Source organism: Pagrus major, chromosome 4 (genome assembly GCF_040436345.1).
Source record: "Pagrus major chromosome 4, Pma_NU_1.0".
Classification (NCBI taxonomy): domain Eukaryota; kingdom Metazoa; phylum Chordata; class Actinopteri; order Spariformes; family Sparidae; genus Pagrus; species Pagrus major.
In genome coordinates, this window is record NC_133218.1 from 33309671 (window position 1) to 33453849 (window position 144179).

At 41.1% G+C, this 144179-nt stretch overlaps 8 protein-coding genes across 8 annotated transcripts in view; all 8 read right to left on the reverse strand.

The window, feature by feature from the left end:
- Positions 1–1842: 1842 nt before the first annotated feature.
- LOC140994385 (uncharacterized) lies at positions 1843–5101 on the reverse strand. Its single transcript, XM_073463981.1, has 6 exons — positions 4897–5101; positions 3959–4104; positions 2633–2697; positions 2292–2459; positions 2088–2192; positions 1843–1994 (listed from the first exon to the last, which is right to left on the reverse strand). Exons 1-6 carry the CDS (start codon positions 5014–5016, stop codon positions 1948–1950), a joined length of 651 nt encoding a protein of 216 aa, XP_073320082.1. The 5' UTR covers positions 5017–5101; the 3' UTR covers positions 1843–1947.
- A 1430-nt stretch (positions 5102–6531) lies between these two features.
- LOC140994386 (uncharacterized) lies at positions 6532–9805 on the reverse strand. Its single transcript, XM_073463982.1, has 6 exons — positions 9570–9805; positions 8632–8777; positions 7322–7386; positions 6981–7148; positions 6777–6881; positions 6532–6683 (listed from the first exon to the last, which is right to left on the reverse strand). Exons 1-6 carry the CDS (start codon positions 9687–9689, stop codon positions 6637–6639), a joined length of 651 nt encoding a protein of 216 aa, XP_073320083.1. The 5' UTR covers positions 9690–9805; the 3' UTR covers positions 6532–6636.
- Positions 9806–11492: 1687 nt separating this feature from the next.
- LOC140994383 (uncharacterized) lies at positions 11493–14707 on the reverse strand. Its single transcript, XM_073463980.1, has 6 exons — positions 14514–14707; positions 13557–13702; positions 12639–12703; positions 11944–12111; positions 11738–11842; positions 11493–11644 (listed from the first exon to the last, which is right to left on the reverse strand). The coding sequence occupies exons 1-6, from the start codon at positions 14628–14630 to the stop codon at positions 11592–11594; spliced, it is 654 nt and encodes a 217-aa protein (XP_073320081.1). The 5' UTR covers positions 14631–14707; the 3' UTR covers positions 11493–11591.
- Positions 14708–16791: 2084 nt separating this feature from the next.
- On the reverse strand, positions 16792–21144 carry LOC140994516 (uncharacterized). The gene is made up of 6 exons (XM_073464180.1): positions 20941–21144; positions 20212–20357; positions 17942–18006; positions 17241–17408; positions 17037–17141; positions 16792–16943 (listed from the first exon to the last, which is right to left on the reverse strand). Exons 1-6 carry the CDS (start codon positions 21055–21057, stop codon positions 16891–16893), a joined length of 654 nt encoding a protein of 217 aa, XP_073320281.1. The 5' UTR covers positions 21058–21144; the 3' UTR covers positions 16792–16890.
- An 8019-nt stretch (positions 21145–29163) lies between these two features.
- Positions 29164–52718, reverse strand: slc6a2 (solute carrier family 6 member 2). Its single transcript, XM_073465263.1, has 14 exons — positions 52047–52718; positions 50351–50482; positions 47894–48131; positions 41027–41165; positions 40550–40684; positions 39752–39855; positions 36589–36713; positions 36347–36459; positions 34813–34941; positions 34020–34119; positions 33502–33602; positions 32014–32181; positions 31080–31151; positions 29164–30951 (listed from the first exon to the last, which is right to left on the reverse strand). Exons 1-14 carry the CDS (start codon positions 52333–52335, stop codon positions 30928–30930), a joined length of 1869 nt encoding a protein of 622 aa, XP_073321364.1. The 5' UTR covers positions 52336–52718; the 3' UTR covers positions 29164–30927.
- A 9441-nt stretch (positions 52719–62159) lies between these two features.
- lpcat2 (lysophosphatidylcholine acyltransferase 2) lies at positions 62160–72091 on the reverse strand. The gene is made up of 14 exons (XM_073465096.1): positions 71808–72091; positions 71254–71396; positions 69063–69280; positions 68522–68634; positions 68100–68160; positions 67650–67708; positions 67218–67252; positions 66953–67007; positions 66325–66407; positions 65899–66024; positions 65654–65807; positions 65003–65101; positions 63614–63755; positions 62160–63507 (listed from the first exon to the last, which is right to left on the reverse strand). The coding sequence occupies exons 1-14, from the start codon at positions 71916–71918 to the stop codon at positions 63338–63340; spliced, it is 1569 nt and encodes a 522-aa protein (XP_073321197.1). The 5' UTR covers positions 71919–72091; the 3' UTR covers positions 62160–63337.
- A 995-nt stretch (positions 72092–73086) lies between these two features.
- On the reverse strand, positions 73087–88878 carry mmp2 (matrix metallopeptidase 2). The gene is made up of 13 exons (XM_073464991.1): positions 88614–88878; positions 88227–88453; positions 87107–87255; positions 85690–85818; positions 84841–85014; positions 83975–84148; positions 82981–83154; positions 82095–82250; positions 81822–81948; positions 77482–77618; positions 76714–76873; positions 76281–76390; positions 73087–74233 (listed from the first exon to the last, which is right to left on the reverse strand). Exons 1-13 carry the CDS (start codon positions 88767–88769, stop codon positions 74130–74132), a joined length of 1977 nt encoding a protein of 658 aa, XP_073321092.1. The 5' UTR covers positions 88770–88878; the 3' UTR covers positions 73087–74129.
- Positions 88879–142062: 53184 nt separating this feature from the next.
- irx6a (iroquois homeobox 6a) overlaps positions 142063–144179 on the reverse strand; it is a 4066-nt gene continuing 1949 nt past the window's right edge. The window contains exons 3-6 of the mRNA XM_073465274.1: positions 143786–143895; positions 143238–143501; positions 142408–143063; positions 142063–142169 (exon numbers count right to left, since the gene is read on the reverse strand). Of these exons, the coding sequence (XP_073321375.1) occupies positions 142063–142169; positions 142408–143063; positions 143238–143501; positions 143786–143895 (1137 nt within the window). The remainder of the gene's footprint in view (positions 142170–142407; positions 143064–143237; positions 143502–143785; positions 143896–144179) is intronic.

Below are 144179 nucleotides of genomic sequence, written 5' to 3' on the forward strand. Positions count from 1 at the left end.
TATATTTTGGGACAAAATTTGTCAAAAATTTGACAAAAAATTTGTTTTATGAGTCTGTGGTGGCCAGTGCTATTCTGTTTGCTGTTGTGTGCTGGCGCAGCAGACTGAGAGTAGCAGATGCCAACAGACTCAACAAGCTGATCAGGAAGGCCAGTGACGTTGTGGGGGTGGAGCTGGACGATGATTGTAATTTGCAAATCATGATCCACAAGAGAGGTTGGAAAAAGTTTAAATGTTTTAACACAAGAAAGCTGGACACATCCTTCTGTCTGACACTGCTGTCGAAGTTGCGGGTGATACTGCAGTATGGCTCTCACCCTCTCCACAAGGCTCTGGTCAAACAGAGGAGCACCTTCAGCGAGAGACTAATTTCTCCCAAATGCATCACTGAGTGCCACAGGAAGTCATTCCTACCTGTGGCCATAAACTTTACAACTCCTCCCTCTGATGATCACACTCAAATGGCTATATATATATTTATATATGTATGTAAATTTGTATCTATGTATATTTCCCACACCATATATATATTGCACTGTATATCTGTAAATACTTGGAGTGGTCATTGAACACTTGAGATTGTCTACTTTATTACTTTATTTTATTGTCTACTTTACTATTTTATTTATATCTTTATCTCTAGTTTCCATTCATGCTATATTTCTATTTCTACTTGGCACAGAGCATCTGGAACAAAAACAATTTCCCCCCGGGGATTAATAAAGTATTCTGATTCTGATTCTGATTCTGATTCTGAAAATAAAACCAAAGTGAAAGGATGCACCATATGGATTTCTTTTAACAGATAACCGATAATTACCTGCTTCTCAATGCTGATACCGGTAAGTTAACTGGTAATGTCACATTTTTGCATTTTAAATAGAAGTTCATAGCCTGCAGTTTTTGCACACCTGATGTTTCCAGCCTCTCTTGTGGATCATGTTTTGCAAATTACAATCATCGTTTCTGAAACTGTAAAAAAACATCCAAACCAATGACACCATGTTTGGCTACAATTTACTCAATTTTGAGGTACTAGTATTTCCATTTTCTACTACTTTATACTTCCACCCAGCGCCAAAGTATTGCATTTTTTTTACACAAAAAAACCCACTGATACTGTTAATCGGTGAATGCTGAATAACGGGCCCTAATAATCGGTCTACACCTGTTGGAAACTAACTTTTAAGGAGCATACTACCACCTGCTGTTCCTGTGTGTGAAGATGCTGCACTTGTTAAGTCAATGAGAGAAATTTGGCTTTGTTTTATCCATTCATCAGCTATAATTTACGATAAATAGCCAATAATACATATATATGCCCAATATTAGGTGTGCTAGTATGATTAATAGCAGCAGAAGCAACTTGTCTGGTGGTCTAATTAATAGAGATGCAGGGATGAAGTGGAAGCGCTTGTCTGGTGAGAGCCGAGCGTTTGTCGGTGTGAGCGTAGCATAGTCAGGATGGTGTATTCACAAATGCTCGTGCAAATTGGTAGTGTTAGTGTCCTTTGCCGGTACCATACATTTGCAGAGACGTTTAATTGCTACAGTTAGGTCCTTTGGCTTGCCGGTTACATCCGGTTTAAAACCAAAAGAACTGGTGATTTTGTCTTCTTATTTGCAACTAGCTCCTCCATAATTACATCCGCTGAAAATGCGTGCAGTGCTGGTGCACAGCTGCAGGTATATATCAGCAATCGCCGATTGATGGGCTGAGGGTGGCTGGTTGGAACATTTTAACATATCGCCCAACCCTAATTTATAGGCTTACGTCATATTTTCATGTCCTGTATCAACAGTAAAACCCTTTGTAGCTGAGTGGATGACAGACAGACATCATTTTTCAGTCAATCAATATTCCAATTTAATACATGACAAAAGATCAAAGATACAGATACAAATCCACATGTTTGATGTTTTGAGTCACTTTTCTATTCCTTACTTTCAGTTTGGAAAATTTAGGTTGACGCCTTCGCCTTCCTTACAGGAATCTGCAGGGACAAAGACAGAGAAAGAAATCAGTTATGTCTGATATCACACATCTTGTTTTTATTCTTTAATCAGACAGGTTTTAACTGAAGCACCTTTCTTGGAGTCAAATTCGAAGTCAGGTTCTCCTGAGAAGCCAAGGCAGCCTGCCTGCTGCTTAAACTGTTCCAGGTCGGAGTCCTTCAGGGTCCGCTCTTTGGCTGGAAACCAAAAAAAACCAAAAACAAATGATGCGTCTTGCATTGCATGTACTGTGATAAATATAAAATGTTTTCTCTCTGTGACTTGTTCGTTCCTACCCATCAAATAAAGGACACGACTGTTGATCACATCGTCCGCCTTAATAGTGGTTTCATAGTTCATAGCGCGAAAGAACTGGTCGAGGCCTCTGGCGGTGCCGTTGCCGCTGAGGACCAGACAGCCGTCACAGCTTGGCAGCACATGGTACATCGTGGTGATGTTGCCGACTGAGGACAGAATAAAGTCAGAAAATTCTATTAAAACAACTACTCTATTCACATTCAAACAGATACCGTGTATCTAGGCCTTAGATTGAAAACCTAAGAAGATATGCGATAAATGTTCTGACTGTGTTACTGTCTTCATATCTTCCAGTATCATGTCAGATCAGGTAACTTACGTGCCATTCTAGCAACGTTGCCATCAATAGTGAAATTGACTGTCATGCCATAGCAGCTTCCATTTCTGAGAAAAGACAGAGCAGGAGGTGAGTTCATCTTCTTATGAAGGACTTTTTGTCCATGTTGGCTTAAAAAGTGAGGACTCCTTCTACTGATGAAGACTACTACACTACTAAGAATACTGTTTATGTTTGAAAGTTCTGAAAAAAGTGGAACCAGAGTTTTGGATCGTTTTGTTAAACTACTATTTCAAAGTGAAGATGCTCTACCTTTAAGCCAACAGAGACAATAGTTTCAGCAGCTGAGGCATGCCACTGCTAAGTCCATGTAGGGAAAACACTGTATTGTTAAATAGTTACACAACTTGACCGTGGACATGATCTAAAATGGTTACCACCTTTTATTGCTGTTACAGTTTTGGTGATCTTAAATTAAGGTTAAGCAGTTATTGGTGGTTTAAAACTTAGCGTGATACAGGGGTACTGAGATTGATATTAGATTAGGCTTGATTAAATTAATGGGGACTGGCAGAGGTATACACTCTACTGACCAAATTCTACTTATTTTAGCGTCCGTCAAATAGCAAAATGACGGTGTGCAAGTAATGTACCGGAAACAGCGACTACCACGTCAAGCCTACTGTGCTGCTTTGCTAGTGCCTTTGATATCTCACCACTGGTCGGACTAACTGCTAATTTTGGGTAAACTCAAGCTTTCATTTTCTTTAGTCTATGTAATTAGGTCTTCACCTTAATCAATACACTTTCAAATGACATCATGGAAAAGAAATTAAATTACATGTTAGCTGAGTGGTGCAGATGTTTTCCACTAGCAAGTTATTGTAAGCAAACTTTGTGATCGATCGTGATTGATTGTGATATTAATCAAAACTCCTGGGCTTTTTTTACTTTCATGTCAACAGGTACATCTCCATGAAAACTGAGTATCCACAGATGAATACCAAGGCCAACATTAAAGGTCCAATTTGAAAGAAAGTTGATTTTTGAGTCTCATTCCCAACTCCGACCGACCCAACCTACAATCCCCAAGTGTCAAATACACTGTGGGATTGTAGGTGGAGTTGGGGATGAGACAACTTTCTTACAGACTGGACCTTGCACTAACCACATTATTTTGTTGGGCCACAGGTTATGATGTAAAACAGAACCTATTTAGGACCGGAACATCCACTGTGTGGGAAGTCTGACTCATACTTCATCCACAGAAGTATAAGTCCAACCTCTGATTTATTTTTTTCTAACCATATGATTACAGAAGCTATCATGTTGTGCATTTGTACAGTTGATGTTGCACTGTTATCTCACAGCTTATGCTCCTGATGTACGATGACTTCTTTGTCACTGGACGGTGATGCGATGGTGTTCATCCAATAGCCATCGCTTGCATTCAGGATGTTGTTATATATGGCGCTATCGGTGTAACCCACGATGAGGTGTACCATGCCGTGGAGCTGCAAATAGACATGAAATCAGTTAGTGACAAACATTAATAGAAGAAAGGCTGAGTAATTCTGAAAAAAGAGTCTTTAATTAGATAGTTCATCTTTTATATCATATCTTTGCTAATTTTTTAACAATTTTAATAAAGGATGAGCGACACTGAGGAAAATGTAGTGACCATCTTGAGGCAGAAAGAGGCCATCACTGATTTTAAAAAGGATCCATCTTTAGCAGCATGGAGATGCTTTTTACAATCCGACCAAGAACCATAGCAGCTGACATCACAATTCTAGTTGCATATTTCATTGTGTGTATCCTATTAGCAATCCGGAGCAAAAGTCAAGTTTTTAAGTTCGAAAGATTCAGATTGCACATTTATTGTGGTAATTTGTGATGTGAAAACTTTTATGGCAATGCCATTTTTGGCCAAATTGCCCAAACTAAACATCTGGAAAACAATGAAAAATAATCAAGTCCACATCATGATGAAAAAGTTTTTGTTAAACCTGTTTCCCAAGTTTCAGCACTTCCTAATCAAAACAGAGATCATTGCAAGTGGTTGCCTTGATAGGAAACAAATCACAACTTGGAAAATGGGTTAAAAATATTTTTAGCATTGTGCAGTGTTGCACCCTCTGGGTTTGTCACGAATTGTAGCTTATTTATCTTTAAGAAAAAGGTACGATTCAAGCTTACTTAAATGCAATGCTAATGCTATCACATGAGACACACAAAACTGAGGTTGAATGCCTCAGTGTTAATGCTAACCTGAAGGTGCAGGCAGGAATCAGAGAAGGACTTACCACAGAGGGGTCTTCCAGAGACAAAGGCGTGACTAAGGGTTTGCATTCTTCAGGTGTCAGAGCCGAGACACTCAGAAACAGCCCCGCAAACAAGGAGAGACTGCTGAACTGAAGATTCATGATGCTGCGGTTGGTCAGAATATAGCTGAACACAAACACCAAGTGGGAAGTTTGACTGGACAGACCTCAGATGAAAGCTGCTCAACTGAGATCACTGAGCCGGTCAGCCTTTATAGAAGCTGCTGTTACAGTTACAACCCTCTAGATTTTGACAATATTTACATTTTTGGTCCAGAGTTGGGAAAGCAATATTTCACCGTCAGCTTATCTCTGTTTGGTCAAAAGGGATTTTAAGGTTTTCTGTGTAGGAGTTGCGAGAGTTCATAAGATAAGATAAACCTTTATTGATCCCCAGTGGGGAAATAATGTTGTTATAGCCCAATGACACAAGTAAGGACAGACGAGCATAGAGAGTAAAGAACAAGATAATAAAGTTATATACAACTTAAATAAGAACAAAATAGAAACTTTATATTTTGGGACAAAATGAAACCAAAGTGAAAGGATGCACCATATGGATTTCTTTTAACAGATAACCGATAATTACCTGCTTCTCAATGCTGATTAAGATGCTGCTAAGTTAACTGGTAATGTCACATTTTTGCATTTTAAATAGAAGTTCATAGCCTGCAGTTTTTGCACACCTGATGTTTCCAGCCTCTCTTGTGGATCATGTTTTGCAAATTACAATCATCGTTTCTGAAACTGTAAAAAAACATCCAAACCAATGACACCATGTTTGGCTACAATTTACTCAATTTTGAGGTACTAGTATTTCCATTTTCTACTACTTTATACTTCCACCCAGCGCCAAAGTATTGCATTTTTTTTACACAAAAAAACCCACTGATACTGTTAATCGGTGAATGCTGAATAACGGGCCCTAATAATCGGTCTACACCTGTTGGAAACTAACTTTTAAGGAGCATACTACCACCTGCTGTTCCTGTGTGTGAAGATGCTGCACTTGTTAAGTCAATGAGAGAAATTTGGCTTTGTTTTATCCATTCATCAGCTATAATTTACGATAAATAGCCAATAATACATATATATGCCCAATATTAGGTGTGCTAGTATGATTAATAGCAGCAGAAGCAACTTGTCTGGTGGTCTAATTAATAGAGATGCAGGGATGAAGTGGAAGCGCTTGTCTGGTGAGAGCCGAGCGTTTGTCGGTGTGAGCGTAGCATAGTCAGGATGGTGTATTCACAAATGCTCGTGCAAATTGGTAGTGTTAGTGTCCTTTGCCGGTACCATACATTTGCAGAGACGTTTAATTGCTACAGTTAGGTCCTTTGGCTTGCCGGTTACATCCGGTTTAAAACCAAAAGAACTGGTGATTTTGTCTTCTTATTTGCAACTAGCTCCTCCATAATTACATCCGCTGAAAATGCGTGCAGTGCTGGTGCACAGCTGCAGGTATATATCAGCAATCGCCGATTGATGGGCTGAGGGTGGCTGGTTGGAACATTTTAACATATCGCCCAACCCTAATTTATAGGCTTACGTCATATTTTCATGTCCTGTATCAACAGTAAAACCCTTTGTAGCTGAGTGGATGACAGACAGACATCATTTTTCAGTCAATCAATATTCCAATTTAATACATGACAAAAGATCAAAGATACAGATACAAATCCACATGTTTGATGTTTTGAGTCACTTTTCTATTCCTTACTTTCAGTTTGGAAAATTTAGGTTGACGCCTTCGCCTTCCTTACAGGAATCTGCAGGGACAAAGACAGAGAAAGAAATCAGTTATGTCTGATATCACACATCTTGTTTTTATTCTTTAATCAGACAGGTTTTAACTGAAGCACCTTTCTTGGAGTCAAATTCGAAGTCAGGTTCTCCTGAGAAGCCAAGGCAGCCTGCCTGCTGCTTAAACTGTTCCAGGTCGGAGTCCTTCAGGGTCCGCTCTTTGGCTGGAAACCAAAAAAAACCAAAAACAAATGATGCGTCTTGCATTGCATGTACTGTGATAAATATAAAATGTTTTCTCTCTGTGACTTGTTCGTTCCTACCCATCAAATAAAGGACACGACTGTTGATCACATCGTCCGCCTTAATAGTGGTTTCATAGTTCATAGCGCGAAAGAACTGGTCGAGGCCTCTGGCGGTGCCGTTGCCGCTGAGGACCAGACAGCCGTCACAGCTTGGCAGCACATGGTACATCGCGGTGATGTTGCCGACTGAGGACAGAATAAAGTCAGAAAATTCTATTAAAACAACTACTCTATTCACATTCAAACAGATACCGTGTATCTAGGCCTTAGATTGAAAACCTAAGAAGATATGCGATAAATGTTCTGACTGTGTTACTGTCTTCATATCTTCCAGTATCATGTCAGATCAGGTAACTTACGTGCCATTCTAGCAACGTTGCCATCAATAGTGAAATTGACTGTCATGCCATAGCAGCTTCCATTTCTGAGAAAAGACAGAGCAGGAGGTGAGTTCATCTTCTTATGAAGGACTTTTTGTCCATGTTGGCTTAAAAAGTGAGGACTCCTTCTACTGATGAAGACTACTACACTACTAAGAATACTGTTTATGTTTGAAAGTTCTGAAAAAAGTGGAACCAGAGTTTTGGATCGTTTTGTTAAACTACTATTTCAAAGTGAAGATGCTCTACCTTTAAGCCAACAGAGACAATAGTTTCAGCAGCTGAGGCATGCCACTGCTAAGTCCATGTAGGGAAAACACTGTATTGTTAAATAGTTACACAACTTGACCGTGGACATGATCTAAAATGGTTACCACCTTTTATTGCTGTTACAGTTTTGGTGATCTTAAATTAAGGTTAAGCAGTTATTGGTGGTTTAAAACTTAGCGTGATACAGGGGTACTGAGATTGATATTAGATTAGGCTTGATTAAATTAATGGGGACTGGCAGAGGTATACACTCTACTGACCAAATTCTAGTTATTTTAGCGTCCGTCAAATAGCAAAATGACGGTGTGCAAGTAATGTACCGGAAACACCGACTACCACGTCAAGCCTATTGTGCTGCTTTGCTAGTGCCTTTGATGTCTCAGCACTGGTCGGACTAACTGCTAATTTTGGGTAAACTCAAGCTTTCATTTTCTTTAGTCTATGTAATTAGGTCTTCACCTTAATCAATACACTTTCAAATGACATCATGGAAAATGTTCGCTGAGTGGTGCAGATGTTTTCCACTAGCAAGTTATTGTAAGCAAACTTTGTGATCGATCGTGATTGATTGTGATATTAATCAAAACTCCTGGGCTTTTTTTACTTTCATGTCAACAGGTACATCTCCATGAAAACTGAGTATCCACATGAATACCAAGGCCAACATTAAAGGTCCAATTTGAAAGAAAGTTGATTTTTGAGTCTCATTCCCAACTCCGACCGACCCAACCTACAATCCCAAAGTGTCAAATACACTTTGGGATTGTAGGTCGAGTTGGGGATGAGACAACTTTCTTACAGACTGGACCTTGCACTAACCACATTATTTTGTTGGACCACAGGTTACGATGTAAAACAGAACCTATTTAGGACTGGAACATCCGCTGTGTGGGAAGTCTGACTCATACTTCATCCACAGAAGTATAAGTCCAACCTCTGATTTATTTTTTTCTAACCATATGATTACAGAAGCTATCATGTTGTGTATTTGTACAGTTGATGTTGCACTGTTATCTCACAGCTTATGCTCCTGATGTACGATGACTTCTTTGTCACTGGACGGTGATGCGATGGTGTTCATCCAGTAGCCATCGCTTGCATTCAGGATGTTGTTATATATGGCGGTATCTGTGTAACCCATGATGAGGTGTACCATGCCGTGGAGCTGCAAATAGACATGAAATCAGTTAGTGACAAACATTAATAGAAGAAAGGCTAAGTAATTCTGAAAAAAAGAGTCTTTAATTAGATGGTTAATCTTTTATGTCATATCTTTGCTAATTTTTTAACCATTTTAATAAAGGATGAGCGACACTGAAGAAAATGTAGTGACCATCTTGAGGCAGAAAGAGGCCATCGCTGATTTTAAAAAGGACCTATCTTTAGCAGCATGGAGATGCTTTTTACAATCTGACCAAGAACCATAGCAGCTGACATCACAATTCTAGTTGCATATTTCATTGTGTGTATCCTATTAGCAATCTGAAGCAAAAGTCAAGTTTTTAAGTTCGAAAGATTCGGATTACACATTTATTGTGGTAATTTGTGATGTGAAAACTTTTATGGCAATGCCATTTTTGGCCAAATTGCCCAAACTAAACACCTGGAAAACAATGAAAAATAATCAAGTCCACATCATGATGAAAAAGTTTTTTTAAAACTGTTTCCCAAATTTCAGCACTTCCTAATCAAAACAGAGATCATTGCAAGTGGTTGCCTTGATAGGAAACAAATCACAACTTGGAAAATGGGTTAAAAATATTTTTAGCATTGTGCAGTGTTGCACCCTCTGGGTTTGTCACGAATTGTAGTTTATTTATCTTTAAGAGAAATGTACGATTCAAGCTTACTTAAATGCAATGCTAATGCTATCACATGAGACACAGAAAAATGAGGTTGAATGCCTCAGTGCTAATGCTAACCTGAAGGTGCAGGCAGGAATCAGAGAAGGACTTACCACAGAGGGGTCTTCCAGAGACAAAGGTGTGACTAAGGGTTTGCATTCTTCAGGTGTCAGAGCCGAGACACTCAGAAACAGCCCCGCAAACAAGAAGATACTGCTGAACTGAAGATTCATGATGCTGCGGTTGGTCAGAATATAGCTGAACACAAACACCAAGTGGGAAGTTTGACTGGACAGACCTCAGATGAAAGCTGCTCAACTGAGATCACTGAGCCGGTCAGCCTTTATAGAAGCTGCTGTTACAGTTACAACCCTCTAGATTTTGACAATATTTACATTTTTGGTCCAGAGTTGGGAAAGCAATATTTCACCGTCAGCTTATCTCTGTTTGGTCAAAAGGGATTTTAAGGTTTTCTGTGTAGGAGTTGCGAGAGTTCATAAGATAAGATAAACCTTTATTGATCCCCAGTGGGGAAATAATGTTGTTATAGCCCAATGACACAAGTAAGGACAGACGAGCATAGAGAGTAAAGAACAAGATAATAAAGTTATATACAACTTAAATAAGAACAAAATAGAAACTTTATATTTTGGGACAAAATGAAACCAAAGTGAAAGGATGCACCATATGGATTTATTTTAACAGATAACTGATAATTACCTGCTTCTCAATGCTGATACCGGTAAGCTAACTGGTAATGTCACATTTTTGCATTTTAAATAGAAGTTCATAACCTGTAGTTTTTGCACACCTGAGGGTAAGAAAGCCTAAGATGTAGTGAACAAACATGGATGATTCAGTATCCCATAGCTCAAATTATATTTATTGTGTTAAAACATGTACATTTCCAACCTCTCTTGTGGATCATGTTTTGCAAATTACAATCATCGTTTCTGAAACTGTAAAAAAACATCCAAACCAATGACACCATGTTTGGCTGTCTAGTCTACAATGTGTGGCTCTACCCAGGTGCAGCAGTTTGATGTTGTCACAACAGTCTTCTTCTTCCTTTCTCTTCCTCCTTTTTCTTCTTCTACTTCTTCCTTTTTCTATTGGGGGATCACAAACTAGGAGTTGACTTTTTTTAATCGGGCCGATACTCAAATAATCAAGGAGACTGATAATTGGAACCGATATACATTTGCAGTAAAAATAATAATATTAGTGTCAAAGCTTATTTCCATTTTCTACTACTTTATACTTCCACCCAGCGCAAAACATTGCATTTTTTTACACAAAAAAAACCACTGATACCGTTAATCGGTGAATGCTGAATATCGGGCCCCAATAATCGGTCTACACCTGTTGGAAACTAACTTTTAAGGAGCATACTACCACCTGCTGATCCTGTGTGTGAAGATGCTGCACTTGTTAAGTCAATGAGAGAAATTTGGCTTTGTTTTATCCATTCATCAGCTATAATTTACGATAAATAGCCAATAATACATATATCTGCCCAATATTAGGTGTGCTAGTATGATTAATAGCAGCAGAAGCAACTTGTCTGGTGGTCTAATTCATAGGGATGCAGAGATGAAGTGGAATCGCTTGTCTGGTGAGAGCCGAGCATCTGTCGGTGTGAGCGTAGCATAGTCAGGATGGTGTATTCACAAATGCTCGTGCAAATTGGTAGTGTTAGTGTCCTTTGCCAGTACCATACATTTGCAGAGACGTTTAATTGCTACAGTTAGGTCCTTTGGCTTGCCGGTTACATCCGGTTTAAAATCAAAAGAAGTGGTGATTTTGTCTTCTTTTGTGCAACTAGCTCCTCCATAATTACATCTGCTGAAAATGCTTGCAGTGCTGGTGCACAGCTGCAGGTATATATCAGCAATCGCCGATTGATGGGCTGAGGGTGGCTGGTTGGAACATTTTAACATATCGCCCAACCCTAATTTATAGGCTTACGTCATATTTTCATGTCCTGTATCAACAGTAAAACCCTTTGTTGGTGAATGGACGACAGACAGACATCATTTTTCAGTCAATCAATATTCCAATTTAATACATGACAAAAGATCAAAGATACAGATACAAATCCACATGTTTGATGTTTTGAGTCACTTTTCTTTTCCTTACTTTTGGTTTGGAATATTTAGGTTGACGCCTTCGCCTTCCTTACAGAGATCTGCAGGGACAAAGACAGAGAAAGAAATCAGTTATGTCTGATATCACACGTCTTGTTTTTATTCTTTAATCAGACAGGTTTTAACTGAAGCACCTTTCTTGGAGTCAAATTCGAAGTCAGGTTCTCCTGAGAAGCCAAGGCAGCCTGCCTGCTGCTTAAACTGTTCCAGGTCAGAGTCCTTCAGGGTCCGCTCTTTGGCTGGAAACCAAAAAAAAAACCAAAAAGAAATGATGCGTCTTGCATTGCATGTACTGTGTTGAATATAAAATGTTTTCTCTCTGTGACTTGTTCGTTCCTACCCATCAAATAAAGGACACGACTGTTGATCACATCGTCCGCCTTAATAGTGCTTTCATAGTTCATAGCCCGAAAGTACTGGTCGAGGCCTCTGGCGGTGCCATTGCCGCTGAGGACCAGACAGCCGTCACAGCCTGGCAGCACATGGTACATCGTGGTGATGTTGCCGACTGAGGACAGAATAAAGTCAGAAAATTCTATTAAAACAACTACTCTACTCAACTACTTCACATTCAAACAGATACCGCGTATCTAGGCCTTAGATTGAAAACCTAAGAAGATGTGCGATAAATGTTCTGACTGTGTTACTGTCTGTTTGAGTCATGACTGTAAAAGGTGAAAAAGAGTCTTCATACTGTACACATGTAGCTGGGTCTGTGGCTTTAAATGTTAACATTGAAAATATAGATATGGATTTAGGAAAAAAAGATTTAAAGTCAGTCTTTTTCTTCCAAGTGTACAGTCACTGAGCTCCTTTGAGCTAAATCATCAGCATGCTAACGTGTTGATGTTTACCATGTTCAACAGCTTAGTTTAACATTGTGCAACACAAATTTACAATATATAAACAACAATCATTGGTTAATTTGTCAATACATAGAGAATATTTACTTTAAAATATGTATGTTTTTGAATGTTTTATCAACTGTGTCTACTCTTCATATCTTCCAGTATCATGTCAGATCAGGTAACTTACGTGCCATTCTAGCAACGTTGCCGTCAATAGTGAAATTGACTGTCATGCCATAGCAGCTTCCATTTCTGAGAAAAGACAGAGCAGGAGTTGAGTTCATCTTCTTATTAAGGACTTCTTGTCCATGTTGGCTAAAAAAGTGAAGACTCCTACTGATGAAGACTACTACACTACTAAGAATACTGTTTATGTTTGAAAGTTCTGAAAAAAGTGGAACCAGAGTTTTGGATCGTTTTGTTAAACTACTATTTCAAAGTGAAGATGCTCTACCTTTAAGCCAACAGAGACAATAGTCCGAGTCATGTTGGTCATGTTTCATTAGCTGAGGCATGCCACTGCTAAGTGCATGTAGGGAAAACACTGTATTGTTAAATAGTTACACAACTTGACCGTGGACATGATCTGAAATGGTTACCACCTTTTATTGCTGTTACAGTTTTGGTGAGCTTAAATTAAGGTTAAGCAGTTATTGGTGGTTTAAAATTTAGCGTGATACAGGGGTACTGAGATTGATATTAGATTAGGCTTGATTGAATTAATGGGGACTGGCAGAGGTATACACTCTACTGACCAAATTCTAGTTATTGTAGCATTGTATTGTGTCCTTGCACTAACCACATTATTTTGTTGGGCCACAGGTTATGATGTAAAACAGAACCTATTTAGGACCGGAACATCCGCCGTGTGGGAGTCTGCGTTACAAAACGGAGAATGCTAACTGACTAACAGCATATAAGCGAGTATAAGTGAGCCGAACATCAGCGGTTCCTATCCTTCTCTGTATTTGGTTTTGGGAAGTCTGACTCATACTTCATCCTCAGAAGTATAAGTCCAACCTCTGATTTATGTTTTTCTAACCATATGATTACAGAAGCTATCATGTCGTTTATTTGTACGGTTGATGTTGCACTGTTATCTCACAGCTTGTGCTCCTCATGTACGATGACTTCTTTGTCGTTGGACGGTGATGCGATGGTGTTCATCCAGTAGCTATCGCTTGCATTCAGGAAGTCGTTATATATGGCGCTATCGGTGTAACCCACGATGAGGTGTACCATGCCGTGGAGCTGCAAATAGACATGAAATCAGTTAGTGACAAACATTAAGAGAAGAAAGGCTGAGTAATTCTGAAAAAGAATCGTACTCTTGTTCAATTAGTCTTTAATTAGATAGTTCATCTTTTATATCATATCTTTGCTAATTTTTTAACCATTTTAATAAAGGATGAGCGACACTGAAGAAAATGTAGTGACCATCTTGAGGCAGAAAGAGGCCATCACTGATTTTAAAAAGGACCCATCTTTAGCAGCATGGAGATGCTTTTTACAATCCAACCAAGGACCATAGCAGCTGACATCACAATTCTAGTTGCATATTTCATTGTGTGTATGCTATTAGCAATCCGGAGCAAAAGTCAAGTTTTTAAGCTTGAAAGATTCAGATTGCACATTTATTGTGGTAATTTGTGATGTGAAAACATTTATGGCAATGCCATTTTTGGCCAAATTGCCCAAACCAAACATCTGTAAAACAATGAAAAATAATCAAGTCCACATCATGATGAAAAAGTTTTTGTTGAACCTGTTTCCCAAGTTTCAGCACTTCCTAATCAAAACAGAAATCATTGCAAGTGGTTGCCTTGATAGGAAACAAATCACAACTTGGAAAATGGGTTAAAAATATTTTTAGCATTGTGCAGTGTTGCACCCTCTGGGTTTGTCACGAATTGTAGCTTATTTATCTTTAAGAGAAATGTACGATTCAAGCTTACTTAAATGCAATGCTAATGCTATCACATGAGACACAGAAAAATGAGGTTGAATGCCTCAGTGCTAATGCTAACCTGAAGGTGCAGGCAGGAATCAGAGAAGGACTTACCACGGAGGGGTCTTCCAGAGACAAAGGCGTGATTAAGGGTTTGCATTCTTCAGGTGTCAGAGCCGAGACACTCAGAAACAGCCCCGCAAACAAGAAGATACTGCTGAACTGATTCATGATGCTGCGGTTGGTCGGAATATAGCTGAACACAAACACCAAGTGGGAAGTTTGACTGGACAGACCTCAGATGAAAGCTGCTCAACTGAGATCACTGAGCCGGTCAGCCTTTATAGAAGCCGCTGTGACAGTTACAACCCTCTAGATTTTGACAATATTTACATTTTTGGTCCAGAGTTGGGAAAGCAATATTTCACCGTCAGCTTATCTCTGTTTGGTCAAAAGGGATTTTAAGGTTTTCTGTGTAGGAGTTGCAGGAGTTCATAAGATAAGATAAACCTTTATTGATCCCCAGTGGGGAAATAATGTTGTTATAGCCCAATGACACAAGTAAGGACAGACGAGCATAGAGAGTAAAGAACAAGATAATAAAGTTATATACAACTTAAATAAGAACAAAATAGAAACTTTATATTTTGGGACAAAATTTGTCAAAAATTTGACAAAAATTTTGTTTTATGAGTCTGTGGTGGCCAGTGCTATTCTGTTTGCTGTTGTGTGCTGGGGCAGCAGACTGAGAGTAGCAGATGCCAACAGACTCAACAAGTGATCAGGAAGGTCAGTGTCGTGTGGGGGTGGAGCTGGACACTTTGACAGCAGTGTCAGACAGGAGGATGCTGTCGAAGTTGTGGGTGATACTGTAGTATGGCTCTCACCCTCTCCACAACGCTCTGGTCAAACAGAGGAGCACCTTCAGCGAGAGACTAATTTCTCCCAAATGCATCACTGAGCGCCACAGGAAGTCATTCCTACCTGTGGCCATAAACTTTACAACTCCTCCCTCTGATGATCACACTCAAATGGCTATATATATTTATATATGTATGTATATTTGTATCTATGTATATTTCCCACACCATATATATACTGTATTGCACTGTATATCTGTAAATACTTGGAGTGGTCATTGAACACTTGAGATTGTCTACTTTATTACTTTATTTTATTGTCTACTTTACTATTTCATTTATATCTTTATCTCTTGTTTCCATTCATGCTATATTTCTATTTCAACTTGGCGCTTAGCATTTGGAACAAAAACAATTTCCCCTCGGGGATTAATAAAGTATTCTGATTCTGATTCTGAAAATAAAACCAAAGTGAAAGGATGCACCATATGGATTTCTTTTAACAGATAACCGATAATTAACTGCTTCTCAATGCTGATACCGGTAAGTTAACTGGTAATGTCACATTTTTGCATTTTAAATAGAAGTTCATAGCCTGCAGTTTTTGCACACCTGAGGGTAAGAAAGCCTAAGATGTAGTGAACAAACATGGATGATTCAGTATCCCATAGCTCAAATTATATTTATTGTGTTAAAACATGTACATTTTTTCCAACCTCTCTTGTGGATCATGTTTTGCAAATTACAATCATCGTTTCTGAAACTGTAAAAAAACATCCAAACCAATGACACCATGTTTGGCTGTCTAGTCTACAATGTGTGGCTCTACCCAGGTGCAGCATTTTGATGTTGTCACAACAGTCTTCTTCTTCCTTTCTCTTCCTCCTTTTTCTTCTTCTACTTCTTCCTTTTTCTATTGGGGCATCACAAACTAGGAGTCGACTGTTTTTAATCGGGCCGATACTCAAATAATCAAGGAGACTGATAATTGGAAGCGATATACATTTGCAGTAAAAATAATAATATTAGTGTCAAAGCTGAGAATAACCAGTGGTGGAATGTAACTACAATTTACTCAATTTTGAGGTAGTAGTATTTCCATTTTCTACTACTTTATACTTCCACCCAGCGCCAAAGTATTGCATTTTTTTACATAAAAAAACCACTGATACCGTTAAATGTTGAATGCTGAATATCGGCCCCCAATAATACATACATTTGCAGAGACGTTTAATTGCTACAGTTAGGTCCTTTGGCTTGCTGGTTACATCTGGTTTTAAACCAAAAGAACTGGTGATTTTGTCTTCTTTTTTGCAACTAGCTCCTCCATAATTACATCCGCTGAAAATGCTTGCAGTGCTGGTGCACAGCTGCAGGTATATATCAGCAATCGCCGATTGATGGGCTGAGGTTGGCTGGTTGGAACATTTTAACATATCGCCCAACCCTAATTTATAGGCTTACGTCATATTTTCATGTCCTGTATCAACAGTAAAACCCTTTGTTGGTGAATGGACGACAGACAGACATCATTTTTCAGTCAATCAATATTCCAATTTAATACATGACAAAAGATCAAAGATACAGATACAAATCCACATGTTTGATGTTTTGAGTCACTTTTCTTTTCCTTACTTTTGGTTTGGAAAATTTAGGTTGACGCCTTCGCCTTCCTTACAGGAATCTGCAGGGACAAAGACAGAGAAAGAAATCAGTTATGTCTGATATCACACGTCTTGTTTTTATTCTTTAATCAGACAGGTTTTAACTGAAGCACCTTTCTTGGAGTCAAATTCGAAGTCAGGTTCTCCTGAGAAGCCAAGGCAGCCTGCCTGCTGCTTAAACTGTTCCAGGTCGGAGTCCTTCAGGGTCCGCTCTTTGGCTGGAAACCAAAAAAAAAAAAAAGAAATGATGCATCTTGCATTGCATGTATTGTGTTGAATATAAAATGTTTTTCTCTCTGTGACTTGTTCGTTCCTACCCATCAAATAAATGGCACGACTGTTGATCACATCGTCCGCCTTAATAGTGCTTTCATAGTTCATAGCGCGAAAGTACTGGTCGAGGCCTCTGCCGGTGCTGTTGCCGCTGAAGACCAGACAGCCGTCACAGCTTGGCAGCAGATGATACATCGTGGTGATGTTGCCGACTGAGGACAGAATAAAGTCAGAAAATTCTATTAAAACACCTACTCTATTCACATTCAAACAGATACCGTGTATCTAGGCCTTAGATTGAAAACCTAAGAAGATGTGCGATAAATGTTCTGACTGTGTTACTGTCTGTTTGAGTCATGACTGTAAAAGGTGAAAAAGAGTCTTCATACTGTACACATGTAGCTGGGTCTGTGGCTTTAAATGTTAACATTGAAAATATAGATATGGATTTAGGAAAAAAGATTTAAAGTCAGTCTTTTTCTTCCAAGTGTATAGTCACTGAGCTCCTTTGAGCTAATTGAGCTAAATCATCAGCATGCTAATGTGATGATGTTAAGCTTAGTTCAACATTTGCGAATACGCAGCACAAATTTACAATATATGAAAAACAGCAATCATTGGTTAATTTGTCAATACATAGAGAATATTTACTTTAAAATATTGATCATAGGTATGTTTTTAAATGTTTTATCAACTGTGTCTACTCTTCATATCTTCCAGTATCATGTCAGATCAGGTAACTTACGTGCCATTGTAGCAACGTTGCCGTCAATTGTTAAATTGACTGTCATGCCATAGCAGGTTCCATTTCTGAGAAAAGACAGAGCAGGAGTTGAGTTCATCTTCTTATTAAGGACTTCTTGTCCATGTTGGCTTAAAAAGTGAAGACTCCTTCTACCGATGAAGACTACTACACTACTAAGAATACTGTTTCTGTTTGAAAGTTCTGAAAAAAGTGGAACCAGGGTTTTGGATCGTTTTGTTAAACTACTATTTCAAAGTGAAGATGCTCTACCTTTAAGCCAACAGAGACAATAGTCCGAGTCACCATGACCAACAACTCTTCAGTTCAGGGTTGACAACTGACAGTTGACTCGAAATCAGCAAACTTGTTTATTTCTGTTGTCATTTTCAGCCGTAACTCACATTTATATGAAGTAAAACAAAGTGGTACAACCTATTTATTAAATATATTTAATCAGAATGTTGGCTGTCTGTAATTTAAAGTCTATATAAAGAGGGTGCTTTATGCAAACAGATGCATGCATTCAGCCTTGTGACTGTGAGCGAAGATATTTTACAACCCAAGGTAGAAGCGAGCCAGTAGGAGGATATCTAACCGGAAGAAGGAGCGTGAGTCACAAGCTGTAACTTCCCAACTGCAAGTACCTCTAGAAGCTGGGGAGGGAGCGTGCCAGTGGAAGAAGAGGTGACACAGTGTAGAAGTAAAGATGAGAGGAGAGTCGCGTGAGTAGTTTGCACAGAATGATGTTGACACGGTTTGCCCATCGGGCTATGAGGGGTGTAGAGGTTGCTACAGCTACTCTGTTAAATCTCGTACTGAGGCGACTAGAATCATGCACGTTTGCTAATCATTTACTTTTTTTTTTTTGTCTTTTAATTGTATCCAGCCACCTGCTCTTGCACGTAGGCTCTTATCTAACTCTAATATGGATTTTAGTAGTATGTCGGCTCACTGACTTTTTAACAAACAGGTCTCAGAGGGTCCAGGTTAACAGAACCTTTCATCTTCCATTGGATCCCCTCAGGGCTGTGTGCTTTCACCTCTTTTATTAGTTTTGTCTACAAATGAGCGCCAGAGCAATTGTAGATCAAGATTTGTTCTGATGTAGGCTGATGAGGAGCAAGATCATGGCCCAGGCCTTGATGAATTTGTTAGTTGGTGTGCCCCTCCCCTCTGCCCCTGCATTGTGTGTGTCACACGTTGACCTCGGACATGATCTAAAAGAGTTACCACCTTTTATTGCTGTTACAGTTTTGGTGAGCTTAAATTAAGGTTAAGCAGTTATTGGTGGTACTGCGATGAGCTGGGGACTCGTCCAGGGGTGTACCCTGGCCTTCGCCCATAGAGAAACTGGGATTGTCTTGAGATTGAGGCTTGATTGAATTAAAGGGGACTGGCAGAGGTATACACTCTACTGACCAAATTCTAGTTATTGTAGCATCCGTCAAATAGTGAAATGACGGTGTGCAAGTAATGTAGCGGAAACACCGACTACCACGGCAAGTCTACTGTGCTGCTTTGCTAGTGCCTTTGATGTCTCACCACTGATCGGACTAACTGCTAATTTTGGGTAAACTCAAGCTTTCATTTTCTTTAGTCTATGTAATTAGGTCTTTACCATAATCAATACACTTTCAAATGACATAATGGAAAAGAAATTAAATTATATATAAGCTAAGTGGTGCAGATGTTTTCTACTAGCAAGTTAATGTAAGCAAATTTTGTGATTGATTGTGATATTAATCAAAACTCCTGGGCTTTTTTTGCTTTCATGTCAACAGGTACATCTCCATGAAAACTGAGTATCCACATGAATACCAAGGCCAACATTAAAGGTCCAATTTGAAAGAAAGTTGATTTTTGAGTCTCATTCCCAACTCCGACTGACCCAACCTACAATCCCAAAGTGTCAAATACACTTTGGGATTGAGACAACTTTCTTACAGACTGGACCTTGAACTAACCACATTATTTTGTTGGGCCACAGGTTATGATGTAAAACAGAACCTATTTAGGACCGGAACATCTGCCGTGTGGGAGTCTGTGTTACAAAACGGAGAATGCTAACTGACCAACAGCATATTAGCGAGTATAAGTGAGCCAAACATCAGCGGTTCCTATCCTTCTCTGTATTTGGCTTTGGGAAGTTTGACTCATACTTCATCCTCAGAAGTATAAGTCCAACCTCTGATTTATGTTTTTCTAACCATATGATTACAGAAGCTATCATGTTGTTTATTTGTACAGTTGATGTTGCACTGTTATCTCACAGCTTATGCTCCTCATGTACGATGAGTTCTTTGTCGTTGGACGGTGATGCGATGGTGTTCATCCAGTAGCTATCGCTTGCATTCAGGATGTTGTTATATATGGCGGTATCGGTGTAACCCACGATGAGGTGTACCATGCCGTGGAGCTGCAAATAGACATGAAATCAGTTAGTGATAAACATTAATAGAATTAATAGAATTCTGAAAAAAGAGTCTTTAATTAGATAGTTCATCTTTTATATCATATCTTTGCTAATTTTTTAACAATTTTAATAAAGGATGAGGGACACTGAAGAAAATGTAGTGACCATCTTGAGGCAGAAAGAGGCCATCACTGATTTTAAAAAGGACCCATCTTTAGCAGCATGGAGCTACTTTGGCTTTTTAAAATCCGACCAAGAACCATAGTAGCTTACATCACAAATCCAGTTGCATATTTCATTGTGTGTATCATATTAGCAATCCGGAGCAAAAGTCAGATTTTAAGTTTGAAAGATTCGTTTTGGACATTTATTGTGGTAATTTGTGATGTGAACTGATGTGAACATTTTATTGCAATGCCATTTTTGGCCAAATTGCCCAGTCCTATGACTAAACATCTGGAAAACAATGAAAAACAATCATGTCCACATCATGATAAAACATTTTTTTAAAACCTGTTTCCCAAGTTTCAGCACTTCCTAATCAAAACAGAGATCATTGCAAGTGGTTGCAGAGGGAAGGACTTACCACGGAGGGGTCTTCCAGAGACAAAGGCGTGACTAAGGGTTTGCATTCTTCAGGTGTCAGAGCCGAGACACTCAGAAACAGCCCCGCAAACAAGAAGATACTGCTGAACTGATTCATGATGCTGCGGTTGGTTGGAATATAGCTGAACACAAACACCAAGTGGGAAGTTTGACTGGACAGACCTCAGATGAAAGCTGCTCAACTGAGATCACTGAGCCGGTCAGCCTTTATAGAAGCCGCTGTGACAGTTACAACCCTCTAGATTTTGACAATATTTACATTTTTGGTCCAGAGTTGGGAAAACAGTATTTGACCGTCAGCTTATCTCTGTTTGGTCGAAAGGGATTTAAAGGTTTTCTGTGTAGGAGTTGCAGAAGTTTATGAGATAAGATAAACCTTTATTGATCCCCAGTGGGGAAATAATGTTGTTATAGCCAATGACATCGGTGAATGCTGAATATCGGGCCCCAATAATCGGTCTACACCTGTTGGAAACCAACTTTTAAGAAGCATACTACCACCTACTGTTCCTGTGTGTGAAGATGCTGCACGGCTTTGTTTTATCCATTCATCAGCTATAATTTACAATAAATTGCCAATAATACATATATCTGCCCAATATTAGATGTGCTAGTACGATTAATAGCAGCAGAAGCAACTTGTCTGGAGGTCTAATTAATAATATGATTAATGGAACATTATGTTGTATCCGTAGTCAGGGCAGTGTTGACATGGTATATTTAAAATACATTATGCTACATAATGTTATAGAAAGGATATGAGATATAATAAAGGTTGTGTGTAGTAATAAACAGTAGTATAACAAAGGTTATAGTACAATACATTCATTTAACATATGGTGGTATTGTACACCATAGTCTAAAATAAACATTATATAAAGTGTAGTCGAGCATTATGAATCAGAGTCATAAGTACACTTTGTATCAATCATTCACTGATTTGTTGAGTTGACCTTGGCCACAAATACACAGCAAGGACAGCAAACAGCTGCTTCAATCCAGCTATAACCCAGTCTGGTCTGTGTCATGCCCTCTGAGTTATTTACTGGGGTTCTGGCTACAAATGCTGCATTCAAGCTAGGGATGTTAATCATTAATCGATTAATCGTGGTTAAGAATTTAACCAATAAAAAATGTCTTAATCGACAATCAGAGACGGGCACAAATACATCAAAGAGTATCTTACAGTAACAGATTACAGGTACTTGTTTTTTTTTAATATATCCAAATAAAACACAAAATACAGGTGTGAGAAAATGTATTTAATCAAAATACAATTTGTCATTTAAAAAAAGACATTTGCTACAAATGGATATTATGACATTTTAGCCATTTAGTCGCCTCAGTATGGGTTAGGGTTAGTGTTAGGGTTATTTTGTTGCCAGTTGTTGAAAAACAACAACGACAGATGGGAACCGTGTAATTAAAATGAAGCCAACATTTTGTGTTTGTGGTTCAAACAGTTTTCTAATGGAAGAATGTTCAACATATTTCATATGTTATAATGATTATCAATCATTAAGGTAGCTGACTATGGATAAAAGAAATTACTTAAAATTTGTATCCCCAATTCAAGCTATAATTCACAATAAAGTGACCAGGCTCTAGTTTTGTTTTCTGTTCCCCACAAGCTGCAAGCTGTGTCGCGCTCTCACTCTCTATAGCTTCCTCCTCCCCTCTTTTCATTCAGGCTCCCCTCTGATGGACCACGGGCCCCCTGCGAACATCAACCTCTCCTGGCTCCTGCTGCCTCACATATTGATGGATCAGGATTGTCATACCCTGGGCTCCGCTGGATCATTGCTCTCCTCTGTTTTACTATCTCCTTATATCTGTATTTCTGTGAAATTTCATGCCTCTTCACTCCGATGTTTTCTTTTCTTTTCTTTTATTGCTAATTATCTTGAATCGAGGGTCTAAGGACAGAAGATGTCGTTCACCGTACAGTTTGTAAATCCCACTGAGGCAATGTGATTATGATTTTGGGCTATATAAATAAAACTGATCTGATTTGATTTGATTTAGTGTAAATTCAAAAAAGGAAATCAGAAAATTTAGTCTGATTCTTGAAAAAAATTACACACGTTTATCGCCTTACTCTGTATGTTTCAGTGCCGTATTTGAGATTAAACAGTATAAAAGACAGTAAAAATGAAGGCAGAGCAATAGGCTACGCTAAACAATCACTATAAATACAACCACAGCAGCTCTACCTGATACATAACTGTCAAATCAAACATCCACACGACCTAATTCACTTCATAAATACTCTATTTGGTAAGTTCCTCCTCAGTACTAAGCAGTGTATTTCTTTTATATGGCCAAGTGATGTATTAAACCTGCTTGAGGATCCTTTATAAAGTTCGTTTGTTTTATTTGGATTTGAAAAAATATATCTGTGTCATTTTTTTGTAGTTTAAAAAGATGGGAAAATATCTGATTTTGCTTAGACCTATGTATAGTTCACATAAATTAATCAGCTTACACATTCACTTCTAACATAAAAATACAAACATATAGTGTGTTAATGAACGTACAGCATCGTTTACTGTCTGTATGCAGACGGGTTTTTCAACATGTGCCACAGTTTAAGTGATTTTCCAGTTTATGTTGTAAACACATTTTTTTTTAAACGCAGCATTATGTCTATTTTTAAATGTGAACCTCACAGTAAACCTCCCAGAAGGATTTCTATCTGATTTTGTGGTCCGCAGTGGAAGTGTGTGCGTGTGTGTGTGCACAGTTCATGGGGCACAAACGCATGTAAGAGTGCATGTTCTTCCCTAAGTGTACAGACTATAGACCTTTCACACATAAATCTGGGAGTTTAAAAGTACTAAAGATGGTGATGACCTTAAAAGCTACATTGTGAAAGTAATACAAAAATGATCAAATAAATGCCATTCAACAGTGTGACTCGTGTTACTTATGTTTGGCTAGAAAAACAATATTTGTTTTAACTGTAGGATTAAACTCACACAGTGGAAGGGGCCACAGATTATCGATTAAACAGCTTCTACTGCATATAACTCTCTATGAAATACTGCTTTACCACAAAGTACATGTTTTGTTTTTCCAAGAAACTACTCATTCATGTGTCACTGTCCAGGTTGAATGACCAGGGTCAGAAATGTGTACAAAGAGTTCTGAGAAACTGTGGCCATATGTAATCATATCTTATCAGGGAATCAATCAGACTTTGGCATTTATTAGATTTGTGTCTGTTTTCGCCTGGGAGACAGGAAACAGGCGCTACTTTTTATGGAAATCTTTGCTACTATAGATTAATAAAGATGGACTGAAACCACAAATGGGGAGGAAAGGTTCACATGGTCTTTACAGCTCCCTGATTCTTCTGGAGGCTATTTGGACTTAGTCCAGGATTCTTTGCGGTATTCACAGCTGTAGGAGTGGCCCAAGAAATAAACAGGATATACGTCATCCACAGAGTGTGCCCATGGGAGGAGAGGAGTTTCCTGTCTTTGAGGAGTGCTGGCCATCATGCCATGCCCACAGCCGCTCTGTGGTTGCCCAGTGTCCAAGCTGGTTACACCAAATTTGAAAAAAAGAGCTGAATATGACTTCCTCTCACCTCTTAACTGTAGAAGTTTATAGAAGTGTTGCGCGCTGTTGCTGTGTTGCAATAGCTACAGAATCAAATAAATTTTATAATTAAAATTTGGCATCCAGAAATGAAAACATTTCAACATCCATCAACACAGAAGAACAGTCACATGCCAAAGTACCACCCCCATGTTTTTGTTAAACCTCAAGCATTGTGGTTGTTGTCGCAGTTGGACATCATAGTGGAAAAACTCATCGCTCATTGAGTTTCCTGCACATTTACAAGAAAAACAATATTTCCCATACCAAAGAGAAGCACTGATGTCTGACAATTTCTGTTAACACAACCAGAAGCATTGGATTTGAAAACCCTGTAACCCTGTAACCCTCACCCTAACACTATCAATCCGCAACATAACAATAATAAATTGATCTGTGATGTTTACTTGAAGCTGTATACATTACAGATGCAAACAAGAAATAGCACTTAAATTATAGTAGTGTGTATACAGTAGGCAGATCTCATGGGACACGATCAGAGAGCTGACACTAAATCGGACGGAAATCTGAAGGGATGCCACGGTGACATCATTTTCCCGTCGGTTAATAAACTCAAGACAACACCATTGTTATCGATTAGACGATAACTATCTGTAGAGCGCTGTATTAATTTACTGCTAATGCAAAGCAAACATTTCCACTGCTGCAGCTTCTCATTAAAAGCAGTTGGCTTTAATTATCAAGTAGTCACAGGAAATTCAATGTGTTCAATGAGTTTAGCACTTACCACTGTCCTTTCACCAAATTGGGTCATCATACAGGAACTTTTTGCTGCTATTTTCTTACACATACATAGTAGATTCTTAAATTTTATTGTTTATTTTAATGTTAGTAAATGTCTTTATCTGCTGTGCACTTTATTGTTTACTTTAGTGTTAGGAAATGTCTGTCTTTATCTGTTGTACTTTATTTCTTTCACTGTGGGATAGTGAGAAAACGTCTTTTCGATTCCTCTGTATGTCTGGTACATGTGGAGAAATTGACAATAAAGTAAACTTGAGATGAAGAGCTGCATACCTCCAACTTATCAGTGAGGAAACCAATTCCTTTTCCCTCAATGTCATCCCGTTCCCTTTTAGCATTTGACTTAAATTGGCCAAAAAGGCTCTTTTCTTTTTCGTGTGTGACAAAAAAATCCTCTTACATTGTCTTGTTGGTCAACTCCCGTGAGGTGAAAAGTGATATGTGACTCCTGCCACTCTGTAGCCCCTTTTAGTTAGAAAATGCGCCACATTTGCGGCCAGGTAAAGGCTTGCCGCCTTGTCTTTGTGAAACGGAGGTGTAATATTCCTCCTTTTCAAAAAAGCCGGCACGGGGTAGGCGTAAACATGTGACGTGACGTGAAGCACGAAGTTGGGCTGCTTTTTCTCCCGGCGAAAGCCACGTCGGCTAAGCTCCTCAGTGACCTTTTCGTACAAGATGCCATCTTTCACAGTCCCTGTGATCTGATTGTTAACTAATCTCTCGGCTGTGATGTTAAGCATCTCCCAGATCTCAGCGGCTTTCCAGTTGCTCATCTTGACGTCCGCGGATGAAATGATGAACTGACTGCTGTGATCAGCTGTTTCCTGCTTTTAAAACTCCCGGCTGCAGGTCGCACAACAGTGCATGTCATCGACACCTCCGCCCATGTCACGCAATTGCCGGCACATTGACGCCTTGGATTTACATAGCAATGGAGGCTGCAAAAAGTGTACCCTCCCAGGCGTCATATTGGTGAACCAAAACAGACCCCCAATATGCCGCGCTCTGTCTAAATGCGCGGACCTAGCCGCAAAAAGGACAGCCAAATTGGCGGCTTGCTGTCCAGTATAAAACCGCCTAGTGTTGACACAGAGGACATGAGTTTGTAATTGTACATTCTGTTGTCCGACTAAACCTTTTCAAGGAAGTAAGACCAACGATGGGAGCCGTGGGCAAGTAGTCTAATCGGTGTATGCCTGACCACCAAGAGCACTGACTACTGTGACAAGCCATACTGTGAAATAATGTTGCATTTGTACTACGCATAGCAATTATAATTCTCTTCTAACAGAGGATCTTATAACTAACCTTTCCATAACAGCACCTTCACTGCTCCCCTTGTGTCAGGTTATACCCCATGAAGTGTTCCTGCCAACCACAAAAGGTTTTACTGCTCAGTCACATGGATTATTCCCTTGCAATTGGATTATGAGTATAGAACAAGTCCTCAGTCTGAAGAGGCACATTAGAGAATGGCTCTCCTTTGCCCCAATAACATTAGTGCTGCACAGAGCCGCCAATTAAGAAGCAGTCTATAGAGGTCCGTCTTGACTTTTATTGGCTAAACAAATTTGATGAAAGTTTGTGGTTTTGACCTTTTTGTTGCATTAAAGTTGAACTGGAGGCATTGAGAAGCGGAGATTCGATAGAACAAGACAGACTATTCAGGCCCTACTTCAAAACAACAGATCAAAGTTGTGATTATTTGCTTTGGAAGTGTTCATTAGGTGGTTCTAAAGGAGAAAACTACATCTCCCTATTCAGTGAAATCATGTTATTTCCAGTTGGCAGAGATTATTAAAACTCTCCTGGTCACTTTATATCCTTTGCTTAAAAATGTTGCTGCAGAGCCAATGTGAATATTATTACACTGTGGATCCCCATACATCTGTCTCTATTGCTAGTTTTGCTAAACAGCTTGAATTGAGACCAGTAAGTGCTTAACAATGGATTCATCAATGTTTTTAAAGAGCAATCACACACCCCTTGAAATTCTTGTTTTTTTGCTGACCTCATCGGTTCAACTCCTCATCTTCGTTTTCACTTTGACAGCCCTATTAGCCATTATAGGCTGTTTCAGCTGTTGAAGCATCTCTTTTTTCCATTTGAACCCAACCATGTCCTCGCTGGTGGGGTTGTTTTTAAGCCCAGCCTGTTCTCTGCTTCACCTAACAGGAAATGGTAATCAGCTTTAATAGATGAAACGTTTCAATGGGCTGAATTGACGATGATGAATGATGGTTACAGTTTGACCTACAGTCTTACTGTAAGAATACTAATTCAAGATCAGCAATGTTATTTGTACTAGTCAGTATTCATTTCAAGACATTTTTAATGTACTCATTTTATGATTTTGTTCATCCGGCAACCCGACACTCATCAGGGTTGAGGTTATGGCAGCAGGCTAAGCATGATAGCTCAGACTTTCTTCTCCCTAGCCTTATCCTCCAGGTCCTCTTGGTAGATCCCAAGACGTTTTCAGGCCAGATGATATATGAAAATCTACTCTTCTAATTAGAGGGCAAAAAATGGAAACCATCACCCCATCTTTCAGTCTGCAGGCACTGTCCCTAACTTCCGTGCGACCTTGAAGAGGAAGGGGTGTGTCGCCTAAGAAAGCTCAACAATGTCCAGAGCTTTCAGCATCCAGGCTAAGCCTTGCCTCCTCTTCTGAAGTCGTCAGTTTACCTAAACATCTTTTGAGGTCAACAAAAAGTCCTTCTCCACGGTCTCCCCAAACTCCTCCCATACCCCAGTTTTTCGCTATGGCTACTACCACAGCCGCAGCATTCTTCAAATAAGCTTTAAAGGTCTCTTTCGTCAGCTTGCTTCAATGCTGGTTTCCACCAGAAGTGTCCCAAAAGTATTGAGGTGCAACATCCTGCCCTACCACAACCCATTCATTATGTTTCGTGCTGATCCTTTGCAGGTTCATGTGGAGCATATATCAGCTCACATAGGTGAGATGCAATCAGTCAGAGCTACTCAGATATATACAGAAAATGATGTACCGGGAACTTCTTGCTGTGAGGCAACCACTTCAACCATGCCAACACCCAGCCTTGCCTTATCTACGATGATGGAGTGCTTGGTCCAGTCGGAGTGGCACAGGCATTACACCGGCTTTACATAGTTTTGGGTTATCTCTGGCATTTTCCCTAAGTTGTTTGGATAGAATCCAGGTTATTTTACTCCCTTTTACTGCTCCTGCCCTGGCTCTACACAGATGTCTGATGCCCACCAAGAAGTTGCTATTAGTGCTCTGAATTCAGGCACCTCCCTCTTCAATACACTGTATGTGCCAACAATAATTCTTTATTTCGGTGGTGATACAGCTCAGACAATATGTTGGAGACCAAAATGTAAATCATTAAGCCTTTGGTGAAACATTTGGATTTTTTTTGAAGATTTAAAGGAACAATCCAAAGGTGCACATCTTACACTACATTAAGTGTGCAGCATACATAAAGACCGACCTTTAACCAGTGATTAAAGTACAACACAAGTGTTGCAGATAGTACTTTGATAGCAGATATGTAGCATAGCTTGTTGGAAATCATTTCTCCTTGCAGTAGAGTAATTGTTGACCATGGAAAACGGGCTTGTGTGCAGCAGAGGATCGTGAACAATGGTAGCTTAGTGAGCAAAGGTGCAAAGAATGGACATTGAAGGCCAGTGTGCCAGTAGTACAGCAGGCTTACAAAGGGAGAGACTGTGGAAAGGCACAGTCAGCCACTATGAGAAGCCCCTCAGTCAGCAGTAAAACTAAACAGTTAGTCAAGAGGGTCTCACACCTGAGTCTCTAAAAACTGACATTAAATCCGAGCACATGGTCTTCAAGTGTGTGTAGAAGAAATTCTTTATTATCATATTGTGTATACTTCAGACTTCTTCATAGATAGTTGTCACTCACGTTCAACAGGACATTGGTATTGTACACAGTATTTTTGTAAACATAGTCCAGGAAAGCGAGGGTTGCGTTTGTTCACATTCATATGTGACAAAGTATCCCAGGGTTACATTGAAGAATATTTTTTTTCTAAATAGTTCATCTTAGCTATACATCAAACACCATGTTATGACTGTGGACAGTTACGTTTAAAATACTTTACATTCACGTTTTGTTATAAACAATTTGATAAATACAAGATTAGATATAACAAAAGAATATATTTATATATTTTTTATATCTTCTTATATATTCCACATATATTTGAATTTTTTTCTTTGTGGCTTTATTCCTTTTCAGCAAGGGTCTGTTATGATTCAAGGTTAAAATTCAACTTCATTCCAATAAATAAAAAAAAGTGAAACAGAATAAGATAATTAAAAACATTCCTAAAGGAACATATTGGCACTTCTATGGTGATGAAAAAAGTGTAACATCACAAATGAAAAATATGAGTTGTTTTCATGCATTTAACATAATGGTTAATACACAGTGCAGTGAAAGAGGCCTTTGACTGGTATCACTCCTCCGTGTACTGTATATTAACGGCATTTATGTATGGTTGGCGACAAAATCCCAATACACACACACACACACACACACACACACACACACACACACACACACACACACACACACACACACACACACACACACACTGTCTCTCTCTTTCTTTCTGCTGTCTCTTTGGAGGAAAAGACACAGGTTACAGTCACATAACAATAATACAAAATTGTTTGTAACAGATACTAACAGCCATTTGTTTTAGCTGAATTCTTCACCTTCAGTAAGCAGCCAGGCACTGACCAGCCCTCAGTCTTTATTTGAATTATTTTAAAGCTTTGCAATGATGCATGCATTATTCCCTTTACTGTAACAGAATGTGACACGAAAGCATTATATCAGGCCTGTTTTTCTCTTTGCTAAGGAGCTTGACCTTGACGCGCATTTGACCTCCAGCTCTTTGACTCGAATAACAAAGGACTCGGTCAAATCGAGAGATTGCCATCCACAAACTGTGGTTTGATTTAGTCGGTTCCTGAGTCAACACAGTTTTTTTTTTCTTCCTGTACAGACTGTAAGAAACATGTCGTGTCTCGCTTGATAAGGCACTGACACAGATAAGCAACTCTGCCAACAGAACAACAAAAAAACACAGACTTTGTAATAATAAATAATCATAGGTCTAAAAAAATGTTTAACCATTGAAATATTTTGGTCCCCTGTGTAGTAGTACACTGGGAGATGGGATTGTTTTGGTTGTAATTTTACTTTCTGTCCCTTCCAGGACATAATAATCACATAAAGTCACATAAACAAAATCATAACCAAAGTTATGATTAATTAAAATAGTATATAAAAACCATTATGATTACCATGGAGGAACAATAGTACATTTTCCCCATGGGATGTCCTTCCCTTATGCGCTGAAGCTGTAGAATGGTATTGAAATATTAAAAGGCGTAACTCTGAAATCAAAGTGCTTGAAGCTACTGTTGACAACAAAGACCTTGGCTAGTAAATGCACAGGGATAAGAAGGGAGGCTGCGCAGAGCGGTTGGAGCCTGTTGCTCTCCGTGTCTGTCCGACCACCGGTGGCACACAGGAGCTCCAAGACGGGATGGATGAGGGTGTTCTGCGTGTTTGTCATCAGATGGCTAACCAATGTTTGAGCTGAGAAAGCAAAACAATGTCAAATCTACTGTATCAGCAATAGGTTGTGCACAAGACAATTCACAAATGACAAATGTGTTTAAATCCACATTAATTGCAGCCATTATCCAGATTAAATGAACACTTACCTTAAACTGCCGCACATTTCCCTCAGCCACCAAATGATGTTCATGTTCTGGAGTGATGCAATATCCTATCCTCTGTAAAAGTAATTACAACACGTCATTCTCAACTCTTGTCACACATACAGTAAATCATACTTGGCCTTTAATATATCTCAACATCTCATCTTAGTACTTTTATCTCTAATTTGATTTGTAAACGCTTGCCTTCTTAAATTACTTTTCACATCTTCACGGGAGAGGAGCCAAAGTCCACAAAATACTTGAGATGTAAGAGGGAATGCTTTCAAATCTAACACAAGATATTATCTCTGACAAAATACGTATATTTGGAGCCTGTGAGGAATCCTTTTCAAGAACCTCAGTTCTGTTTATTCTGATCATTATGTGGATGAGACAGCCGAAACTTGATAGGCGGTGACAGGAGATTCCAGGAAGCATGCGTGGCCTGAGAACCTGAGAAGAATCTTCAGCCTTGAGTACAAACGGGAAATGCCAATGTGATGTGGGAACTGTTGCAGCAGAGCGAAGCTGACACTGACTGACTGCTGAGGGATGAAAATGGTTCTCTGGTGCTTTTGATGATTACAATTCTTTCAAGTGATCATTTTATCTGAAAGTGTTCTCACAGTTCCAGTGCATCAAGTAAAGAGAGGAAAGTTCACTCATAAAGGCTTCTGCTTTCAATTTTTGTTTGAAAGATGAACAGTTGTACCATTTACCAGTGCTTACATCTGGCTACTGTTATGCGATGTCAGTTTGCATAGTGTGTAAGAGCCTAATTTATTGTACCATATATCTCAGCACAAGTTGTTTTCACTCAGTGCTTAGCATCTTTAATGAACATCCAGTCATTTAAGTCAATTTATTTGTATCTCTAGTAAAAATACACCTTTTTAAAAGCGTCTTATCAGTAAGACAAACATGTTTTGATACTGACCTCTTTGAACGTTCCCGGTAAGCTGAGGAATTTATATATGGCGTAGATGGGCACACACAGCATGGAGGACATGGCTATACCCCAGCCAATGAAGTTAGACCAGTAAGGGAAGACGTACTCATCATACCTCAGGCTTGATGATGTCAGCGTACTCGCCACCACCACAAACTGTGATAGAGAGAAAGAAAGAGAAGGACAAAATAGAAACCAACACATGAGGAGCATTGGTACTGCTTGTAATGTTTTAAGTGTACATCCATGGATGCTACAAGAAAAACAGCTAGTTGAGGTAGAATATAATTGTCAGGGTGTGGTGTTGTATCAGTCTTTTTGCAGTCGCATTCCTCATCTCTTATGTTACGAGCACAATGGAGCATGATAAAAATGCTCACTTAACAGAGTGGACTCTGTAATTGTTGCACTCCGTTTAGTTGGCAGTGTATTCTTTTATAGTACATTTGGGCAGTACCCTATGTACCAAAATATATCTGTAAGAATGGTAATTTATTTTTACATTTTTCTCACAATGCAGAATGTCTCATTCTCCTGCTTTGTAGCCTTGTTACTGCAAACTTCCACTGTTTTCCAGATGAGGGTGTAGACAGCTGTTTGTATTAGAGGAAGCACATGGCTGTCTACACACACTCCTGCAAGCAGTGGATGCTGCTTACTCCACACGTGGAGCCGCACGTCTCTTATTTCATACATTGTTTTATTTGCCAGGGAGGAACTAGCCAGGAGGTGCACTGAGGTTAAAAAACTGGCCTTCCTGATCCCACCTTCCCTCTGGGTACAAGCCAGAAGCACCAGCACTGATGATTGAATCTTGACTGCTTTATACTGTAGGGCTGCTGATTAGAAGATGCTTGACACACTCAACCCAAGCTAACATGGAATCGCCAGTGGACGGCTGTCAACCATGCTATCAACACCAATAACTGTCTTCTAGAAACTATATCCAGGAAGACAACGCAGTTCAAGGCTGAATTACAAAGTAGCTCGAGGGGCCATGATTGCACCGGAGCCCTCTTTTGGAAAAAAAGTACGTCTCTGGCAACGAGCTCTCCAGAGATATTTAATGTTAGAAATGTTATGTTGTAATTAACATTGTTCAGTGCATTAGACATCACTTGTATTTTTCACTTTTGATTGGATAACTACATGTGGCATTTCACACGCCCGAACGTAGATTTTACTTGCCCGGGGCAAGCGTTAATGTTGAGCCCTGCAACAAGTATTTGTCGCTGTGAAGTTGGAAATTATCTAATTCCTGGTTTTGAACAAAGAATCTTGTGTAATATTATACAGTGTTGAAATCAATTAAAGCGTTCAGAATCATACCTTTATACAGCTTGCAGACATTTGTGACAGTTACTTGAAGGCATCAATCATTAAACCAGTTTAATTATTGACCCTTGAAACATTTATAGCCTGTCAAGGATATCCAGCCCACTGTAACCCTTTCAATGTTGTTTTTAATCCTCTCACCAGCAGAAATGCAGGGCTGACAAATTTCCAGCACAGCCTCCAGTAAAGTCCTGGCCTAAAGCCCATCATTCGCTGGATATCATCGCTGAAGCGGTCCACACCTGGAGTGAGCGTAAAAAAGTTACACAGCAAAGGTTACTGAGGAGAGCAACGTTATACACAGTCAACATTAAATCAATGTAGACAGAAAGCAGAGTATGTAAGTCTTACTGGACAATCGGAGGGACCACAGCACATGATGGCCTACACCCTCATAGCTGACATAACTTGTCATGTGTCTTATTTGTTTCATAATCTCATTAAGACGCTACCATGCTGTTTTCCATATTTACCATTTTGTTTTGCTGTGGTCGCACAATTTGCCCGCACATCTTGAAATGGGCCCTTCTAGTTATTTCCCCCCCCCTGTAATTTTATCTTCCCTTCTCATTATGTAGTAGATTAAGACAGTGTTCTAAATCTTAATATAAATGTTGTAATTAAAAAAAGAAAAGCTAAAATACTGTAGAATTTCATACCATAAAACCAAGACACTCCAATGGCCTCGATCAACACACCAAACAGTATAGAAGTCCCGGCTGCATACTTATCTAACAGGGTCAGCACGTAGATGCCACCCTACAGAGACGGAAAGAGACAGAGGGGAGAGTGTGTGAGTGCGTGTGTCTTCACCTTGGAAGATAAGGAAGCAGTCAATAAGCAGTGGTCTCTGAACATAGACAAGTCTCTCATGGGTCATTAAGAGTTACCAAGTGTACCAGAAGTTTGGTGAATTCAATAGTTAAATTATATAATTCAAATTAATAATTAATTCAATTGTTTTGTATCCTGAGCGGTACACTCTGTATCTTGTAACTCGTGTGAGAATGGCGTCTTCCACTTTCTCAATAACCTCATTGATTTGATTAAGGAAAGAAACCATGTGAATCAGTGACAATGATTTTCTTTCTGCAAAAGTCTGTCAAGTGATCCGTAAAAATGTATACTTTGTGCTGTTACCACCATGTGAAAGAAGTATGGACTACATAGAAAATGTATAATTTGCTTCCGGGATACAGCTTTTAACTAATTTCTAAATTGGTAACAGTGTGTGATGCCATAGCATTTTGTTCATTTCATTGAAAAGATTTCTGTGACATTTGCAAACATTACATCTTGAGACCTGATTACTTCCTTCCACGCAGCATTGACATCATGGGACACTACAGGCCATTCATACTTCGTCATATCATCAATTTGAAGTACTTGTTATTATTATTAAAGTGGAACTCTGACAGGCACATAATTCAAGTACTGAGTGTAGATACTGACATTAGTAATGCAGAGCAGGGCAACCAGGAACGTCCCAAAGGCTGTGGCGAAAGTAAAGAGTTTCCTGTTTCTTTTGAGGATCTTAAAGTCATCTGTCAGGCCTGTGATGACTGCCTCCATGCCGCCCATCTGGTGGACATAAACAGAGAGAGACACAACACAAAATCATTTATAATTGTTAGTATTCTTGAGTACATATGTAGATATGTAGTGTGCTTTAAACTGAAAAGCCAGGGTTATAACATATGTATACTGTAGGGCTGTGCAAACATGTCTTCATCCAGAACCAGCACGGTATGGTGTCACGCTTTGTTGCATGCAGTCATATAAAGAATACGTCCGACTGTGACACTATGATGAGAGCATATATCAATGGGCAAGAGTACAAGTGTTCTGATCCACACTCCAACCCAGTGAGTGGTGTTAATGCACCTAAAAGCTGTTTTCCTACCGCCATTAAACAACAAAAGCACCTGCAGAAGCAGAAGACACAATTAAACAAGATGAAGAAAAAACACTGATGTGCTATGAGCTTTGACGAGTTCAAACGATTCGGAGCTAGAAGACACTCGTGCATCTGCTTCAGCTATGTCGGGTCGGACGAGAAATGTGTGTGGCCATTGTCCGATAGTTGTATGTTGCATTTTTCTTCCCCTTTTCTCAGTTATACAAAACGGTAACCCTAAAATTGAGATATGTACCCAATTAAAAGGAATATTGGAAAAATATCCAATATCCTGGATGGACTTCAGCATAATTGGAAAGTTAAAAATAGAACATGATACACATACTGAGTTCATTACAGTATATACTGTTATACTAACATGGTCTTGATCCGATCCACTTGATACATTTTTTAAGTAATTGGTTGACATTCCCTCTGATGGGTCTACCATCCTGTGTTTAGTTAGTGCCTAAGTGAGTCATTGGGCAGTTTAGTTAGTAAATTACTGCTGGCTGTTGAAACGTCAAAGAAGGAAGTTTTTGTTACAGCGGACAGTTTACAGTCACTTAAACGCTGACCACACTGAGACAATGTTTACTCTTCCATTACTTTACTCTTATTAAATTTTACAACCATCTCAGAACAGAAAATAATTAAGCTGGGAATACATCACAGACATTTATTCAGTGGGCCTGATTTAGAAGACAATCTACTGTGTTATTTCCAGGCCGTAGCAGACTAATTGTTCAGAGGACAAGTCGAGGTAATCATTTAAAGCAAATTGGTGCTTTGGGAGGAAAAAAGTGTTGTTTCATAGAAATTAACTTGCACAGTGAGTATGTGATGATCATCATTCTCCAACAAATGTCAGGTTTAATGGGAAAAACAGCCAAGCTATCTAGCATGATACATGGGTATCATTAGTATTCTGATGCGGCCTCATCATATACTGTGCTCGGTTCTGTACGTGCACGGTAAAGGTACTCAGTCACAAAACAGGCAAAACAAAGACGTTAAAAAGATTTCTACTTCTGGTCATAAGACATGATTCTGTTCACCGAAGAGGTTGTTGTGTTCATTGGAACTCACCGCGCTGTCAATGCCAAGAGTCAGCAACATAATGAAAAACACAATGGCCCAAAAGGTTGAGCCAGGCAGTGTAGAAATTGCTTCAGGGTAGATGATGAACACCAATCCTGCCCCTGTACATACAGACACAAACATGAATGAAATATTTTATGCCTGATCAAATATTGTATTCATACATGTAGCTAGTGAAAAAAAAGAGAAAAGATAACATACGGGTTTGCATCCAGATCGTCAGCACTTACCCTCTGTTGCCACATCTTCTATTTTCACTCCGTGCTTGTAAGCCATGTAGCCAAGCACAGAGAAGATGGCAAACCCTGAGAAGAAACTGGTGACGCAGTTCACAGTGCTGGTCAGGAGAGCATCCCTAGAGACAGAACACACACAACAACAAAAACAAGTTAAAAGTTCCATTCCTAACTTTAAGCCATTAAGAGACATTAAGCCAGTATAATTCTTTCTTCCTGTAAATATATAGTCACAATGGGGCCATGTGTTACTTGACGTCTTTGCATGGCTTGACCTTCAGCCAAACACTACTTTAGAGGGAATATTTGGGGTCAATGAGAAGCTTGTGTTCTCTGCTCCTAATTGGTGGTTTGATCAGTCATTAGAGAGCTGTTCTGTAGCCATTAAAGGGATAGTTCGGATTTTTTGACATGAACTTGTATGACATCCTCGCCATCAGTGTCGTGCATCAGCAGTGACTTTTCCCCCACTGCGTCCTGTGAGCCGAGGTCTGTCCCGCTGTTGTTGCTGAAGAAAGTAGTTACGGCTAGTTTGCGGGGTCACGAAGATAAAGCGTTTTGCTTCAAAAAACAATATCCGTTCAAAAGAGTAAAACATTTGCATCACAAAATCGTTTACGACAAAAAAGTCAGACCTCACGATCACCTGGCACTATTTGCCCTCCCTTCGTATCACTGCGCGCTTCCGCCTGTTGACACACCGCACCGCTCCGTCAGCTGTTTCACGGTGTTTACATGCTCGGATGTGCGAGAGAGCTAACGTGAGTACTAGCGAGATTATTAGACAAGAGGATATATAAAAATGGTGCGGATTTGCAATTATCCGGGTTGCAACAACAAAGATCACACCAAGTCGCCGTATATATTTCACCGCTTTCCTGTCACGGACATTGCTATTAGGCAACTTTGGCTTCTTGCCATAGGCTTGAACATTGAAGCGAGACTGCCGAGGGTGAAAAAGCTTCGTGTGTGTAGTGCAACACTTCAGCAAGGACGATTATGTTCCTACACGCCCAGGAAAGAGGAAGAAACATGTTTTGAAGAGCGCTGCTGTGCCACGACCCCAGGTAAGAACAACTATCTACAAGCTAAAGACGGTGCCTTTTTATATGATGACTGTTATTATTATTGTCAGCAACTATGTACTGTCTGTACAGGTCCAACTTCAGCTCGGACCGCTTCTCTGTCTCTCTCCTCTCTCTCTGCCCGTTCTAACTCCATTTGACGAAGCTCAGTGTCTGTGTATTCGGGTTCATAAAGATATCCCTTTGGCTCTGTGGTAAAAGGAATGTCTTTATCACTCGTTTCGTAGTCAGACATATTTACGTTTACCATCCGAGCATGTAAACACCGTGAAACAGCTGAAGGAGCGGTGCAGTGTGTCAACAGGCGGAAGCGCGCAGTGATATGAAGGGAGGGGAAATATTGCCAGGTGATCGTGAGGTCTGACTTTTTTGTCGTAAACGATTTTGTGATGCAAATGTTTTACTCTTTTGAACGGATATTGTTTTTTGAAGCAAAACGCTTTATCTTCGTGACCCCGCAAACTAGCCGTAACCACTTTCTTCAGCAACAACAGCGGGACAGACCTCGGCTCACAGGACGCAGTTTGGGAAAAGTCACTGCTGATGCACGACACTGATGGTGAGGATGTCATACAACTTCATGTCAAAAAATCCGAACTATCCCTTTAAACTGCAGTTGTCTGACAATCCAAACAAGTTCCGGTTGATCTTGGCTACCTCCTGGGCTGAGGGAGCAGAAATCTCTCAATGAAGCTTTTTTCTTCCCTCTGATTTCTAATTTCTAATTTAACTTCAGTCTGGTTGATCAGGTCATCGCACACACACTCACTCAGATGCAGATGCTGCTTCAATATTACAAACCAATGACATACAGAAAGTAAAGTATATTGACAGTATATTGTGTAAGCCAACATGATCAGACAAAGTATCGTTGAGGCAAAGTGGTAAAAAGAAGGAATTTGTGTACATTTTACAACTAGAAGCTGCTGTTTCTAAGTTCAAAGCTCTGGCAATATCATCTCAACAAAATAATAATAATAATTAGCTTTCAAAGCTATTTTCAATTATAAGATTTCATGTTAATTTAAGTTTCAGTTCATCATCATTTACTCAATTTACTCATTTACTCAAAAATGTTATTAAAGTTTTGTTTTTTGTTTAACATAAACTAGTAGACATAACTTACAATAAATGGCAGCAGTGCTGCATCATCATCTTTAACTCTTCCGATTGCTATGCCAGTTTTTCATCAGTCAAGGAAGTTAAACCTAGTAAATGTTTTTTCCATGGTTCCTGGGGTTATGTTTTCCTTAGGTGTGATTGAAGACACACTGTTACTAATGCATGTTTCCTCTATCTGTGTGGGTATTCAAACAAAAGTCTGTGTTCAGTGCTTGTTTTTTCTGATATCAGCGGCTCTCCTGGGCTTCTGCCTTTCACCCAGTTCAAATTTTTCATTTGTCAGTCAGGATATAATGCAAATCCCACCTGCCAGCAGTCCACACACCTCTAAATGGGGTATTAAAGAGGAGGAAGGCATGAGGCCCTGTTCGGGGATGAAGAAAGTGGAGGAAGTGAGAGAGGACAGGACCATAATTCTTATAACATACAGAACTGAACTGATTCAACTTGGAGACCTCAGTGATGTCACTTTTGCATTGTATACTGTATTTAACCTGTTGAGAGAAAATGTACTTGACATGAACTGAGCTCCAGCAAATAATGTTCTGTCTGCTGGGTGGTGTAGTTTTTTTTTTTACAAGCATGATATGCTAAACTGCTGTTTTGCCAGCAGCATCTGTCTCCAACAGCACCACTGCAACCTATTAATGTGGAAAAAGATAAGCCAAGCTCACAACCTCATGCCTGCTTTTTCTGAAGGAGAGTAGCACTGTGACAAACCAGTCAACATATAGCCTTTGGCTATTATCTGGCATCCCTTCCTGGCCTGCACTTTATCTGTCCTGCTAACACCTGGCCATTGGGGTCAGCTGAGCAGATTAGCATCACCTCTGCTGCTTCGTGATCCAGTTACATGCTGGAGACGGCAGAATGCATAAAACCAGCAGGATGTTATGTTGCTTTGGGCTTGTTTTGGACTTAAAAAACACAAATACAGCGCAAGATCTTACCTGTAGCAGTTGTTGTCAAATTTGTTATAACTGGCAAAAGCAATGAGCACCCCAAATCCTGCCCCTAGTGAGTAGAATATCTGTGTGGCAGCATCAATCCACACCTATGGCAAGAATAGAGAAGAAAACAAGAAAGCTTTTGAATTCCTAAAAAACAGATATGCTTTCAGGCTACAAAACACAGACAGAGACTGGGATGACTTGAATGTAAATGCAGACCTCCATTATGTAGGCCAAGCTGTATGGCTTTCTTTGAAAAACACATATACAAGTATGTACCTGTACACTTCTTATTAACCATGAATGCCTGGCTCTGGTTTGCAAAACATGTAAATGAATTCTTCACATAGGTGCCACGAATGCTCTGCAAAACAACTGAACTTTTGCTCAACCCTTACGTGTATACATCGGTTCAGCTAGTGGAAGATTGTATCTGAAATATGCGTGCATAGGGTACACTCATTCATGTATGTACATTCAGTATGGGAGGCACCATAGCAAGCATTTAACCCCCAGAGCACGAGTTAATCCACCCAATAAATTACAGTAACACAGAAAGGTTTCTTTGCATCTACAATGATACTGACGTATGTGTTACTCATAAACCCTCAGATAAAGGGATGGAACTGAAAGTCGTGGGATAAATACAAAACCAGATGTCGACCGTTTAAACCTGGGATTTCAAACACTCAAAGCAAGGATCATTCATTTTTTTGAGCTCAGTTATCACACAGTGAACCATTCAAAATCTCCCCAACACCCATGGGTGGGTTGAGACCAACATGCACCGTCTCTGACCTCTAGATTGTTGAGCCGCTTGAAGTCGATGTGGAGGTAGGCCCTGATGCCGTCCATTGACCCTGGCAGAGTTATGCCTCGGATCAGCAAAACAAAAAGGACCACGTAGGGCATGGTAGCAGTGATGTACACCACCTGAATACACACACAGACCAAACGGATGAGAGGAAAAAAAATTACACCTTTTTGCCCAGTTTCATTGAAGCATTTTAACAGAAAACATTTCTTAAGAAAACAAATCCCACCCCACCACGTTTCCTGTCAGACTCCAAGAATGTTAATGTTATGTGCAACCTCAATACAATGGTTTATACGAGCTGCTTCACAACATTTCTACAAAATGTCTCAGAAACACAGCTACAAATTCTGGTTCAGATATTACAGTTAGCACAAAATGATTCAGATTCACATTTTTTTAGATCGAAAGTAGTAAAAATCTAGAAAGAACAGTTGTTGTTTGGTGGTCCGAGCCTGTACCTTCCCTGAGGACTTGACACCTTTCCACAGGCTGAAGTAGAGTATGAAGACCACCACGACCAGGCACAAGGTCAAGTCCCAGCGAGGCGGGCCCAGGTCGTGGATACCCCTGCTCTCATGAAGATGTAGCACACCCCGTCTGCAGAAGGACACAAACACAACAATATATATATATCGTATCATGATGTCCAATTCCCGTAAGTGCAATTCTTCTATGATATGGCGTGTTTTTTTGGCTACATCTTATCAAATTAATGTTTTTGTCGAACAGGCCCACCCAGATTCTGCAGTCTAAACAAAACAGCCCGCACTGCCTGAGGTGAACATGGGATAAAGCATGGGACGTGAACTGCAGCGCTCCACCTTCAGACAGCATTTCCGACATGTCATTACAGTTAATCATCGGCCAAAGCATTCAATTAAATGACTTCCAGCAAATGAATTTAACACTAATGTCGATTAAATCTTTTTCCTGCAGTAAAGGCATCCATCTTTTTAAAAAAGCTGGATCACACAGCCATCTGTCGACTGGCTTTTTAAAAGTGAGTTAATTATAATCTCTCTGTCTCCCAGCTGAACACAAAATACTTTGAAACTGTCAGTAAAGACCTCTGGTATTGTTTCGCTCTTCACCATTGTCCTCTAGCCAAACAGTTACTGTCAAGTGTTTAATCATGACATAATAAAACAAAGGGAGACAAATGGTGTCTCTTCCATCCCTATCTAAATATTGTTCCCAGCTGCAAGCTCATTCTTTGAATGTGTTTTCAGGGTATTTGAGAAGGAAGTGCAGTGCAACCTCAGTTTACATTTTTGGAGTACGGAAAAGTTAATGGGATTCATAACATGAAATTCCACTAAAAAACGGCCACTTTCGGACAGAAGCTGTCAGTATGTTGTCCGTCTGGTGACTGTATGGACCTGTCAGCGTGTCTTCTCAGTTGAAGAGGACCAGAAAATGGACTTAATACATGATGATACGCTTTAAAGAATAGTTTGGAACCGTGCTTCTTTGCTTCCTTTCAGAGATTGAGATAAGATTGATATCTACCTCAGCTCTACACGGAAGGGACAGAGCTGCTCGACCTGAAGGAGGGGGCTAGTCTTGTTCTATCCAAAGTAAAAACATACCCAGACTAAAACATGAATTGAAATTTGGGGTTTGGGGGTAACAAGCTAGTGATGTGCTGGAACTATTTCTTGGTGCTGGAGCAACAGCTAGGCCCAGAAGGGGTATATTTTTTTTTCTCGCTCTTTTTTTTTGCTTGCTTCTGTTTTAATTGTCTTAAATGCAATTTATTTTTTATCTTGAACAATATATTGTCGGATTTCGTTTTCATCGGGTTCAAAAAATGCAATTTTAATGTTTTCTTAATGTCCTATTTTAATGTTTTTCTCTGCCTCTGTAAAGCACTTTAATTGCCTTGTGTCTGAATAGTCCAATATAAATAAAGTTGGCTTGCATTTCTCCAAACAAAGTACTTGTTAGACAGTCAAACAACGTCTGAAACCCCCCGTTAACCTGTTTGTTACAGCTTTCTCTAAAATCACACTGTGATTGTTACATTTCTGTGTATGTATGGTTAAAGAGGCAAGCTACTTTGTGTCATTAAGACAGCTTTAAAACTGTAAGTGGGTTTTTTTCTTTTTTTTTCTGGAACAGAGCCAGGCCAATAGTTTTCTGGTGCCTCAATTCTTTATGCGTAGATGGGTTAAAAAAAGAAACATCCTGACTGCAGCTCCATACTCCGCACGAACATGAAATTGTTATAAATCTCTTCACCTCACTGTTTGCCTTATGGGCCCGTGACCTTTTGAGAGTCCCAGGAAACGGAAGAACTAAATCAAGGACTAACTACATCTGGAAATTAGTGCTTCCACTGCATCTAAAGCAAACCCTTAAGATTAGACAAATTACACCAATAGAAACCATCGGCTTTGTTTGAGAGTTAATGTTTGGGGGAAGACAGAAAATACACCACAGGGACAAAAGTGGTCAAAATGGCAGGTAAAGAAATAAAATCTGCCTGTGTTGCTGAAAAAGACCCTGAAGTCAAAAAGTACCATGATGTTTCTTCGATAGCAAGAAATATGAGTTATTATTTATTATTATGTTTTTTCTAAATAGCACTATTAAGCTGTTGTTTGAGTGACACTGGTATCACCTGGGAAAAATACCCATTCTGGTTGAAGTGTTCATCAAAGAGACATGATGAAATTCAAAAAATACTTCATGTTACCAATGTGACATTATTGGTTGTGGTCAGCAGCTCATGGTTTCCATTTTAAATTGGCATCAACTTTAATTTTTAAATAAGCTTTTTATGTTATTAACGTTCACAAGTGCTGGGTAAGGCTGTTCCAAGGACATAATCCATGCTTTGTGAGATTGCACTGAAAAACACTGTATTCATGAGGCCTTTTGCAGTGACAAAGATCTGTCTGTCCAATGAAGACTCATGATGGGCAAACATGAATCCATTTGATGTTTTAATTTGTTGGAAGTCTCTCCAAAGCTCATACAACATCTGTTTCTGACTCGACTTGGACTACTACCCATGGCAGCAACGGACTGAACAATCTTGCCTCTGGTCTGTAAGGCCAGTATTAGTCTGGTTGGATGCATGGTGTAGAACTGACTCTGGACTGGGTGGACTTTTCTACGGACATACAGTATGAATGCATTTATGATACTGTAAGTTGGCATTTATCACTGTTGTGTGGATTAATAGGTTTGCTAAAATTACCAAAAAAAATAAAATAAATTGCTTAAACACTTTAGTTTAATCAAGCTAACATTTAGCAATATTTTAAGCTAGCACTAGAGACCGAGAGGCGCCGCAAGTCAGAGTGTATTTTTCAATGTAACTGGTTGTTTTATTTTGCTAATATACTCTTAAGGATTGAACCAATTATGTTGTGAATATCAAGTATTTGTTGTTTATATCAAGGTTATTGTAGGGCAGCATTTTTCCCCAATTTGTGATTATTGTATCGATATTTCACCATTTATCCATATTTATCCTGCACTTGTGTGTAGCCAATAGAGGGCAGCATACGCCAGCTAATGATGCATTTATTCACCACTCTACCCATCATACAGTGAGCTGATATAGTAGAGAGACCAGAACTGTTTTAACATAATATTAATTTATTATTTATTTTTATTTCCAGGTATCATTACGCATGCTAACTGAACTGAACACTGCTAAAACAGGAATAAGGTCCCAGACAGTGTTGTTGGGAAAAGACTGCGGGTACACCTTTCTTCATCATAGTGGGTCGCCTGCAGCTTCAGACAGAGGACAGGAATATCTGTCTGCAGAACACCGCTGATGGAGCGTATACACAGGACCCCAGAAGCGGGTTGTATTTTATCTGGATATCAGTATTCTTGAGTCTAACATTTAAAAAGCACTCTACGTTCTTGCACGTTCTCGTCTCCTCGAGAAAGATTCAGTTAAGTCTGTGGTGATGTCATGGGTTGATAAACAACGGAACTGGATTTGGATCTGATACTCAGGTTGCTTACACGACAGACGGACAGAAAAACATGAAAACTGAAGTATGTTCAGACTTAGAATCCGCTGGGACTAAAGGATCTGTGAAACTCCTCTTTAGCATTTACTTCACTTTGACTGATAATAAATTCAAAGCCATACGGTCTTTGGGGACGCAGATAGCAAAATTTCGGGTCCATGCTCTGATCTGGACACCTTGTGTTGGTGTTGTGTTGTAATGCCCCAAGGCCTCCTTGTATATCTGATAGCATTGATAGTGCACTTCCAGTAAATGCACCCTCTAACATCAATCCAAGTCCCCTTGGCCCAGTTACTCTAAACACATTTACTCTTATCGTCACTGAGCGAGCTGGTTATGTTGCTATCCTAACACTCGATGTTGCCATTAGCAGGGCTCTGTATACTTGAGGCTGGCACACTATTGCTCGCAGCCAGGTCTTAGTGTTGGTTACAGAACGAGAAACAGGGCATGTGAAAACTACATCAATAAACGGCCTGGAGAGCTGAGGATCAAAACACAGCTGGGGGGGTTCTATCTAATTCCGACATTATTTACTTAATTACAAATGATTCTGTCCTTGTTATTTTAAAAGTAATTCTTTCAACAAACATGTTAAATTACGTGTGAGATTGAAGTGAAAGCAATCTTCTCGAGGGTCTGGAGAATGAGATCTTTTGGTTTAAATGAGGGCTATTTATCAAGTGTAGTTATCCTTGACATAAAATCAAATGTGGTCACCTCAGGCTTGATCTAAAGAAAAAAGGATGTGTGCTAATGAAACAAGCCGATCCCATTTTCTACAATGTAAGTCTGAATTTTAGTTGATCATCTAGATGCTCATCTATTGTTTGATCATTTTTTCCAAACTTTATGCTCCGGGTCAATTTCGAAAGAGTCAAACAATCTTTCAATGGAGTTGAAATACTTTTTTTCCCTGCTCCCAAAAACTAAACAGTCTCTGACATACATGTCTTCTTGACTGATTATGCCTGCAAGCAGAGAGGCCAATGCCTGGTTTGAATTTCGAGGCCAGATTATGCTCAAAAACAGCTTGTTCATATGTGTGTTTGTGCTGTTTTGAGGTTACAGAGACCTTCTGGACACAACCTTCCCAATTCCTTTCCTGTGGGTAAGATGTGGCGAGTGGAGGGTTTCCAAAGCTGTTGGACCATCTGACAAGCACCCATCCCAACTGTTTCATGATCTCTATACCTTTAGACATTGAGACAGCTTTATTCTGTCGAGTTACATGATGCTGACATTTACCGAGTTAACATCTAGGAGGTTCCTTTGATCTCTTGAGCTTGCGCTTGTTATCTAATTAATCACAGAGAAATGCCCAAATCTCTTGTTTTCAGGTCAGGCTGACTTCTTCAGCCTTGTAGAAGAAGTAATGTTTTTGTATCTCCTTGCAAAGCCTCTTTCACCTAAAAACAGCTGTATTACATTCATTAATCAGGTAATCAAGTAGTTTTCATGTCAGCTTCCTGTGGCAAACAGTGCATACCTGCAGGCTAACCTCCTCACTTATTTGTCGCCATGCCTTATTGGTCCTGTTTGGGTGTCATTATGCTCCATGTGCATTTAAACAACACAGAAAATTAGATCCTCTCCCATGTTTGCTGAGGCTTTTCTGTCTACACATGAAGAAATGCATTCCCTTGTCTTAAACACGACGAGTGTATGTCCGTAATTGTGGACACAAAACAAAACTGTGTAGAAATGAGGTGTCACATACATCAGATACGCACAAACACAGCTCCTAATGAATGCTAATGTTTATATGTGTCTGCTTGATTCGCAAATCAGCGAAATGGATGTAGGCGACTGTTAACTAAAAAAAATGACTTACACTTCACGATCACACAGTGTGGTTGTGCGGATCATTAGTAATTCGTCTTGGGTAATAATTGAGCTCAAAAAACTTGTATATGGTATTAAGCTTGGCTACCGAGCCCGAACTCAAGTAACTAGCAAAACTAAAGTAAGTCTGAAAGAATGTTCAATTATACAAAAGGTATGTCTCACTGTTGAATCTTGCTACAAACTGCAATCATGATAGCTTACGTTTGTGGATGTAGAAGATTGTAAGGAGGTGAAGCAAGAGAAATATTGACTCAGTTGGCCTCACAGCACATGCTGTGCCTTGGCATTGCTCCTGTGCTCAAAGCTATCTGTATGCAGGAGGATTTATTGTCCCCTACAGAGCATAACCTCTTGCAAGATCTGTCCTAAAGCATCATATTGTATTCAGTTGTGTCTGTGCACATCGGCACATTTTTTTTTCTTTATTTGGTGCTCTGATAGTCCACCTGGAATATATATAGTTTCCCTTCTGATTTTATGGGCCATGTCTAGTCCTTGAGCAACATTGCATCACCTTTCTGAAAGTCAGTAGTAATTCACAAGCCCGGAGCTTTCATGTGAACGCTGACTTAAACATACTACTGTTTTATAATGTATCAAGTTTGAGGGTTCCTGGAAGTTGAAAAAGATATCCAGGGATACCGATTAAATAAACATACAGCCCAGCAGAATAGGAGTGGAACTTTTACGGGCTCAATTATTTGCTGGGATGCGACCGCCGTGTATTCTGTGCGTCATGCTTAGCATGTCTCCCTTGTACCTTCCAAGTCACTTCACAGACTTCCTCTGGGCTGCACAGTCAGTCTTCACAGAAGCTAGGGAAGAACGGGCTGTCTTTGAAGTATAAACAGATGGAGCTTTTTTTGTGCACTTCAAAGAGTGCATTTGAACTTTTTATAGTGCAAACAGTTATGACGGGGTAATTTTGGAGTCCTCCTCTACTTAGGTTTCAGTGACTGGTCGACCTCTTCACATGGATAGTGGTTCACTTGTTTCATACTAATTTACATATTGTGCCAAAACAAGAAAGCATCACTTCCACGTGAGGCTGTTTGTCGTTAGTTGGACTGTAGTTGATCTACTGACTAAGCTGTTTTTTTTATCAGGTATCCCAGTAAAACAAACACCCACATTAAACATTGAACAAAACGGCATACATAGATAATCTTATGACGACAGCGGCTACATGCAGGCCAGAGCTTTGAGGAAAATACTGCAAAGAAAACCTTTAGTAGCGTCTTTCCACAAAACAGTACTAACGATTGTTTTTTTAAAATGATCTCAGAATAGATTCAGCCTTCATGTAATAACGTCGTTGTTAGAGAGTTTAAATTCTTGAATAGTTGTGATGTAGATTATTATGTTTAAAAAGTGGTCATTTTGCATTTTTTCTCAAGTCACATGTAGAGTTAGTTAAGGAAGGCTCTACACAGGTCACTCTCTGCTAATCAATCGTATTGAATTTCAGAGTTGACTCACTCGTAGTACTCTGCTGCCGGGGTGATCTTGTACTTGGCGTAAGACGTCCCATTGCCGATGATGGAGCTGTTGATGGCTTTGGGGTCGGTGCAGTTGGGACTGTTCCAGTAGTTGTCACATCTGAGCCATGGCAGCTCGCTGGTCATGGAGGAGAACAGGTAGTAGAGGGACCAGGCAATGATGACATTGTAGTAGAAGCCAACATAGAGGGCTATGAGAATCACTGTGTAGCCCACACCTACAAGAGGAGCACAGAGTTATTAGTGAGGAAGGAAGAAACTGATGTGTCAATACATGCTGCATCCCAATATTACTGATACTAGCAGATACATTTAAAAATGCACGTATAAATAAAATGAATAAATAAATGTATTTGTTGATAACCCAAACATACAAATCACAGACGGCAAAATAGATCTCAACGTTGAAGCCATAATGATATTATTAAATATTGTTCTCTAAGAATGCCTCCCACCATTAGCTGTGTTATACAGTATATCTTTATTGTTAAAATCGCCTAAGTGCAATTTTGTTAATTGTTGATTTAATTAGCGGTTGTCATTTTTGCCTCATTGATGTCTTGTTTACTTTGCAACATATTATCAGTCCCTGTCACTGTCTTATCATTGCCTTGACACATATCTTCCCCTTAGCTGTCCAGTGGAGGGTACATTCACATCATCATTTGTCAAACCTATCAAAATCTTAAATAATGTTCACACATATCCCCTGTGCATTAATGCTTTCTTCCATTATTTCGCTGGCTTTTCGGAGAGGTAAATTTTGGGATGAGTTGTTTTGTCTCCTCTGGAATCTGATGTCCTCGCACGAAAACAGAGAAGCCATAAACCCATCACCTAGGACGGAAAACAAAACAAACCCTCCCCGGCGCCGAGGCCAACAAAAGCATTGCCTGGTGCTGATTCAGTAGTGCACACGGAGTTACTTGTCTGACAGTTTTTGAAACATCCTGCATCAGATATTAACCTGTTGCAAAAGAGACTTCAAACTAAGAGGAAGTCGGGTCTAATATGCCGTTCCAGATGTATTGGTTATGCTGTTGATTATGACCCGGCTCGCAATACAGGATCCTGACAGATTGTGAAATCGGGTTGTGTCACGCACATACGGAGAATATTAACAGCTGTTCTTCTCTAATCTCGAAAAAAAATTGAAAATAATACACAACAGAATATTTTAAGATCATCGTGCCAGAGGAGGCACTGCAGCATCTTACATGATCTCTCTGATGTGATTTCCCTCAGGGGGGAGCAGATGTAAACAAAATGGAGACGGTAGCGCAACAACTTGCGGTAGCGACATTGATACTTTGCAGTGAGAGAAAAACAAAAGCAGAAGCAGCGAAAATAATTTAGTCTGGATAATGACGTGTTTGGAGAGACGCGGTCCACACTGTTTGTCTATTCTTCAGCGAGAGGTTAACCGACAGTTATGTCAACTGTAGCATGCTAGCCTAACGTTAGTCTCAAGGGCTTGGGTTGGGTTGTTGGGTTGTTCACCGTTGCATGGCCACACCCTCAGCTGCTCTGGAATATCGCTGTCATTGGCTGATGATTGTGAAAGTACTGATGTAACGACAATTGTGGTCGTCCAGATTTTATATCTTAGACATCAAATTTGATATTTATCGGGGCGGCCTCGATGAATGTGTAAGCAGTTTGGGAGATTTAAGACTGGAGCTGTACACCTTTCACAATACCAGATAACCTGAGCCGACCTTCGGGGCTAAACAAGCTCCCAGACCAGATTTCTCCTCAGATTGTCTGGAGGGGTGAATCCGAGGTTAAATCTGGTCAAAGCCCTGTAGTGTGACTCCAACCTAACTTCAGACATTGTTCCCTTATACCTACATTTATGTATAAGTATATACTGAACTGTACATTCTGGGCTGTAATCTCACTGATGAATGGTGTTAGATCTCCTTTTCCCGATGATCTGCAAAACTAAGCTAATGCTGGTCATAACAGTTTAAAAACTTTTTGAAGGTTTGGATTTAGAGTTAAGTCCATGTCACAGGGGAAAAAAATCATTTTATGCAAGCTTCAATTTAAAGTTTAATCAGTCTTTATTGACTTGCAGTCAAATTGTTTTCCTTGGCATGCCACGGACACTCACCTGGTTTGGTTTTGCTTAATTTGAAATCGACATTTGTAATAACACAGTCACGGGTATAAGGTTGCGAGGACAAGCGGAGAGAGATCAAAATATACAAAGAGGTGAAACGGAGAAAGAGACGATGCGACAGAGAGATAAGTTACGGAGGCACTTGTCAACCTATGAGGTGGAAAGGACAAGAACAAAAGGATGAAATGAAAAGGGCAAGACACTGGAGTGAAGCAGAGAGGAGCATGAGAGGTTAGAGACAGGCTGAAGTAAACAGACAGCCGGGTTCACGTCTGTGCGTACTTGTGCGTATGTGTTTGTGTTAAAGCTCACCTTTAAAGACGGGGCATATTTTCCAAACTGTAGCTGCCCCTTCACGGTTGTACTGGCCCAAGGCGAGTTCCATGTAGAACAATGGCATCCCCGCAATGACCAAGAAAAGGATGTAGGGGATCAAAAAAGCACCTGAAAAGAGAGATAATTACATTTCATGCTGTACATTTTCAGCTAACTCCCCTCTAGCATGACTTGTATATTGCTTGGATATTGTAAAATAGGTGCTCATTGTGGAAAAAAGGTGAAAAGAAAATTCCAAAAACAGAAAAAGGGGGAAAAGGGTGGTGGTTGGGGGTCTTGACATTGTTGGAAATACAATTTCCACTCTGAGTCGCACATCCACCAACAAGGATATGACCTCTCATAATTGAGTTTTTTTCTTGACATTATCCGACACAGATGACACATTCTCTTCAGTGATGAATACATTTTGCTGAAGGCCAGTATGATCGACAGGTCGGTGTTGGAGTTGACCCTTTGGGGGCACCAAGCACAACATGTTGATTTTCACCGCATGAATGGACACGGAGGCAAACAGAGGACGGGGCACACCTTCCAGTGAGCACTCTGTTGTCATGAGTGTTGAAGGTAAAACAACACTGTAGATGGTCTTTTGTTGGTTCCACTAACATGCTGTACTTTTTTCTCCCCTCACTACTGTGCAGCTTCAGTGTTCAACAGGCTTGAAAACAGTTTCAGTTACTCCTTTATTCAGACTTACCGGGCAAACCTGGGCTCACATGCTGATTTTCAAAGTTTTAGCCAGGCAAATAAACCTCAAAGTATATTCAGAACTGGATAAAGGAGATGTTCATTTCATTTGCAAGTAGATGCCAAAGTATTCCATGAATCATCTGACAGCAGCATGAAATGTTACGGGTCCATTTTCTCCATCATGTAAGCATCCAAGTCTCTTGTTAAGTATTAATGGATTTAAAGAACTGAGAGCACAACATTTAAGCAGTTTTAAGATAATGATTTAGATTGTGTCAAATTTAGGGAAACATTTGAAAGGAAAACAGACACATGCTGAAGAAAGAAGACTGTTTAAACAACCTGTTGTTTTCGTGATTTTTACTACACACAATCTGCTTTTTTAACCCATTTAAAATGTTCATTTTCATAAAAATCGTATATGTAAACTGTGTATTCAAACACTTTTTATTCAATGAATCGTGGATTTGAACTATGAATGGCAGGGGACACTGTCGCTTTTCATTAAATTCCAACAGATGTTTCACACAGTATCCCTCTCCATGTGAATGCCTTGATGAAACGAGGTATTTCCTTAATCATGAAAGCTCAGTGCACTTCCCATGAATACACCTGGGATTACTAAAAACTCAATTAAAGGAGATCAGAGCAACTAAAATTAGAACAGCCACTTAGCAAAATCGCTCACATGGAATCTAAAGTAACAGTGCTGTAGTCTTTGCTTTGTTATTCGGTTTTAAGACATTTGAAACATTTAAAAGTAAAGATATAACGCTCATGAGCTCTAAATAAAAGAAGACAGGACACCAGTGAAGAAGAAACTACAATACTGGGAACTGCTGCAACTTGCAGTGTACCTGGAGGACCCATCACGCTTTGTATTTTCTACTCCTGGCGGTGCGCCATGAAAACTTTGTGATCTCTTCTACATTTTTAAGTATCCGTGTACGCACATTAATCAATCAGTAACGGTTCTTACCTCCTCCATTCTTGTAGCACAAGTAAGGAAATCTCCAAACATTGGCCAGGTCCACCGCGAAGCCAATGACCGACAGGAGAAAGTCTATTTTCTTGCCCCAAGTTTCTCGGTCCTCGGATCCGGGAGGACCTGCGCGGTGGCCAGGAGTGGGAATGATGGAGGAACTGGTGTACTGGACACCATTCTGGTCCTTCACCAGTATCAGTTCTACTTCTTTTTTCTCCACATTGCACTGTTTCAGCGGGGCCACCGAAGAGAGCTTGTGTTCTGGCATAACCTGGATATTCATCTTCTCTGGTGCGTACGATGCCCACGCCGGCCCGGTGCTCTCACGGCCCCCTGCGTGTTCTGGCGGAGCAGATGGTCGGAGTCGGTGCGCTTGGATCAGGACGGCAATCCCGCTGAGAAAAAACGGAGAAGGGAGTGCTCTCCACCGAAACTACAGCTGATGCCTCCGCGGACATGGGCTGGAGAGGAGGAAAGAGAAACAAGACAGTTTGGAGAGGTTTGGTGTTTGTGCGTAAAGTTTCAGTACAGTTACGCACAGCGAGGAACACAGGTTACGACTGCCGGACGGGAATAGGTGACATTATTCCCCCTATTTCAGAAAGACCCTATGCCTATGTGCTACTAATGCCAGTACAGCGTCAAGATAAAACATTGTATCTGATGCAGATCAATAGCAGGCGTCAAGTGAAAGACACTTCACAGCGAATTCCTCTTACGTCACTGCGCGCACTGAGCGCATTGTGCGCCAAACAGTGCACTCACTCGCACTTCTACTTAAAACATTACTCATAAGGACAATGAAAAAGATAAATAATTATTAGAATATATCTCCGTTACTAAAGCAATTTTAAGTTCTGCTACTGCAAGGTTTTCCTCCGTACATGGTAAAGCTAGGGACACCTCTCCATGGCCCGATGCTGCTGTTGTCCAGATGCATCTGAGGGAAGACTGCCCATTCTGAACCAACTAGACTCGCCTTCTTCAGCAGGGACGATATAAAAAAGCGAGCTTTTAAATCGGTTTCCTCTCTCTCTTCCACGTGATATTTTATAATTGAGCACTTTCTCTCCAGTTTGATGTCGTCTAGGGATGATCGCATTTTGTCGGAGCTCAAGTTCCAATAAACTTGTGCATCTGCCTCTGCACTTGTCAGAAGAGGGTTTTAAAATGAATCCATGTTTTTTGGAACACAATATGACACCTTACTTTTTCCGTAAATCAAATATTTTGTTCAGAAAGCATTGATATGAACTTTATAAAAATGTTTATTTATGCAATTTGGCTTTTCAGTAGCGGAGTAAAAAGACAGATCGTGTGTTTGCTTGTCAGACTGGTGCTTTGAACATTTTTACAAGAGACATAAGATCACTTTACCTTCAGCTTTATTTACTACTTGAATTTTGCCTCCAACAAAACTTTTTAATGTTTTAATTTGGACTTTATCTGTTTCTTCTCTGTACTAAACAGATTGAATTACAGTTTTCTAAGAAGCCGTATAAAAGCATTGTGTTCCATGTGTAACTCAATTATGCAGCAGCTTTTGCCAGTGGCAATGATTTCTATTAGATATGGCTGATCAGTTCATCCTATTAAAGTCAATGAATGTCCTCTTTGCTCTCCAGTGCTTGTTTTATAAAACCCTAATAGGGCTGGTTTTGGGCATTTTGTTTGTGAAGATTGAATAACTGCAGCGATGGTAAAGCAAAGGAACAGGTAACAAGGAAGGATAATGTGTTATTACTGTTGTTTTCTCCTGAATTAGTTCTATTCTTTTGCACTTTTTGTTGTATTGTCAGAGCCAAGAATGACCAATGATTTGTGTTAACATCAAGAGATTTTAATCTCGGGGGACGTCCTGGTTAAATAACGGTTAAATAAATACAAAAAAAATCAAAGTAATGTACAGTAGCATAGTTTGATGGAAAGAATGGACTCACAGATGTAAAACAGGTGCATATTGTAGGTGACATACTGAGAACAGACAATAACAAGTAGGAACTGCACCTCTAACCTGCACCAGCAGGACAGCTCAAGGCAAAATGATATCATCCATCACCTTTTACCTCAATCATCGTGGATCCCTGCTTCTGGCTACGCACAATTCTTGAGACCTTCCTTCTGGTTCTTAAGGGTCGGGCTCTCCCGTGTTGACCTGAAGATGAGAAGCTAATCAAACAAGACGCAGCCTCTCAGCAGCCACAGTATGACCCTCTGGATTTAACCCGTGCGTCTGGGTTGGGTCACAGAAAATAAACTCTACTTCTGCTCCTTTCAGTCCTTTTTACCTCTGTACTTCTACTTCTTTACGTTACCTCATTGTAGGGCAATCTTAGCGGGCAATAACCCCTCCACACACAAACACAACACACCCCATTATGACCTTTCACCCACCTTCTCTGAGCGTTTACGTGACCTCACAGTTTCAGGCATTGTAATGCCCACTAACCTCTGCCATTAGTGTCGACCCTCAATCATAAAAAGCTCCTTAACGCCGCAGCACAAGTAGGAATGACTTAGAGTGACCATTTATGAGATGTTTTATTACACAACAAAGACTTTCCGGAGTGTGCTGTATATGTGTGAGCCAGGATTCTAAACTTTGGAAATATCTCAAGGATACTTCATTAAAGTGACATTTTGACATTGAGGACCATTTCTTATTTTGTCATGCCGCAAGCTTATAGTAGCAGGTCATTGCCACATGGTAATCAGGTCAAGGTATTAGCATTGAGTGGAGTTTTGTTTTGTTCCGCACCCCATTAAAACTCTCTGGTTTAAATCTCTCCGGGCCTTACGAAAGGAGGAGTGTCATTAAGCTTCCCTCTCTGGGCTTTACTAGTATCTACAAAGATTTAAGCACCTCAGCAATGTTAAGTCCCTACATGTTGTATACAGTCAGTGAGGAGAAACAGCACTGTGAGTCAGGTGTCCCGTCACAGAGAGCAACATTTTCTCAGTAGCATTTAACACATCTGGGAAGTGTAGTGGACATTTCCCATCAGAAGGTTAGCAAAGGTAACACCTACTCTCCAAAATCGATCAGCTAGAATGCGGTGCCATTGTCCTCAATTTCTTTTTTTTTTGCAGTCTCCTTCAACTATATATCAAAGAGTTTTATCTTTCAGTTGGTTACACCCCTTCAATCCCCAAGTGACTAGTGAAAGGAGAACACAATGGGGGGCTACACACAAGTTGAGTTTGAATGGTGGGTAGTAATTAGGGGGCACAAAAAGGGAGGCTTGACAGCAGGAGGATTGGCATGATTGCTGTTTGAACTGTTGAGAGTGCTTGAAAGAGAAAAAAAAGGAGGCTGTGATTAACTGTCAAATCTCACAGGAAGACTTGGCCTATAGATGAGATTCAGAATAAACGTCTCCTATAGGAGGAGGCACATTTTTAATTTCCATACAATTTTTTATGCAATTGGACATTTTGTTGCACAGTCATAAACACTCTAACACATCAAACTGGGTTCCTGCAGTAGAAATAACAAGAAAAACATTGGTGATAGTGATTGAACATGTTTTTCCCTTGTCTTGAAGCGTGTAGTAGGATGAGTGTGAGTATGCTGGAAAACCTAAACATTTCAACACCTTTGTTGGCCTACTCGCTGACAAGTAAAAGACAAATTTTCCACAACCTTTTACTGACCCATCCCTGGATGTTACACAGGAAAGGTTGTTGCATGTCATCCAAAAATACATCTGGAAAAGAATCAAACACAGAGATGTGAAAGAAAACAAATCTGGCCTGTAGATACCGGCGTTGGACCACTGATGTTTTATACGGTTCCATAAACCTTGCCCTCACCAGAGACCTTCATTTTCCCTATAAACCATCACACAGGAAGTGAGGAACAATCACTTTCCTGAGAGAATAATAGACGAGAGAAAATCAACAAGGTGTCATCGGGTGCGATAAGGAAACGTAACAATGAGGTTTTGAGGAACTCCCTGTAGAGCTCAAGGAGACAGCTTGCCAGGTTGCAGGAGTCAAGAGTGGTGCAAGATGCACGTGTTGTGTGGGTGTATATTTGTGAGAACATACCTTGCATCAAAAATGTGTAAAAAAAAAATCACACCATGCCAGCATCTATAGAAGTGAACACCTATCAGAACCAACTGTTTGTACTGAGCAGCTGGATGGAGGCCATATCTGCTCTGTGAGCGGAAAAAAGCAGCGGGTCCGTCTTTATAAAAGATGGTTAAGCTGCCCAGCATTGTTCAAATTTAGAGAATTTTATTGCAAATTATACTGGAAGACCCATATTATGCCAAAATACCCAGTATGTCATGCACAATCCTGCAGAGAGTGAATATAAATAAGACTGCTGGTCCAGATAATATACCTGGCTGTGTAATAAAAACATGTGCCAAACAGCTAGCTAATGTAATTACTGACATTTTCAACATCTCACTGTCACAGGAGATGGCTGCCATCGTCCCTGTATCAACAAAATCCGCGTTGTCTAGTCTTAATGAATACTGCCCTGTGGCTCTCACCCCCACCCTGATGAAGTGTTTTGAGAAACTGGTTTTCCAGACCACATCCCTGCCAGCCTGGACCTCACTGGTATGCTTTCAGAACCAACGTATGCACAGAGGATGTCATAGCCACTGCCCTCCACTCAGTCTTCACAGACCTTGAAAATAACAAACAGTAATGTCAGAATGCTGTTTGTTGACTTCAGCTCGGCATTCAATGCAATACACATCAGAAAACTTTACCAGTACCAGTTTAGTTTTTCTGGTGTTGTAAAATGATAAATGAACCTCGAATTAAAAAGCGAATCTAAAATGTTTCCATTGGATGACGAAGGACATGAAGAAAAATCTTTAACGTTTCTTCCCCTTATCCAGCATTTACAGGATTTCCACTCACTCCGTAGCCGGAGCCGACAACTTTCCCTCATTTCCCCAACAAAGTGGTTCTCAAACTTTTTGTAGCATGCCAGCGTGATAGTTTCAGCACACTTTTCTCAATGTATTTTCCCTTTATAAATCCTACTCCTTCAACTTAGTTTGACTCCATATTTTTCCCCCTTGTCATCCGGCCCCACCTGCAGTGGATCTATACCCCCCAAGGGGGCCAGCGCCTGAGTTTGAACCACTACTTTAACCTGTAAGCAAATGTTAATGCTGTGCAGACTGTTTGAAGCAGTACATCCATGATCGTCATGCATGTACGTCAGGACAAAGGGGGGGTCACAAGAGTGTATATACACGCCCAGGTATCCTGTTGTTTTTAGCAGGAAGGTCTATTCTAAAGGAACATAAAGCCAAAATAACTTCCTCTTACCCAACATTCCTTAAATATCCTCACACTAACAAAGCCTAATCACTTTTCACTTGTTTCAAATTGTCTATCGAACTATTGCACTAACAATAAATCAGACTGTTGTGCTGTGTTTTTGTAGTCATGCAGGGAAAACGTACATACACAACTTACATACATACATACATATACTGTTTCTGTGTAAAAATGTACTTTAATTACTTTAAATTAAAGTAAAACCCATTAATATTCTATAGTTAGTCAAATACAGCAAAAGTTTTTGAAATAAATGGCTGACTGAGTCTAAACTTGTGGAGTGAAATACAGCCAAGACTGAGCCTCATTTTGCCTGAGACAGCTGGGCTACCTGGTTAAATTGAGGCACACAGTAGTGTCACATCAATTTAAGAGCGAGGCCTGTCGGTTCTGACCTTTCCTTCCAGCCTGGCACAGAGAGTCCCTCATCCGTATGAGGCCCGTGTCCAGCGTGAGTCCACAAACAGAGGCTGCTCACTCACTCAGGTCCTGAGGAGACCAAATCAGATTACCAACACATATCTCCCACAATCTACTGCGACAGGATCGCCCCCCAGGCGGGGCTGAAATGGATACAGCAATATACAACAGCCATGCAGAGGCAAGAGGGAGGATGGCGGGGTGTGGGACCAAAGAGGAGAGCGGGAGCTGTGGGTAGGGAAGGAGTCACACTGTTGTAAGCGCGGCAACAATGTGACTTAATTGATTCCATGCCATCTCATCAATTTTGATTAAAATGAAATGAGCCTCTGTACGTTTGAAAAGGTTAAAACAAATTGAAGGTGGAAATCACAGCTGGTAATCACAGTTTGTCTAACAGCGTGCTTTTAATGAAGCGGCCCACTCTCCATCATTCATTTCAGCCTCCCGTGTGTGTATATGGAGCAAGACTGTGCACTTTTTTAGCGTGTGTGTGAGCACATTGGCGTAAATTGTTTCGGAGAACACCATATATTACATTTGTATTAGAGTCATGGCCGCCTTACAGATGAACTATTCTCCTGACAGCAGTTATGCCAAAATGGATTCATGGTTTTGGAACAAATGTTTTGACCAACACGAAGATGGTGTAGTGGATAATTTCTCTTTCTATTCTATATTATAGCCTTATTTTTTTTATTGGCAAAAAGTTATTCTACGACAAAGGAAAGCTGTGACTATCTGATGAAAATGTTCAAACTCTGCACAATTTACATGAAATGTACACAAATTTGCTGCTATAGTGACAGAATAGATGAGCACATACAGTGACAACAAAAACAAATATTCACATGGTGAAGAATCATTCAGAATCTGTCAGTATCAACATATTACATTGTTTCCAAGTACTTATATGTCTTTTTTTATATTGTTTCTGTTATGATAAAATGTTCCTTTAGCACACAGATACAGTATCTCTTCTCCCCACCTTCTAATGAAAACAGGTTCGTTCACACAAAGGCCAAATGAAACAAGCACCCTACAATGCAGACAAGCCAAACGATTGTAGTCATAAGTCACGTGCATGCAGTTATTTTCTTTAAGATATTGCTAAGGTTTTCTATGCTTTGAACAAAAAAATGATAGATTTCTTGAAATATGTTCATATAAGATAAGGTGGTCTCTTTATGTCCTCCTGGTATGACAGTATAACAGCTGATAACAGAAATGATTCATATGAGGCGTCTGACATCAAGGCTGAGATATCTGCATGAGAGGCCACACAAACTCTGAAGACACCCTCAATGCTATCTTGAAAATAAAGGTATGTTCTTAAGCTAATACAAACACATTTTGGATCAGGTGATAAAGCTGATAAATTGCTCACTATTTGGTTAAAAGGTGTTCAAGCTGACAGGGCAATGCTTAACATTTCCCCTCCCGATGGGCAACCGATAGCTGATCCCAATGATTTTTTTTTTTTTTTTAGCTTTCACAGTAAGTTATGTCGTATGTCTCTAAGGCTAAGGCAATTGTTGTGGATGTTGATTTTCTTAATGCACTGGACACTCCAGTTCATGGTGAAGCTGCGAGGCAGGAATTGCATTCTGACTTGAAATGGATAACATGACATAATTGCTCCCCTTTTACTCCAGATGGTAAACTGCTCTGTGAAAGACTGAATTTTTCCTAATACTTGATGCTCATATCTGTCTTCTCTTGGGAAAAAAAGAGACAGTGATGACACTAATGTTGCCTACTATTGTCCTTTCAGCTTGCTTAACAGTGACAGTGAAAAGATTATTACAAAAGTTCTGCCAAATTCATTTAATGGGCACATTAATCCACCCTGAATCGGTTTCAATACAGATAGATTACGCTTCTCTAATACTCAGTGATCGTAAAAACAGAATTAACTCTGATCAACTGTCCCGTTTGCTGTTATGACTTTGGATGATCTGCCAGCTTTTGACCAAATCAAGTGGAAATAAATGTTTGCTTTTCTTAAAAAGAAAAATGGCTTTGGCAGGAACTTTATGATTCTGTTAAGAATACTTTATGCTTTATCCCAAATCCTCTGTTTTGAATAACCATGACAGATCACCCTTGAGCTTTCTGCACCAGAGAACCAGATTGGTTTGGCCTTTCCCCTCTGTTCTTTGCTCTAGCTCCCAAACGCATTGCTTTTTTATTAAAGCCAGTCTCTAAATCACGGGAATAAGGTGTGGCACATCTGGCTGTGTCTAGCCTTTTTCTGATGACCTCGACTGTTACCCCTTTTGAATGTTAAGTGACTCTAGGGATTTATATCGCCAGAAAGCCAAAGCTACTTTTTCAATTATATAATTTGGATTTGATTGGTAAGCTAAAAATCAGGATAGATAAATGGAAACTCATCCTTCCTCTTTCATCTCAGCCGTGTTAATGTTAATAAGATGTCAGTGCTCCCTGAATTTGTTCAGCTTTTCCAAAACCAAACAAGACTTTTCTCTCCAGACAATAAAAGTCTTTGTGGTTATGCTCTTCATCTGGGCAAACATGTCCACCTATATCTCTAGGGCACGCTTACAAAGGTCCATTGCTAAAGTTGGATTGTCCTTCCTGTCTTACCACATTATTATGGGCCTGTAATGCCAGAGCCTAGGTTTTCTGGAATCATTCTCCAGCTGTGGCAGAGGAGCAGCCTCTGCCCCAGTTGGCCTGAGACTGAGACTTGTTATGCAGCAAAACTTTCACAGGGGACCTCCTTAACAGCCAATTTTTGTTCCCTAAACTAAATCCATCAATCAAACAACTGAAGGATAACTTTAGTTTGCGTAACATGTTTAAGATTCCAAGGCAAATCAAGGGCGTGCTGGGTCTTTCAGGGCTGTCAATTTCTGCTCCTATTTGTCAGAACCCTTGTTTGAAGCCAGTCTTGATGGTTTGTCAGATAAGAGCCTGTCTTCTATTAAGGATCTCTACATTAACACCCATTTTGTATCTTTCACTCAACTGCAGGTGAAATTTGTCCTCCCTCTTGGTCACTGATTTTTTGATATCTGCATAAGACATTTTGTCAGGGAGTCTCTGCCTCACTCTGATGTGATGCTCAACAACATTTATGACCAAATGAGGAGAATCACTATGTCCAAACATTTAATTTGACAGTTTTTTTGGTCTTTTATCTCTGGCAACCCCTTCTCTCCATATTAAGGGGGTATGCATTGAGATTTCTTATGAGTTATGGGCAAAAGGGTTGAATAACATCAAGGCATGTCCTCTAAATTTTTAGACTTTAACTCACTCAGTTTAAAGTCATCCACCGGCTGCACTTTTCCAAGACAAACTGAACATAATCTTTCCTTCTGGCTCTATTACCAGTGATCAGTCAGACCCTAGGTCATCTTATCTTGTTTCGCCCCAGGCTCAAGAGTTTCTGGGATGACAGTTTTGATTTGCACAGCGACATATCAGACAGCTAATCTCCTACAATCTCTCTGTGATGCCAGGTTGCTCTGGCTACATTCGGACTCTTCTCCCAGCCCTCATGTCATGGTCATAACAAAAAGGGTTATCCTGAGAGGGTGGGAGTTCGTTTCCAACTCCTTGCTTAAATTTTTTTTTGATTTCTTGAAATTTTGGTATACTCACATACTGTCACATCCTGAGTTTAAGATCTGGGGACACTTTCTTAAACATATAAGGAGGAAGAGATGTCAACCTGGGAACTAAATGTACTGGTACTGTACTTGGATCATCCAGGATTTCAGCTTTCTAGCCTTCCTCTTGGGCCTTCCACACTAGGTCTTGGTTCTATGGACTCTAGATTCACAAGCACAATGCGCTTTTTCTGTGAGCTGGTAGTTTGCTTGTTTCATTTTGTTCAACTTTATCTTGTCTATTTGTTTGTTTTTGGGCTTTAAAAAAAAAGGAACATCTCATAATTAAGTATATATAAAAGAAAATAAATCATCCATATCTTGCCTTACCTTGTGTTTTCATGTGGGAGTTCATGAACGATTAAATCAAACATTTGCATTCTCTTACCTTTCCACACCTTGAATCTGATTCTTTCTTAGGACCCCCTCGAAAATGAGATGATTCATCTCAAGGGGCTATCCTGAATAAATAAATTCAAATTCAAATTATCTTAAATCTCATTGTCAAGCCCTAACATTAATTTAAGGGACAGGTCAAAATGCCAAGGACCGGCACTCACAGGCAGAACAAAAACACACAGAAAATGGAAATGTAATGGATAACTGCTGCCACCTGGTGGTGGTTTAGAGAACCAGTTACAGCCGTGGCCCCTTAATTGAACCTACGCCTCATTATAAACAAAAAAAGTCATTACAAGTTCCCTCAGTGGTGAATATAAATACACAGGCAGAATTACAATCGTGTACTTGTTTTATTTTAAAAAGCAAACGTTGCAGTGATAACAACAAAAAGAAAAAAAAGAAAGAAATCACATAATTGCAATGCACCTTGCTAAATAAATAACAGTGGTGCTAGTTAATCAGTAAGCATACCCCGCTGGAATATGCTGTTGTGAAGAAGCACTGTTTGCCTTTTTGCTCACAAATTGCCCTATTTTCAGTGGTTGATTTGCTTTAGTAAACTTAAAGCTGTGTGAACATGCTGCTGTCTCAGCAACAACAATCTTCAGTAGAAATGCAAATGGATACACATGCAAAGCAAACCTCTGGCTAATTATACAGCCGTCTTACAAGGTCTGTGTCCCTGAGCGCTGGAAAAAAAGTGTAATGCACAGCATGTATGCTTTTCGTAGACATAGCTTTAATACAGAACATCTGCGGGGTTGCCAGATTGGAAAGATCTTAACAAAGCTTACTGTACACTAATTATACTGCAACACAGAAGCACAAGGACTCTTTGCTTATATTTAAAAAGGTGTTGGTTTGGCAATTTTTTTTCACTCATTTACAGAGGACCACAAGGACAAAAGGGAGGGTACACAAAGCTGCGTTCATCTAAGTCCAAGCAAAGGGTAAACTCAGGCTATACAGAGAAGTATGTATCCATGTCAGGAGGCAGTTTACAATTTGGAAAAAAGTACATCATAAAACACTAACATTAGAACTCTAAAGATTGCAGGGTTTAGACACTTAAAACATTTTCCGGTCATTCTTGAATATATGTTCATCCTTCGACCAGCTTTTCAATTGTTTTTGTTTTTTTTCTGATAGACACACCAACACACACACACACACACACACACACACACACACACACACACACACACACACACACACACACACACACACACACACACACCTTTAGAAATAGAAGAAGATATTTTCTTGTGCAGTGGCTTGGGAAAGTGGTTCTTCAAAATCTCTATAAGGCACTAAAATTGAAAATAGAAGCACTCTTAAAACCATCTATAAAAAAGGCAAGCACATAACCTATAATATGGCTCTGCTGTGGCAAATGACTGGAATTTGCTAGAAGTCGTTGGAGGGCAGATGACACTTTTCAGTTTTCCTTCTCAGTGCAGTAGATACAGTGTTCCGTCTCTCGGAGAGAGTTCACGGTCATCCTCGTACTCAGTCATCTTTTTTGTCAGAGGTGCTGTCTTCCTGTTTATCCCCTGAACTGGCCAATTCCAGATCACCCGGCGTTGCCTCCTGGATCGCTTGATATCTCTGAAGCTCCAGGTATGTGGTGAAGAGCTTGGCGTACTCCGGGTGGGTCATGGCAAAGGCTTGAAATTCACCTGAAAAAGAAAAAGACAGGAAAATATAACATCCTGGTTGAAATATAAAAGAAGATTATGACACCGAAAATGTAGCCTTGCCTAATGCAAGGGAGAGTCTACTCACTGAAGGTGATGAAACCAGAGCCGTCAGCGTCGATCTCCTTGAAGAGCTTGGCCATGTTTAGATCGGACACACCCAGAGCCGAGCGCAGCAGAGCAGTAAACTCCTCTCGGGTGATTCTCTCATCCTCATCTGTATCAAACAGCTGCAGGAGAAATGACAAAAACAGAGAAAAATGTATTTCACTTTCAAATGTGTGCATGGTTAGGAAAAATAATGGTTATTTACGATGTAAAAAATGGGTGGGAGGGTTTGCAGAAAAGCCTAAACACAATTGGGTAAATTCGCTTTAATTAAATTAGTCTGACAAAAATAACTTTTCGGTAACGTTACATAAACACCAGAACTGCTTGTCCAAAACCACGTTTGACATTATGGCCGGCAAAATGACTCCATGTTCTCCACAACAGACACACATTGTTAACTTGACATTATCCAAGCCTCTCTGAAGGCTGCCTCTGTTCTTCCTACAGTGCTGCTGCTGCTGCTGCTGCTTCTGTCTGCTGAGTGCTGATTTCAAATAAAAACAAGGCAGGGCTATTTTGCTTAAATTTAGCACTTTTTCTTTCATTCCATTTGAATTTTTTGTTGTAATTTTAATATTTTCTTTACATATGTATTATAAAAAGTAAACATTATATATGCCGTAGATCTATAGAGATCCTTTGTCACAGGTTCTAGTTACAGCATCTCATAAATATCCGCTTTACACGGTACTGCAACTAATGTTAACCAAGTGGGGTGATAAAACCCAGAAATCAAAGTATCCAACTCTAAAAAAATATCAACAGGAAATGTATGATTGAATCAAATCAGTTTGACCAATGTGAAACATTTCTGACACAGTGTTTGATTTCACGCCTTGAAGAATTCAGGCTGTTCTCACACAAAACAAGTCCCAAGGAGGACAATCTCTCGGATGGCTCTATAAAGTGGATACCATACATTTCAAACATGCATATCTGTCTCTTCTGTGTATCTGTTTTCAGCCTAGTCTTGTCAAAAGTATCAAAATATGGATACATACTAATACAGAATATTTGCAATGGTTTCAATGCTCAATTATTGCAGATACTCAAGCACTTGAGTACTTTTCGCTCTTCTCTCCGACAGCAAGTTGACACATGCACCACTGCATGCCCACATAGTCCCACCTCCTCCAGAAGTTAATTAACTTAGATGCTGTTGTGCTTAACTCACAGTACATAAGCCATCTTATATCTATCCTTGATTAAAAATCTGAAATTGTATGCCATAAGTGTTGTGTCAATTTGTCCCTGTGGTGACGAATATCGATATTTTTCAAGGTATTGTACAGAAGATAGAAATTTCTTCATATTCTGCAGGCCCTCAGACAAGCACTGCAGCCTCAGAAGATACCCGGAGTCGTACCTGGAAAGCCATTCGAAGAACGTCTTCGGTGTTAGCTGGTCGACACAAGATGGTCACGCCGATGACGTACTCTCTAAAGTCTATCGTGCCATCTCTGTTCTGGACAGGGTCAAAGACAGAGATATAAATACACTAGAGACAGTCAATGCACAGATGATTATGATGGATGTTACTTTACCCTTTATGGTCTAAAAATATAGAATTTTGTTTTGAGTGTTTAAGGGAGTAGAAGCGTGATTTCTAATAAGACTGGAAAATAATGAGACACAAAGGTTCTGAGGAAAAAGGACACTCAGTGAAGTGGATGTTAGAGGCTGTTTTAATGCTTTAAGTCTTCTCTTCCCACTCAGACCTCTGGTACAAATACCAGGGAAGGAGGCCAGATTAGTTGGATCATAGTTTCCTCTTCCAGGCTGCATCAATCCTGAACCCACACCACGATGACCCAGTTTCATTTTCACTGGTACACATGATATGCGGTGACGTTACGTGTGTGTGATTCTGTAAATGGAATATTAAGATTGTTGCCATTACATTTCCTGTAGGATGTGTCATGGCCATGGTGCACTAAAGCCAATCCCAACACCCTGGCTGTGTGTCAACGAAAAGTAACTTCACTATTTAATTGTCATTTATACACATGTCTCTCACTCTGTCAAACAGTGCAAACAGCTCCTCGAGGGCTGGGTTGACCGGTAGCTTCAGGAAACTGGCAAACTCCTGGATGGTGATCCGTCCTCCTTTACAAGAGCTGGCCATGGCTGCGAAGCCCTCCAGCTCCTTCCTCAAATTGTCCCACTTCAGACTGAGGGAGCAGGGGACAAGGAGCCATATGTGTCATTGTTAATGTCCCTGCCTGGGGATGCCAACAGTGTACTTAAGTGGGATGTACTTACTTGAGTTTACGGCTAATTTTGGTGAACTCAACCAGGCCGGCCTCCATCGGCAGCGTCAGATCGCCAGCTGAGATCATCAGGCGGCAGTCTTCATATGTGTGGTCTGTCACTGGAACTCCCAAAGCACTGAAAGAAGACAGTTTGCATAGAAAAATGCTCAGCTCAAGTGTTTATAATGCTTGATGAAGCAGGCTAAGAACATATACAATGTTTGGACTTATGATTGCTTAAATTTAACTTTTGGCCATCGTCTAAAACAGCGTAATTTCTACCACTCAACACTTACTTAGTTTTCTCCTCAACTTACATGAACTCCTTGTGTGTTTAATATTTAATGTTTTGCATATCTAAGCATAGATTTTGTGTGTTTTTTGCTGAAGCTACACAAAGTAGCACAAAGTGCATTTACGGCCAATGAACACTTACTGGGCCATACTTTCTCGCACTCTACTGGCAAACAGAGACGGGGTTTTCTTCTCCTCCTCTGTGGGGATATGTGGCGACAAGAACTGAAAAACAGAGCAAGTGGACAGAAAGGGAAGATCAAACGGGAAAGAAAACTTGTAAAACTTTGCATGGAAATCAAATCCGGTGATGCACTCAAGCCATCTGGTGCTTAGGATGATATAGCACCTTGGAGCGCATGCAGAAAATCCAATGACTATAATTCAGAAAAAGAAGGTTGCACACTTTCTTGGGTTAAACTCAATAACAGGGAGTGACACTGATACTACAAATAAGGCTAACATTTTTTAAAGGGTCAGTGTGTAGGATTTAGGGGTAGAAATGGAATATAATATAAATAATTATGTTTTTATCAGTGTATAATCACCTGAAACTAAGAATCATGAGTTTGGAATGAGTCTTTTATATCTACAGATGGAACGGGTCCGCCATGTTGCACAGACATGTTTCTACAGTAGCCCAGATCGGACACACAAAACACTGGCTTGACAAAGGGCCTTTCGCAGGAGAGGGTGTGGTGACGGGTATTCAGTTTGTGAAACCATCATCTCAAATCAACACCGTATTAGGATGTGAACTTTTCTGTTACCTCTATCTCTACTGTGGTGTACAGCTGGCTCAGAGTCAGAAGCAGCAGCGTCCTCCTACACATAACACAAGCAGGACAGTCGGTTACATACTGATTCACAGGTAGCGACAGTTGTAGCAATATAAGGCAATAATATTGCAGTTACTGCGTTGCAATCTTATTTATTGACTAAGAAGAAGTAGCAGAAGACACCGCCTTCACCACATTATACACACTTTAGGTGGAGAAACCTTTCAAGATACACAAGTGCTGAAAGCATACTTACGAGCTGAATCCCTGCCAAGTCCAGGTCACTGTGTCCTGGAGGAAAAGAAGAGGGGAATGCATTAAGCTTCATAAAACACTAACAGTGGGATAGACTGGGTATACATGCTGTCGTGTGATACAGCTATGCTTCTATGTGTTTCCAATCAGTCTCTATTTGTCAAGTCTGACAGCTCAGCAGGCCAAAGCCATAAAGACTGTGATGGCGAACACAACAGGATGTCAAAAACGATGTGCAGATTCCGCTTACTGATAAACCTCTGCCTGGAGGGCACTAAACAAACTGTTAGTCCTGTAAGTGTACATACTGTGCATTTCCTCTTTGACTCTGCCGTTATTTTCTATGCAAACTAGCAGAGTACGATCTGCCACTGTGAACTTTGCTCCCACCATGTGAGATGAAATACATCAATGCTGTATTATAATCACTCACCAGTTTGTTGGGGTATCTCATAATCACAGGCTGCACAGGGACCCCTGGGATAAAGGCACCTAAGACACATTATGAAAAGAACATCATGGAGACTGTTATTGCTCATCATGAATGAATGAACGCTGACTAGTTGTATGACAAACCAAAATGAATTCTCCCACTTGCCCTCCAAAGCAGTTACGTGGGCATCAGTCGGTAATAAGTCAATGCACAAACCACATAACATAATGAATGAATGGAGCAGTGTAGTATCAAGTGTTGCTTCTGCTGTGTAGCCTCTTCTGCTCAGTGGATCTGTTTTCAGTGAGTGAAAATGGAAGATGTGCTACACGTAATAAATGGAACTGTGAGTGAATAGCGGATTGTTTTGTATTTTCTTCTGTCTGTTATTATTTTCCTTGTAATTGACAAGTTTTGTTGCCAACGGGGAACTGACATGTTGTATCTTACCTTGTTTGAACGTGATAAGACATGAACGATTCGTACACGTTCCCTCTGGAAATATCAGAACCTGAGGAACAAAGCATCAGAGCAAAGGTTAAGATCACACGCTGTGTAATTTTAATCAAGTATGCAATCTTAAGATACTGCTGCTTACAACAGGCTGTGTAAGTATGCTTTTGAAATAACAGCACTTGTGTTTGAGTCAACTCTCAGATAGCATTGAAAAAGGGAACCACAATTAAACTACGTGGTCTTCTGAACCTGACATATGAAACTGTGAAACCAGGCCAACATCCTGAGACACTGGTTTGGGTTTTCTGTGTTGATAAGCTTAAAAGTTTTCTCTGCTGCTACAATCCGTGCATTAACAGGTTAACATCAGGGCCAATTTTTGCTTGGAGGATGTTTTTTTTCGTGTTGTGACGAACCTGTGGCCAGTGGCCGCCTGACTTGGCTCTGCTGGTGATCTCTTGGATTGTGTTCTTCCTGGAGTCTGGATCCTTTCTGGACACCAACACTGGCTGGAGACAGCGCACAAACCCTGCAGAGAGAGCAGATTGTCTGTTCTCTCACATGTTTTTCATTTGCATTAAATAGTGCCGGTCACTTACTGATCATATCAGTTGACAGCACACTCTTACTTCTCAAAGCACATTGGTAAATATTAGTTATGATGTCTGACAACAGTTAATGGGATTTCCAATGTGTTAAATTAAATGATATTCTATCCTGGAGGATAATTACTTTTTATTACTCGTTTTACAAGCCCTCTTTAATCTAGAAAGACGGTGTGAAATTGTGCAGTCATATGAGGATAAACAGAAATTAACTAAATGACACGCTGGTTTCACACTTCTGTGTATTCACACACACGATCAGGAGGTCGAGAAGACCAGGAAGCCCCCGCAGACACATACGCCCTCTACTTTCCTGTACTGAACAAACAGAGCAAAATGGAAAGTTTCTCACTGCCAAAGATGGGTGTAGCCAGGTTCTCGACACGGGAGACGGTGGAGGGCAAGCCTGCAACAATGCACACGATCCCATCAAAAAAGGTGGAGTGGGGGGCCACAGCCAGGATGGGGGCATCGCTGCTACCGACCTGCTTGCCCTTGACCACCACTCTGAAGCCCATGCAGAAGTAGTACGCTCTCCCCAAGGCAGCCATCACTCTGCGACACATGAACCTGGAGATGACCAGCATATTTTATTATTCAGTCAAGGCGATTATGGAACATTTTTAATGGAAAAATAGATTTGAGTTCAAAAGGAACAACCTTGTTTCACACTGGGATCGGCCATGTTAAAAATGTGTCGTCACACAGCAGTGCAGGGTATGAACTTAACCAGAGAAGCATATTTGTCAGTGTTGTTTTTTTTAACAAATGGGGTGAATGGCTAAAGTGTTTTAGTAACAGGAAGAGTTACATCATTCTGTACTTTCCTGTAACGTTCCAGTTGCTTCCCCATAGAGAGAGAGAGTATGAAATCATAATGTAGATTGAGACATTGTGACAAAATGATGAATAGAGATATGGAACTTTTTTTTCATAAGTAAACAAACCTATGAATATTTAAAGACGCATCAATCTTTCTGCTCAATGGGGCAGGAAGTTGAATGCAACGTGCTGCAGTTTTGAAAGAAGAAAGCTGCCCAGACCAACACTATCAGCTGATCAAGATGTTACAGCGAAGATATTGCCCACTTAAATAGGAAGTAGGCACAAAGAGCAACACTGGCTTCTATTTAGAGTTCTGTCTAACACAAGAATGTACTGGACTCTCACTGTTTCACAGTATCATGGTATATGGTACACAATTAGTATTATTATTATCTGTAAATGGAATGAAAACAGAAGTTTTTTGGGGGGTTGAGCAAATGTTTTCTTACAATTCCACATCGTATTATGTCCTGACAGACTGAAAGTTGCTTTGAACTTCAAATGTATGTATTTTTAATAACACTAATATGTTAGGATTCAGAACATAGTATGATAACCGTCAGTTTTCAAACTAGGCTACACCTTGAAACCATTAAACCAGTGCAACCCGATCTAAAAGTGACTAAGTAGATCCTAAAATGAGGTGTTGATTCACAGTGGGATTAGTAATACACACCTTTTTTTTCTTTTTACAACACTGGGAATCATTTGCTTTAACCACCGTGAGAATGTCTGTGCTCGCCTACAGCAAAGCAGTAAATTGGTGAACCTAGATAAGCTTCCCCCTGGTTTCCGTCAGTACCTACACCATGTTTGGTCATTATCATTGAAAATCTGTGATCTATGGTCACAAGAATGTGCTTGCTGCACCCAGTTCGATACTCAGAGGTAAAATACAACAATCCAACCTTTAGATAATTTACATTTAATGTCAATATATGAATTTCTACACGCTTTAAGTGCCTTAAAACATATTTACATACTGTGTTTATCATAGTGTGTAGATAAAGACACATCCAATTGGGTTACCCATTCAGTTCATTTACGTAATATATATTATGCACGTATCATTCATAGTATCTAACCATTAGATGACAAAAAGAGAATCGCCTCTTCAGTTCCTTCTACAAAAGACCCGCTAATACCACTTGACTCATTCCTTTTCCAAGAAATGAGGGGAAGTGAGCTTGAGTAATGCTCGCGGTGCAGATACGATCAAGAAGAGCATGATTCGGCAGCAATACAAGCAGCTGCACATTCTTCAAGTCATGTCAAGAGCTATTATTTTGAGAATATGCTGTCATAGCAGTAAACCACAGAACACACTGCTTTTACTACTTCTTGTTTTAGTGGCATTTTCTATCGCGGTTCAGTGAAACTCAGTATATTCTTGTTGGATCTCGACGTATTCCTCCACCAAAAGCTGTGTTTACATGCATACATACAACATGATGTTTGTGTATGCGACTGCTTTGCATAAACAACACAGCCTTGGCATCTGTACATGCACTGGGGCAGGCCAAGTTAAACAAATAGACCTGTCTGTACATGTCAATAAGGAAGCTGTACTGTGCCATCTTTTAGTTTTAAGTCATTACTTGAGGCTGAACCCCTGCAGGCCATGGTTTTCGATGCCAGTCTGGTGATTCTGGTGTGAGGTGTGGGTATCTCTGTGGGAGACAGTGTGTTGCACTGGGATGTGTTGGTATACTAATTACCGTCTCCAGCCTGTCATTGGCTCCACGGCTCCTTTCAGAGGATGCTTGAAGGTTATGATGACAGCCACTGGCCATGTCACCATGAGAACCAGGGACAGGAGGATGGCGCGAACTGGCACCAGGAAGATCCCCAGGAGGACGCACTGCATTGGAAGAGGAGGAGCACACATGAGTTACAGGCCCTGTTTATGTATACGTATGGCCTGTACCATAAAGGGAGGTCTGCTGCCAGAGTGAACTACAAGCCTGGCGTGTTGACATTCCTCGGAGCAGACACATGCACGAGTCTGGACAGCTTTCTAGAAAGCGCACAACGGCTCTCATTGTTTGTGCTGCACATAACGAGGCTTTACAAGCCGATTGTCAAAGCCTCGCTGCAGAAGATTATCGGCCCTGGTTACACAGCAGCCTGTGTGTGCCTGTGTGTGTGTGTGTGTGTGTGTGAAATCTCACACATCGGCTGAAACACTGTCGCCCAAAGCAATGCATATATATATGTATATTCTTCAAAGGCTTGCCTTTACATGACCACTCAAGTCAAACGTCATACTCACTTTGATTACAGCAGCTCTGGGGAGTGTGGTGTCCTGAACGAACGGGTTGATGACCGCGGGCAGGAGCAGGGACTGCTGCCTCGGCAGGGCGAACACTCGCTGGGGCGGCATTGCAGTCCAGTGAACGACGAGACGGGCAAATGTGTGTGTTTGTCGGAGGCGCCGTTATGTTATCATGTCACTTCCTCAAAAGGAGACCCCGCTCAGTCATTCAGCCCTCAGTATCGGACGATCAGACGGGGCCGAGCGCAGACGCGAGCAGGCGCGGAGAGCAGACCCGGACTGGCGTCAGGCTCCACCTACAACGCGGTCGCTCCTGCTGCTGCTGCTGCTGCTGCTGTGGGGGTCCGAGTGTGATGTTTGCAAGCCGTGCAGGTGGATTTGCATCAGTTTACATAAACGGTGTTGCCACTGTTTGTAGGGTGCTGTCATGACAGTACAGGTATTTCTAGTAAATCTGGTAGGATAAAAAGATAAATGGCATTTCAGGAGCTGTCAGTGTGCATTGCATCTGTGCAAATACTGATGGAGGATTTGATTCAGACATGCAAATCTGTGCAGGACATGAGCACACAGATACTGGAGATAATGCACAAGAAGCGACCGTGCAGCGTGTTATGAGCGTGTGCCATAATACCGTGTTTATACATTGGCCTACATTTGCGAGCTGTCATGAATGTCCACTAGATGGCGCAGTTTCACAACAAATTCTCATTTAATCCTGCTCTTAAAAAACAAACTCCTCTGATTTTTTGTGTGTGTTTGCAGTGGAAAGTCAATATTTACTGAAGTGTAGTATTTGCATTTCATGCTACTTCACACCTCTGGATTCACTACTGTACTGTTTACTCCATTACATGCAGTTTACAGCTTCACTACAACCAGATTTTTCATGAAAACATGTGCTCATAAAATATAATGCAGTTGTGAACTAACTCACAGTGTATAAAGGAGTTAGAAACTGCTCCACCACTGCTATAACATCAAAATCACCCTTACACATAGACTTATAATGTGTAAAAATCTAAACACTAGGGGCCACTCTACCTGCATTACAAGTATTTTTTTTTTTACTTTTGATACATAGAATTGTGCTGATCAATCTCACAGTATGTACTTTGAGTATTTTACATTGTGGTTTTATTACTTCTATTCAAGTAAACGATGTGAAAGCCTCTTCCACGACCACTTCCAAGCACAATTGTTGATTGGCCCATGATTGTTGTGTATTAATCGCACAACTGAATGCTTTTTGAAAGTACGTATCACTGATCCGCAATATATTGAACATCTTTATTGATGACAGTAACAAAGTGCACAAGCATTAAAAACAACACAAAACACAATGACTGTATTGTTAAAAAACCCAAGAGAGAAACAAGACTATAAAAAAAAGATTATTAAACAATACTACTGCGGTACTCTTGCCATGATTCCATCATGCAGCAAACCAATACAGCCTCTGGAGGCAACCTGTGCCTTTTAATCTTTCTGTACCATTAATGAAGGGAAATGCAACATGGAGTCGCCACGGAGAAGAATTTGGTCTCCATACTGAGCAGTTCCCATGTATAGTCCTATACAAAGTGCTAACCAAATGAAGAATAATGTGTGCCTGCGAATACTACTTTCTGACATCCAGAGGATAATATAGAAATGTATATATATGTATAGGACTATATGCAAAAAGCAATCTCTAAAGCACCATTTTCGGTCAAACACATTGTGCAAAACTCATTTTTTCAAATGTAGTGCACATCAATGAGAAAATTAAATCAAAAGTGATACATTTATAAAAATGCACTAAGCACACTGGACATAGAAGTGATTCTAAGCCAACATGAATTCCTCATATGGTCTAAAAACAGCTTTTCAGAATTAAATTTGCATAAAACGGCAATATCTCACAGCACAGTATAGCACTGCGTTCAATGCAGTGTGGACATACCTGATGTCTGAGTTTCTTTTTTTAAAAAACAAACAAAAAAATGATAAAACAATTAAAAAAATGGGGGTACAAATGGTAATAAATCTGCATCAGCATTAAAAAAAATGAAACGTCATTATCACACAGTAATATAGCAAATATCCAGTCGCCTATGTCAGCCTGTGTATAAGGTCCCGAGGTGCCTTTCTACAAAGCTGGAGGCTGGTTATACGGGCTGGAAGGAACACGTCTCCCACAGAAACGTGCAGAGTTACCAGGATAAAAACTTAGAACAGTGTGCACTGCGGCGACCGCAATTTGTGTGCGATACTACGGCAATGTCCTCACGAGGCCAGATGTCATTGGAGGAATTAAGAGACATTTTGGGAAAATGCTCAACAGCCGAGCCAGTCCTTTGTGATTTCACCCAACTTGACGATCTTCAAGCTGCTGTCCTCCAGTTTGAAATAGTGGTCACCTTTGAAGAAGTAGCTGTAATCTGTGAAAGACAAGCACAATGTTTGCTGTAATGATGTGGATTTAAATGTTCAACCAGGCGCTGCTGAAGCTGATGTCCGGCCTCTCTCTCTGAATCATGCTAATCAGCGAGCATACAGAGGCACCTCTGTAGAGCAGCACAGACTTTGCTTTATATAAATATGTTGGTTCACTGCGTGGGGAAGGGGCTATGTGATGCTTACAGTAATGTGTGTAAGTTAGGAGAGCGGTAATGGAAAAATCCCTGGTTGCTTGCCATGCACAAAAATTATTTGCATCCCAACCTCTAACCTCAAAGATACATGAAGAGAGGGACGGTTTCAGCGGATGTTTACTGGTGGTGTCATGACGAAAATTCACCAACATTTTTTTTGCTCACAAACGAGTAAAGCTAACACGAGCCATCAAGCGGTAGATATATAAAATAACCGCTCTCCCTCTGACTGTCTTCTGTGAACATCAGACCGCAGATGACTCCCTAACTTCAGACATCCTCCCCCCTATTTTTTCTTTTCTTCATCATTTTCTTTTTGACAGTCAGTTCCCCTAAAATGTTCATTTCTGGGATATGACGCTGAAGGGTGTCATTGCCTGTTGGGCTGTGGATTATGAGAAGTTTTTATTAGTAGGGGCACGGTGCCAGACTCACTGATAGAGCTGACTGGATTTGCGTTCATTGTGACCAGAAGGAATGGCAGTCTGAAGACAGTGAACTACCACAGAGCACCAGCTCTGATCCAGCTGTAATCGAAGCAGCACAGCCGCCACAAAATCCTTTTTTCCCTGAAGTCTCCTTAAAGATTCAAACAAGGCTGCAGGCCCAGGATACATTCTGCTATTTTGTCTCTATTCTTCAATTTTAAACCAATACAGTAATTATTCATGGTTTATCTTCACATTCTTTTATCCTCCTTCAGAGAGTGATAGCAATTATTTCATCTTGTAAAAGATTATTTTATGTTTATAGTATTAATATTGTCACAAATGATGTGGTCACTGGTTAAGTTTTAGCCATGCTAGCCACACTGGTCTGGGATAAATACTGTCTGTCTGTTTATCAGTGGGACTACCATTTGGTCCTGACTTAAATATCTCACTATCTCTCCAATCTAATCTGTATTTCTAACTATTAGTTTGATTTCCATGAATTGTTGTAGAAACATTCATGGTCCCCAGATGATAAAGACCAATGACTTTGATCGTTCCCTGACTATTATAGCAGAGCCACCATGATGTTCATGTTAATATCTTAGAATGAAATGTCACAACCACCTTTGGATGGATTGCCATGAAATTTGTTTTTTTGTCCCTTTGACATTGATTCAAGTGTCCTGAATGAGATGTTTTAATTTGAATTTGTCCAATATTTTGGTACGTGCTTGCAAAATGTATTCCCATCACCCTCAGCTCTAGTTTTTTTTGATGTGCTAATGAATGATAGCGAGCCAATATGCTAAATTAAGATGGTGTTAATGGTTGAAGTTCTCATGAAGTATACTATATGCCAGTATCAGGCCCAACACTGGCAAAAAACAAAAAACACTGAAGGCTTTTTTAATGCCATTCTAGAGTTTGTAACTTCCTGGAAAATCATTAAAAATGTTGATGTTGAAAATATTTGCATATTCATATAGGGATTGCAATGTGGTGATTATATTTTGTTCTGCAAAAAAACATGTCAGACATCCATTAGAGTTCCTGTATGAATACATGTGTTAAGTTTATACTTGCAAGGCCTATAGGCCTACAGTAACATGTTAGCATTGTCATTGTGAGCATATTAGCATGTAGCTCAAACCACCACTTTGTCTAAGTACAGCCACAGCGAGCCTTGAGCACTGCTGTCTTCTGTCATGCTGTAATCACTTGGCTTGGAAAGTAAGTATGTGTAATTTTGCATGATTTGTAGCAAAGGAGCACGCTGCAAAACCTCTATTGTGGTCCTTTCATTTTCAGGTTTAGTCCATGCATTCATAGCTTTTGCTCTTCAAATCACCTGGAGCATCTGAATTCATCAATTAAAAGAAAAGAAAGATTTTTTTTTTTACCAATGTTGTTAAGACTGAAGGCAGCATCGATGCCGTCTGGGATGCCATTCCAAGAATCAGCAATGAGTTTGGGGAAGCCAGGGTCCATTCTCTTACTCTCTTCATCGTATCTGTAAACATAGTAAAAGTGCATTTGTATAATCCTTTAATAAGTACGAAACAATTCCCTCCCACACCCACACACACACACCACTCATACTTTTCCATGGTGATTAAACAGTTGTCAACACTATAAATTCCCATGTTGTGCAAGGGCTAACAGGCCTGTTGTGGTTTACAGTGCAGATTAGGTCACATCAAACTCTAACTAGATCCAGACGGAGCCAAGTACTGCCTGAAGGAACTGATGGCATCAACAAAACAAGCTAGGTTGCATCAGACAAGGGTTTCAGGTTTGCAAATGCCAAAGCAAATTCCAAGCAAACCTCCTGACCTCCAAAATTTGTCATCAGCAAACAGGTAAGTCTTCCTGTTCTTCCTAAAGTTGAAGACGGCGTCGATTTTCTGCAGGTCAGTGGGGAGTTCAAGGCTGGAGAGCCTCTTGGGATAGCCTTTCTCCAACGCATCTGCTTTGTAGACCCACATCTCGTTGCCTTGGAGGAAAGAGGAAGTAAAAAAAAAGTAGAATCATAGTGAATATAACAATTATGACATATGTTTGATTGATGCAAGGGCAATATTTCAACACAGAACTGTCTGACTGAGGTATTAGCCAATATTCCTGAAAATCTGTTGACCAAATATCATATGAGATCATTGCTTAATCATTCAGGGTAGCAAGTCTCCCCCATAGCCAAACCAGCTCTGCTGTTAATGTCTTCAAGGCTGACAAATATATTATGTAAATTTCATCAGTATTCAGGAAGGCTGTCATATAAGTAAAATGCAAAAAATGTTTCATAAACCACTAATAACTATGGTGGAATATCTCAAGTTTCCCAAGAGTGCACACTGCACACAAGAGCGCTCCGCCAACATTCCTGCTTCTCCTAATGTTTCAGTTCGTAGAAACGGCTGACCGTTGAGAGAAAGGCAGAGTGAAGACACCTCTTTATTAGTCATATAAATGGAACTGTCTGTTTGTCTGATCACCAGAGAAGTACAGGGAGGATGTGAACAGGGTGCACGGGTCATTTAAAAAGATATTCAGCGAGCTCTATATCTGCTATTTCCTCCCAGTTTTTTGTTTTCTCCAGCATACCTGCGAAGAACACCGTTTTCTCCTCCACTGGGTCTTCATAGGCAGCGTCAATCTTGGAGGGCAGGTCCGGCCAGTAGGTGGCCACCAGCATGGGGCCGTTGGGCTTGCTTCTGAAGTTGACTGACCTGAACAGGAACCTGGCACAAAGAGAGTGAGTGGGTGAGCGATCGTAAGGGTTGATGAGCTGGGGATGAAATGAGAGTGAAAGGGGGCACAGGGGGTGATGAGGAGGTGGGGGGAAGTGTGTGTCTGTGTGCGTCTGTGTGTAAGAGGAGGTTTTAGTGCAAGTGCTTCACTGGCCGAGCCAGCCACAATGGCCTGATTCATGAGCATCTGGTTCTCGTTAGGACTAAGGCTGCCGACGCCAGCGGAACAAGACCTATCTTGCCCGGATTTCCAATACACAGCTGCACAACAACGGCAGCTTCCCAAACTCTTTTCCACTGACCTATTTCTTGACAAGAAAACGATCTGCGATTGAAAAAAATAGTTGCAGTAATGATAAAGTGAGGAATAGAATAAAACTTTACCAACATATACACATATCCACAGTGTTGTATACATTTGTCAGCATTAAGGAAGAGACATATCTTAATCTGAAGTAGCCATCTAAATTGCATTATTGCAGCAGTGTTCTTGTGGATCAACACCAACAGTATCCAGAGGGCTTTTCTGTCTTTCCTTCCTGTCTCTATTTAATTTAGAACCAAAAATAAATAAATTATCTGACTAAGTGGTCGTTTAAGTGGACAGGACATAAAGATTTGTCCAGACCATTTCTGAGACTTCAAACCTTCAAGGAGGTAATCGGTTTAATCCTGCATTTGTTGCTGTCCAAGTACTGTCAAAACTGTGTGGTAATGCAGGATGGTGTTTGAGGTCTGTAATGCATCACGATGCGACAATAATGTAGCTCTGACGAAAATATCAGCAGGCATGCTGTTCGTTTTAATGTATTTTGTATCTCAAACAAGTTTTAAGCTGGAATGTAAAGAAGTGATTTGTTGTAAACGGTCAAAAACAAAATCGAATGACAAATCGTATCCATCTTGCTGCTGTCAAGTAAAAAGGCTTATAAACTAGCTTGCTGCGAGGTTCAAATTCTTAAGAATTATCGTATTTTTTCTGCAATATCCATTTACTTTGTTTACATTCAGTAATTACCTTCCTATATGGTAGTTTTTAGTGATAGCGCAGTTGCCTACGTGGCACGAGGTGTGTACAGGGAAAGCCATGCATGTCATCCATCACAATTATATCCTTACTGTTCACTGTCTTCACACTGTCAGAGCTGTAACAAGTTACTGCTAATGCAAATAAACCATTTCCTACTGCTGCTACTTCACATTAGAAGTGTTCACAATGGTGTCTTTTATTGTGAACAGCCACAGGAAACCACACCATCAGCATGTGGTTGTTAGATATTCTGTCCATTAGAGGGCATTAACACACATCAGTTTCCTTGCAAGTAGTAATAAAAAAGCACAAAATGCCAATTTCTACATAATGTTGTTTTAAGCTAGACACTGGTGAGCACTGTGATGAGTAGGAGGGAGGCATCGCTTCTGATATTGTGACGTTAGAGGTTAATGCTAAGAGGTTAGCACATTGAACGTGAGGTTGTGATTCGGAAAACTTTCCTGTTCATCAGACGTGACATTGAAAGCATCTTGTTTTCACGTGTTTTCAGGGCAGAAACATCATAACAGAGACAGAAAAGTCAATTTATGGGAGATCGGCAGGATACTGAATGCTGTAGTTTTATCACCCTAGCTTATCGTTAGCTTAAGCTACACTCTGTTAACTTAGCGTAAAGTTAGCTACCTGGCTAAATGTCAATCAAAACCAACGTTCGGGGCTTTGTTGTCTCACAGCACAAGCACTTTTACCCACCGCTTGTCAGCACGCAAGCAAGGACACGGGGCCGAGGGCAGAGCGGGGTTAACATTGTAGATTCATGGCGATTACTCATCATTGCCAACATATCCATAAAAAAAACACACACATTGGAATAGTAATTGCAGCATTTGATTAGTATTTATTTCTCCACTATTTGAATTTGTTCCAACAGCCCTACCTTGCTGTGGTATTTAAGTACACTTGCTGCTACCATGGAAACTACTGTTCCTTTATCAAATCCACCAGGATTGAAATCTTAAGGATTACAAGTTAATATATTTTATATTGCAAACAGCCTCTGTACCACATGCATCTGCACAAGAACATAGGTTACTTTAAAAAGGCCTAGTCTGTAGGTTGACCAAACTGTATCTATGAGACATACTTTATAATTACCTTCTCCTTAATCCTTCAGACAGACAAAGACACAGTTTTATGCTGAGCTCAGGGAGTGCTATGAGCATGACTCACTGTATCATGTCAAGATTTGTCCTACATCAGAAATATGCTGAGGCAGGAGAGAGAAGGGGGGGGGGGGATCCTACTTTTATAATGGGGGAGTCAAGTGAGCATTAGCCCTGGAACCTAGAGGGGCAACACGTTTTCTCTGAAGCTGAACTTGGCTTGCACCGGAGCTCTACAGCTTACAAACCTGTCATGGTCTTGAGGCAGCTCATTAAGCCTCTGCCCTTACCGAAACTTTACTAATCTCAGACTTCAGAGAGATCTACTATACTGTACATTCACCTCCTTGAGATTACTCTGTCCTCAATTTCTCTCCCTTGCCTTCACATCAGTCTCGTCTCAGCCTTTTTTTTCACATAGAAACTGAACTTTAAGGAATATCAAATCAAAACTTGCTGCATGAAAGTATTACACAAAGCCTCGGGATGGTTACACAAGAGAGCCAAAAACCCAGTGAGCTGCCAAACATGGAGCAAAATAGCCTTTCAATGTCAAGAAGCTCTTTAATAAGTCTATATGCATGTTTCTGCTACTGTACATGCAGACCGGTGCGCCTTTCCTCACCGGCTGAAAACTATTGCTCCAGATTAAGACAGTTTAACATCTGTTGAAATTGGCCTGGCTGCAAATGCCAGAAGAGTGGAGTCGCCCCCTGACTCGAAGAGAATAAAAGGAATATAACGTAGATTATAGCTACCCCACAACCCCCTAAATGACATTTTGGCATATGTGTGTTACAATTAATGATCATAGGACAGCAATGCTGGGTCATTATATGAGCTTACACAATCATAAACAGTTCAGATGACTATCAGGTACACTCATCTGTTGGTTTGATACTTCATCAGTCTGAATTTTTGGCTACTAGTGCATTATCTGAAGTGTCTTGTGATTTTCAGCCCAGCTTGATTTCCAAAAAATAGGCCAATGTTTGGCGTGCACTGCAAAAGAGTGGGCCACAGCAAGGTAAAAAGCAGGCTTGTGGCTTGTTTCTCCCAGTTTCTAACTCAAGGTTCTCCTAGAGGAAACCAGGCTAACTGAAAGACTACACTCTTTGGTACGGAGGTATGCTGGTCTGTTTGCTTTGGACACATTTCCAAAATGGCCATGACAGATATACAGCTCTGTTAGCCTTCAAATTGCGAGGAGTCTGTGTTTCTGCACAGCTAGAAGCGTTAATACATCATAACTAGCACGGATGCTATTTGTCTTTTTCAGTTCCTTTCCTACCACGTTATTGCTTTAGTTCAAAGTGACCCTCAGGAGAATTTTTCTATAACCAACTTCAGCTGCTGTGATGAAAACATTCACCTCCCTACGGTAAAACACACTGAGTCACAAAGACTGTTGACAAAACCACAGCGCTCGATGAAACTCCTCTTCTCCACAGGGTCAGCCAGTAGACACAGTCAGTTTAGAAGACTTTGGATTCACTGGCGCCGGTGAAAGAGAGGACTGTGTTTAGGACTGATGACTGTTTTGGTTGTCACTGCATGAGTAGAGGACTAGTTTGTTTTTCCCCTCTCACTAATTGTCGCATCACAAAAACAATTATCTAAACCATGATGTTCAAGTGGCACAAGATTACAATACGGGAAAAGTTAATTAACAAGAAGCCTCATGTGTAGCTGCTCATGGTTTACAGGAAAATGATTATGAAATCTGGTTTGTGTACGCTGCCTTATTTCACTTGCATGATTCATAAAATCAGAAGTGGGCTATCGGGTTCTCTTTTTGACGTTCTTCCTGGAGATCACGGACAGGAAATTTAACCAGACTTTGGCAGGGCTTGCAAGTTTCAAGAGAATCTAACTTGGACTTAACATTGCATTTGTGACTCAGAGAGCTAATGAAAACACTGTAGCTCGCAGACCCAAACAACATGGACTGTGGATGGATTGATTGACCCCATTGTACCTCATGTTTTATATTTAATTGAGCTCAAAACATTAGGACTTTTTGTTTGATTCGATTACCTGTCCTTGAAGAAGAAGGTCTCTCCTCTGATCTGCGCTACAGCATCAAAGACAACTGGCTCTTTACATATGTCCATTGGAGTGACCGGGCCCTGGGTTGGAGTAAAAGGCTGGTCTGTCGAGGCACCTGTTTATAAGAGAATTACCAGAATATTTACACACTCACAGTACATTCATCTTTCCTGACATCGAGTGAGAAAAACATTGCTTTTGTTCTGGTATTCGGCTTAATCCCTGTCGAGGAAACTAGCCAAATGTGACATTTCATCTCACCGTAGAGCTCCTGGATGCCTTTGATGTCATCGTGAGAAAGTCTGAAGTCTTTCGTGTAAGTGTAAATGGGGGCCATCAATGCTCCGGGGTCCTGAGAGTGCTCCAGGCCAAGGGCATGACCAAACTCATGGGCTGCCACCAGGAACAAACTGTAGCCTGAAACACACAACACAATCGGGAAACTTCACTTAGAACAGTGAATACCTCTTTATAAAACACAGATACTTTACAGAAGAAAATGGGTATTGGATGATACGGATAAGTCAGTTGGTACTTTTGGAGTCTGGACAATTCAGACTGACAACCTAAACCTGACGTAAAGCTTTATCTTTCTGTTTATTGGGAATGTACCTGAAGTAAGGGCGACTGTAAACCTACCTTGATGTCACCCATTGGTTTGCCATTTCCGTCGAAGAAGAAGTTAAAGAAGTGACCTTATGTAGTCGAGAGTGTGAAGCTGAGGAGCGTATGCATTGCTACGCCTGAATCCTGACTGATAGCAACGCTACCAAGCGAAGCCACGCCCCAAAGCATACCCGGCTTTATTTATCTATTTTACTCTAAATGGGACCACAGTTTACAAAACGAACATTATGATGTGTTAAAGAAGACTTGAAATTATGAATTGAAACCATAAAATCATAAGGAAACTGTTTACTGAGATAATAAATCAAGTGAAAGGTAAGGTCATTTCCTCATAAGCTTACATACAATTTGTCTTCCTTATGAAACCAGTGGAGTCGCTGCATGTGTCTCAAGGGTAACAAAATGACTAATGCATAGTTTTTCTGTAATTGTCTAAACTATCTGGCTCATTATTCCGTCTTTTGTGGCAAATCCACTCGCCAGACCTACAGCAAGAAAAACCCACAAATAGTATTCATACCTTGGTCAGGACAGAAACCCCATTTGCGGTCATCGTCGTAGCTCTTGCTGGCGGCGCACCACATCTTGCCATCGCTGCGTCCTGATGAGGTGCAGGACTCATAAGTGTCTCCCAAGAAGGTGAAGGGGAAGACACAGGGGCTTCCCTCTGCGTTTCCTCCCACTGTTGACATGGCTGTAGGAGGCAACAAATGGTAAAACTGATGTAAACGAAAGTGAAATGTGCCGTGAACTTAGTTCCCTTCACTGTCTTATGAACTCATTCATACGCCAAGAATATTTTCTTCAGAACAGTTGGTTTGTATTATGTTGTGAAGAGAGCGCAGATGATGTTGAAACAGCATCATGAAAGCACTGGCACAACACACATGACATCAATAACTAATCCACTGGGCGCAAAACCAAAAAGCATCCGCCCACTTTGATTTTCTTTCAAAGACAGATAATTTTCAATCTGGCAAGACTGCTTTTTTGTGCTGTTTGTGCAAAAAATTTTATAATTTCCTTTTCAGCACAAGCTATCACACAAGGCTAAACAACGAAGCTTCATTCCTCATCAATTAGAACCAGATGAAAGTTGGAGCGGTCGTATCTCTCTCTGTCCATCTCACTGTACGTCTGTCTCCCTCCCTACTACACTGCCTCAACCTTAAAACCAGTCCCACTGACAGAATGGAAAATAAGCCCTGCCACTGCACATTAAAATACTTTCACAGCCACTCAGCAGACCACGAGCAAGACTGAAAACCCCAGCTGGAGCATTCCTGCAGACCAGCACCCAGCAGGGCACCATACACTGCACATCCAAATAAACACAGCCAGTAAAATGCACTGTATGCGTCGAAAGCAAGCACATAACCCACATAAACAGAGGACAATGTAAATAATAGTATGCACATCTGAGGTTGTCTGCACTATAGAACAGGAAGAATCCATTTTTCAAACTATTTGGTAATAACTCATATGCATAACAGGCTGTAGATGTCACCACCTACCAGTTTCAGGGCAGAACCCGAAGGTTTTGTCGCGGTCATAGTCGTCAGTGGTGGCACACCAGCGGTAACCGTCATCCCTGCCTGAAGTGGTGCAGCTGTCAAACTTCTCTCCCTGAAAGTTGAAGGGGAATTTACAGGGAGCGCCCTCTGCGTTGCCACCCAGGGTGAAGAGTACTGTAAAACAAATATTATAAAATACAAAGAAGTGTTACAGAGAAAGTATAAACATTTCACACAGCATGTTTTCACGTAAGCGTCTCAGACCACTTGACCCCTGAGGGATGATGTAAGAGCAAGGGGCTCAGAGAAGAAGAGAAATATGAGTTAAGAAAATAAATGGAATGATTTTTTTTTTTTTTTCTTTTTACATCAGTACAATAGCTTAACAGAACAGACGGCACCAGTACAAACTCGTGTTCTCATCATATAAAACAAGTCAGTACATGTGTACTTTGGCGCTGAGCATCAATAGACATGTGATCATGTTAGTACCATGGACAGCAGCACAACACAGATAAACAAAATGTTTAACAAAGCCCAGTGTTCTAAAGTGGGGCAGTGACTTGGAAAAGAAATATTCCACAATCCACTCCAAACAAAAAAAAAACAACACTTTCCTGGCATACTGTTCAACCTACTTTCTCTCTGTCCAAAATCAGCAGAAAAGCTTTGAATATAGCAAGAATCTGATATGAAGAATTACTTTGCCAGTATAGGAAACACTGCTTTAATTTCAGTCCAGTAAGATGCAAGTAGGGCATGGCACCAGTGCTGCTGAGGTCAAATGGGGCCACAACATTAAATATACGGACACAAGAGCGTGTTGTTACGTCAAAAAGGAAAAGAGAACCGCAGGATAAACTTACATTCATGGGGACAGAAGCCATATTTGCCGTCGTCGTCGAAGTTGTACGTGGTCGAGCACCACAGGAAACCGTCGTCACGGCCCTGAGATGTACAGCTGTTGTACTCGGTGCCCATGAACAGGAAGGGGAATTTACAGAACTCTCCATCAGCGTTGCCAAACTTCACCTTCACCACTGTTAAAAAGATTAAAGCTCATATTGACATTTTTCCACATTTTAGCTGGAACTTTTTTTTTACTGTAAACCTTTTAAGTGTCAGTTATTTTCCCAAATCAATGTAAAGGCGACATGATATTCAATATGATAAACTCACAAATTCAGGATTAAGGTATGTCTTCAATCTAATAAATGAAATAAATCTTGCAAAAGCACCGATTTAATACAAAAAGACAGTTCATTCTAAGCGCTCTGAGACGGGGGAACTATGTTTATAGATTATTTCTGCACAGATGATGAAATCAGAGAAAGAGGATATGAAAAATGGGGAAACACACAAAACTATCTGGGTCAGGGCGTGCAAATAAATGCATGCAATAGAGAGTTTTTTTTTTCTATTCGGCTTCCAGATGGCTGAGGTTTGTCATATCAAGTGCCAGAAAGTTCAGACAAAGTTAAGAAAATCAAAACAAAGTATTTGAAAGTCAAATCAGGATTTGGGTTATCAGCCCTGTCATCTCACAAACATTAATCGAATTCCATGAAGTGGTACTTTTCATTTGTTTTGAATAAAAGACTGGGTATGCATATCATGCATCTTTCGACAAATTCATATAAGTTATATTCTGTTCCTGCACGAATCCCAGTTTCAGTGAGATACACTTGAATGCACTTGAAGTGTTTCTCTGTTACCTTGGCCGTCTCCCAGCGTCCACTGCTCATCATCATCGAAGTGGGAGTCTCCTCCAATCCCTGGCCCTGGAGCAAATGCATGAGCCAAGAGGCCATCTTTCCCGTCAAAGGGGTAACCATCTCCGTGCTCTGTTGATGACATCATTCAGTGTTAACACTCAAAGACAACAATCCGAGGTCATTTTCTTTTCACAAACAGGCACAAGTGGTTCAGCAGTGAAGCTCCATATATTAGCCAGCCAGTAAGTGGTGTGTATTTGTGCCTGTATTAAATATTCCTCGCTATTTTCGTCTCTGAAACAACAGCCTCACATGCTCTGAAGTGGCTGCTTCTGTTTGTGTTCCGCTATAATTATCAGATTCCTGCTCGACAGGGTCAGCTGTGGCTAGACAGACTGATGTTATGACACTGTGAGCGAATATCAAACGGTTATTTTCGTTGGAATGACCCATGTGAAGACCACAATTCCCATTATTGTATAAAGTGTTCCTTAAATGTAGGTTAGCCCGGTGGTGTGGAGTCACTGTAATAACATGTTGGTTATTGCTCCTTCACCATTACTCAACAAGGCCGTGACCTTCTGTTCAACTCTTTTCCTAACTTGGGTTTCTGTTTATCCTTTCTGAAGTGGAAGGCGACTTCACGTAATCGTTACTTTGTTATTAGAGTGCTTAAACAGTCTTTCTGGGGAAAATATTTGAATTCTAACCTGAAATAACATTTCTGTGCCCCATTAAGTGTATCAGCATACTCTTCTGTTTCTCATATCCCAGAATTGAGACGAAGAAGACAAATGTGACTCACTACTACAGTAAACAGGGTTCTTTGAGGGCACGTGAGGACATCTTATTGTGAAAGAAACCTAATTTCGTTATTGGAATTTGAGTTGCAAATATAAATGATGTGAATCCAAGTGGTGTCAGGGTCCTGAAACAACAGCGCCACCTGCTCATAAATACTGACCAACAATACAGAGATAAACTGTCAAAAGTTCAACCGACTACACTTCCCCCCCTCTGTCTGAGAGGCTCTGATATACCCTGAATACCTGGTCTGCTCTGATTGGTCAGTTCACACACGCCTGAGCCCTCTGGTTGGCTCTGTCGTGTTTTCAGCTTCCGGTAAGCTTCACTTTTTATGCTGATTATGGGCATAAATCGTGCAAATAAGTAACATGGAACACCGAATTAAAAGCGGGATGACTAATGAGGCGTTTCAGGTACTTCAGGAGCAGTTTTTTCTGTGGGAGAAAGGAGCTCCCATTTGTGGGGACTTTGGGCTCTTTAACTTTTACATGCACACAGGAACCTATACAACACACTGATGGAAAGGAAAAACTGAAAACACATAATGGATCTCCTTTAAGTACAGTAACTTATAAATACAATTGTCTATGACTCTTTATACAAGTATTACCATTGCGGCCAAAATTAATCATGATGTCGGCCTCTCCGTCCATGAGGCGGGTGAAGGACAGTGGAGTAACATCACTCCATACTTTGAAGGCTCTGAAGAAAGCATCATTGATGACTTCCTCATCCAGATCGGGCGTGTATCCGAGGATTCTGTAGAGATAACAAAGAGTCAGTTTCATTCTATAACGAGACGAAGACGTAAAATAAAAGCAAGAAATGTCTTAAAAACAAAAGGTGCGTGTGAGTAGAATTATCACAAGTTCTCTTTCCTCTACTTGAGGTCGTGGAAAAGAATCCAGCAAACAGTGTATGAATCATCTGGTGAAAAATGCTCCTGAAACATTGTTCAGCCACAAACCCTGTTGTATGCCTGTCTACACAGCCCTCCCCTAAAAAACAGTCTAAGATCTCGTCGTTGTTATTGTCTTTGGCTCGCAGCCTTTCCTTACAAAACACACTGTAGGCAGACGGGCTGGAACGATCAGGGCACACACAAAAAAACGCCGATATAAATAAACCAATCCCACATTGTTGTAAACCTCAAACGCAACGACAACAAAAGACCTGACACATACTGTGTAGGAATGCTGGTGTTAGCAAGACACAAGATGCAAGCTGCACAGTGACTGTCTGGATGGGGGTGGGGTGGACTGGTGGTGGCTGAGGGAAGGGAGGGTGGAGAGGGTGGGGGTCAGGCAGGGCCAAGCTGTGGTCCATCTATCAAAGCAAACAGACTCTGGCTTTGTACTTGTACTCATCAAACGCTGCTTTGGGAATTACATCCAAACTAGCAGATTGCAGGGTTATTGAGTGAGTCAGACATATTGGCGATAGTGTTTCTCAACGCTTAGGGTTTTATTGGTCAAGTTAGTTTACCCTCCTGCGACTGGCAAGCATTTGTGGTACATGCATCTAAAAAAACTTCAGGCCAAGGTGTAACGTCATCTCCTTTCTTATAGGCCATGTACTTAAAACTTCCATGATGTCATCATCTAAGCATTAGTGGGACCCTCTCCCATCATAAAAACAGCACATGCAGGATCAAAATTAACACCCAAAGTGCAGAACAAATCCAGTGCTTCTTCAGAAAAACTGTGCAGGTAATGTAAAAATCCCCTGACCTGTAAGTGATGTCTTTCTTCTGCCACATGGGTTTCCTGTGGAAGAAGTTGTAATTGGCCACATCTGGGACGCCACAGCGGGGCTTTTTCATGATGTCCACAGTTTTGGCATCAATCTCTCCAGTTTCTTGCAGAGCGAAGAACTTTTGCATTTTCTTCAGGGTGTCCTTGAGCACCATAAGGTTACATCTGTCTTGTGGGCATCCATAAAACTTATTCAGATAGTGCTGAAGGAAGAAACAAAGAACATTAGAAAAATATGGAATAAATAATGTACAAAATATTCCCCAACAGTTCAGCTCTTATAACTGTACAAACTGTTATTCAACAGCTCTCTGACACTTTTAAACAGTTTATTTATTTATTTTTTATGAAAAACAAACTTACCAGAGCAACTTCTTTGTCTGTTTTGGGAGTAGTATCATCTCCAGGAAACCTGATTATGGGCGAGGGGGCAGCATATGTTGCTTGAAAGGCGATGAACTGCACCAAAAACACTTTGAGAACGATCCGACGACAGCTAAATATCGTCGGAAAGCCCATTTTCTCCTGTTTTACTGGTTCTCAGCCTTGGTTAACGTCGCTCGCTCTGTGCTGCAGTCTTTCCACCCCGTCAGCTTGGGTTGCCTCTGCTCCTCTGCACGGTTTTTTTTTTCCTCCTTAACGGGACATCCTGCACCTCGGCTCTATGAACTTTCTCAGTTCTGCTTGCACATGCACTTTTTCGCCCCGACAGCTTTCTGCGCAGTCTCCAGGTTGGGAAATAGGAGCGGGGGAGCCCACAGACAGGAATAATTCCCTGCTTACTCATACGTTTGGGTTTTGCGCAAACCTCGAATGACTGAGAGGGGAAGGACGGAATTAAAAAGGCTATAATGTCCAGAAATGATAACTAATTGCAGATGTGGCCACATTTTATTGTCTTTCTCATGTTCACAAACTCATCTAATGCCATCCAGTGGTACAGGTGGGTTAAATGCTGTGCTGGTGAAGAGGGGTCAGTAATGTCCCACCTGCAGCAAGTTAAGAATAAAACCCTACATCTTTAATCTTCTGATGTGTTACTGCACTGTATGTGATATGATGGAAGGGAATGTTGTAGTTGCTCTAAGGATTTATATTCTGGACATGTGTCAGGGTTGGAGCCTGCAGGTAGACAGTAACATGCACACTCAGAGGCATGCAGGGTAATTAGCTTCATATTTAAAGGCCTGGTTGTGCGATTGTGATCTGTTAATCTTTGACCCCCTGACTTTAAAATGAAATGCTCCTGTTTGTTTGAGGTCACCCTGTGTCTGTTCTCAGCTCTATTATTGAAAACCACTGTTTGCACATGACTATATAAAAGCTAAAAGTGGGTGTTGCCTGTGCATCTATGTATTTCAATGTCCTGCCTTACATATGTTTCATCACTTTTTCAACATCAGGAGAAACCCTTGCCACCAGCAGTTCCTAAAAATCCTATTAACTTTTACCAAATTTGTTCAGGGACCTGTAGGTGATGGTGATTATACTTTCCCAAACTGGACCCATCCCTTCTCTTTCACTGGAATTGGTTGTTTTCTACATTATCAAAGGAACAAATGAATCCTTCTGCCATTCATTAGCTCATATAACATCACTAACTTGTGTTACTTTGTCAGCAGAGAGACACACAGCTAGAGGCAGGCCAAAAGTTATTTAAAGTGATATACTGACATCTGGTGGCAAGATGTGAAAATCCACCTCAGCATCAAGTTAAAAAGAGACCAGTGAACTAAGGCCACAAACCTGGCAACACAGATCTACCCTTTAGTTGTTAGGGTGCCATGATTTATACTTTATCTTGAAATAAATAGATAAAGTTGCTTATCTGATACATTTCCTTGTACTTACACCTACACCAGATTGGTGTTGCAGTAATTTCCAACTGTAATTGGGAGATTTTTGCCATTTAATTTCTTCACAAAGGCTTAGAGAATGAAAGGTCGCACTCTGGATGAGAAAGAATAAAAGGACATGAGTGTCGGGGCATGAATAATTTGAGATGTTACCACCATTACATTGTGTGATCACTGGGCTTCCAAGAACATTTCCAGAATGTCCTTATAGCGAACCTAAAATGATTTCCTCTTTATTTTATCTATATTTCATCAGCTGTTTGTTTGTATGTTTTATATGCTGTGTTACCCGTGTGAAGATGCTCTCTTCATAACTAAATGTAAGTACTGTTACAACCAATTATATTTATTTTTTTAGTCATATTTTTAAATTGTTTTTTCACTGTACCCTGGGATGGTACTGTGCTGTGAAATCATCACCATGTGCTGCATGAAATCATATCACTGACTCATCACACACTCATGTTATTCCCTGAAACAAGGTCCTGATCACTGCCAGAACTTCAGACTTGTGTATATTGGCTCGGGGGAGGACTCATAGAATAAGTCATGATAGGATATGATTCACGACACATTGCAAGACAATCATCTTTGTATACATCACGATATTTGTCTAATAAATGGCAGTGGGGGCCTGAAGGTTAGACAAGTGAGCTCGGTAGGTAAAGAAGAAGAAGGTAAAGGTTAGAGAAGCAAATCTTTTTCTGGAGGTCCACCAGTTCGATTCCCCAGACCGGCAGGATAAATCACACTTACCCCTCCCTCATTACCACCACTGAGGTGCCATTAAGCAAGGCCCTTGACCCAAACTGCTCCAGTAGAGGTGGTGGTCAGTGGCAAACCTAAAAAGAAAACAGTTATGTATACAACATGTTTAAAGGAAGGATACGACCTTTTTTTCACCCCACTCTTCTCAAAAGGAGACAAATTGGAGACAAGCCATAGAGAGTAGGCTGGTTGATGTTGCAGCAATGATCCATCAGAATCACTGCCCTCTGGTGGCTGACATACGCCTTTGCATCTCTGTCTGTTCTGAGGCCCTTGGAGCCAGTCTCCTTCACTGACATGCAGTGTACGGCATGGATATAGGATTAACTCTAACTCTCTTTGACATCTCTTTGTTTCCGCTCTCATGTGCTGTTCACAGTAATCCAGTATGACTCTTTAATAGAGAAAGACTTTTTTCGCAAAGACATCTGACAGATGGATAGCTCGCAAACAGGATTTTGTGGTATATCTAGCAAAGCAATTTCCTTTCCCTTTAGCCAGAGTACAGTTAATTTTTCATAGCCGGGGCTGCTGTTGGTGGTTGCAGAGTGAATTTAACATCCATTTGCCAACAATATCCAGGGCCTGTCACTTTGGAGCAGGAGCTTTATTTCATGCACTGATACATGCTGCCATCTCCTCCAACTGACACACTCGCAGTGATCTCTGGCAGAGCCGGGGAACAGAATGGCTACCTATTAAATGTACATGGGCCTGCCTCTCCAAATAGAAAACGCTGAGATGTGAAAAGTTGAGCCACAGCTACAGTAATTGAATGCCTTTGTGCATATGAATGCAATTTTGCAGGCGAAAGTGGCATAAAGAGATTGAGATGATAAGGTTTGATTTGCATGTAAATTGTTTTCTTTTTTTCTGCCTCCCTTGAATGCTTAAGCTTCGTCTAGATTGAAGCACCTCACGATGTGTGTGTGTGTGTGTGTGTGTGTGTGTGTGTGTGTGTGTTTTGATGGAATAGTGTTGGCTTTTTAAAAAATGTGTGTCTTGTTGCTGTTGATTGCTTGCATCTCTTCCATTTGTATTTGTTTGTTGCTGTGATGGCTGGTTTAAACACAATCATGGTTTCATGTAATGCTTCACACTGGTAGAGCTGATTTGCGCTTCAGCATTTACGCTGCAACGTATAAATCATACATGTCACCTTCATTACGGACAATTTCTTTTTAGTTTGAAAGACTTTTTTTTACATGTATTACACATGCAACTTAAAGGCACAGTATGTGATTTCAGCTGACAAGGTTCTCTAAATCAAAACAAAGCAAAAGACGTAAGTAGCATTGAATTATACGAGTTGATGTCTTCAGTGTTAACCCTCTAGGCGCCAAAGTCGCATTATTGCGACAGGCAACATTGCTCATTAAAACAGCCTGTATCTTTAAATCTACTGCCTTGTGCTGTTACTGCTTGCTACCACTAGATAGCCAATAGATTCAGCTTCAATCCTGACGTCATTTGGGGGTGTGTTTCTATGCAAAATACCTGAGAAAAAAAAGTTTGAAACCCGACACCGGCTGTCGGAGCGGCAGCGGCTAAGCGGGCAGAGTGGGAGAGGAGAGAGCCGCGGAGCGGTGGCGGAAGTGTGCTGGACAGATCGAGAGACAGATAGCGATTTTTGTAATAAAAAACAAAATGCCCAAAAGACTTTACAGTGCGGATGAGGTGCTTGCACAGATCTTTGCTGATCGCGATTCAGAAGGGGACGATTTGCCCTCTGATGACGATCGCTCGTCAGAGACGAGTGACTGACGATGCTGCAGCTGCGCACACTGTCACACAAGCAACACGCGCTGATCACGGCGAGAGTTTTCTTTTCTTTTTACAAGTTAGATTAGGACATTTACTCCTATCAGATTCCTGTTCACTTACTCTGAGGATGAGAGGATGAAAAAAAAAAAATCTACTGTGTAAATATGTTCAGAATTCCGTTTTACTGACTTTTACCTGGTGACATACAAATTAGATTAGTAAATTTACTCCAATCAAACTCCTGTTCCTTTATTTTGAGGATGAGATGACAATATAAATATTTTTTTTCTGTGTAAATATGTTCAAAAATCAGTTTTACTGAAAGTTACTTTCAGTCACCTGGTGACGTCACAATATGCAAATTAGATGATTAAATTTACTCCCATCACAAACTTTAGGTCATTATGAATATTTTTCTCATTTACACTATGAATTTATCTCTCATCACTTCCAAGCTACAGCCTTTTGAAATCTTACAATCCAAACGGAATATTTTCCTAAATAAACTCTGGCGCCTAGAGGGTTAAACCACCACCACTGCTAATAAAAGTCTAAGTGACTGTGAAAGAAATGTTGACAAACTAGATAGTGTTGTAAAATCTTATTCATGTTATTGTTACTCAGGTCCGCCGACGCCCTTCCTCATTCTCTGACGTGTCATCTGAGAGTTAATGGTGCAGTATGTAAGAATTGGTACCTCTCAAATTCATCCTCAAAACAAGTAGGGGGCATCACATCACCAGGGAAACCTTTAACTGCAATTAAGCAGTTAGCTTGTTAGCTCAATTAACCATGCAGATAGCGGTCAGGACTGGAAACCTGAACTAGCACAGGAGCTTTGGACCAGGAAAGGCCTGGTTAGCTGATTAGCATGCTAACTTAAGTAGATAACTGTGTAATACAATACATAGTTTTTATTTTTTATATATATTCAAATAAAATTCTTACATATTGCAACTTTACAGCTGTGGGCAATGATTTAACTTGAATAAAAGTATGGATTTCTCTGGGTTTAAACATTGTTTGGGATCATGCAAATACACAACTCAACAGAATATATTGCAAAGATCTAACTGGGAATGTTACATATTATATCTTTACTGCAATCTTGCAATATGCTCGCTCTGGTCCTAAACCGTACAAACTCATGTCATTAATTATGAGGATGAGTGGCTTCCTCCAGCATGCCAGCATGGCCTCCTCTTGCGACTGGGAATGGGACATTCTGGACATGAAGGCCAGCCGTATCATGGCTCTCCAGCTGGCTCTGGATCTTCAGGCCCACTGATTGACCCCAGTCCAGCTGAACAGACCGCAGCCCTGGATGTCACCCTCTTCCCTCACCCTGGTCCTCTGGCTCTTGCGAGGACCCAGACAGATTCTCTGATGGGTCATCAAACCAAACTGGCCGTATGGCTGGCTAGCACCAAGGTCATGAATGACAAATATCACAGTCCCACCGCTGCTCTCCTCTCACTCCAACTCAGAGTGCTTGAGAGGAAAGAGAGCATAATGTTCTGTGCTGTTTGGTCCGGGCTTGAATACATAGTTAGCCTGAGTGTGTAGTTAATACTGACACTGAGTGGTTTAGAATCAGTCTATTGGCATTGTTTGTTTTATGTGCTTTGCAGGAGTAATTAAGCAATGGTTGCTGAGTAAATGAATGCAGCAACAGCCCTGTCAATAAATCTGTTTCAAGATAACTTAATTTGGCTAAGCACTGTGTTACAGAATACTGTGACACATATTATATCACTCGGTTTGAAACATTCCGATGATGAATTATTGAACATAAATCCATTATCTTGAACATATTTTATTTATGAATGCACCAAGACACTGGAGGACTTTAACACTGCAGGGTAATTATTGTTCCACATTGTGTCACCACTCTTCTCTCAGATGCAACTGCCAGAGCAAACTGCAATGAATCAAAGAATTGCGAGTTTTGATTGACATTTTGTGTGTGCACAAGGCCCAAAGCGACATTAGCCGAATTGCTTTATTTAATGCTTTCTCCCACATTCTGTTTCTCTTTTAGCACGCCTTGTAAACACTGATGCAATAATGCATTCCATTATACAGAGGAGAGGAGATGAGTGTCTCTCGTGGCTCCTCTCCATCTCAATAATAGGTCAACAGCTGTATTTAAAAAATTAATCACATTCTTGGCAGTTGCAAAGGTTAGCCACGACGCTCTGAGATGCAATATTGGAAGCTCAGATCAGCAGCAAATCTCTGCGGAGATGAGGAAGAGTTGCCTTTGATGAGTACAGCATGTAAATGATTTGTGTGTGTTTATAGGACACGGGGCTGGCCCTGCCTCACTCCAAGACAGCGGCGTCGGCACCACTCTGTGGCAGAGGCTGGCAACAGCAGATGGAAAGAAGCAAGAGAGGGGAGGGCTGACCTGATCCAGCACTTCACAGTTTGTACTCTCTCTTTACTCAGCTTCCTCTCCCAGTCTATTTCTGCCTTGTGTAAGTCTGGTTTTGTCAGGGTGCTTAATTCTGGGAACCGTCTTCTTATTTTAGCGTCGATAAGTTCACTTATATTTAAGTATCTGAGGGAGTTTGCTGGGAAGGAGGGTCGTGAATGGACAGAAGAGTCAAAAAAATACCTCTTAAATATACAATTTACCCTCAAACATACAAAACATAGATCTAAAAAGTTTGGGACCTTTATTAGGTGAAACACAATTAAGTACATACTCATTAAGGCTCCAAAACCCCACCTTTAACAAATGGACGAGACCTGTTATAGTTTTATTAATAAAAAGAGATTTATTACCCAATTCTTTGTGTAATATTTTCTCTAGACGCACTCAACAGTATATGTTGTGCCTGTATTTTTACACATATTATTACTAGTATTATTTTTTTATGTGTGTTTGCATATTTCTATATATCGGAGTTGATATTTATGTTCTTAAAAATATTTTATTTGCTATAAACTTATATTGTATAAAAATGTTATAAAAAATGAAAAGGGAAAACAAAGAATGTATTTTTTGTAATGTTGCTGATGAAAAGTAATTTTTTTTTTAAAAAGAGAAAAGAAGGTCATGACTGACAGTTATGACAGGAAAATTTCAGGATCTCTGCAATAAAGTACACACCTTCCCCAAAATATCCTCAGGACTCTCAGGTCATAGTTGTCGTAATCACAAGTTAAGCTAAACGGCTTCTTGTTAGTGCTATGTCTCCTGATGGAGTCATCACTGGCCCGTTAGTGTAATCTTCTAAGAAATTCAATATTGATGCCATTCTCACGTCAAAAACAAATTACTCTCCAAGATATCTTGAGGTACGAGGACATAAAGATGAAATATGAATGTCTGCCTCAGATTGCTTTTAGTAATTCTGAAATATTCACAGTGGTATTTTCGGAGTGCCGTGGCTCTGACACGAGGGGATAAATTTTTGATCCGTGATCTGATTTGGCCGTCACAATAAAAGGATAGCCTCGATAAGTCAGGAACATTGTTACCTGGAATGTTGGATGAAAATGAAATACTGCATGATGCAAGTGAGTGAAAGGGGAGTTGAAACGCTTGCCGTCTGTCTGGTGCTCTTGACAGTTCTGAGAGCTGTGCCGCTGATGAGCTATTATGTTGTTTGCACATGTCGGCTTCGGAAGCTTCTGTCTGTCTACAAGTTCTCTTTTAGCTTTTAACCCTGCAATAATAACCACTTTGCACCAATGTTCATCTTTCACTGGGAAGATTTTTTTTGAAAATAGTGTGTTTTATAATTTGAGGGTCCCACCTCAACCACAGTTTATACGTAAACACTAGTTATTTTATGCTAATGGTGACTTTTTTCCCCTTGGAGTGTGATTAGGAATGAAAAAAAAAACAATCAGAGGATAAGTAATCGTCTATTAAATGAGAATGAGGAAAGTGTTTCCAAAACAACAGAGATCCTCTGGGATATCAGATTGACTATCATTTCCTTTCACTCATTAGAAGCAGAAGATGGCCAGGCCTGGCAACATCCTTCCTGGCTCCTCCAGCTTTAAAGCTGGCAAGCCTCCCTTTGACATATTTCATTGCCATTCAGTGTACTCACTTGCCAGGCAAGAACAGTTTCAAACCCAGTTTATCATTTAATTTCATCAAAAGGCCTTCATTCAGAGAAAGTGTTATACACTCAGGTAAGCAGCTGCGATCTGATTAGAGCACACAAACAGACTAACAAGGTGACTTTGATTTGATTTGATGTGTACCTTTTGGCATGCTTACTTTATGTAAAACAGCACATTTCAACAGCTGGACTTAATTTCTTCTTCTGTTTCTTTGCTATTGCTCTCCCTCTCTTAAATTCAAACACAAGTCTCATTTGAAGTGGCTGAAACAAATCCCCAGCGTCACCTTACTGAACCTGCTTCCTGGAAGATAACAGTAATGCCTTTAAAGCTCATTCATTATTATGGTTTGGGCCCACCGTCACAAATTCCAGACAAAAGTGAATTTCCTATTCCCTGTCAATAACAAGCTCGATGTCACCTCTGAAGCTGAGGGAGCATGATTCAATAAAGTTTTCTCTTTTTTCTGTTTGACCCCTTGTCACCCTGCTCGTAACAGAGGGTTGAATTACAGTTTTTTTTCTCCAGCAAGTACCCTGCAGGCTACCTAGAAACACACTGGATTGACTATCTTGTATAAACCTCAGATAAGACAGCTCAGTCACTGTGTAGCTTTGTCCTCTGTTGAAATAAGCCGCATATCAAACATTAACCATGACATATTTGCAGAGGTTGATTGGTAACATGACCATTTTAGCAGGCACAAAGATGAGCCTCCGAAGCTCAAACGTTAGTCGCTGTGACACTTGCCGAGGTTAATAAAAGAAATCACATTTTTAAAGGTGCAATATGTAAAAAATGGCCTCCAAAAAAATAGGGGGCAGCATATCACCAGAGTAACTGCTAACTGCTGCTAACTGTAGAGGTTGTTAGCTAGTAAGCTCAGTTAGCTGTACAGTTAGTGGTTACAAAAATAGGACAGGCTGGGGCTAGCTGGTTAGCATGCTAACTTAAGTTGATATATCTGCAACACAATACATCAATATCTTTTGAAATAATGTCAAAACTCTTATTTATTTGCATTCTTTTGATCATTTAAGTTATTTTTTTAAATAATGTTTTAAGGTTAAATGCTTACATATTGCACCTTTAATGCAGTGTTTTGTGCTCCTCGCATTATGGCTTCTTTGACCATGCCTCCAGTGTCTAGACCTCGTTGCATGAAAACAGCATTGTGTGTGATGTAGCAGCAGAGGTGTGCCGATGTATGAGCCAGTGTTCAGGCCGTGGAAGCCGTTGCCTCCTCCTATTGCTGCTACCTGTGATCTGAGTGTTGTCGGGCCGTGTCTGCAGCCCTTAGGCCCCCTGTGTTTTAAGCACCGGATAGCAAGCGCGCCGCCGCCGTCCATGCTTGCAGGATATTGAAAAAGACCTTTGTCAGGAAGCTGAGGCCCACCGGCCATTGGGGAGCAGCGATCGTGCTGCTCCAAATTTCCGTATCACCTTTCTCTCTTCATCCTAATAAACAACAAAGTCAGGGCGTCTGATGGGTGACACTCATGCAACGGGCTCTTTTGCTTGAAAGAAGTAGCAAAAAATGAGTAATCTCCTGCTCTCTGTTTGATTTTCCATCAGAGTGTATTTATTGCAGTACAAAATAATATATAACACATGGCAGGCGGTAACATATCTCCCTGAGTGCATTGTGTTGCAGCATTGAAATGTGGCTAGAAATGAATCAGTGCACAAGGTAGCCCTGTTGCTATTACTATGCAAACCAGATAGATGGCTTACATTTAATTTATATAATATTCCCCGTAGAATCATTTTTATTACGGGGGAGATCCTGCTAGAAATATATTTGGCCTATAAAGAAATTAACTTTGTCTCTTTGCTAAGTACACCCATGCATCAAGCCATTATCTCCGTGATAGATGAATCATATTTGATATTACGCAAGACAAATGTATTCATATTGCATATTTTTCTAATTTTTCCTGTCTGACCATCTGTGTGTGTTACGTCTTACCAAGATTAATCCGCTGATCCTATCGGGATAGAGGGCAGGTGTTTTCTTTTCTTTTTTTCCCCCCTAACACACAGTAGTAAGTAAGAGCTGATTTCAAAACATAATCCACCATATTATATTTTAGATCTTTGTAATATATCAGGGACAGTGATTTCCACAACTGGGCCATATTGAGACCTGATTTATTCCGTATTATTATTTTGTGTGTGTGTGTGTTAAGACTAAGCAAAAGGGGGCACACTGTGACCAGACAAAGTCATATGTAGAGCTGACATGTGAATATCAGTGACATATGAAATAGTACTTTGTGTCCTTGGATCAGTGTGCTAAATCATTTAAGCAGAATGACCCTTGACTGGATTAGAGGGAGGAGGGTGAACCAGGGGGGATACTGAGACCTGTTTGGCTGGAGAGACAGAGGGCAGAGGTCGCCCTCCGCTATCGTCACCGTTGACCCAAATTCCATCCATCCTCCGCTACAAAGATCTGATGATTATTTTTCCAGGAAATTGCAGCATTTGATCTCACCTACACCTCTTTTCTTTACCTAAGTGGCTCTGTGTTAGGTGTGATTGAAGTCGGACGATGATTTACACAGACAACACTCACCTAGCACGCTGTTCGGCCTGTTACACCCTCTGTCTTACATGCGCCCTCTTAAATTCACTTATGTAGAATACTTGTCTTTCCCAAGGCGTTAGACAGAACGAGTGGATGCACAGACAGATTGCAAACTAGTGTTAATGATCAGCCTGTCAGGCAGAATCTGTATTACTTAATCTCCTGGTCCTGCTGTACATGATCAAAGCAATGCAAATGCGATGGAGTATTGATTTCTACAGCAGCCGTGCTCTTGCACTTATAATACTCCTTTTACTCCAACCCACAGTTTCCCTCCACATAACTGTTGTCATTATAACAGCCTGGAACAAACAATGCTGACCTTGTCTATGTTTTTGTAAATGTTTAAAGCTGTTTTTTTTTTTTTTGTTGTTGGACAAAATACAAGTGAAGATATCTTACTGGATGTTATTCTGTAAGTACAGCCAGCTAACACTGCATATCATATGCAATGTTTTTTCAAATGTTTTTTAAATCTGTATATCTCATTGCAGATATGAAACTTGTCAATTGAAGATCAGGGGATTAAAGGAGATACAGAGCTGAAACAGATGGTTTGCTGTGATGTGTCCTGAATGCTAATCCTGTCAGCATAGCCAGCTGTGATTGATACATTATGACATATTGTAAAGGTTATATTCATCTGTGATGTTGATCGTCGCCTCTGTACTTTCTAAAAACCCTGTGCTCACAAATGATAGGCTGTCCCCAGGAAACAGGACATTACAGAGACGGAGCTGTAATTGATGCTGTTTTTATCAAAAAGTCTGTCTGAATTTCGTTAAAATCCGTGTAACTACTCATGAAGAATGTTGCCGGACAGCGGTGAAACCCATTTAAAGTCCCATTCTTGAAATGTGAGCAGCCACAGTGAACTCTCTGTCACAATGAAACATGGTGATTAAGACAGCCAGTGGGAGATGAAAATGAATTCCTTCAGCTCTGAAGAGGTGTTGCATGGAATTGTCACAGGTCACCCTCCAGGCGCCGGGCGTTTGCAAAGTAATTCATCCAACGCATTATCCCAATAATGATAAATTTCAGGCATTATGAATTGAGATGTTTCCTCATACAAGACTTTAAATGATATTTAGGTAAAAGGTCTCAGGATCATTTGCCTTTAAAAAACAGGCTCAGGCTGCTGTTGCAGACTCGAGAATCTGTTTAATCTCCAAAAGCAATTTGTGACACAGAGAGATACAGTGAAGTCTCTGCGGGCCATGTCTTGTATCATACTAAAACCTTTTGCTATTTATTTTCCTTTACAGTTTTTGCTTTTCTTTTTTAACTAGTTTAGATCACTTAAAAAAAATTAAATACACCAGACTACTTGAACCTGCAATCACTGATTTTCTTTGGCCACTCGGGGGCAGCAGAAACAAGCTGTGAACTAAGATGAAATGACTTTTTTTTCATAAAGTAAAATAATTTTATTTTAGCATAGGCTAGCCTCAGAAAGGCTCAATAACAACATCAGAAAGCTACTTTTTCAAAATCAAAGAGCGCATTTATTTATCAGAGCACTCACATACGAACATAGCACAGAGCGCTAAATATGTTTTCTATTTAAAGGGACTCTGTGGAACTTGTGTGCTGTTGTTAGTTTACGTCAGCTGACTCCATTTCTAAACTATGGTTAGCTGCTGTTTCTCTCTCTTAGCTGAGTGGAGGGAGGCAAGGCACCTGAGAACGTACACAAAGTCACATCCTTCGGACTATCGCAGAAAATCCAACACGAGTCCTTCACTAAGAAATCCACAGTCCAGCAGTGTTAAACAACTCAAACAAAACATCCACAGGCAACCGAGAGTGACTGGATGGTCTCATTTTTCACATCACGTTAAAATTTGCTCGCATATGGCCGATAGAAACATGATTAATACATGTTAATTGCTACAAATTTTTGCCTAGAGCCCCTTTAAGAACGATTCTCTACAGAAAAAATACAACTGAGGGGACTTAGCTCCCATAAGACACCTCATGTTGCCGTGTCCATGTGAACACACTGACATTTTACCACCTTTGACGATGATATGGCAAACTTGTTAGCTTAATGTGAAAACTGTTGACTATTTACAGATCAAGCAGAAATGGAGCAACACCAACATTCATACTGAGTCATGTCTCTTTTAGCTTTGGTTTGGTTTCTATCAAGTTCTTGATTATAGCTGCTTTAATTTCACATCCAAGGCTTGAAAAGCTCATGTCAAAAGTGACAAACTAAAAATAATATGCTATGTGTAAATACAGAACAAGTTACAGCACAAAGTGCGTCTTTCCGCATTACTATAGGGTAGAAATCATAGCAAATATGGCAGACTCAGTCTTGACTCCAGCACATTTTGACTGACACGGAAGTAGCAAATCAGTGGCTAGTGAATGTGAATGTAAACTTGGCAAAATTGTCATCCAATTCAAGGTAGCAAAAAAGACTGAATACTCCAATCATATTATTATTATATTAATATGTATTACTTCCAAATAATAAGTTAGTTGCAACTTAAATTGTTTTTCTAAAAGAAAAAAAAATCTAATGCAGGCTTCTTTTGGACATTTCTGAACTTCCCATCTTCTTTTGCATGCAAGTATGATTCATTTATGGAGACTCACTGTCTTCTTTTTGCAGATGTTTAACCACTTCTCTAACTACTTTTTGTTTAGTTTGCAGCAGATTAGTCATATTTCACCAGCAGAGCTGTTTGGCTGATTAAGTTCGAACAAAAACAGAAAGGAATGTTGCAGACTAAGAGCACCTATCATATAACATCGTTGTTTATTGGTCCCATATGATTTTAGGCCGGAAATCTTTTCAGCAATGCTGTCTGCTAAACTCACACCCAAATAGTGGCTGCGCTTGTGTGTGGATGGCACCCTTCAGTTTTCTAATTGATGGCTACTGGGTGCAGTCCGACGGAAGCAGTCTGCTGGCAAACACACGGGAGGAAACCACTGCCAAGACAGCTTTTCTATCAGATTGCTCTTTGAACTTCAGGCTTATGAGCTGCTGACAAACTCAGACTCTGCATGGCGGTGTACTGCAGTGCCCCTTGCCTTCCTTCCTCTGCTCAGTCCCTGAGACCTTGTGGAATCTACAAAGTCAACATGAGAGTCTAAAGAAGGGAAATATCCTGCTGTTTTTCCCTCACAAATGTGTCCAATCTTTGGCGCACTGTGATTCCGACTTAACTCTAAATGGAAACAGTGTTGTTTCTTTTCTTTCACGCCACCACCTAGCAGCAGAACAGCGTGTCAGACCACTTTCCTCTGGATAATTTCAGACATGAGAGACCCGTTTCAGCCCTCTCTTGCCCCCCTTTGCCAGCGCAGCCTGGCCTTCATTAAGCCGTCTTATTGGTTGCACATGGCCAAAGTGGACTTTATGTTTATCCTCACGCAAAAGGTGCTGAGGAAATTGCTGAGTCTTCTGTCATAAGACAAGTCCTGAGGGCGATTTCCTTGGCTTGCTTTGCACGCGTGGCCTGGCGTCAGCCCGGTGGCAAGGGGAATAATGAGGCTTAGAGTGAGCAGGGCTGTAAGCTTGGCAGGCCCTCATGCCTCACAGAAAACCGATATCTACAGCGGGCCGGACACGGAGCCCTGAGGGATCTCTGATGCCGTCCTATGGGAGATTAGCTTTGCTACCCTTTGCCTTGTATGCTTCCTTTCTTAATTCACTAAACTAATAGTGCGCTCACACATCAGGGAGAAAGGAAGAAGATTAAATAATCACAGAAAGTGGCTGCTGTGAAGATTAGATGTAGTGTGGTCATTTTTATGATTAATGACATGAACAAAAATATGGCAGGCCTGAACCGAGCATAGGCCAGACCCAACGTAATGAAGTCCATCTGATATGTTCATTAAATTATGTGTGTACTGGCAGGCTTTTTTATAGAAAAGATATTATATGAGACAAGAGGTGAGCTCAGAACATATGATTCATGCATCATAAAGTACTTATCTAAAGATATATATTACTGTGAAGAACATAACAAGGCACAGATTTAAAAGAGAAATACACACATGTATAGACGCTCTATTATTACGTGTTTATGTGTCTTTCGATGTGTGTGCTCTTGTGCACTGGGTGAAGATGAAAAGTTTTTTGGACTTGTAACCCCTCTTCCCCTGCCGGTAATCACCCCAGAGCCCTGTAATCCCTGGCGCATGCAGATGCCGCCGGGGGAATATTACTGTTCATAATATTAATCTGCTCTCAAATTCCTTTCTGTTACCAAGATGAGGGGCCTCGTGCACCATGTTCTTATGGGTATTAAGTGTGCTACAAGAGATTCATCGAGAGGTAGATTCTGACTCGTCAGGGATCAAGCCCAGCCTGAGGTCGTATCGCCGCTTTAAGGAACACCCGTGAGCACGCAAAACCCATCTCCATATTCTCATAAACAGCCTGACATGAAAGACGCTGTGCCACAGCAGGGACACAAATCCACACCCAGCCCACATGAATCATGTCAGCCTGATCCAGAGGAGGGTTAAAGCCTCTTTAAGGTGCTCGGTCCCCGGCTGTGATACCTGACTTAGCAGCAGGTAAACCCTCGTGCCACAGGGCTGAGGCGAGCGGCATTGTCTCCATCAGCTGATCAAAGGCACGGCAGCGCACCACCACTGCACACTTCTGAAACCACAGGAAAAGAAATGAATAGGAACCCGCCAGATGGATTGGAACCTTTTTCCCATTCAGCTGCTGTTCATCATCCTGTACCTGGAATTTGGCATTGTAACATTTGTTGTACATAGCTTAGCGCCAGGGTGGATTTGTGGCTTTTCAAAGGGCCTCGGCACAACAGTGTAATCACACTAAGCCTCTGGGAATTTATTATTAAAAACATGCAAGGCTAATGACCACAATTACTTTAATCACAGAGTAGCTGTCTTTGAGGTGTGGAGACACAGACTATTTACCTAATAAGAGCTATTAAGCACTCTGATGACCCTTTTCCCAAATGACAAATTTCTCCGCTTCGCTCATTTGTATGCTGATGATGCACAGCATCACTTGAGGATATACTTTTTAACAAGAACCTCACAAGTTCATGAGTTGAGAATCCAGTCTTGCAGATATATGCCTCGCCCTGTCCTTAACTGGCACTGTGTGTTTATTAGTTAATGTTTCTTTTCTTTCTCACCGTCATGCGCAGCCTGAGATGTCTGAGCAGCTGTGGAATTGGATGCAGTCCACTGTGTCACCGGGAGTATTTATGCAATCAGGAAGCGAGCAGGCGGAGGTGCGGTGGTGCCAGTGGCGTGTGAAATCTGCCGGCTGGATTGACGCTTGGATGACGGATACCTGTAAAATACATTCACGCCTCTGAGAAAGACGGATTATTTGTCTAGTGTAACACAAAACACTAAGCAACACTGCTGAGGGATCCCATCCTCCTCCCCCCGCCCGTGGTATAAGAAGAGAAACCCTGTCTGAAGTTAGGCTGAGGTAAAATGAAGAGAGAGGCCTCCACCGCAACATTCAGATCATTTTGATGTCTGGGAAATGCACATTCAATTATAAAGGCAGCGTCGCATGTAAAGCTGTTTGTTCTGTTCCCCGAGCAACAGCCAAACTGAGAACTTGTAATGGAAAGTCGCTCTTTTGAAACAGTGAGCATTTACACGCCAGGTGTTTGTGTTCTGCCTTCACAGGAGATTGGATGGAAATCTACATTATTTCTACATTATGTGTCTCCGTGTCTGATCTTGTAGAGAGGAACAAAGAAAGATGGAGGAATATGTAATGCAGCGTATTGATCGTGTTCGCTGGTGTCTCTGTATCGTTCTCCTGTAAGTGGTGTGGCGTGTTATGACCCTTAGCTTCCCTCTACAGGGGTATTAGTCACCATTAGCTGTTCTAAGGTCACCTTGCAATGAGCTGGCCGTCCCTGTGGAGGTGACACTGTCAGAGTGTCACTTGGCATGTGTAGACTTGTATCTTAACCTTGACCAAAGAAAATGTCTTTTCCAGTAGTTAAAGATTTCCAATTGGGCCCGAGGCTATAAAGCCTCAGGGATCTTACTGTCCAACCCCCTCTGCTTATCCTGCTGCCTACCCTGTTAGCTATCAGTATAAATGCAGACCACCAGTCATGCATTAAGTGCATAATTATTCCATTTCCAAGATAAATCTGGTGTATAGTGTCATATCCATCATGGCTGTCACCTCCTACATGGAGAGTAGGGCACTAAATGAAAGCCTTTTTGCTCATATGCACTTCTATATAGTCATCAATTTTGAGCAGTCTATTCATTGTTTGGTTTGACAGACGTGAGCTAATAATGAATGATCAAGCAATGCCCCTCAAACAAAAATAGCCAGCATAAGCATACACAGGCACTGAGGAAGAAGAAGAGGAGGAGGAGGAGGAGGAGGAGGGTGGGTGTCATTCCACAACAGAGATGGAGCTACACAGGCAATCCTCTTCTGCATCACCTCTTATTATTTATTTCAAGGTTGCTGTTCTGGCAATGGGGACAATGTCAAAAAATTTGTAGCGATCAATATTTCTGAGTATGTCTGATCAAGAGGAGGACCAGTATACAAGTGTTAACAAAGGGCCCAGGCAATACCAACGCAGGTTTACAGCTTGTATACACTGGGATATGATGTGAAAACAGTGGTTCAGTCCTCAGACGGTGGCCAAAGAGGAGCTCTGATCCTTGTCCCCGCCTTGTTTCACAATAAATAACATTGCTTGTTCCACTCAGGACGGACATGGAAAAGAGATTTAGGCCTTGACCACGGGATGATGTTTATTTTTTTCCTTTTATTATGTGTTATTCCGTTTAACATGGGATTAGGCATGTTACTGCTGGTATAAAGCTGAAGTAAGGCTTCTGGGCTGATTGGAAGTAAAGCAGGTTATGTGATGGACATAATGAGAATATTTGGGCAATATTGGGGTTATTTTGAAAGGCTTAGTTGAGGACAGCAATCCAAAAATTCATTGCTTTAACATTAGTTTTCACTGGAGACATTAGGGTTTGAGGAGATGTCCGTCCATTGAGTATAGAAAAACACTGCTTTCAAAGTAAAGGTATGTCCTTCTGTAACTGCTGTGACATTATCTCTTTTTCTCTTAAATTGGCAACCATTTTCACTGCTACGATTGAATGACAGCTGAATACATCACCTTGTGGCCGAATGTTATTTTGTATCTGATAAAGCACTCTTTGTTGGCTGATATTAGTCTATCACACAAGATGCATTTAAAATGTATCCAGCGTCTCTGAGGGGGATGTATGTGCCACATATTATAGATACCAGTTTAGAATAATGTTGCCTACCCTACAGAATCTTACAATAGATAGTCCAAAATGCTGCTTTAGGCTCCCCAAACTGAAATGCGAAGATATGTCATGTGTTACATGCCTGACTGCCTCCGTTGCATTTATAGTAATTGATTCTTTTCAACGATTTTAAAATGCCGAGGCCCCTGGCGGCATTGCATGTTTAAAAGGAGTGCAGGCATGTCACGCATGGCTTACCCCCACAGATACGTTGCTTTCTTGTAATTCAATCCGGCCTTTCTGCACCTCACCAAGGTGATTAGCTCCATGGGACACAAGTGCCGCTGGACTTCCTCCATCGGATTAGGCTCATTGACTATCATTTTCTCCGTGTAATCTCATGCATAATGACACACATTCACATACTCTCATTCTTTATCTGACTTGGCTTTGAAAATGTGGGTATTATTGTTTTGTATTTTTTCTTTCTTTGTTGTGCTTAACTGACAGCAATAGGGCTACTACACTGTTTAATACAAAGGAAAGATGCAGACACATAAGCTAATATTTGGTAAAAGTTGAGTCAGGACCTAAATCTGACTTTCTGACATGTTTTCTGTATATAAAAATGTTTTGCTCAATGTGCAATTTCTGTAATAACAGCTTTTCAAATTTGCAGTAGAAGCACATTGAGCAAAATTTGCATTTTTTTTTTTTTTTGCATTTTACATTGAGCGATAGCTAGCTGGTTAGATAGCCACCAGTAACTATCTAACTATGATATTTTAAAGATCTTTTTTCACTGAGGTATTCTAAATAACTAGATGAGGTTGGCCATGAGGTTAAACCTACTCATGATGGAGAGTAAAACCTAGCTATCCTCCTGCATAATGTAACTATCTCAGCAGAGTAGCAGTAGGCTTTGGTGTGAGTAAGCTTCCATTAAATCACATATTTAAATATTAGTAGTCTATATTGATTCCAGTATATTCATTTAATCCCATGTTGCATTGACTGTAAATAATCCAACTACATGTATTTTTCTTTTTAAACAAACAAGCTAAATAAAAATGAAATAAAATAAAATATAAAAGAACACATTTTGTTAGTAGATTATCCTACATTTCCCACTCGCATCCCTTTATGACTATCCAAGGGCAGTTCTGGAGGTAAAATAATCAGCCTAAACAGGAATAAATTGAAGGAATCACAAGTTTTCTGTCTTTTATGCAGAACAGCTAATATCGAAGGTGATCTTTTTTTTTTTTTTTTTTTTTACAATTTTCAGCAGTTCAAGGTGTGTTTCTGCTAATTTATTCTTCCTTTTGTTGTGCTGGCAATATTGCTGTCAAAAAGACCTCACCCACATCATACTGTATTTTAAAAAGCAGCCTCATTGTCGACCAACCAGCAAAATAATGCACACACAATGAAAAAAAAAAGAAAAAAAAAAAGGACGCATCAAATGCACTACAGCTCTGCTGTTCACAGCCTTTATCTGTATTGTGCTGGTAAACAACAGAGAAGTTATTTTAGAAATGAAGCAATTAAGCGGATCCAAAATGAACACAACCCCCTTGTAAACCAGCACATGGCAATGTCATTTGCATGCCTTTGAATAACTAATCTCTGAGGGGAGTTCCTTCAGATGGAATTCTCAATGCCATGCGCTCTTTGTTTTAAACACGGCAAACAAACAAACAAAAGCGTCCTGGGTCCAGAGTTACTTCAGCTGCCCCCCTCTCCCTGTCCCGCCTCTCTCTCTCTCTCTCTCTCGCTCGGTCTCTGCTGTCAGATGACCTACAGCTGACTAACAGTGGCTGTAAAGGCCATCGCTCACCACCAGCAGAAAGAAAAAAAAAAGATGGGGGGGTACCTTCTTATTAGATAAACAGAAAGAGTGAGAAAAAAGGAAAAATAGCGTCTCAAGTTGAGTGTAGATTTTCTTTCTTTTTTTTGGTCTTAATTAGAATCACCATCCATCATGGTCACAGCATTTCTATTCATCCAGCTGATTGGGGACATGACAAATGAATGTGGGAATAAACGGAGTGTCAGGCCAGGGAGGGAGATGGATGTTCTCTCAGCAGGGAGGAACGGGAGAAGTACAGTTAGCGCTGGCAAGTGGCCAGAGCTTCTGGGCTTCATGTCGCTCCACACATCACCCCAGGGGCCATGAGCGGGAGCATTTTCCCTCTTCTGGACCCCCTTGTTACCCATCTTTCTCCTATTTATTAGTAAATTAACACCATGTCTCCCACCTGCCCCGAGCCTCCTAACTCACCTCTGTGACCTGAAGTATCTGGGTGTCAATCAAGGAAAAAATTGAATTCATGCAGGCGTGCAAAAAAAAGCCTTTGGTTTCTTTTCACAGCCCTCCGCGGCGTGATGGTGCGATGTAGCACGGATGTACGATGAATGTTAAGAGTTGTACCAGTTGTTGTCTGGATGTAATTATAAAGCAGAAACACTGAACATTAGCCGAGCCCTAACAGTGAATAGATTAAAGACAGTTTAGCACAATGCTGTGTTTTATTCTGCCTCGCTGTGTTCTCGGCAGGAGCTGGAGGGCCACTGTGCCCATTGATGTGTAAAGCAGAGCGAGCGGCGCAGTGCAAAAGGGTTGCCGAGTTCAGACTGAATTAGACACCATTAGAAAGTGTTTGACTGACATACTGTAAGCTCCCTTCTCCTTCAGACATTATTAGCAAACTCACTTTGATCCTATTATACAGCAGACAATTGTTATTCTCGAAATGAAGAAAAAATAATAACGTTATAAAGATTAATGCACCCCTACACCTCATTCTTCCATCCGCCCACTTTTGCATAGACCCGGCTCTCATATAAATTTGAATTGGTTTTTCAATTATTAGAGTGCCTCAGCTCTCTCTGGCTAAACAAAGAATTTCCATCAGATCCATTGAGATGAAGTTAGATTATGCATTACCGCAATATCCAATTTAATAACTCAGATTTTCCTTTATTGTTTTTTCTGTTTGCATTGTATTCCTTTAAACGACTTAACCAGGCTGGATGGCGGGGCTGGCACAGACAGCAGTTATGCAGCTCCGCCTGACAAAGACGTACACAGGGCTCACACCGATGACTGAGAGCATGAATAAATACAGGCCCTCCTCAGTAAGGATGGCAAAAAGTTGAATTCATTGTTCATCTGACTTAGTGGAGCAGAATAAATGTGATTAAATTAATTATAGAGTGAATCAATATCTGTGTCAGCTCAAATAGCTTCAAAAATAACAGTGTTCATTGTCAGTTTGTCAGCTCAACTCCTGTTAATCACATTTTAATCACGTTTTATATTAGAGCTTGCACTCATTGTTCCGTCACTGTATTTCCTTTATGGTACAGTTGGAAATAGTTTATCTACAGTATATTTAAATGGTTGTATACGCCGTAAGTGTTTATGCACTTGTTTCCTATGTGGCCGATCTTTGCACAAGAAGATCTCCCGGCTCCATTTTTCTAAAAGCGAGCACGTCAATGGTGTCATTTCAAATTTGAAGAATTATAGTGATTGAGCTGCATAAACAACCTGCAGAGGAAGTCAGATTCCCTGTCACATCCCGACGCTTTAGTTTGAAAACAAAGAGAGTGGAAAAAGGGATTGTGATCGCAGCGCCGTGGCATATTGGAACAAAAGCCCAACCTGAATGATTTATCTTTTTTCCCCTCTTTGAAGCGAGAAATGCTGTCTCCCCACTGCCTCTGTTTGAGCTGCGCTGGTGGAGTACCTGGGGAGGGCAGCGCCATGCAAGACAGTAGACTGTGAAGCTCTTGTCCCCATATTTAGTCTATGCAGAGAGACAGTGCATACAAAAGGGGAAAGGGAGTAACAGCGGTTCTGGCCCGAGGCTATCTTGTGCAGGGCTCCCTGAGCTTGAACAAAGTGCGTGAGACATTTTCGAAACACAGATGCATTTTGTTACAGAAGAAAAGAATAGATGAGAAGTAATGGCAACTCATGAAAATTAAAAAAAAGGGAAAGCTCTGATGCATACCATGTTTCAACAAAATCCCCGGGTGATTACATCCTATTGAAATATCCAACATGATTGCCTGCTTTGGCTTGCCAGTATTAAAGCCGAGAGGTAATGTTAAATAAGGCCATTTGATACAAATCTGTCACTTGACACCCCCTCTGGTACTGTACAATGCATGATATAAGAGAAGAGCTCTTGAAATCTGAGGTGCCACCCCTGTAAGCCTGCTTGTATGCAGGTCTAAAGTTTTCATTTATTTATTTATTAGTGCATTTTTGAAAAATCTGATTCCTCTTTATTTATAGCAGAGATATTCTGAAGACATCTGTTATGTTATTAATTTCACATAATTCTTAAGCTCCTCTATGCTTGAAATGAGGCTTCATTCAAGCTGAATTAATGAAACATGATTGTAAGTCCCTCACGTGGAAGAGGCTGTCATACAATATTGAGTTGCTTATAATCACTGTGTAATCTCACTGTCTGCCAGGGGAGGGCGGCGCGAAAAGCACTCCGTAAAACAATGTCTTGGGGAGATCAGAAGCCTTTGCCTGGATCTGGCAGGATGAAAAGGCAGGGAGTCTGCAGCGAGCGAGGAAAAATGACTCGTTGGTCGACAGCAGAGAGAAAACTGTGGATTTATGCAGTGTACCCAACCACTGTGATATGTGCTAATTGTTGAGATCAGAGTGCTGCGTGTTTGCTTGAACTCAGGTAATTGTGCGTGTGAGCGCCTCGCGGTGCACAGAGAGACGCTCACATGTGACGCAGAGTTTAGGACGCCCACTGCCATGACTGACAGCGTCACTAGCTCCCAAGCTAGCAGGTGAGAGACCCGTGGGTGCGAGCCACAAACAGGACTCGCCATGACAGGAGGCTGTGGTAGGTCCGCGCTCGCATGAATAATAAACAGCAGAGGCAAAAATAGACACATCTTCATAAGTCATTTTTTTCAGCTTTAACAGTGTTATTTGGAGTGTGCTGTGTTTTATCTGGCGCGCACAGGCTGCTGGGGCTGAATGCCTCGCGCTGAAGGTCTCAGGTGTTTTGATGTGTTTAATGTCAGCGGCGTGGACAGTGGCAGCCACAGCACTTTATCAGACAGACAGCCCCTGTTGCCAGGGGTCACCAGTCACGGCACACGGGATGACTGGGCTCACACTAGGCCCGTTCTTGTCACATCGTGTAGCGCTTGTCACACCTTACAGTGTCATCGCTTTACTTGGCAAGACTTGTTACACACCTGCCCTGCGAAAGACAAGTCTCCAAAATAGAGACATTTTGTAAATCGTTTTGCAGTTGCCAAAACTCCACACGGTGTTCAATCTGTGTTAATACCCAGTGACGTGTAATGTACTTCATCACCTACATCAGTCAAGGGAACGCCGGGCTTTATCTGCCATCTCCATCCACCACTGCTGCTCCAACCCAGCCTAATTATCTTTTAGCAGAGCAACACAAGAGGAGCGAGTGACACAAAAAACACAGTTGAAATTGGGATAGACCTCATCATTGTTTGGCTGCGCCCACGACTTAATTAAAATTCGCAAGGAGCCCGGCTCCTTTGTTCCCTCTGTATTGCAGCATTGTTCATCAGAAGTGAGCAGGAGTACAAATAATCGAGTGCAAACACTTCCTCCGGTGAAGCTAGCCCCTTTCTCTAGAGGTTTACCCTACTTTACTTTTCAAACTGACAGAAATGGGTTGTCTCAAATCTGCCACGGCATCACTTCATTAAAGAAGTAGCCTGCTTTAAAACAAACAAACAATACACCCACCCACCCCAATCCCACGCAACCTCCCCTCCTGAGCACCATGCACATGCACACTTGCCACCCAACCCATCCAAAATGTGTCACATCCCCAGCAATCTGTAATTTTGGACTCGAGGGGTTAATTGCCTGCCATGGCATCAAAGGAGAGTTTTGATGTGCTTTTTGAGGGCTGTCTTTAGCCAAGTTCGGGAGTAGAAGGGAGAGAGGAGTGAAAAGAGGGGAGGGGTGTGGTGAGAGCAGACGGAGAGGAGGGCACATGAGATTTCACTCGCGGCATAGCAGCGCAGGCGTCTCCTCAGGTAATCCTGCCTCTCAAAGGCATTATTGAATTTTCTTGTTTTTCTTCTTCTCTTTGTCAAGGCAGGGAGGAGAGAGTGTGTGCACAGGGAGAATCGGGGAGGGGGGGTTAAACAGAGTGAGCCTGACTTCTGAAGGGTCTGCAGCGGGTGCTTGATTCTCATTCACCTCTGCAGATCCACGTCAAAACACAGCCAGACCTTTTAAGGCGCCCGGCTTTGAAGTGAGAGGAGAGCCTCAAATCCAAGCTCTCCGCCACATATGCCCAGTCTGAAAAATTAGCAGCCATGTGCGTCTCCCTGCCCCTTTGAAGTTCCACGGACCGCTCCTCTCCCCATGTTCTAACAGAGAAATCAGAAGGTATGCAGCCTGACTCCCAGATTAAGGATAGTGATCGTGCTGGATGGTAGCACAGGCAGAGTGCCTCGTCTCTGGCTTTTGTTCAGTCAGACCATGAAAACCTCAACCTTGTTAACACTGTTTACCTAACTCTTCAGAAAAGCTCTGCAGAGTTGAAACAACTAGTAAGACAGTCGGTTGTGACAAAACCCCCCTGTGATCTGCCTGACGTGGATCTAAAGAGGTGCGTGTGAATCAAACCAGCCGCCGCACTCTTCTAAGACATTAACTGATTGTCTTTTCTTTACCAATAAAGCCTGTGGAGAAGTTCCCCTAACTGACAGCCAGAGCTTTGTTGTTGATGAATAGCAAATACGAATTAATTATTGCTAACAGATATTAAGTTTCTTCAGATTTAATCAAATGTGCAACACAAGGGCGGGATTAAAGGACAGAGATTTGCCCTGAGGGACACAAGCAAAAAAAAAAGAGCAAGGGTGTAATAGGACTGGAGAAAAGTCCCCATAAGAATATTTCTAGACGTTGCTTCATCACTTTTGGCTAACCTACTTTGTATAAAGTAATTATGAAAATAATTTGCATTCTCTTGACATAATGCAGCCCTCCTCCAGTTGCACAGCACTTTGGGAGACCCCTCAAGAAAGGAGTATTAACCACACAATGTGCTGAAGCTGCTTATCCCATTGTAATCTGACCTGATTGGAAGGGTTTGATTAAAAGCGAAGGGGGCCACACGCCTCCTAATCCCTGCTGAGCAACGCTCCATGACCCCAGCTAACCTCCTCAAATGCCATACGGCCCCCTCCTGTCAAGACGGCTCAATGCACAGTCCCAGACAGTGGAGTGTGCTGTGCTGGAGTTTAGGGCCACTAATCCCCAAGCTTGTCTTGTCCCTTTCTCCTCTTATCCTCGTCAATGAGACTTTCTCTCCTCACAAGAAGATTTGGGAGATGACTGCTATTTTGGTGCTGGAAAGTGAAATGGCCCCGAGGGGCTGTATAAACATTGTGGCTTAGCTGCTCACCGTCATAAGAGAGGCTTCGAGACTAGTCTCCATACTTCTGAGGCAGGCAAATCCGCATCTTGTTATGAGGGAATCGGCTGTGCTAAAGCCTTGCTTAGTGACACATCTTGTTGTCAGAGGGTTTGTCTAAACAGGTATCACAGCTGTAAGCTGTCGTATCACTGCGCATCATCGGCATCCTCTGAACTTACTGTCATCACATCATCCACCCAGTTCATGAGGAAGCCTCAGTATCAGGGGTTTCAGTGAGAAACATCATTTTAGTGTCAGTAACACAGGAATAACATCTGGGTGTGAGTGCACCTGTGTGTGTTCAAACAAACGTGCATTTAGGCAAACCCCCGTCCTCAAGAGCATCTTTAAGGCGCCTCCTTTGCAGCGAGTGTCGGAAGTCATCTCTAAAGCCCCTCAACTGCCTTCCGTTTGGTGTCTGACTACAATGAGAGAAATTGTCAGGTAGAGATGTGTTTGTGTGTGTGTGAGTGTGGGAGAGATTAGGGGAAGGGATCAACTTGCTGTCAGTGGCAGTCTCAGATGGTTTCCTGTTAGTGAGCGTAGAAAAAGTCGATGTTTGTGTGTCAGGATATACATTTTTTTTTTTACATGGTTTGCATGTGTGTTCATACATGTGTTTGGAGGTAGTGTAGTGGCGCTGGTTCTCTGCGGGCGGCCTGCCGCGTGGCTCTGATCAGATCTTATCGAGTCCAGAGAGGGGGCTGTTTCGAAGCGGCGCGTCTGGTTCAGGTGTCAGAAAGAGAAGGAAAGAAAGATTAATGGCCCCTCTGAAATGAGGGCCTTCCTCCGGTTACCCCGGCCCTGCCTTTCAGGGAGGGGTCTGCTAACTGACCGGGGATCGCCTGGGACAGGTAGGGTGATTTTTTTAAAGACCTCTCTGCTGATTGGTTTGGCGTGTCCTGTGGAGGGGTCACTGAGTGATGGAGTGGCGAGGAGACAGCGGACTGCCTTCGGTTGGCCTCTGCCTCGAACAGCTCCCTCATTCATAGCTCTGTCTCAGGAGGCAGGCTGTAGATGAAAAGGTCCTAATAGGTTGTCAGTGGATCTCAACACTCAGCAGCTCTCTTTATCTAATGAGGGTATGAAAAGAAACAGTTTGAATAGCACCAAATCCTGCTTCTTGTTTGGCTACTTTTTTTTTTTTGAAAAGTAGTGAACAACTGATGCAAAGCGGAAACATGTTGACACACAAGACGTGAAAGCGCTTACATCTTCACAACATTCAATAAAGACTTCATTTGTCAGAGAATGATTTAATTGTTAACTAAAGATCAAGGCCAAGAGGAATAGAAAGGAAGTCTTTTTTTCTTGTGTTTTTGTTGTGACACTGCAGGAAGTATACAGGCTTATGGCACCAAACATCATTACGGAGTTTGTACAATAAGAGGGTTTCAAGTAGCTCCTCTCAAAACATCAACTGTTCAGTAACTTGTTTCAGTTTTTTGTTATATAGATAGTAGAAACTTTAAGGTTCATAATTTTAATTTGGGTTACTACTAGAATATGTTTACATGCTTTAATGCTCAAAAAACACATCAGCTGCTCTGTTTTAGCTCCTGTCTCTTTAAGGCCCCCCTCATGAATACCCAGCTCTGCTCTGATTTGTCAATTCATAGACGCCTGAGTCAACACCACTAACAACAGCAGAGCAGCCATGCTAAATCAATTCTTATGTGCCAAACTAGCCTAGCTAATATAAATAATGCAAATGTGTGACATGGTGACGTAATGTGATGTCACAAAGTCAGGGAATCAAAGGCGGGACTGCTGACGAGGCGTTTGAGGAGCAGTGTTTTGGGCGAGAGGAGCTTCTGTTGGTGTGGACTTTCAATAGCCCCTTTTAGTTAGAAAATGTGCCACATTAGCTGCAATCTGCCGTCTTGTCTATGTGAAACGGAGGTGTAATATTCCTCCTTTTCAAAAAAGCTGCCACTGGGGTAGGCGTAAACATGTGACGTGACGTGAAGCACGAAGTTGGGCGTGAACAGTGACGAGTGATCTGGTTATTGACGATTCTCTCGGCTGTGATGGTTAGCATCTCCCGGATCTCAGTGGCTTTCTAGTTGCTCATCTTGACGTCAGCAGATGAAGTGATGAACTGACTGCTGTGATCAGCTGTTTACTGCTTTTAAAACTCCCGGCTGTGGGTCACACAACAGTGCATGTCATCGACACCTCCGCCCATGTCACGCAATTGCCGGCACATCGACGCCTTGGATTTACATAGCAATGGAGGTGGCAAAAAGTGTACCCTCCAAGGCGTCATATTGGCGGACCAAAACAGACCCCCAGTATGCCGTGGTCTGTCTAAATTCACGGACCTAGCCACAAAAAGGACAGCCAAATTGGCGGGTTGCTGTCCAGTATAAAAACGCTTAATAACTTTTACATGCACAAGAATGTATACAAAACACTGAAGGAAAGGGAAAAAACCCAACAAGCATATTAGGTCTCCTTTAACTTGACTCTGCTCAAATGTATTTGTCTGCAGGCTTGGAACATTTTCTCCTCTATATCAGTCTCAATAGCTTGCTCATTTGCAGGCAGGTAAAACATGCAGGTTTCCCAGATTCAGCCGTGCTTCTTAGGCAAATAAATGATTTAATGAATAATGCAATTTAAGACTAAATTAATATGTTATTATGTGCCTGCCCATGCCTCTGGGGCCTATGAAGAGGCTGAAGAATTGTGAGCGTTGCCAGATTTGTGAGGCACCTCTTCTGAATTGCATATTCAGTATGTTGAAGTAAGATTTAATTAGGGAAAACCACTCAGGGAGAGTTTTGTTTTTATCAGTATTGACGGCAGGCAGAGACAGAGGCCTTTGGCGGGAATATGTAAGAGTCTCCTGTATTGTAGCACTCAGAAGCACCAGGCATCTCACCTTACACGTTCACACTGGATCAAGCACTGAGTCTTTTGTGCTCTTCAATCCAAGCACTATTAGCAAGTCCCCACCAAGGCTATTTTGTGTTATGTCAGAACAGGCTATTTTCCTCTCCCTGATGGGCTCAGACACTTTTTTTTTTTTGGCTGTCGTCACCGTAGCTATAGACCTTTATTGCATAAACATGTTGACAAATGGTTCTTTGTAAACTTTGTTGCTGGCGACATTTATTCAGTAACAAAGCAGTTACTTGAGCCGGCTCCCTGGGCTTGCTTTCCATTCAGCCTAGTGATCATTTGTCTGCACGCCAGTGGCCCCTGGGCTGCTAGCCCACCCATGACGGGGGGCTCCATGAAGGAACTTATTTATAATTGCAACTGAGGAAAGGTTTCCTAAAAGCATTTTTCGCTTTAATGAAGTTTACTGGCACCGGTAGGCTGGTATGTAGCCAAAAGGTTTTAGTATTCTTTAGTAACGTGTTAATATGATTTGTCTTGGCAACAAGCAATAAAGTGAAATTGGCACAAAGAGTAGCCATGAGCTGGAATCCCAATGCCAAATTTGTCATCCATGTTTTTACTTTGAGGTGGGGTTGGAGGAAAAAAAATGTAATTAAGGCCATTGTTGCATTTCTCTGTGGGGGAGCATTTGCTTTGGCTAAGCCTTGTAATTATGAATGATATCCTCTTTGGCCTGCTTTACTTTCTGTCCCGGCTGCAGAAATTGGATTTGTTCCACACACCCCTGCAAGACGCAAGATAATCTTTGACCTGAATTGTCGTCACCTGCATTCGATGCTCACAGCAATGCTTTTCCCATTCATTTAGCCCATTCACTTAAAAGCTTGCCATCTCATAAGCGGTCGTGCTAACACACAAAAAAATGACCGCCCTGCCTGCGGAGAGGCTGAGTGATCCCATCAGCGTTGGGTTACCTGGCTGGGCCCCTGCTCACTGTACCTGTTGAGAAAGACATTAAGTGCAGAGGTATGCTAAGGCAGGAGGGTGGGATGACCCCTGAGGGTTTGGTTGACGGTGTGAAGGCTCCTCCAGGCCTGAGTGCTCGCTCTCTCGCTGGGTGTCTCGCCTGACCTGGCCAGTTAGGCCCAGCACAGACCAGGCTTTCATTCCACCCAGCCCTGCGGCTTCAGCTCCTAATAAAGCTACCATTTGATCCCCTTGAATTTCTAAATCGTTCTCCTTTTGATTCCCTCTTCACTCGGCCCGTGTTTTTCCACTTTGTTCTGAACAGAGGGTCAGGTTTCCACTCAGTGATGGAGTGTTTGGTGAACTCTGTATAACTGTGTATGTGTTCGGGAGCCTGTTGACAAGAATTATGGCTCATTGAGGAAGTCATTTCAAGTAAAGATATCACATGACTGATTTTATTTTTTTGACACCAATTTCAATATCAACATTATTTTATCTAGTATTTTCAGGTTGGGTAATTACGTACAAGCTCCATGACTTTCTAAATCTGCTTTATTAGCGCCTTGTTAAGGCTGTCACATGTTTGATAAATTATTTGCTTTCTTTTTCATGCATTTGTGTGATTAGTTGTATCAGAAACATTAGTAAGTAATACCTGTAAAATGAGCCTTATAGTGAGGATTTGAGCATTATTATTATTATTATTCCAAACGCAAAGCAACAATATATCATTCAGATTAGTACATATAAATAGGTGCAATGAATAAAAAACAGCTCAGAGCACACACACTAATATACAGAGAGTTATGCTTGTTTGAAATTTACAGTAGCAGCTAAATGTTATGAATAGACCTGTGGACTTCAGAGGCCCAGAAAATTATAGGTTTGTTTTAAAAGGCTGATTATTCTCCGGTGTAATGAGCAAAGTACACCCATAAATTTGCTCGGCTGCCTCGAGGCAGGGCCCAGTGTGTCAGGACTGCATGGTGTTTTCTCTTTAACACCCCTCTTTAACTGCTGAGGATGGTGTTTAAAGGAAATTACACCCCAGGTAGCAGGCACTCCCAGGCTTTGTTAATTGAATGCCCTTTTCATCACTGCTGTCCGACGGGTTCCTACTGTGAGCTTTGTTTTCGAAATAAACGCTTTAAATACGCAAATTAAAACACAATTATTGTATGAGCTGTCTGTAATCAGAAAGGTGGAATAAATAGTGTCTGACCCCAGTCTTAATCTTGGCTTTGAAATACAGCGTTTACCCTCAGGTAGAAGACTCAGATTGTAAGACTCGTTCATTCATACCTTTGGCAGTTAAATGACTCAGTGCTACAGAAGTTATGCAATATTACTGTCATGCTACGAGTGAATATTTAAGTATCTACCATTAATATGTGATGTATGTTTTGGATATTGTTATTTAGTTAATGACTTACATATCGCATTGTATCATATCTTTACACATTGTATTGTATAATATCATATCATGTAATATTGTATTTTATCCTACTGTATCCACATGTCTTGTCATGTTGTATTGCATCATATATTGTCACATTGTATTTTGTGGATGTGTTGTTTAGTTAGTGAATGGCCAACCCAATTTACCTCCTGAGCTACAGCCGCCATGTTGTAATGTCTCATGCTGCACCATATATTGTATTGTAACGTGTCATGTTGTATTACAGTGTATCCAGACTGTTCTCCCAAGAATGACAGCATCGGTTGTTTCAGCAAGTGCCCCAAAATTAAAAATATATTTAAGCTGAATTAAAGCTCTGACAAAGCGCTCGAAGGCCTTCTGTAATTATGATGGGAACAAAGGAGATGGTGAGGTTCTGGTGTTATAGAGTGACAAAGTCTGTGTAGTGAGAAAGTTCGGGTGGATGGATGGGTCAGTGAAACATCAGACTTTAAATTGGGAGACCACGACACTATCCTTTACCAAGTGGTCATTTTTGTTAACCATGATGATGAAGCTTCCTTTACTGTAACAAAGTATTTTTATCTAACGGATGTTCTTTCCCTGAACCTATCCAAGACGTTTTTGTGCCTAAACCTAATCAAGCCTGAAATATGGTATTTTCACATCATCAACACTTCTTGTTACATTAAGTCAAGTGTTGTTGTTTCATATCATATTGTTGTATTGTACTGTACTGTTTTGTGTCATTTTGTGTCTTAATTAAGCAGAGATGAGGGGGTTGAATCTGCAGCTATCATGAGAACACAACTAAAATCTGACATTGACACACTGACAAAAAAAAAAATAACTTCAAGAATAGTACAGTTGAAAGGTATGATTTGTGTAGTAGACTATCGTCAGAATTCCAAGGTAGCTCCAAAAACATATGGGGAAGCATATCACCACAGTGACCAACAAATGCTGCTCTTTTCTAGCTTCATGAATGGCTGTTGCTAGCTACCATTAGCTGATTAGCTCATGGCTCAGTTAGCCGTAGAGCACGAGCGGCCCAAGAGTTTGCCTGGACCGGGACCTTGGATCATGGATCACAGATTTTTTTTATGTTTTGATGAAAATAGAAGTAAGGTTATTTTATTTCTTGACATTCACATCACAATATTGCCTCTTGTCAGTAAAAAAACGATATTACAAGACAGGATGGGCCAGGGCAAGCTGGTTAGCATGCTAACTTCAACAGACATCTCTGCATCACAGTACATTGACTCTCTTTGACATAACGTCAACATTTTGTAAATGTTTTAAACTAAAATTGTGGATGCATCCCACATATTGCTCCCATAACATCCACCATAAGTAACCACAAGAAGAAATGTAAATACATTTCAAATGTGTAAAATGTATGTCAGCTTTGTGCTGTTCAAAATTGTTTAGGAGTAAAACTAGACGCCTCCCTCTGGAATTTCTGTATGATCCTTTTCTCCTTTGCGTTCTCTGCAGCCCTCGCATTGAAGTCCAAATGTCAGGGGAGAATTAACTCGGGGCCCCGCTCACTCAGATCACAGAGAAAGTATTTCCTGACATGTGTTGGTGCCCTGGCCTGTACCCGTGCCCGGCTCTGTGTGTGTGCCCGTGGCACTCAGCAGAACAGGGGGAAATGAAAGAGCTCTTATGCTGGTGCCAGTCACAGATGCCCAGCACCACCACCCGCCCACGTCACCGCCTGCTCTGTCTGCATTCCCCTCTGACACTGTCCGGACGGGGCCCTGCACAGACCTGCAGGTGGCCCCATTAGCAGGGAAAGTATGTCAGTGGAGCTGCCCAGGGAGTGTGAATGGAGCAGGCTGTTCCTGAATTCTGGCTCCTTAGGAACCAGATAGACAGGAAGTAGGACTGTACAATTAAAAATCATGGAAATACTGACTACTGCAGTTAATTATTTCAGCTACATGGTATTACTGTAGTGTAGAATCTCAAAAATCAAGATGTTTTATATTTTTTACGTTTTATTTTATTCATACTAAGCACTTTTAAGCATGGAAAGGATAACACTAGACAATCTCTCTGCACACATATCAAAAATGATGTCATAATTGCAGCACTGAGCAAACGCTGCATATTGCAATACAAGTTGTCGGTCAGTTTTTGCTCAGATACAGGGGTCCTAGGTGTGAGCAAGGGGGAGAGGAGGACCTGTGGGAGTGGGAGCTTCTGTCTGTGTGCCTCTTGCAGCGCAGCATCCAGACTTCAGCCTAGCCAGATCCAGGCCCAGCCTCACAGCTATCTGTTCCACAAGCTGAGATCAAAGTGTCGGTGCTGGCAAATCCGCCCGGGCTCCGGCACAGCCTCGCTCCAGCAGCTGCCGAGCAGGAACAGCCCCAGCATGCCTTGTTGAGGTTAGGGAAAGGAGCTGAAAGATTCATGGGCTGGATGTGTCATTAACTCGCTGCATGATTGATGTCTCTCATGACTAATAATGTCACGATTCAAAAGGAGACAAGAAAAAGGCAAATATTTTCTAACACATCATTTCTTGTTCGTTTTAACTCTGCCAGAGACAGACTGCGAGAAGGCTTTCTGCCTGTCTCTCTGTTGCAACTCCCTTCCACTCTTGTCTTGTGAGCTCTCCAGGACTTGTTTGGCACTTGGGAAAGGAGAGAGCGATGATATCATTGATAAGATTTTTTGGATCTTGGAGCATCTCGCTGGGTGGCCCGTTAACTACTGTATCCTCATGTTGCCTTTCTGCCACTCTCAGAGTCTTTTAGTTGTGCAATCATACAATAAATAATAATAATAAAATAAGATTATTACTTGTAGTTTTAGTTTTTTTTCTTTACCTACCCATTCAAGTTATGTAGATTTGTCTTTAGCATGTTTAACTGGGAAACATAACATTATATTATTACGGTAGCTTGGGAAATCAGCATGATTGACACGACATTCACATTTTAAACTTGTGCTCAGTGTCATGAAAAAATAGAAAATTCATTGCCATGTATACAATTCCTGTATATTCAGTTTTGTCACTGTTTCACAAACTGCAGTGATACTGGGTTGATCATGAGTACATCAAACTCTACATAGGCTGTACCACCACAATGGCTGTTTTATCTCAATATGTTGCACCTTATCATGCAGTATTTGATAACAGCATCATGCATTGCACTGACCCATATGCAATACTATTAAACCGTGTCAATTTTCAACACAAATGAAAATGTTCCTATTTTTTCTTTTACGCTCACAACAAAATATTGACTGTCAGTAACTTCAGTCTAAAAAGCATCTAATCGCCTTTCATAAAACCCTGATTGGTCAGAAAACTGCGTGATATGACATGTCATGCTGTTGGCTGGTACATTCTGTCCAGTCGATCTAATTTATTTCTCTTTTCAATAAAGGGCCTCCTGAGGCAAGGTGGTGCACAGAGACAGACATGTGAGCCTTTGGCCGTCTGTGAGTGTCTGCTCATTAATTAGGCCAGGGAATTCCATCGGCCCTCGTTCTGAGGGGGAGCAAAGGTACCAGATGGACTCTTGGAGGGGTGTTGAGATAAGAAAAACAAAATGGACAGAAAAAAGGGAGAGAACGACAGGCAACACACACACACACACACACAGCCACACACACACACACACACAAACAATTACACATTGTCAAAATTGTCATGAAAGATCAGCCAACCCCAACCTACACCCCCCTCAAAACCCTGCGCCAATAGCGTTCTGACTATATGACCTAATAAGAATCAGAATTAAAAGCTGTAAAAATGTTATCAAACCACTATCAAACTGAATTTGTGTTCTCCTCTGGAAAAAAAGGGCATAATCTGCCATAAAGCCAGCTAGGCTGTGTTTGACCCATAAATACCCTGTTTGCATTTTGCCACAGTAAATCCTCCACCCTCTCCTAGTAAATGCCAAGTCAAAAGAAGCTTAAGAAAAGATAGAGCAATGAATTTGTCGCTCATGAATACAGTTAATGTTGTTTTTTCACGTCTCATATGTTACTTGATTTGATTTTCTGTTATTGTTATTTCAGCTCTTAATCTTCTGGGATTGGAGCTCTACAAGGGCGAGTGTATCTTAGCCGGGCTCATAGACAATGAAATTACCAGCAGACTTGGCACTTCAAGCAAACACTAAGATGTTTACTATTTTGCTGTATGAGATTTTAACCGCAATGGTTGTTTTTGACAACCTATCAATCTGCCAAAAGCAGCAGAAGTGTAAGGATAATATTTTTGAAATAACAGCAGCACCCTGTCAGTGATTGGCTGAACCTTAATACGTGCTTCTGGCTTATTTTTTGTTTTGCTCACCCCAATTTTCTTGCCCATTTCCCATTGTATTTCAAAAATTGTGTAAAAATACAATGCTGGGGAAAAGAGGGAGATGCAGCTCAATAATTTTGAGAAAATCATTTCCATTTCCATTCTTGTGGCAGGAAAGTGATAAAGAAGGATGGATTGATCAGTTGATGAATTATGAACAGGAGGGGAAATGTGCAGGACTGAGAGATTCAGATAAAAAATGGAAAAACTGAAGATGACAGAGGGAGAGTGAATGGGCCGAGAGATTGAGAGAATGGAAAAAATGCTGCAGATAGATAAGAGTCAGTGAGAGCATGGAGGAGAGTTGTGATAGATAGATGAAGAGGGAGAGCGAGGGAGGGAAGGAGCTTCTTGATTGCCGGTCTCAGGCAGTTTGACTGGTCGGTGACAGCATGCTCCTGCTCCGACCATACGGCCTGTCTCCTTAGCTAACAGCCCAGCTGCACGGGGAATGTCCCCGGGCCTGACATTTTGACACGGGCGCCACGTTGACAAATAGCTGGAGTTTTCACCTCCTGCTACACTGTCTGCTTCCTGCTAAACCAGCCCTCGCTGACTGTATGAAGCGAGGGGGCGGGAGGGCTGACAGATCTGCTGTCAGGCCGGGGGGCTGCTGATCGAGGTCTCTGTGGGTGGCAGACTCCTACAAAGAGGGAGGGGCGGGGTGGCGCTGGCCACTGACAGCACACTTGAGCCAGTTTTTGGGCTCTTTGAGCACCGGTGACTGTAGTTATATCGCACCCTGCCCCATTCCAACTCTCCCCCCCCAAAACATACACCCCCTAACCCCATCCCTAGTATGCTCCCAGCTGAGAGGGCTTGTCAGTATGGTGTTGGCGAGGCAGTGGTGTAATCACAGCACAGCGAGGCATTACAGAGTGTGCGCCCAGCTCTCAGATGAGGTGTGGTCACGAGATGGAGGTGTTTGTCCGTGAAAGGATCTGAGCTCCAATTCAGAACTTTTTTTCAATTTTTTTTAACAGTTTTCACTGTTTTTATTGATGATATAAATGTTAATTTTATTTGCTTTAAGCGGCCCCACATTTGAGAAAGGACTGTCATCCTTACTGAGACAAATTATCATTTTTATTATCAAGCCATTGTTCACTACCCAACCACCGGAATAAATTATGTCAATATACGTTTCTGCAAATATGCTGAAACTTTACAATACTTTATGTTGCAACTTTACACTCTTTTATGTTCAATTTAAAATTTTCTGCTGCGACAACACTGTGCTTATGGTCTGGTTAGGTTTAGGTAGAAAAAACACTTGGCTAGGGTTAGAAAAACATCACGTTCTAGCTTACATGGTTCTGTCGCCACAACCCATGGCTGGAAAATGTCCCAATGTCTCGTCAAAAATATCCAGTGGTTCCATATATATTATTAAACGGCATCTCAAATGGAGGTCTCTAATAAAATAATATTATAACTTAAAATGCCCAAATTTGTATTATTGTTCTACGATCCGTTCTACAATCCCAGTCATGACAACCAAAGAAAAACAAGAACAGTATTTATATACCTAATAATTATCAACAGTCAGTTAGGTTTGCTTTTGTTTTCACAACATGTACTGCTCCCTCTCTGACAAAAGGTAGGAAATTAATGTATTTGTATTGAATCCACGCCTCCTTTTTGCCTGAGGTGTCTACATGTACCAGATGTCTTTCACGCAGTCTTGAATGGGACAAAACGTACAGGTGTGTGTGCATGCTTCTGCCTGCCTCCATGTGTCTGTGAGCGAGTGTCTGTGCGAGTTGGCCGAGGTGACTGTGTTGTGCCTCGGTAGTGGTAGGAGCTTTAAGTGCTGGCGGTTGGCTGTTATTATGGGGCTGTATTGATTAATCCCCTCGCCTGTATAACCTCCAGCTCACTTTGAGGTGTCCCCAGTGTGCCTTGTGCCTGTGCAGAGCACACGCTGTGATTAATGCCCATCTCCTGAGTCTACCCGCTACAGAGCACCGTGTCAGGCCAGATTTGTCAGCTCACAACTATAGATTAGTCCACGTCTCCTCCTCAACTTTGGAGCCACCAGTGCCCTGTAGTGTAAATCTGTCCCCTCCCTCCCCTTTCACTCGGCGCCCTGTCCCTTGGGTGAGAAGATGGCAGATGCATTAAACAATTCACTTAATAGATAAGCTACAATACGCTTGACTTTCTTTTCTCATACCCTCCCCTCTTTTCCCCCCATGTCCTTCCTCCCTCTCTTCCCTCGTATCTCCCGCTGTCGAAATGGAATTGGATCAAAGAAGGAGAGAAGGGGGTTGGGGTGGAGGGAGGGCTCCTCATTGGGTTTTGTTGAAATATTTATAGGTCAGGGTTGACTGGTTAAATTGAATATCTATGCTGATCTCACTTGCCTGTTTAACTTGCGCCTAGGCAAATATGTTTCCTAGGTGATAACCTTTTATGTACCAGTCTGACTTCATTGAAATGCATAGAGATAAAAATGTGTCACACTTCACAGCCAAGCTAGGCAGCCACTGATGCTCGATTATTCAAATGATAATTGACCCCCACCTGTAGCTTGCTTATATTCAGTAGTCAATCACTCCATCCGCTGTTAAGATATGGAGAAAATACGTTCTGTAATTTACATTACAAACCACTGGTGAATGTCAAGTACCCCAGGCGAGCCATTTGTGTGGAGAAGAATGGGAAAAATATATGGCCAATTATGATTTCCAATCTTTTTAATAATTTAAATGCTGTTGATATGTGAATTACTGGCAGCATAGCTCTCAGCCCTGTGCCCTGTTTATTTCCTAGCAGTGTTATTTTCTCCCTAACAAATGACTTGATGTTAATCTTCATATATAATTTTCATTTGTCTGATATAATGGCTTCTAGTGGCTTGCTGTCAGAGGCTGATAAATTGACAAGCAGTATCATAACACTAGAGTCAACAATGCAGAAGCGTTTGCTGGCCAAGACAGGGGCTTTTTATTCTACCATAGGGCACTCATGGTAATGAATGAATGCATATTCATGTATGCACAAACACACATGCACACATGTATGTGAACACATTCAATCATCTGATACTTTTGCAATGCAGCCTTTGATCCTCATCGTACCTGTTCAGGGTATTTCCACCAAACCACCAATGGCTTGTCAGTTTCTCCTCAGCGTTACTCTCGGCGTTACTGTCTGATCTTTGGGAGCGTGAGCAATGTGTTTTAATGTTGTCGGTTTCATCTAAGAAAACACATGATACAGATACAATTTGCATAAATTTCCAAATGGAAGGCGTGAAAGCATGCTCGGCAACTGTGCCTGTTTGTTTAAAGTCAGCCAAAGCTCTATAATTAGCAGTGTTTAATTATGGAAATGGCTGCCGAGGAGAATTTCAAACACACTTCTTCCCTGGATCATTAGTCACAGGGGCAAAAAATGAAATGCTTTCAGCAATGAAGGGTTCATATTTCAAGCTTATAGCTGCTAAAAGGGTGTACTCAGAAAATCAATTTTATGAAAGTCCGTTCAGCACTAAAGGGAGTTCCATGCAACTAAGCAATTTTGAAATAATGTCGGTGGGGGCCTGATTCATGGACGGTAACAGGACTTTGCTCTCCTTGCCTGGGACATTATCCTCTAAGCCCAGGTCAGAGGTCAACCTCTGGTTTAAATCAACCTCTGTTTAGCATAACTCGATTCTTAAAGCGCTGCTGGCAACCCCACACTGAATAGATAAGTAGTCCTCTGCAGGCAGAGATCATGCCAGATCAAAGCTGCTGAAAGCTGTCTGACGACTGAAGTGGGTGGGGAGAAAGTTCAGGTAAACTATGGGAGGAGACCTAACCTTGACCTCATGAAGCGCTAGTTACCCTACACCACAACAATGATGTCTTAACCTTGGCCACAACCTCACACACGGACAGTAAACACACAACTTCTGCACGCCTCCCAGCACACAGGCGCCCTCCACGCTATAAATCCAGTCCCCGTTGCTTCTTTCATAGCCCCACACATTAAGCTGGGTGTCATTCCCCGGTATGAAGGATATGGACGACACATGTGCGGGGGACTGCCGGAGACGCATGGGAACGTCAGGTCTCCCAGGCTCCGCTTTAGAAACCACATCACCACCGCGCGGCGCCCACACACTCTGTGGGAGGCCCTTGTGCTAATAGCTTGTTGTGGGGCTTTGGTGTCTTTTGGTGGCGGTGACTATACAGCAGCAGTGGGGACATTTTTGGTGGGTCGTTTAAGCTGGGAGGTCACATATAAAAACGGCTACAGCTGCACTGGGACGGCTGGCCCACACTCCTCACAGGGGATTCCCATTAGGCAGATTGATTGTTTCCTCTCCTCTCCTCCTTTGATTCATGTCTTCCATCTGAGCTCTAATGAGCCAGCGGCCGTATGGCACCGCTCAGGGCATCTGTGCATCAGCCCCTGTACTGTACATGGCTAATGGGAAGCACATACTGTACTGTAAATGCACATACACACACATACAGTACGGACTACAGTCACACCTGGGAGATGTATTGTCTGTCCGTGCTGCTTTTCTTGCAGGTTTGGCTTCATTCACCGACCTTGTCCCTTCACGTTACAAATATCAGAATGACTTTTATAAATCTACAACAACTTCCTGTTTGATAACTTAGTTAGCGTCACAGTACTGACCTCACAGAACAAAGCAGACTTTAGATGAGTGAGATGGGCGCTGAGCACGTGCACACATGTTATTTATTCTGCCACAGAAAGGAGGGGACAGCTTTACAGCCCCTCCACCACAACCATTATTTACAGCCTCAGCCATCCATATATCCTCCATCATCCACTTTTATGGTACACACAGAATGATAATTATGATAACAATAATAACTACCCATATAAAATACCCTTTACTGCACTTGGGAGTATGAATGAGCCCTATTCTTTACTAGATACTCTATGTTCCTCAGTGGAGAGTTAAAGCAAGCACCGGTTTCCCTCAAATGAAACTCAGCCCCGCATCTGATATTGATTCACGGCTACGTTTTGGAACATTTTATTCAGGATAATTTTCTACCTTGGGAATTTTTAGGGGTGTAAAGGCTCCATAGCGAATCATTCAGCATGTTTGAAGATGCCGTATAATCGTTTTTTAAAGCTAGAGTCCCTCCACTTTCATAGTGCAACTGAAGGTAATACTTGCTCTCCCTCTGTGTGTGTGTGTGTGTGTGTGTGTGTGTGTGTGGTGGTTTTGCACATCAAAATGAGCTGGAAATGTGTATATCTCCATCTGCTTCCTTATCAAAACATTTTCTATTTGCTAAGAGGAACCATAAAATATTATTAGGCCTCCCTCCTGGTGGAGTGGCGTGTCAAAGATTTTTTACCTCGCAGCTCTAGACAGACATATTTGCTCTGAAAATATGACATAAAATAGAGTTTCTCGCAAATTTTCCTCGATCCATGCGCCTCAAGGCATCTTAGTATTGTTTTAATGTTTCAATGCAAGTTGAAAACAATGCAAATAATTAAAGGTATGTGTGGGAGAGAGAGAGAAAGGAGGTGATGCAAAGAGAGAGTGACAGAGACATACTGTAGTCATCGACTGGAAGAGAAAAAGAGATAGGCCAGAGGGCAGAGCGGCGTTTCAGCGTCGATGAACTGCAGATGAACTGAGCGAGTGGAGGCAGAGTCATAAACACATGCTGCTGCGTGTTATTGATTGGGGAGAATAAATGAATGTTTGCTAAACATATTAGATCAGAGAAGACACCGCGCTCACACTGATCACGGTGATCTGCAGGGTGGCCCAGGGTCTCATCTGTTTGTGTTTGTTTAACTGTGTGCATGTGAGCGCTGGTATGCACTTTAAATGAGTACGTGTGTGTGTGTGTGTGTCTGTGTGTGTGTGCATATCAGAGTGTGAGTTGTTTTGCATGTGTGTGAGATTCTGTTCAAATGTGCACCTGCATTTAACGATAAATCCAGACTTGGCCCCCGGAGCCATTTACAGTCTCAACTTGCCCGTGATCCCACAGACACACACACACACACACACACACACACACACACACACACACACTCTATCACCTCACCTCGATTTGTGCCGAGACACCTCAGGTTGCCTCCACACTGTATGTGGGGAGAACTGTCTCTAGAGGTCACTGCAGTTCCATGGGTGACAGATGCAGCTGAGGCCAGCAACAACATCCTGTGTAACGCAGCCACTTAGACAATAGGCATGAAGTGGAGGGAAGAGGCAGAAGCTGAGAGAAACCAGAGAATATCACAGCCAGTTTCACACTGTCAAATAGCCACACAGAGACAGTCAGACATGCACCTATGAAACAAACAAACCTCACAACCTCGCAGATCCAAATCCACATGAGGCAGCGCTGGGTGCTAATAGCAGTGATTTCACACTGACTCTGAACACTGCATGGCTGCAGCTACATGTCTGCTGCTGAGCGAGGTGGGAAATGAAATGTATCCAAGTCCACATTCGACTGTTTAACTACATTCACGCAAGTACTTAATACTGAAGTATGTTTTTGAGGTACTTCTGCTATACTTTATGATTTCCATTTTATGCTACTTTATACTTCTACTCCACTACATTTATTTTAAAGCTTTAATTTCTTGTTACTTTTTAGATTTTTAGATCAACACAAAATATAATAACATAAACTATGATATACTGTTATAGATTAGGAAGAGGTGTGGGGGGAAAAATTGATTCTTTGATGCATCACTATTCGCTTTTGAAAGATTTTGTCTCGATGCAGAAAAGTCAATAAATCCCAACTGTTGACACTGTGATCGCCTGTAATAATTTTGTGAGACCGGGCTGTAGGTTTCGTCTTGCTCGTTTCTCAGCGTGAGCAAAAATAATGGAAGTAAAGTTGTCTATTAATTGTAGTTATGGATCATTACAATTATGACTTGTTTTAAAAGCGGCAAGTAGTCACACAGTGGGGGGAAAATAAATACAATTATGCATAGAAATCAGATTATTGATGCATGTTGATGCATCAATAATCTGATTTCTATTAAGCTGCAATTAGCTGCAATTAATAATCACATTGCAGCTCCCTGAATTGGAATCAAATCAAATTGTGAGGTGCCGAGATGTATAAAATGTATAAAGATGATGTAAAGTAGTTAAAATTAGCCCTTCCTTTATCAGCTTCAGCATTAAAGTGATTAAAATAAATGTATGTATCGATACTTGATCCTAATCCAAAAAATAATACATATTATTTGAAATGGGTCATGATTCTGCTTAATGAGTATTTTTACTTTGGTTCTTTAAGTATATTTTGATGTTTACACTTTTGTACTTCTGCCAAAGTAAAATTTGGCATTCATTACTTTTACCACATTTCCACAGTGTGCTATTGATACTTATCAATGAGTCTCACAGCTAAAATTTAACACCAGTTCAGTGTCATTAAGTGCTGTATCATGTCATGTGCATAGCTCACTAAGTTATTTAACTCTCTTGGGAAGGTTTGAATGTGTAAAAATAAAGGATTTCCCAGCCATGGGCGGCTCCTCAAAACACAAAAGCAGCCTCATCCTTTCCTCAGTTTTGGTTATGCTTCTCAAACTATTATTTCAATCTGCTACAGGAGTCGAAAAAGGGGAAAACATGCTGCCAGGCGCCTCTCTCCCACTAATTCTATTACACTGAGTTATTTTTAAAAGTTCCTTTTCTAAACATTTACTGTCAGTAGTACACTGGGAGCTGCTGTTCCATATGCTTTGTTTGTATTGTGGTTGTGGTCGCAGTGGGGCTGAACCCGCCTGCTTCCAGTGAGCTAGTGGCAGCTACGTGGTCCGCCATGCCAAGTTTAAAATTAGTAACAAATTTAATATGTGCTCTGCTGGCATCCGGTGCCTTTTGTAGAGTGCAAAATGCTCCGATAGTTTGTCGTGGGGTCTCTCTGGAAGACCACAACCAGGCCCAATATAGAAACTCCAATTGGAAGACAGGGGGGAAAAAAAGAAGGCGAAATCCAGAGCAGATGCGGATAACGTCGACAGTGATCAGGCTAAGAAAGCTGAAGCACTAACACAGGACCACCAAGACAAACTTTCGCAACGCCCCCCTCCTGCTGGCAAAGGGGAACAAGCGTTGCTTCGTGCTCCTTCCCCACGGCCACAACCTCAAGCTCGAACTATTAGCATGACCTAAACGACAAAACCATGCTCCTGTTAATGGCATAATCGTGGAGGGAAGTGATTTATGGCTTTCATTTTTAAGGATCACTCTCCCCATAACTCCTAATATGGAGGAAAATATCTGTTTTCACTAAGGGAGCCCTCCCATAATGCCTTATAGGCTGTTAAAGCACGGAAAAGAACATATTGGTGTCATAAATCTAGATTTCAAACGAGACAGCATAAAACATAGTGCGGGATTACATACGGGGACAATGGTGAAGAAGTTGAACCAAAAGCAAAGGATTACAGTACATCTCGACTGGCTTGGATATGAAGTCTGGAAGTTTGAGGTAATTTCTATTAATAGTGCTTCATCAACAGATCTCTTCTTGGCTTCCTTTGCCATCCATCACATCCTCAGCTGCCCACAGTAATATACAGAGGATTTACAGCACATTTTTAAAATGGATAGGACTTGTCTTTACTTTTGACTAGGTAATACAAGTTATCCACAAGTTTTAAAGGGATTTAAGTTCACAGGATGTGGATAATTTGTAACTGTAATATATCAGTTTTCATCCTTGTTCTTTCGGTGTGTGCATGTAATCTATCATGATATACAATTTCTTCAAAAGGACATAAAAACCAATTTAATGTTTAAAGTATCCAACGACTGAAATCAGGAAGTGGATTTTATGTTAAAATAAGATTTCCTTGACAAACCTTTGGCTCACCTCACCTGGCATTTTCCCCCCTTGGTCATGACAGCAGACAGAGTCACAGGGCTGGTAATTCACTCTACTGTAGTTTGGCCTCTGACCAGTAGAGGGAGGTCATTGATTTATTTCTGCCATGTTACAGCAGGGATCTGCATTTGCCTCCTCTGGCTTCTTGATTATGAGTGATTCTAAAAAAATGTGTCAGTTATTATTTTTAGACAACCGCATAATGCAAGCACAGTGGGCCCTTTGAAGGCTCATTTATTACGCCAGGAGATAAGCGTGTTCCAGCGGCCAGATTCCTCAGGAACAGGTCACCAGCCCTGATTAAAAGTGACTCCGCGTCAGGCCATAAATATTTGTCAGCCCACCTTTGAAAGGCAGGCGAGCCGTGGCTTCCCTGCTCGTTTGCCACATGAAAGTGCAAATGGAAACACTTAGGGGTTGGGAGCTGCATCAGTCATAGCTGGAATAAGATGGCCAATAAAAAGGGCGTAATTATGATGCTCCATCATTTGACACAGCTCGGGGGTTTGGGCTGTTTGCCTGCATGCTATAATAGAGAGAGAGAGAGAGAAATCCCACCCGTGAATAATGGGACCTGTACTTTTATGAGCGTACTGTGTTTAAGAGTGAACTTTGAAAATGTGTGGTCTGTGTGTCACCTCCCTCCGCTGCTCTCCCTCCTCCCCGTCCTTCTCCACCACCTCCTCCTCCTCCTCCTCCTCCTCCTCCTCTACCCCTCAGCTGTTTACCTTGCCGCTGTAGAATGTAGAACGTGTTTCGACTGCCCCCTCTTTGATGCCTTCTTATTGCTCGGCTGTATTGAAAGCCACGTCACGACTGGCGTGCCACCACCACAACAACAACGCCATGTTGTCAGCCGCTCTGGCTAGCTTGTTGTGGGGGCGCTTTATGGCCCATGCATTGAGGCCGCTTGGTGTGAGCCTGTTCAGTTTGTGATAAACAAAGCAATTTTTCACATTTAATGACCTCCGTACAATGTATTTAAAGGATTTGATTCAGATTTACAGGGCCATGAGGCTCTCCAGTGTCTTAAATTACTTTTTGTTTGTGATCAAGAGCCCTGTGTAGGTGATCAACACGACATAATTGCTTCAAAGTGCACTTCTGTCATTTTTAGACAGTTTGCATGCATAGGTTTTTGAGGTTAGCATTGTCACAGTAATGATACGCTCTGTAATCACGGAGATACTGTTCTTGGAAGTGCCTCGACATTCCTTGGTGTGGCTGCTCGGTATATGAGGGCCTTGAGTAACAGTAAGCAGAGCTGATGTAGACATCAGGCAGGTGTGGAGACTCCATTAGAGCTAGCAACCATTTGACTTGCACACCAGTGTCTAATCCTACACAGGAGCTTCACACAGAGAGGCAGGCCCCCAAGCAGAGCCCGGTGGAGAAGAGTGCTGTCGACGCCATACTGTTACACAGCCCTGCTGTGAGTTTTCCTCCTGCCCGCATGATGCCAATGAAACTAATGTAGTGGAAATACTCTGTGTTCAGGTGGAGGAGGCTGTTCATTATAGGTGCTACTGCTACCGCTACTCATTGTGCTGCATATCTGTGAGGAAGGGGGGAAAAAAAGGTGCAGAGTCTCCACGAGAGACGAGCTGCTGGCTTCACATGCTGGACTTCATCTGTCAAATGTGCAGTGGTGTTGGCACAGGCTGAGCTCGGGAAATTGGAGACATAAATTGAAGAGAATTGATAATGCTGCTGCTACTTTGCAGAGTACTGTTGCTGAACATTGTTGCTGTCTGCAGTCCAAATGAACTGCTCCCGAGGCTGTCACCGATATAGCTTCACAAAAATAAACCTGCTGTGACACGGTTCTTCTCCAAATCATCTTAAATCAGCCCAAACCAAAAGTTTGACCCTGAACGTGATTTGTGACCGCGTAATGTGAAGTTACTAAATTATGTGTGTGGCTCCGCACATGTTGTTAAATATGTATGGGACTTTTTTTCCCAAACAAAAAAATGCTAACAAACATAATAAAATTTTACAGTTTCAGCATTCCTATAAAATTATAATATTGTCATCCTGTCCATAAAACTCTGAGACCATAAAAACACCATAGAAAAGTGAGAGAACTGTGTTTCAACAGGGGGCACTATGCTCCAGTTATATACTGTAGTTTTGAATGTTCCTTTAAACAAGAACAAGAAGAACCGTGGAACCTCACTGTTACTTTATATAAACATACCCCTGAAAACACATGCTGCGGTCCTAGCGGGCCTACCATTATGCATGTCCACTATGTTTTATATGTGGTCAAACTATATTTTACGAGAAAACTGATTCACACTATTGCTGTGTACATTGGGCAAGGTTCAATTTACATGTTAAAAAGTTAGTAAAAATGAAACAATTTGCTTAAAGATATGTTAAAGCTGCACTGAAAACACCACAACAAGCTCTCCCCAACATCTCTGAGCATAAAGCAGCATTAGATGAAATTAACAGGTCCAATATTCTCTCGACTTTTAGCTTTGTTTTGGTCTCCACCAACATATGAGAAAATATCTGGGCCTTTAGCTGCTAATAGCTCTATTGTGTTCACCAGCAAGTTACAAACTTCTGGGTCTGTACCGGTTATGCATAGCTATTTTATAAGCCTATGTAAAGTGTGATTATAAGGCTAGAGATGCTGATAAGCGCAACTCAGACTCAACCATGAAGTACTGTAGGTTTGGGAGCAGCAAGACCAAATAATGACCTAAAAGAAGGTAAAAGAGGTGATACCGACTTCTTTTGACATGGTGTTAAATTTTGAACGTAACGATAAACGTAGCATTTAGGTGTCATTATGATGAAACCGTCAAATCACTTTTTTTTTTCATAAAAACAAACTTTAGCAATAGAAGAGGTGTACAGCCATTGCCATCTTTTTTTGGAGCCAAAAACTACCATTGCTGGGGAGGATATCCTGATGGGATCTGACTGAGAACCTTTGGACACACCGTGGTAGCAACTTGTCAATCACAAGGTAGCCCGACCCTAAAGCATACCCTCCTATATCTTCTATTTCACCATAAATGGGCCCTTAATTGGGTTAATGAACATCATGCAGTATTGAAGAAGACTTTAAACAAGTGATTGAGTCCATAAACTCATTAGGAAACTGTTCCCTGAGATCATAATTCAAGTGAGAAGTAAGTTCATTTTTCTCATAAGCTTACATACAATCTAACTTCTTTTTTAAGCTGGTGGAGTCGCCTTCTGCTGGCCATTGGAAAGAATGTAAGTTTAAGGAACTTCAGCATCGGCTTCACTTTTCAGACCTGGAAAGCTTCGTCCATATTTTATCCAGTCAATGTTCAATACACTGCCCCTGTCAGTCACATGAGCCCCGCCTCTTCTTTCATGTGATTCACAGGATTGCATATGACATGCGTTATGTAACTTAAATGTGTTTTAACTTAAGCAAACGCTCCATGGCTTGTAGAAACTGTAGAATTTGGGATTTACACCTATTTTGTGGTCAGGCTATGACATGATACACCCAGTTCAAAAGTCAAATGGAGACTCAACAGCAGGCATTAAAGGCCAACAGATGCCCAACAGAAAAGGGAAAGAAAAACAGAAGGAGAGAGGGAGATTAAAAATGAGATGCGGGGGGATTATTAAAAGGGCATTAAAATGACACAGAAGATTATTCTGATGTTGATGACGCCAACCTTAGGTTAGCGACAGAACGCTGCCAGTTCAGCAGACAAACATAAAAGAACAAACAAGATAACAGGAACAGGAGTGCACACGGTTAAGCGCTCAATGTGTACAATGCATGGATTCAGGCCGCACATGAAGGCTCCTCTCGTTTATTTAATTGTGTTTCTTTGTTGGTTAGCCTTTTATCACGTGATCAGGGCTTCTTGACCTTCTTATTTCTGTATGTGGTCAAAGTAAACATGGTAATCTTTACTAATGTTATCCTCTGATTACCATTTGCACTCCTTCCGGTTGTTACAGATGGAGTGAGATTGGCTTTGCCCTTTGGTTTAGCATTTAGCAATTAAAACCCGGCAAGCGGTAGCAGCCATCAAAGCATACATTTAAAGCTTTGTAACTGGGTGACTGTGACTTCAGCATCACTTAAGCTAGGGGGCTAGCCAAAAAGAAACTTCGACAATGGGTTACAAGTCTTTATTCTCATACTACAGGCCAGAGAAGTCTCCAAGAAGTCTACACAAACAAACAAGGCCCTGGGAAATGGCAGCACTAGCATCACTTTGTGCCATGCTCCAGCCTGGCACATTGGGATCCGGTTGGGAACTAATGTGAAGAGGGCAAAGGTGCTGGAGCAGATCGCTCTCCCTCGAGCGCAGAGCCAGTGATGGAACGGAGGCCCGGATTCTTTCGGACACGAACTGCACAGGTCAAACACGGGCTACAGAAAGAAGCCGGGGTCGCAATGCAACATCTATCCAAACTGCACAAAGCCAGCTTTTCATCCCCTCCCTGGCCATTCCACCAAGTCCATAATTGTCTTTGACAAAACTCATTAGCGGAGACCTTGTAGCAACATCGGCAATCAGAAATTCCATGGAGGGAGACATGCACAGAAACAATGTCCCACACACATTTCATTGCGCCTTTTGACAAAATGTAATGAAGTGTGTATATTGTCCCCCTCATCTGAACTCTGAGCCACTGGTACAAAGACTTTGTTTTATGAGCCTTAGCTGCCCAGCGTGGGACACATCAAATGGCACCTCCATGCTGGCTCTTTTGTCAGACTAGAGGGCAAATTATTGTTTGAGATGTTGTTGTTGTTGTTGTTGTTGTTGTTATGGTTCCTATTTATACAGAGGGGCCACTGCTATCGTGTCAGATTAATTCATATCCTTTTACGTCACAGGCACATGCTCATTAAGTGGGAGTCTGAATGTAAAGTGCATATGTGATGGATGTTCCTGACAGTGCTCTGTCAGAAGTTAACCTCTCATTGACCTGTAGTATTATATTGTGCAACATACCACAATAACGTGCATTGTTAAACTAGTTTTAGCCCCTTTGAGACCTTTGGAGACCTCTTTGGTTAAGAGAAATGACAATAATGCTTTGCTCCCATGCCCTCATATTAGCTTTCTTTATCACACCATTATTTTTAAAGTGTATATGTTGCATTTTGATTTAGATACCTCTCTTAGATGTGCAGTAGCAGAAATCAAATTGTAATTTAACATGTGGATTTCTAAATAACTGGTCACTGCACTCATTGTCCTCATTGTAAATTGCCCTTTCAGTGGACAAAAGATGGTGAAGTGCCCTCTCTTAACTTCAAATATATAACAACTTTCTGCACGCTGGCACCAGCCCCCTGCATATTTGTGGTGCCCTTTTTATTTTTTTTTTCTCCCCTGCCTCTCAACCATCCTGAGTCCACCACTGAACTCAGAATTTATAAAATTTGCACATAAATGTGTGCAAGCAGAAAGAGTTGAGCTACAAATAGCTTCCTTGATTATAAAGCGAGCATTTCAATCTGATATTCCAAGTAACTGCATGCTTAATTTTTTAAAATATCACTTACAACAACTCTTTTGAAAACACCTGAAGACGATGTATGACACCCTGCACATCAGGGTCATTTATATTGATTAAAAAAGGTTTGTGTTAAATTTCGGACCACTGATTACCACTTCTGCTTGTGTGATAGGCTTAAAAAGTAGCGAGCCACCATGAAGAAAAAACTGATCAGCAATATAATTATTCCCATTCTAAAACATCTGTAGTGCATGGCAGAAAAATCCAGTTTGAAGGTGACCTACAACATCAAAAAAGTAAAGAGAAAATAAGTATGCAGCTGTCAAGGATCTTGTGTTTTTTTGAGTCAAATGATTCACTTGATGTGAGTGTGTGCTGTGAAGTGTTGCACTGTATTTACCTTTTGTTTGAAAGTGAGGATGCAGGTTGATATGAGGTAGCACCCATCTTTAAATGATCATGTTCTGAATTATAATTCTGTTCCTTAATAAAAAAAAAGCATTACATGTCCCAAACATTGACTCGAAGAGAACACCTGCCATTCCTGACAGTCAGCTGGCCTATTGACTTGAAAAGAGCAGAGGATGCAAGCAGCAGAAAAGATCAATGATCCATGACAGTGGAGAGGGGTGGAGGTGGTGGTGGGGGTCGGCTGACTGTACACTTATGGAAGTGTTTGATAATAACAGAGATATGAGTATTAAGTCACCCACTGATTTCAAACAAGGGGACGGTCACAGATTAATCATGTCAAACCTATTTAAGAATTCATGTTTACCATCGCTTGTTTTTCTTCTTTTTGCATATTTGTGCCTCATTCACAGATTATCTGAAATCTGTTTTGGATTATGCAAACATGCTCTCATAGGCACCCGTCGTCGTCTCCCCCCTCCCTAATGAAAAATGTAATTTACCAAGAGGGAAGACGTGTATTAGGGAGATTTAGTTGTGCATATATAGGCTACCTAAGCAACTTATTATCCTGTAACATTGTAGTTTGCCACAGATTTCATGTCTCGCCTCAGATTAGAGATGTCAGACAAACAAAAATGTCTTGTGTTCGACCCCCTCCCCTTGTGTCCACCACCACCAGTAACACCAAAATTATGCTAAACATCTATTTTTTTCCATTAAGGTTATTGTATTTCATGTATTCAAATGATGTTTTTCTCCCTATATTTTATTAATGCAGTTTCTGATCCATGACATCCAGATGAGCCTCAGTTTACAGATGTGCCTCCTGACTGCAGCTGCTTCAGCCACATTTAACGCACTGTGTATAGGACAGACTAATTGACCTGTTAGCTGCTTGGGGATACACGCAGCTACAGTATATGAGCCCATCACAGCCATTATCTATGCTTTCCCCCAGGTACATCTCCATGGTGGTAATCCCATTGCGCATGCATCATTACCTTCAATAGCATAAGGCAGCTTCCCTTTTACAGCCTCCGATTTAATTAAATTTGGCTGTAAATATTTGATGCACACCTTGCCTACATTTTAATGTAAAGAGCAACGCAGCGGGCGTCATGACTGATTGCTGTTGAGGAGGAGGATGTGGTGGAGGAGAGAGGCTCCCTGTTAGCAGCTTGTCATTAACAGGATGACTGTTACAGTATCGGCCCCACTGACTGATCTGCACTTGGGAACTTCATCTCACATCAGGTACCTTTTCCTTCCACACATTCAGCTGAAAAACTATATTAATTATATTATTTTTAGTAAAGAAAATCAGCTCTTTGGATTAAATCTCCTACAGATGACCTTCAGTTGAAAATAAATCACGTCATATATCACAACTGTTGAGGACGCCATGCGTTACTTGGTCCTCTGTAGGAGAAGGTTCACCAGTGATTCAGACTTTTGAATATTCTCAAAATACCCAAAACACTTTTTTTTTTTTTTTTTGCTTCCAGCCTCACGCGGATCATTTATTAGGTCTCAGATTAACACACAAGGGAAAAATTGAACTGGAGGAAAAATCCAAATAGGACTAAGTTATTATTCCTGACCTTCCTCATCCTCATCATGTTTCCCCTGGATTTACCAAACCAGGCTCCGTGCATTACGCACAGCCCCGCCATTGGCCAAGGACGCATAGGATGACCAGAGCGCCTCTGAACTGAGCCCGAATTGCCCTAATGCGGGGGGAAGACTTTTATTACAAGCATAATCCCGCAAGTACGACCTCAAATGACGCTTTGCGAGTATGTGGACTATTTGCAGGTATTGTTTCAGTGGTCACGAAATCCAAATCTTTGCCTGTTGATTTAAAAATAAATCTGGTTTCAGGAGATTAAGTCAGACAAGGAAATACTGATTTAATAATATATTTTTCAAACAATTTAAATTAACTATATTACATGTAAAAGCCAGCTTACCCCTTCTTTGTTTTAGTTTGACAAGTTGTTCAAAAAGTTATCGGTGTTTTACATCGTTTAGAGTGAGATAACTTTCACACAGTTGTCAGGATGAATGTGTAGATCGCAGGACGGCGCGTCAGAGTCAATATCTCCGGCGCAATTAGTTTACACAGCAGCTTTTTTTTGTCGTTTGATTTTTTAAAAGTTTGAAATGTGAGGATCAAAAAAGTTTGTTCGGAGCGTCAGCAGGAATCAGAGACTACAGTGATCATCTTATTACAGCTGTCTGCAGGGGGAGGCACAAGAGCTGTCCCATAACGAGATGGACTATAGGCAAAAACAAGCCAAATCAAAGGGACTTTGATGGACCATGTGAATTTTCTCTGCCGGGTTTGATCCAACAAATGACCTTTTAATTAACACAATGTTAAGTTAGTGCAGCGGCTCGCTACACAGGGGACAAAAGCAGCATTCATCCCCCCATGTCCCTGCCTCGTTGCTCGGCCTGAACAGTAACAAAGTGTTTGATGCCACTCCTGATTAGATGCTGACAATGGGGAGATGATGTCCCCCTTTCTTCCGCGACTTGTGGATTTCACTCACGTCCCCCCTCTGAATTATGACCTTCCATCAGCGCCGCGGCTCCGTGCGTCGAGTCAAGACGATCAACTTTGATCAGACGCACAACCGGCAAATGTTTTAATTGGGCCGATCGGCTCCGTAAATAAGCACGACACACAAGAGAGAGGCGAAAGCTCTTGGAAAAAAATTGTATTCTTAGAAAAAACTGTCATGAATGGCAAAACACAGAAGAAGCTCACATTTTTTTTTAAACACAATGACAAAACTCTCCGGGGTCCACGCGTAAAACATGGATGGAGGAGGAGGTGGGGTTGGGTTGGGTGGTGGAGTGGGATCCAATCCTTTTATGATCAACTTTAAAATGTCCGACAGGCTTTTTTCTCTTTTACATCAGGCAAAAAAAATGACACGAAGCCACAGCAAAACATGTAACAACATACTTAAAGGAGATACGAAGTCAACCAATGGATACGTTAAATAATCAACAAACAACAGAATAACAAAATAATAAATACACAGAAAGAAATAAATAGGTTCGCTACACTACACGATTGCCACACACAAATTCGGCCGCCCTTCCTCCTTCCTTTGCATCTAGAATTTTTTGCATAAAGTCTTTACCACCATAAAAACAAAGTTGTGCAAAATGATTAGCCACGTCCACAGTTTGACAGCTCTCACTGCTGCAGCGCCAGGTAGCTCCCATGTGTCATATTGAGGCCGCTACTCGGCCAGTGAGTCCTTTAGTGCATAATAAATGTCCCATTATTTATTGTGGTGCAGTTTTCCAGCAATCTAGAGGGAGAGAGGGAGAAAAAGACAGCAGGAATTAAAATAAAGTTTTCCAGAATGAGAAGTGAAAAACGGTCTCAGGGTGTTAAATCTCAAAAAAGGTCATTAAGGTTGAAAGAAAAATGTTAATATTTTGTCTCATTTTTTTATATGGTTATTACAAATTACATTTGACAAGATGCATAATAGAAGCTTGTGACTTTTCATTATATTTAGATCCCATAAAAAATTAAATTCAGCAACGTATATTTAACAAAAAGTGACTGTCAACATGTGTATCCAGTGTAAGTGTTTCATGATGTTGTTCTGTGAGTGTGTGTATGTGTGCGTCGTGACTCCACTGGTTTCTTCCAGTTCACTGCAGACTCTCACCTGCTTCACCTCTTCATCACCGGCCTGAACGCGGTGACCTTGTCATCCTGCGCCGTCCCACAGGCTTCACTGAGGTCAGATGGCTGTGTCTCTGCTTTGCCACCAGAGAACCCTGCACACCCAAATAAAAAAAAGCAGATCTGAGGAAAAAGCCACCTCGGATGCAAGTTAGCAGAAAGTGTCTTGTCATAACCTTTAAAAGAAATGGGCTTTTATACATCCTGCACACGTAGACATCTAAATCATATTTGGCAAAGCTGGTGTGCCTTGATGTAACATATATGTCTGAGATTTAAGGCTATTTTCATCCTTTGTAATATGTTAAACACTGCAGGTATAAGAGGACATACCTTCAATGGTGGAGTACTGACACGTGTCCTGGATTGCAGCATAGGATGAACAGTGCAGTTGCAGGTCCTTGTGACTGTAGCTGCCAGTGCCATAGACTTTAGAGTGCAAGGATGAGCCCTCAGAGAAGGGGCTCTCAGTACCAGCTTCGTGGAGGCCTCTCATGCCCCCACACTGTCCAGTAGTAAGCCTGCTGCTCTGGAGCTGGCAATCCCCGCTCGAGGTGCCTGTCCTCAGCTCCGAGCCATGCTGCTGAGGGCTCAGTATGACCCCCGAAGCAGCTGTACGAGCCAGAGACCAAATCCGAGGCTTATCCGACGTTTCAAAGTGTGACAGGGACACGGTTCCCGTGAGGCCGGCCGAAGAGGTCGCCTTGGACACCACGGGATCCAGGAAGTCGGATGGGAGAGGAGGGAGGGTGGTGACGCTTTTGATGGCGCAGGGGAACGCGTGGAAGCTGTTAGTTAAACTCAGGTGCAGCTCCGAGCTGCAGTCTCTCTTTTGAGGGGCTCCGGACACCGCCATGGCCCTCTGGAGGTCCTGCTCATCTGCAGCCACCTTTTCACAGTCACTGTCCAGCTTGTCACAGTCGTCCTCGTCCATGTCCTCCAGATCACTGAGGTGCAGATCCTTCTCCTCCTTGCAATCACTAGAATCTGCACGGGTGAAAGGGGATATTTAGGTATCATCGTTGAGAAAATGTTTTACCTTTTTGTTCCATATGAATGGCAACTCTATCGCCCTAAATTTAATGCAAGAAACAATATTTCTGGTTCAACAAAAAGCAGACAAATGATTACCTTTGGTGAGACAGTCTTGGTCGCTCTTGTTGAGGTCGTCCTTCCTGTCATCGCTGGCCTTGTTCTTTGGCGACCAGGTCATCTTGTTCTCCTTCTTTAGCCTCCTCCTGGCATTGGCGAACCAGGTGGACACTTGGGTGAGGGTCATTTTGGTGATGATGGCCAGCATGATCTTCTCTCCCTTGGTGGGGTAGGGGTTCTTGCGGTGCTCGTACAACCATGTTTTCAGGGTGCTGGTGGTTTCACGGGTCGCGTTCTTTCTTCTGGCTGTGCCATTAAAGTCTACCGTCCCGTATCTGGAGAGGGAACATTCACACACACACACACACCCACACACACAGACAGACAGTCGCCATTAGAGCAGTTAGTGAATAACATTACACTCTACTCTCTCGGACATCCTATATACTCACTCTCTGCTGTTTGAAATATATACTGGAGTTACACTCTGACCTTTGATCTGAATGCGGCACATTGCTCCTATGAATGGCTGCTTTTAATGATCAGTGGTAGAATACATTTTGGCAGCTCTACTAACTCTCGTATTACATAAAGAAGACAAAAATGAAGGAAAACGTACCTGTCATATTGATACTGTCCAAGTGAGTGGTCATAAGGATAGTATGCAGCCGTTTGAGTGATGCCAGAGTGTAAAGTGCCTGTGCTGTCCTTAATGTCATACTGTGGGTTCTGTAAAAGACACAAAAGGTTGTTATAAGTGTGAAACATTCATTATTTTTTAGCATTTTGATATTTGGAAAACAATCTCATACAGTACAGTAAATCACTCTAAGCAACGGTCATTTTAGCTAAAAAATAATTCATATTTATATCATTTTATGTCTTTTTAAAATGTATTTTAACAAGTTTAAAGCACATGTTATACATAATCTCAGAATCCTATTTTTTTTAGGATTGTACGATATATTTCTTTTGGTTTGTTTTTACTTTTTAACTGTTTTCATGTACAATGA

What these genes read in the sequence shown, in the direction of transcription:
- slc6a2 (XM_073465263.1), bottom strand. Translation starts at nt 52,335, where the DNA reads ATGAATATCCAGGTTATGCCAGAACACAAGCTCTCTTCGGTGGCCCCG. An exon ending in AATATGCCCCGTCTTTAAAG is followed by an intron (nt 48,132 to 50,350) that starts GTGAGCTTTAAC and finishes CTCCTCTTGTAG; the next exon opens with GTGTGGGCTACACAGTGATT. An exon ending in TGGAGTGTCTTGGTTTTATG is followed by an intron (nt 33,603 to 34,019) that starts GTATGAAATTCT and finishes CGCTCACTCCAG; the next exon opens with GTGTGGACCGCTTCAGCGAT.
- LOC140994386 (XM_073463982.1), bottom strand. Translation starts at nt 9,689, where the DNA reads ATGAATCTTCAGTTCAGCAGTATCTTCTTGTTTGCGGGGCTGTTTCTG. An exon ending in CTCTGGAAGACCCCTCTGTG is followed by an intron (nt 8,778 to 9,569) that starts GTAAGTCCTTCT and finishes GTCTATTTGCAG; the next exon opens with CTCCACGGCATGGTACACCT. An exon ending in TCGTGTCCTTTATTTGATGG is followed by an intron (nt 6,882 to 6,980) that starts GTAGGAACGAAC and finishes TTTGGTTTCCAG; the next exon opens with CCAAAGAGCGGACCCTGAAG.
- LOC140994385 (XM_073463981.1), bottom strand. Translation starts at nt 5,016, where the DNA reads ATGAATCTTCAGTTCAGCAGTCTCTCCTTGTTTGCGGGGCTGTTTCTG. An exon ending in GTACATCAGGAGCATAAGCT is followed by an intron (nt 2,698 to 3,958) that starts GTGAGATAACAG and finishes GTCTTTTCTCAG; the next exon opens with AAATGGAAGCTGCTATGGCA. An exon ending in TCGTGTCCTTTATTTGATGG is followed by an intron (nt 2,193 to 2,291) that starts GTAGGAACGAAC and finishes TTTGGTTTCCAG; the next exon opens with CCAAAGAGCGGACCCTGAAG.
- lpcat2 (XM_073465096.1), bottom strand. Translation starts at nt 71,918, where the DNA reads ATGCCGCCCCAGCGAGTGTTCGCCCTGCCGAGGCAGCAGTCCCTGCTC. An exon ending in CCAGAGCTGCTGTAATCAAA is followed by an intron (nt 71,397 to 71,807) that starts GTGAGTATGACG and finishes CTTCCAATGCAG; the next exon opens with TGCGTCCTCCTGGGGATCTT. An exon ending in TGAGATACCCCAACAAACTG is followed by an intron (nt 67,253 to 67,649) that starts GTGAGTGATTAT and finishes CTTTTCCTCCAG; the next exon opens with GACACAGTGACCTGGACTTG.
- LOC140994516 (XM_073464180.1), bottom strand. Translation starts at nt 21,057, where the DNA reads ATGAATCAGTTCAGCAGTATCTTCTTGTTTGCGGGGCTGTTTCTGAGT. An exon ending in GTACATGAGGAGCATAAGCT is followed by an intron (nt 18,007 to 20,211) that starts GTGAGATAACAG and finishes GTCTTTTCTCAG; the next exon opens with AAATGGAACCTGCTATGGCA. An exon ending in CAACGTTGCTACAATGGCAC is followed by an intron (nt 17,409 to 17,941) that starts GTAAGTTACCTG and finishes TTCTGTCCTCAG; the next exon opens with TCGGCAACATCACCACGATG.
- LOC140994383 (XM_073463980.1), bottom strand. Translation starts at nt 14,630, where the DNA reads ATGAATCAGTTCAGCAGTATCTTCTTGTTTGCGGGGCTGTTTCTGAGT. An exon ending in CTCTGGAAGACCCCTCCGTG is followed by an intron (nt 13,703 to 14,513) that starts GTAAGTCCTTCT and finishes GTCTATTTGCAG; the next exon opens with CTCCACGGCATGGTACACCT. An exon ending in TCGTGTCCTTTATTTGATGG is followed by an intron (nt 11,843 to 11,943) that starts GTAGGAACGAAC and finishes TTTGGTTTCCAG; the next exon opens with CCAAAGAGCGGACCCTGAAG.
- mmp2 (XM_073464991.1), bottom strand. Translation starts at nt 88,769, where the DNA reads ATGGGCTTTCCGACGATATTTAGCTGTCGTCGGATCGTTCTCAAAGTG. An exon ending in GGGTTTCTGTCCTGACCAAG is followed by an intron (nt 82,251 to 82,980) that starts GTATGAATACTA and finishes TGTGTGTTTCAG; the next exon opens with GCTACAGTTTGTTCCTGGTG. An exon ending in AGGCATCCAGGAGCTCTACG is followed by an intron (nt 81,949 to 82,094) that starts GTGAGATGAAAT and finishes TCTTATAAACAG; the next exon opens with GTGCCTCGACAGACCAGCCT.